The sequence below is a fragment of the Rhinolophus hipposideros genome (genome assembly GCF_964194185.1).
Source record: "Rhinolophus hipposideros genome assembly, chromosome: 22".
In the NCBI taxonomy this organism is placed as follows: domain Eukaryota; kingdom Metazoa; phylum Chordata; class Mammalia; order Chiroptera; family Rhinolophidae; genus Rhinolophus; species Rhinolophus hipposideros.
The window spans coordinates 18,424,101-18,545,996 of NC_138068.1; the positions used below are offsets into that span (position 1 = coordinate 18,424,101).

The following is a 121,896-nucleotide window of genomic DNA, read 5'->3' on the forward strand; positions in this document are numbered from 1 at the left end:
GAACAAAGGGACAGAGGTAGAATAAGGGATCGAGGGACACGGGCAGGCACCCAGCACACAGTCCTCCGTCATGAGGGAGGTGGCAGGAGGGAGAAAGGGAAAGGAGGGGAGGGGAGGCGGGGTCGCTTTCAGTCTCTGTCTCTTTCTTTCCTTGGCTCTTTCTTTCTGTTCATTTTCTCTGTCTAGCTTCCTCTTGCTCTCAACACACACACACACACACACACACACACACACACACACACACACACACACACATCTGATAAAGCCCCAGAGAAAAAGAGGGAGGAAGGGAGAGCAGTAAGAGACTGTCAGACGGACAGACCTCCCAGACCAAGACCTTCAGACCACTCGGATGGGGCTGACAAAGACACTCGGGACTGTCTCAAGTGCAGACACCAAATGCTTTTGAAGGAAGGAATATGTGAGGATCGAATGAAATTAAATCTGCAGAGAAAGGCAAGCAGAGAGAAAAGGTTCACGGATACCAGGAAAAGATTTTTAAAAGACCCCCAAAATGTTAACAGCGGCTCCTTTCTCTCTGGGAAGTGGGATTACAGGGGATTTTTATTTTATACTCTTCTGCACATTCTTTCTGGTATTTTCCACCTCCTAGGCAATAAACACATATTACTTCTGAAACCCAAGGAAAACAATGAATGTCATTTCTAAAAGAAAGAAAACGTCCACAGAGAGGGAACAAAGCCTGCCAAAGCTGCAGAGGAGCAGCGAGAGGTGGGGGAGGGGAGTGAGCATATACACACGTACACACACACACACACACACACACACTTGCTTACACACCCCACACCTACACACAAGCTAACACACACATGCTCACACACGCAATCCCAGTCTTTAGGCTCAAAGCATGAGCAGCCAGAGGGAAATTCCAGAAATCTCCAAGGAAAGAGACGGGTGGAGAAGAGAAGAAAGAGGAGGCAGACACACACTCGCACCAACCTAGCACAGCCCCTGACTTGGTGTGGTGCTAACCATGGGCTTCTAACACCCTCCTTATTCTTACGGTGGTGGTGGTTATGACGGTAATGGGTTTTTCTTATTACAAAGGTAAGAATGCAATTTGTGTGCCTGGCAGACAATTTAGAAAATCCGATGTTCTATTTTTTGAATGAACGGAAGAACTTATGAATGGGAGTGACCCATGGAGACAGGGAGTGCCAACGGTGAGGGAACCACAGAGAAGAAGCAAGCGAGGCCACACTCACACACACTCACACACACACACACACACACACACAGAGTGACGGGCAAAGAGCAAGGCAACAATTCAAAACAGCGGCAGAGAGGGAGGTGACAAGCAGACAGACACACAGATAAGTGTCCAGGCAGCCAGACACGTGGACACACACCCTGACATGCACCCCAGGAGCTCACAGAGCGGAGACAAATTCAAGGAGACCTGAGCCACGGGAGTGGGCAGGCCCTCCCACAGACTCACACTCCTGATCCCACGTCTTCAGGACAGGTGCTATGAATGAATGCAAGTGAGTGGGGGTGGGAGCCCCCAGGGTGAGAGCAGAACCCGTGCAGACAGAGATAGGCCCCCAGAGACGGAGGGGCTCAGACACAGACCAGAAATGGTGGAGACTGAGAGGAACAGAGAGTGCGAGACAGAAAAGGAGGGCAGTAGGGAGTTGGCCAGGGACACGCACATGCACACACATGCACATACTTGACAATCCTGCGTGGGGCCCTCTCCCTGGCATGCTGCAATGGCCCCTCCTCTTGGGAAACAGGACCAACAGGGCCATGCCTATTGTTCTGTCCCTGCCTCTCTGTATGTTCTAAATATTCTGTCATGAAGATGGATGCATTGCTTTGGGGATCAGGAAAAAACATGAGCTTTGAAAGCAAGAGAAAAGAACGAAAAATGGTACAGAGAGTGAATGGAGATGAAGTCACAGAGAACAACAAGGGGAGGTGAGCAGACACACTCGCGCGCACACACACATAGGCACACAAGCATGCCATAGACGCTGGGACTGAGGGCAGGGCCTTGGGGAGGTGTGGGGCAGGCAAGTAGGCCAACTGAGTCACAGAGCCCCAGACCTCCAAACACACCCCACTCACACAGGCAGAACAAACTCCTGAAGGAAACTGGGGGTGCTTTTATTGGTCACCTAGTGTGTACAGGCTTCTACCATAGCATTGGGTTGAGGCTCTGGCCTGGTCCCGTCAATCCTACTGTAACCTTGAGTGGTATGTCTGGGCTGCCCCAGAGGCCCGGGCAGAGGTGGGGTCTCCCATGAGAGCACCCCAGAGCCCAAGAGCTCAAAGCAGGGCCCTGGGGAGGAAGAGGAGTTTGCCAAACAGGTGGGAAAAGGGCACGAGGGAAAGAATGGGACTGCTCCCTGAGCAGGAGCAGAGCTCAAGCACAGGACAAAGGCCTGGAGAAGCAGAAGTGTGTGTGCATGTGTGTGTGAGAGAGAGACAGAGAGACAGAGAGAGGAGCAGAGACAGTGAGAGATGCAGAGACAGTGAGAGAAGCAGAGAGAAGCAGGGGATGCTTCAGGGATAGGCAGGGCGGAAGGAGTGTGACAGCCTGGAAAACTCTAGGAGTTGACTTTGTTCTTTGCATACTAGGAAGTCCTCAGGTTGAGGAATGGGATGGCAGTTGATCACTGATGGGAGCAGAAGCAGGGAGAGCACGGAGGAAGCCATGGAGAGTCCTTCCTTTCTTGGGGCTGCGGGGATGCTAATTAGAAGGGAGAGTGGGGTGGGGGATTGAGAGCTGCTTAGGGGTCAGTCCAGGTCCCTTCTTGGTAGTTCAGAATGGTTGGGGGGAGAAGGGCGGGCTGACCTGAGCATCTAGGGGAAAGATGGGGATCCCCAACTCAGGAGCCCTGGGGACCTGGAGGAGAGGGTGAGTTTCGCCTGATGGCATCTGCCAGATACGGCAGGGTGAGGCTCCGTCAGCACAGCGCCCAGAAGGGGGTGAGGCCACAGCTGGAAGTAAGACGTCCAGCAGGTTAGGGGCAGGCAGAGGAAGAGAAAGAGACCCAGATGTGGAGACACACAGACGCACTGGACCTGGAGGAAGCGGGAGAAGACAACCTAAGAGAGGAGGGGGGAGGGAAATACGTGGCATGAAACTCAGACATGGGCACATCTGGAAAAATTGAAGAGGAAGGAGAAGGAGGCCAAGAGAAGGAGAAAGGGGGAGAAAGTGGCAGGAGCAGAGAGATGGAGACAGAGACAGAGATGAGGAGAGAGGGAGAGAGGGATAGTTATTGATGGGAAGAGAGGAGTGGAGACCCAGAGAGTCAGAGACAGAGCTGAGAGTCACACACAGAGAGAATGAGAGGTGAGAAGTCAGACAGAGACCACAAGAAGGAAGGGAAGTGGGGAGCAGCGAGCAAAGGGAGCCACCCCTCTCCACTCCCCTCCCTCTGGGTCTCTCTCAGAGCCAGGACAGATTTCAGTTTCACCTTAGAGACAGAAAGAGAATGAACTAGAGGGAGAGGGAAGAGGAAGAGAGTCACACGCACACAGGCCAGCACAGGAGAGACTCGGGCGCGGATGGAACAGAGGGATGAATGCGGGTGACTCAGAATGAGCACAAAAGTGAGAACCCCGCAGACAATGGGTCAGGCAGAAGGTTCTTGCTTGTCTCTCATGGTGTGTGTGTGTGTGTGTGTGTGTGTGTGTGTGTGTGTGTGACACGCTGGGAAAATGACCACGACCCTGGAGCTAGAGAACAGAGATAGCAAAGAGTACAGTGTGGTGGGGACAGTCAGATGGGCAGACAGACAGACACAGACACACACAGGGCAAAGTGTTTGATGCTCCCCGAGAGCACAAAGCCACTTAATGCTCCAGAAAGAAGGTGTGACAGACACCAGAGGGACAAAAGTCACCGTCACACACAGGGTGAGAGAAAAGCAGGGCCAGAGGATCTCAGAGGAGGAGGAAGAGACCCAGGGGCCAGGCCCCATGGCCCCTCACCCACAAGCCCCTCTCCATACCTGCCTGGAGAGAGGCACCATCCTGGGCACAGGTGATCCCAGACAAACATGCCATCAGCGCACAGCAGGCAGGGGCGATTCTGGAAGCCCCTTCCTTCCAGAAGCCACAGGGGAAGACACTAATTCTGCTTGGGGATGGAAGGGACAGGCAGGGAAAGTCGGAAAAGGTGACTTGGACCCTGGGCACTTCAGGCAGAGCGGTGAGAATGCCAGGGGAGGGGTGTGGGCACTGGCATGGAAGGTGGTGAAGGAGGGGCGAGGTTTGAGAGGCGATGAGGGCTGAGACCTAGACTTGGCATGGGGTGGTCAGGAGCCAAGGGCATGAGTGCAGCAGGTAGGACAGACGTGGTCAGATGCATGTTTGAGAAGGAATGGGTGTCTGGAGAGCGTGATCTGGAGGGAATCAAGGATGGCCCACGGGGCTGTAGGGGGGGGCTGGCAAAGGGGAAAGGGGCGGTGAGACTGAAGAGGTGGCCATGGTGGGCAGCTCAGGAGGGAGGGAGGGAGACACAGGTTTGGGAAACAAGCGCATGAAGCTGGCCCAGAGTGGCCCAGATTGTCCCAGGAACAAGAGGGCCAGACAAAGGTAACTCCAGCCTTCCCAAGACAGGAGAACTTTTGAGACTCAAAATGAGGCATAGTGGACAAAGTCTGGTCTATCCATACAATGGAATATTATTCAGCCATAAAAAGGAATGAGGTCCTGATACGTGTTACAACGTGAATCAACCTCATAAACATTACATTAAATAAAAGAAGCCAGATTCAAAAGATCGCATAGCCTAGGAATACGCAATAATCGGAATAGGTAGGAAATCCACAAAGACAGAAAGCAGATTGGTGGTCACCGCGAACAGGAAGAGGGGAGGGGAAATAGGAAGTAACTGCTTACTGTGCAGTGTTATTTGGGGTGATAAAAAAGATGTGAAGCTAGATAGAAGTTGCATAATATTGTGAATGTACTGAATGACACTAAATTGTTCACTTTAAAATAGTTAAATTTTATGTTATATGAATTTCACCTCAATAAAAAAAATGTTTTTCATTAAAATAGAATAGTTCACCAAGCAGGCACGTGAGGAAATTCCAGGTGGAGGCATTTCCAGGTGGTATAGAGGTTTGAAGGTAGGTGATTGGGGGTGGGGGGGTGGCTGAAGGTGGAGAGACAGATGAGAGGAGACAAAAGAAGAGGAGACAGAGGAAGGTGGGCTTGAAAACGTTTTGGAGGTAGGAGCCTGGGGAGCTATGAGGTGGGAGAGTATATGACCAGCGTTGCTTTGCAGAGCCGTCCCTGGGGCTGTGTGGAGAATGCGTCCATAGGGTAAGACCAGAGACAGGGAGACCAGGAAAAGGCAGGTATCTGAGCCACTCAAGTGGAGTCTGCTGAGATGGAATGGAACCAGTTAGCCAAGGGGGTGGGCAGAGGGGGAAGGGCAGGATGGAACAAGGGGACTGGGTGGGCAAGAAGAGGTGTTTTGCTGTATCCTGGGCAGGCAGGGCTTAGAAATTAGGTGGTTCACTCGTCAGTGAATGTGCAATGGGTGCCTCCTATGTTCCAGGCAGTGTTCTAGAAGGTGGAGACACAGCACTGAACCGACAGACTCTCCCTGCCCTCCTGGGGCCGACAGCACAGTGGCAGAGAAGGCGGTGTGAGAGACTGAAAGTAAACCAATAAATCACTATGTAAGATGACAGCCAGGAGTGACGAGTGCTCTGAAGACGAATGCAGTGTAGGTGTAAGGAGAGTGACAGAGGATGCTATTTTAGATAAAGTGGTCAAGAAGGTCTCTCTGAAGAGGAGACTTCGGAGCAGGGACCTGAAGGGGTTGAGCAAGCACACAAATCTCTGGAAAGAGTACCCCAAGCAGAGGCAGCAAGTGCAAAGGCCCTGAGGTAACAGCAGCGTGTCACATTTAAGGAAAGGCTGATCGCAGTGGCTGGGGCAGAGGGAGTGGCAGGAGGGGGCTGGAGGTGGGGGTGGGGCAGCAGAATCTGAAGCCAGGGGGCCTCCTGAAGAGGTTGTGGTGAATGCTTGTTTGGTTCTCCAGCAATGTGCTCCTGGAGGAAGGTGAACCCTTGTGGGGACAGGGGGACGGAAGAAAAAGAGGAGGCATGTCAGACCCCCAGCACTGCCCTGCCACCCTGCGGGGTTTGTTGATTGAGATCGAGTAAACCCTGAAAGATTCCCCCAACAAACTCACTGAGCAGCAGAAAGGGACAGGAAGGGCAAGAATGAGGAGCTTTGACAGACGCAGGCCTGACGCATGAAGGAAGAAGAAAGCCCGAGAAAGGCTCAGAGGGAGAGAGGGAGGAGGCCTGGGAGAGCGGGAGCAGCGAGGCGAGACCCCCACACCTCCAGATGACGCACACGGGCCCACGCGGGGAGAAGGGTCTCACTCAGGGCTCTGTACAAGGTGTGACGCACGCTGCCTGCTCGCGGGCTTGTGAGGCCACCAGGCACAGCTGGTGACGTGCAGACTGACAAAGCCCCCAGGAAAGGGGATCAGAGATGGAAGAAGAGGGGAGGGAGAGACGTGAGCTGGATAGAAAGGGGACAGACGTACAGGGAGCCTGTCACACCTCCAGAGGCCCCAGAGAGAGAAGGACACACGGACAAAAATCACCCAGACAGACCCCTACACTCAGGGAGACACAGCCAGAGACAATGAGATCCTCACAGCACATGGAGACCCAGCCAGGAGGGCCGCCCCCCACCCAGATGCACAGATATCCCCGCGCACACTCATCCCTGCACACAGACAGACAGCCGGACAGAGAGACAGACAGACGGCTGCCGCACAGCAAGACTCATACAGAGACCAGCCAATGCTCCCATTCACATGAGCAGAAACAGTCAGAACCCCAGGTCAGGACACACAGACCACGAGATACACACATACAGAATGGACGTGCAAACAGACACACGCACACAAATACAGACACTGGCAGCCCGGACAATCAAACACACACACAAACACATCCACAGACACACAGACAGACAGGAAGACCAGAGGCTCACACACGTCGGTGCACAGGGACAGAAAGACGGACCTCAGACGGCCTGACAAGGACAGAGGCCACCGACCCTTCCTCTGAGACAGACCGAAACACACACTGACATGTGGAGACAAATGGGAGGACAGAGAGGGCGGTATGAAGAGGAGGAAGCGCTCATGAGGCCATGGGCCCACACCCCCGCCCACCTGGCTTGGGGTCTCCGCTCCACACCAGGGTGCCAGGCCACAGATATGCTTGTGTCCCTAAGGCCTGCTCTACAGGGGGGCTCCGTCAACTGTTTGTTGACTGAATGCACAACCAAATTTGCCTGATGTGGAGGGTCACTCTGGGAGACCAACTGCCGGCTGGAGTGCTGCAACAGGTGATAAGTGACAGGGAAGACAGTGAGGGGACTGAAGCATGCCCCAGAAAGGAAGACAAGGCCCAAACCAAGGCAAGATGCTGGGATGAACAGGACGTAGGCAAGTAGGGGCAGGAGAGGCTGGGGGTCTGCCCTGGTGCCAAGTGGGCAGCGGCGTCTATGAAATGCCCGGGAGGCGGTGACACAGGGAGATCTGCAGACTGGGGTGGTCTACACAAAGGGAGGGGTGAGGCCCAGGGTGGGCAAGTTCTCCAGGTTTGGTGAGAAGGGAGATGAGAGAAGGGCTAAGAAGGGCCATTGGGAGGGAGAGCAAGATTCAAGTAAAGGGTATCACCGAGGCTTGAGGAATGGACATGTCTACAGAGTCAGACCCCATGTTTGCAGGAAGGTCAAAGGCCGTGGTCAGAGCCGTTTCAGTGGGTCAAGAACAATATATAGCCAAACAGGGAGTAAGAGGGAGGTCCGGATGGGAAGACAGTCCTGGGATGGGGAGGGGAAAGGACAGGTGAGGCCCTGAAGTGGGAGGTGGTTCTGCAGGAGGAGAGATGAACCTTGGTGTGTGGATAGGTCTAGGGTTCAGCTCCAAGATCCCAGCTAGAGACCCCAAGGGCAACGGGATGTCTGCAGAGCAAAGAGAGTTTGAGAAAGGAGATGGGGAGATGCGAGGGCAAGAAGAGAAGGGCAAGGCCAAAGCTGTAGCTGAGGTGGACAGGCCAGCTCCCCCCACACATACACACAATAAGAGCCAGCTCTCACAGCCCCTCAGAGACAGTGGGGAAAGGAAAGAAAGAGGGAGAGCCAGGGAGAGAGAGGAAGAAACAGAGCCAGTCTCACCTGGAAAAATCTAGATGGGGCCCCCAGGAGCGGGATGAATGGGAGAGAGAGGGAAGCAGGAAGCAAGGAGGAGGTGGTGGGCGAGGGACACACACACACAGACACACACACACACACACACACACACACACACATACACACACTTCTGTCTGTCTGTCTGTCTCTCTCTCTCTCTCCAGCAGTGATTCACAGAATAGAGGCAGCATTCAATAATGACTTGGAGACCATGCAGGGGGAGCGGGAGAGAAGTGGCCTGGGGAGGGAGAGAGAGAGGAACAGAGAGGGTTAGACACACATCCAGCCCATCCTAGGAGGTATTCAACAATTGTTGATTGAATGAAGGCACAAAGATGAGAAACTCCCGGAAGGGAAAAAAATGAGAAAGTTTCAAGACAGACAGACAGACAGTCACATGTATACACAGTGAGTAAAAAAAAAAAAAAAAAAAGACCCTGTTGAGTTTTGGATTTAAAACAATGAGAGGAAATAGTAATGGAGTCAGATCAGCAGTGGGGGGTGGGGGTGGTCATGAGCAAGAAGGAGGGTGTGTGGGGGGTGGAGGGGTGGGGCTAGGATGGTCTGTTTCTTACTCCGGGAGGTGGAGCCAAACGTGTAAACACATGTAAAATTCATCGAGATTTTTCTCTTAAGATTTGTGCATTCTGTGGTATGTAAGTTATACCTCAATTTTTTAAAGGAGAGAAAGAGGATAAGAAAAAGATGTATGTGTCAGATGGACATAGGAAGGTACACACACACACACACACACTCATGGGAGGTGTTCAACGTGTGCTGACCAAAAGGAAATTGCTCCCAGAATGGGAGCAGAGCATTAGGTAAAATGGCAGAAATGACACACTGACAGCTTGCCACACACTGATTCACACACATACACACCACCTCTCTCTGGGAACACCACAGAGCCAGGGCAGGTTTCAGAACTGCCTTAGAGACAGGCCAGCAACAGGCAGGAAGAAGGGAGAGGCAGTCACACACACACACACACACACACACACACACACACACACACACACCCTCACACCCCAGCACACAGGAGAGACTTGGGGTGTTGATTGAGCGGAGGGACAAAAGCAAGTGACTCACAGAATGAATACAAAAGCAGAGAATCCTGCAGAGAGGGGGGCTGGGCAGGGGACTACTCTATCCCTTTCTGTCTCTCTGTGTCACACATACACACACACACACACACACACACACACACTCCACAGACGGCAGGAACAGCTGCTCCTTCATGAGTATTCTAGGAAGAGTCCAGGGAGTGAAAGGAAACAAACATCCCCCCCACCCCGCCCATAGCAGTGAGCCCCAGAGTGGAGCAAGGGGGAGGCAGCTGCCCACTGGAAATCCAACAAGCCAGCAGACTGGGAGGGTCAAGGCTCAGGGGAGCCACACCCCCCACTCGGCCACACACATGCACATGCCTGACAGGCCCTGTACAAGTGTTGGGGGGGTGTGAGTAAACAAATTGGGACATGCTGTGGGACAGAGATACGCATGCATACACACTCACACACACACAGGCTCACATAAGACACATCCTAATGGAAAACCACTAATGAATGCGGGTAACACACAGAGTTAAGCTAAAAGTGAGAGGCAGAGACAGAGAGACAAAGAAAGTACGACACAAAAAGAGAAAGACAAACACAGAAACAGAGACAAAGAAAGACAGGAGAACAAAGAGAGAGAAAAGGAGAAAGACAATGAGGTGGGGAGGTGGAGGGCTGACAGACAGACAGAAATCCAAGAGACGTCTAAGCAGCAAGCTTGCGAGAGGGGTTTGGAAGGAGAAAACCGAGATGGAGACTGAATGAAGGAGGAGGAGAAAGACAGGTTCCCCATGCCACCCGGGGCTGCCTCTGAAGAATGGCTCAATCAGGGTTTTCATACAGAACAAGCAAAAGAAAGAAAGATGCCTGAATGGAGGGAGGGGCCCTCAGCACAGCTCATGCTTGATTCAGAAAGAGAGTCAGCAAGGGACACATGCCACACACGTACGACACACACACACACACACACACACACACACCACCAAACCACTCCACATGTACCACAAACCATACACACACCACACACACCACACACATACACACACCACACACACACACGCCATACCACAGCACATAGACCACATACAACACACACTATATACCACGCACCACACGCATGCCGCACACACCATACACATACCACACACACACATGCACACACACACACACATGCCAGAAGCTTAGAGAAAGACAAGATTTAGATCAGCCCCAGAGAGAAGAGGGGAGGCGAGAGATGGGAGGGAAACACAGGAAAGGCAGACTTCTGTGAGCCTCTCTCGCCCTCTCTCGGTGTCTGTCTGTATGTCTGTCTGTCTCCCTCCTGTCGCTCTCTTACACAATCACACCCCCCAGAAAAGGGGAGGCAGAGAAAGAGAGGATGTGATGACTCGGTGGGAATCCCACCCTGGCTCTGCCCAGTTCCCAGCTCCTGGCCTGTGCACAGCTGTTCTTCTGCCTGGGGTGCCGCCACTTCCTCCCGCTTGTTCACCCGTTACTTCTCCTCACCCTCAGTTCTCCCTCAGCTCCACCTTCTTAGGGGAGCTTGGGACCCCGTGTCCACGCCCCTGGGACCACAGGTTCTCTGCATCTGTTCTGCTCGTCTGTCCTTCTAGACAGTAAGTGCCTTGTCCAGGATGGCTCCCCAGCAGGTTTTCCTCACCCCGGAACCCCGAGCCCCCAACCAGGGTCAGGCATACAGTAGGTGCTCAATGGGAACCTGTTAAAGGAACGAATGAATGAATCCGTGAGTGGATGAATCCTGACACACTGAGTGAAAGCAAAGTTGGGGAGCATCAAGGATAAACATGGAATGAAAAAGGAGAGGATACAAGATGAGGGTGCAGGAAGGAAGAGCGAGCCCTGAAGGGGGACAGGAAGACACCGGAGCCGGCACATCTGGAATCATCAAGATGGAAGCCCAGGGCGGGGGTGGGGCGGGGGAGAGTACTGGGAGCCGGCTGGGCAGTGCGTGACTGACGAGTGAAGCACTTGGCGCGCACACACACGCGCGCGCACACACACACACACACACACACACACACACACACACGGCAAGAACAGCTGCACCATGATGAGTATTTTATGAAGAGCCTGAAGAGTTGAGAAACTGAAAGGAAAAACCCATCCGCCAGCCCGTGGCAAGGGGAGGGGGCTACAGACAGCACAGTCCACACTGGAAATTCAACAAGCCTGAGGACTTGGGAGCATGGAAGTCGTAGGAGACCGTGGGAAGCCAGACCCCTGCTCCCTGGCAGACACCCAGACACCAGGGCTACACGTGTTTGTGGGGGGAATGAATGAATGAACCGGGAACCCAGAAAAAGACACAAACTTGATAGGGTGAAAGAGGTGGACAGAGAGAGACAGAGATGGTGGGGAAATGGGTGGCACACATATTTTCTGGCTTTAATGCACTCACACAGAAGTCAAGGGCAAACCACAGAGGGCAGAATGGAGGAGAAGAAAGATACAGAGAGGATAGCGGCATCTAGGACACCGCCTGCCAGGAACAGCATTTGCCACCCTGGCACATAGGAGGCGCTCAGCAAATCTAGAGCCCACATTACTTTTAGGGGCCCACGAAAATGTTTTAATTTCTTTCCAAATCAGAAAAAAAATAAACTTTTAGCTCAAAACAAATGCTTTCATATATATTAAAATATTCGACTTTATGCCAATATTGTCATAAAATCTTAATTTTAATACTGTTTATGGAGAAAGGGGTGCTTGAAGGCAAAGTTAAGTAGGGCCCACAAAAGTTATAACTGGGCCCTGGCTGGGTGCCCAGCTTGGGACTGGGACTGGGACTGGGACTGGGAAACTCAAGGCCAGCTTGGGACTGGGAAACTCAAGGCCAGCTTGGGACTGGGAAACTCAAGGCCAAGTTCCCTAATACAGGAAGTGCCAGAGCCAAGGGAACCCAGGGAAGGGGCAATCAGGAAGCCTTCCCAGAGGAGGTGGATTTCCAGGTTGAAGGAAAGACTCGTCAGGTGGAAGGAGCAGTGTGGGCAAGGCTTGCAGTCGGAGTGCTATGGGCAGCTGGAGCCAGCCTAGAAAGGTCTGGAATGGCAGGTAAGAGTGATGAGACTTCCTCTACCAGAGACAAAAGATTGTGAGCAGGGCCAGAGGTGGAAAGAGGAAATAAAAGGCCATGGCAGAGTGTGGGTGAGTGATGGCTGTGCCTCCCATGGCGTGTGGCCCAGTGCTGGCCACTGAATGGTGAGCGGGAAGGACAGGAGCTGAGTTGAGTTTTAGGGGACTGAGGGTGAGGTGTCCAGGGGACAGTCCCCAGGAAAGCCATCCAGGAGGGAGGCCCGGAGGCTGAGGCTGGAGAAAACATAGGAACCAGGATGGGTACTGAGCAGAAAAGCATCCCAGGGATCAAGTTCCAGGAGCCCTGGAGAAGGGGAAAGGGGATGCGCGAGAGTTTCACGTGCAGACACACACGTCCACAGACGCACAGACATCCAGAGGGCGGTAGGAAAAGGAAGAAGGGAAAGAAGAAGGATATTTAATAAAGCTGCAGGGAGGTGGACGTGTGAGGTAGAGAAAGACAGACCCACGGGCACTGACATCCAGCCACAGACACAGACACATGGACCCACACACATTCCACCCTGGGGATGGGCAAAGCAAAAGATGGACATTTAATGAGATCACAGCAAGGGGAAGGGGGGGGGGGCGGGCAGAGGCAGACAGACAGACGGATGCAGAGGCAGAGCTCAGAGGGGGACACAGGCCTGAGGTCCCCTGGGTCACCCTCTGATGAAAGGGGCACAGGTCTGGGCAGTGGGTGGGAAGACCCCAGGGAGAGGAGGCTGGGGAGAGAAAGAGTGGGGCAGCCGACAGATAGATGCGCTGAGCTCCATGCCCAGGTCCCTTCCCCACCCTGTGCCAACCCCCATCTGTGCCCCTTTCCCTGGTTGTTCCATCTCTGTCTGGGTTTCTGTCTCTGCTTTTCTCTCTGCAGACCACGGCTCTTTGGAGGCCCCAATAGACAAATGGGAAAAGAAGACAGAGATGAAAGAAAATGCAGACCACAGACCATGTGTGAGACGTGTGTGTCTGTGTGTGTCTGGGGCAGAATTTTATGAGGGGGAGAGGAAAGGGATGAAAGGAGCAGACGATGAAGGAAGAGACGGACGGCAGCAGGGGCTGCAACCTGGAAGGTGGGGAGAGCAGGGACGTACACATGCCGCATACGGGGCACATGGCACACCACACACAGCACACTATACACAACACACGACACACTGCACACAACACACAGCACACTGCATACCAAGCACATTGCACACGATACACACACCCAGCACACTGCACACACCCACACTGCTCACACACTTACATACAACACATACTGCATGCACCGTACACATTGGAAGTCCAATGGTAGAAGGGAGCTCAATGAAATTGTGGAGAAAAGGAGGCCGGGAGGGGGCTGAGAAATACAGACAGACCGGGGCGAGAGGGCTTGACACAGATACACAGGCAAGCATGTGTGCTCACACATCCACGCAGGCCTACGGCGGGACTGGGCCCAGGGGAAATCTTCAATACGAGTTTTACATATGAATGATGGAAAGAATGAATAGGCCAGCGGCCCAGAGTGAGAGCCAGTAAGTGGGGGCCAGAGGATGGAGCAACAGGGACAAGGGGACACAGAGACTGAGGGCCAGAGAGCAGGTGACAAGCCCAGATTCACACCCCCCCAGAAACATGCCACATCCTCTCCAGGTGGGAGGGATGGGGTAGGGGGCAGAAATTATGGTCTTTTCTGTATCTTTCCTACTCTGCTATAAGGAATATATATATACACCTTGTACCTTATAGCAGAGTAGGAAAGATATATAAATATATACATACCGGGGGTGCTAAAAAAAATGTATACACGTGACTTGTTGTATTCATCTTTTGTTATCGGTGCATGTTATTACAATTTTAATACAGTTTTTTCCTTTCTTAAAATGTGTATACAGTTTTTAACACCCTGTGTGTGTGTATGTGTGTGTGCGTGTGTGTGTGTGTGTAATTTTTTTCGTGTGTATAATTTTTTTCGTGTATTTTTCTCAACAAGAAAAAAATGCATGCGGAGTAAGAAAAAAAACACTGAAACCAGGAAGAGCAGGAGAAGGGGGACGCAGGATTCCTAGGGTCTCCAATACCCTGAAGTGGGCTGGAAACTGGACAGGACTGCAGGAGGAAGAGCGGGCAGAGGGGTCAGGAGACGGTGGTCCCTGCAGAGTGGATGTCTCTCGCCCCTCCACTCTCATGAAGAATTGAGCAAAAGCAAACTGAACAGAGGACCAGAGTGAGAGAGTCAAAACCAGAGAAAGAAGGGGAGACAAGAGGTAGGCTTTCCACATGCCTTGCCTGACCACACATCCCCCATGTGGCCAGATCTGGGTGCATCAGAGAGAATTTCCCCAATCCCTCAAGCTCTTGTTCTAGAGGGTGAACTGCATGAACTGCCACAACAACCCTGCACGTTCCAGGAGGTCAGAGAAAGTTCCCAGAGGCAGTCTGTGGCCTCTGAGATGTGTTTTGAAGGATGAATAGGAGTTTGTCAGGTTGCGGAGAGGAAAGAAAGGGCATTCCCAGTAGTGGAAACAGCTGGGGCAAAGGCATGGAGGTGTGAGAGGGCCTGGGGAAGAGCCAGAGGAATGGGGAGATTGATAAGGAAGAAACTCTGAGAGAGAGAGAGAGAGAGAGAGAGAGAGAGAGAGAGAGAGAGAGAGAGAGAGAGAGAGAGAAAATAGAAATAGAGGCAGCAGCGAGACACAGAGAAAAAGAAACTAATTGTGAGAAACAGAGACACATATAGAAACAGAGACAGAAAAGCAGAAGCACACAGAGACAGAGAAAGACCAAGAAGTGTGGGGAAGGGTTAGGGCAGGGAACAGAAAGAAACTCAAAAAAAATTGTCAAGGCAGAGAGCCAGAGCAAGACAGACAGAGAAGATGGTAGAAAGCTGGATAGGCACAGAGAGAAAGACACAATGACTGGAGAGGGGCATACAGAGACACACAGAGAAAGACACCCCGAGATAGAGGAGAAAAAAGGGGGGCGGGGCCTCTCCCGGGAGCCCGCGGGACTGCAGGGACCTGCAGGCCATCTAGCGCTTTGTTCCCAGCTCCCCGCCCCCTTCCCCCCCCCCGTCCCCCCCCCTCTGGGGTGCATGCACGGTGGGTGGGCTTGGACGGCTTGCTCCTGCCCCTGAGCCCCAGGAGCTGTGTGCAGTCTGAGCCTGGAGCCGCTGGTGCTGTGTGTGTGCTCCGAACCCACAATGATGCGGACGGACACACGCTGCCCACATCAGAACCCACATCGGTGCCCACGGCCCACAAGCCCACAGGTTCAGGCTCCAACGACCAGGATTTGTGTCCATGTAATAGATACAAATCCACGCACAAACAGTTAAAGACCCACTCACTTCATACCCCATTAATACCCAGGTCCACACACAACGCAGGGCCCTGCAGGCTAGCACACTACCTGGACACGTGTGTATACAGACACCCAGAGCCATGGGCAAACAGGCCCACATACACCCACATGAACACAAAGGCACACACAGTCTAGGCACATAAGAGCAAACAGAAGACCATGCCACCAACTTACACTCATGCTCCTTGGGAGCTCCTATTCATGCTCCCAAGACATCCACACACCCCTGGGTCTCACACTTGTGAAAACAATACTGAACAGCGTAACATACCAATCTGGAAGTTTGTTTTTAATTAAAGTATTATGGCCAGAGGTGAGTCACGGATCGGTGTGTGATCTGATGTAAAATAAATTTCTTTGTATGTATAGGCTGTTGCAAATGAACTAACTTTTCCCAGGTTGCGTCCGTTGGTTGGTGGTCAGGGAAAAAGGAGGAGGAGAGGAAGGGTCTGGGATTTTTCTCCAGAGTACCCAGGACTTGTCTTGATCCAGCCCCACCTCCCGCCCAGCACAGCACTCCTAGGAAACACACAGATTTCATACCCGCAGCCACATTACCCCGTGAGCTCATCCACAACTCCACACAGCGCCACTCAGCACCCAGAGTGTCAACCGCCACCATCCACCCAGGGCATCGGAGCCCTGAACTGCTCACATATTGGGAGTCCTGGGCTTTACCTGGCGCATCTCAAACACAGGCAAAGCTTCTGCCAGACGTGCTCACTCCCTAAATGTAAGCGCAAAGGTGCACACACAGTCACATTTTGAAGGGGTCGTCTCCACTCTGATCACGCCACGCCCTGGCCTGAAGCCCTCCAGCCTCCAGTGATGGCTGCACAAAGGCTCCTCTGATCAGTCTGTGCTCACCTCTGCCCCCACCCCCTCACTCTCGGACACACAGTAGATGCTCAATAAACCACTGGCCGAACTCTGAGGTCTGTTTGTGTTTAATCAGACAATATGCAAAGTATGTACAACCAATTCTGGATACCCCCACCCCGCCAAGCCTGGGCCGTGAATGCAGAACCCCAGGCCCGGCCCAGAGCCAGGCATCCTCTAGGCCTCTGCATAGTCATCTGAAATCTACAAAACACAGGTTTTTTTAAAAAATGACAGTATTAGGGCACCTTATACAAAGGGCCTTGGGCAGTGGGAAGGGGATTGGAGAGCACGCTGTGGTGAGCAAGCCCAGATTTGACGGGGATGGACAGGAGAAGACTTGGGTAATAAACATGTATGAAAACAAAAGTTGAAATTTCATAGGCAGGCACCGCTTGGCCTCCTTCCCCGCTGGCAGGGCCTGGCTGGCTCGAGAATCCCTGGCAGCAGGAATGTTATTGCTATGATGGGGGCTGGGGGTGAAATGTACAATGTATCTAGGGGACAGAGCAAAGGGCATTTTTACATGTTAAATATGGACACACATGGAGAAATATACACGTGCACACATACACATACACACACAGGGCCCTTGGCAAGACACCCCAAACTGTCAGCCACCCCTTTGAAGAGGGGTACCCTGAGGCCCAGGAAGAAGCCACCACATACCCTAAGGCTGAACAGCAGAGCTGGGGCCAACACAGTCCCCTGATGCCCTGGGCTGGGCTGCCTGTGTAATGCCAGGCCACAGGGTCTGGACAGGAGTGGAGTAAGTACAGAGGCCTGGCCATATATGGAGGCAGACACTGCATCCCAGACAGGAAGCAAGGGCCACCGCAGGTCACAGAGCCCGTCCCGGTGTGTGGCACTGGACTCCCTCATCTCCTCCCACCGCAGCCTAGGCGCTCCTTTCCCTACTCGTGAGTTAAGGGGTGCCACATGGAGAGGAGAGCAGGGGACAGGCATTGAAATGACACAGGACAAACTGGGCAAAGGAGGACCTAGGGTTCCCTCCCGAGGCCAGGACCAGAGCCTCCCAACCACTTGGATCTTCTAGTTCTGCTTGATTACCTCCAGAACTTGGGAGCTCACTCCCTTTCACGGTTGGCTAGCCCTGAAAGTCAAAACCCACCCACATTCTGATTGAAATCTGCGTCTCTGTATCTGCCCCTTCACCCCTCATTCCTAGCTCATCCCCACATCCACCTCCACTCTCTCCCCCCACAACAGTCCCACTAAGAGGAAAACAGCAGCAGGACTCTCTGCTACCTCTAACCCATCCTCAGGCCCCGTGTCCCCTGGGCTGCCAGTCTGTCCACCATGCCTCTGAGGACAAACTTGTTGGTTCCTGAGGAAAACAGAGGGAGCACCGAGTTCTGATCCCACCTCAACCCTGCACTACTCTGGGGCCTTGGGCAAGTCACAACACCTCTCCAGACTCAGTTTCCCCATGGGTAATATGGGGACAAAAAAATTGATGATCTCTAAGGGTCCCTCAGGTCTAAGAAGGGCAAGATTTGAGGGGGGTGCCCACCCCACCCACCATGATCAAGTCAGTCTAGGCCTCAGACTGCAAAGCCTGGGAGCCATGGCAGAGGGGTCTGGACCTAATGGCCTCCACCAACAGGTGATTCAGAAATGGATGGCAAGGGGCAGGGTGGCCGGCAGGCCGCCGGCCAAGGGCCCATCACTCCTCTTTGGAAAGGCTCTTTGGCCAGCTCTGGAGACAGACCTGGGCGGCGCAGAAGTGGGAAGGGGCCAATGTGTGGAGTAGGTTGAGGCCGGGAAAAGGGAGCCCTTAGCCCCAGTCCTTCTTCCCAGTTCCTCCTGTCAAGTCACGCGGAGTACAGGAGGAGTACAGAGAGGAGGCATGTGGCTGGATTGGGAGCCAGGACGCAGTCACTCTGTCAGCCTTGGACCCCGCCCTCAGGGCCGCCCTAGGGCCCACGCCCATCCGTGCCACTAAAGAGGGAGGGGCCTCGTCACTGGCAATTCAGCCCCACAGAGAAGATCACCGTTGGGCCGGCAGAGGCGGGCAGGACCCCACATCAGGAGCCACCTCGCCCCAGAGCCAAGCCGAGAAGCCAGTCTGGCCCTGTAGCCTGCTCCCTATAGATTCTCTCCAGGCTGGTATTGGGGCTCGGTGGATGTGAAATAGTCCTCCAGGAAGGCCTGTAGGTACTCAAAGGTAGGCCGTTCCTCTGGCTCCTTGCGCCAGCACTGGCACATGAGGTCATGCAGGGACTCGGGACACTCGGGAGGGCAGGGCATCCGGTAACCCCGCTCCACCTGATCCAGCACCTCTCGGTTTACCATCCCTGTGGGCAGAGGCAGGAGTGAGGCGGGTTCTGGGAAGGAAAGCGGGGCTGGGGGGAAGTCAATGGGGACAGGGCAGGCGTGACCCAGGCTAAGCCCCTCCCCAAGGCTGGAAGCCCTGCCCAGAGAGAGGGAGCCTAAGATCAGATGGTCAACCTCTTTTCTATACAGATGGGGAAACTGAGGCCTGGGAGGGGGTGTGGCTTGTCGAAGGTCACCAGGGCAGAGTGATTCAGAAACCAAAGACGGGCCATGGGGTGCCCGCTTACCAGGGTAGGGCACCCGTCCCTTTGTCGTGAGCTCTGTCAGCAGGATCCCAAAGGACCACACATCCGACTTGATGGTGAACCGGCCATAGAGGGCGGCTTCTGGAGCCGTCCACTTGATGGGAAATTTGGCACCTGCAGAAGCAAGAAAAGTCAGGGGACGCTCAGCAGAATGTCATGACCGCTCTGCCAGATAGGCACCCTTCGCATGCCCACTTGACAGATGAGGAAACTGAGGCTCAGACAAGGCGCATGACTTTCCAAGGTCATACGGCACCTGCCTGGACCCTGCCCACCTTGCCGGGCTGTGTACTCGTTGTCTTCAATGAGTCGAGCCAGCCCGAAGTCAGCCACTTTGCACACGAGGTTCTCTCCTACCAGGATGTTGGCAGCACGGAGGTCCCGGTGGACATAGTTCATCCGCTCCACGTATGCCATGCCTGAGGCGATCTGCAGACAAAACCCACAAGCGTGGCTCAGGGGCCACCTCATGTCCTTCCCACGTCATAGGGCACATGCCCAAGGGTGAGGTGATCCCAGGATGGAGAGCCAACCAAACACCCTGCCCTTCCCAGTTCTTCAAGCAAGTGAAGTCAGTTTACAATAACTATTGGCACAAAAAGTAGGACCAGCACTCGGTAGGAAGGAACACAGCACAAAGAACAAATGGCAAAGGGGAAGCACAAGACAATCAGGGAAGTGGGATGACCATAAAAAAGAGGCCCAGTTGCCCGAGAGAAATGGTGCCAGGTCCTGCCAGCTGTCCTAAGTCCCCTTTCTGAGGCTCAGTTTTCTCATCCATCAAATAGAATAACAGCCATCCTACCTCCCCAGATTGTTATAGGGACCAAGTGAAAAAATGGTTGTTGAGTACCGTCTACAGCAAGCAAGTACTAATATATGTCTGTAGAGTGACTGAATGACCTTCACAGAGAAGAAAACTGAGGCCTGAGGTCCCACAGCAAGTCAGTGACTCCTGATGCCCAGGTAAGGGTTCTTTCCTCTGCCCAGAACCACCACTCACAGCACCTATAAGTGGTCCCAGTAATACATGTGGCGAGACCAGTTAAGTGTGGGGGCAGCCAAAGCAAGCTTCCTAGAGGGGGCACTCAAGAGGCCAGAGCTGGCTGAGCCAGGTGGGTCTGAGTGATCCAAGCCAAAGTGTAGGAGGGGCTGACTCACCTGAGCAGCCATGTCCACCAGCTGAGGCAGCCGCAGGTACTTGCCTGTCTCCCCCTTGAGAAAGTCCAGCAAACTCCCTGGGCAGAGAGAAAGCAGCTCTAGTCCCCTCTGTCCTCCCTGAGCCAGGAAGCAGTGATTCCCAGATCCTGTCCGCTTGGGTCGGCTCACCTCACTTTAACCACTGAAGATTTTATGTAAACCCATGTCTGAACAAAGTCACACTCAGCATTTGTCACTCAAAAAAGAGGGATGGGAGATAACAGAATATCCACCCCTGGATGAATAGAAACTGTGGTCCATCCATACAATGGTATACTACCCAGCAAAAAAAAAGGAACAAACTACTGATACACACAACAGGAAGAACTTCGGATGTAAATGAAGTTCTAGAATAAACAAATCTAGGATAACAGAAAGTACCTCGGTGGATGCCTGGGTTTGGGACTGGGGACAAGGCAGCTTTCTGGGGTGACGAAGATCTTCTATGCCTTGATTGGTAAGAGATCCACAGAGTATCTATTCTTTAAAACTCATGGAACTGGATACTTAAAATGGGTGGATTTTATCATATATAAATTACGCCCCCAAAGAGCAGAATTTTGAAAAATAATTGATTTTGAAAGTAAGTAAAGGTCAAGCCAGGGACTGAGGTTGCTGTAGGGTTGGGGGAGTTCTCTTTTGGCCCCAAAATGATAAACGGCTTTAGAAAACCAGCAAACTGGGGGAGACACGATGCATGGTGGGAAATTGTTAAAACAAAATAAAACAAGAAAGGCAACCTTTGGTTTAACTTGCCATTGATATGAGAAGTTTGCTCTATTCTGTTCCACCTTTAAAGAGATATATTCTGCTTTGTGAGGGGTGTAAATGTCTAACTATTATATTGCTTTGTACACCAGAAACTAATTTAAAAAAAAAAAAAAAAGAGGCGTATTCTAGATTGGGGCGGGGTGGGGGGGGTGGTGAAGCACGTCCCTATCTGCCCTGTGGTGAACACCCTGGTTCAGAGGTGGCCCAGCAAGGGCCGTGCATCTTGGTGCTGGCCACCAGGCCTCACCCTTGCTCATGTACTCTGTGACGATGTAGATGGGCTCCTCAGACACCACGGCGTACAGCTGCACCAGCTTCTCGTGCCTCAGTTTCTTCATGACCTGGGCCTCCTGCAGGAAAGCCTCTGGAGACATCGTGCCTGGCTTCAGAGTTTTGATGGCTACCCTGGTGGTGCCGTTCCAGGTCCCTGGATAGGGAAGATGCAGGCTGCCTCAGTCGAGGCTCCCCATTCCCATCCCACAGGGACCCAGAATCTTTCTGGGTACCAATTTCAGCCCTGGCCTCTCTGTCCATGTGATAAGCCCAGCCAAGGCCCAGGCCCTTTCTAAGCCTCAGATCTCCCATCTGTAAAATGGACACAATGACATGACACTCTTTACGGGGCTGTTACAAGACTGAGTCTCTGATACATGCTCAAGAAATAGTAGTTGTTATTAGGACTCATTATAGGGAATGTCCCAAAAAGCAGGACATTTGCCTGGGGTGGGATACAATGATTCCAGCTCAACTGCTCTCTCCTAGGTGACCATGTTCCTTCTGGGAAGCAAAATGCAGGTACCTTAGGCACTAGCAAATGAACAGGGCTGTGGGTGGGGTGGAGCTGGTCTCAGAACTAGGCCACCTACACAAGAGCCGCACTCCCCAAAAAGTAAGGCATTACACTAAGTACAAGGGCTTGGAGGTTAGACGGGCCAGAGTTTGACCCCCACCTCTGCCGCCTGCTGGCAGTACTCTGTAGATGGGTCACTTCCCCTCTCTGAACCTCAGTCTTCTCATCTGGAAAATGGCACTGCTATAGTGTCTCCCTGTGGGGCTGTCTGAGGATTAAATGAGATTTTAGGTCCTCGGCCAGGCCCATTGTGAGAGCTCAATAAGAGCTGTAGCTGTCATTTTATTATTATGGGTTTTTTTGTGGAGTCTTGGGGGAAGCTGTGTTCTAGACCAGTGTGTTTAATCCAAGTTCTTTCCCTACTGGGCTGAGGCTTTTCTGACGTGTGGCCTGGGGCCCATTCCTCCGAGTCTCAGGGTCTCCATCTAAGTGTTGGGGGTCAGGCCTGTCTCTGTGGCCCTCCTGGCATAGCCCATCTGGGGATCTGTACCTGGCACTTCACGAGTCTATCCAGAGCATCAGGGAAGAAGTGAGAACACCCCCCCGCCCACACTGACATTATCGCACACCCAAGCCAGGGGTGAGTCTTGCAGCCATCAGAACGGCTGAGGCTGTGGACCTACCCAGGTTTTGCTCACAGCCTCATTTAGCGCCTGGGAACCGGCTTCTCATCCCTCTCCCCTCTCTGCAGCTCAAAGCCAACACGTCCCCTTTCCTGACTTGACCTGACCTCACCTCCAGGCCTTTATCCCTGCAGTGCCTTCCACCCACCAACCCTCTCTGAGCTCCTCCACCATCTCTTCCTCTGAAAGGAGGAAAGTGCAGACAGCAATGCCAAGTGCATGTTGTGGCTCCTGAGGAAACCTGAGGACAGCACAACCGTGACCCTTCTGCTGAAGCCACAGGCTTCCAACTGTCATGCCTCTCTCACCCCAACCTCCTTCATTGCTGTGGCAGCAGAAATCAGTCAGTGGAGGCATGGCTTTTGTCAGGGCTTTATGGTGTTTGTTTTCAAGGACGATTTTGCCATTTCTCCAGGGTCAGACAGGAAGTGGTTAATAGGCCCAGACCAGGCCAGACCTACACGTCCCAGAGCTCCTTCCATGAGCTGGGCCTTCTTTCCCAGGGCTAAGAGCTCGGATGTGCATGCGTGCTGGGCCAGCATTCTCACAACCCCACAAGGGGCCTCGTATCACCAGCCCCATTTTACAGTAGGGAGGATTGAGGCTCAGAGTGAAGCCTCCGGACCCAGACCACCCGGCAGGTTGCTGGGGAGTTGCAATGCCCAGCCCTGAGCAGCTCTTAGCAAACAGGTGCCATGGTCTGAGAGGCGTAGGGGGGGCCACACCCCATCTTGGTGCCAGCTACCAATGGGTAAGTATCTATTTAAAATAGAGCTCACTGTTCAGAAGAGGCAACTGAGACTCAGGGAGGTGGAGGGAAAGGGGAGGAAGGGGTCCTTGAGCCACTAGACGGGATGGACATCTGTCTGGTTCTCTGGTGGGGACATCAAAGTCCCCCCAAGGGGACTGTGGTCTCCTCTGAGGGGGCAGGGGCAAGGCCTTACCCATCCACACCTCTCCAAAGCAGCCCTGGCCCAGCTTGACCTCCAGCCGCAGTGACTCCCGGGGGATCTCCCAGGCGTCCTTGGCCAGGCCCTGAGTCTGTGGCTTGGACGTGGGGCACACAGTGGTGAGGCGGTGGCACAGGCCGTCAGCATGTTCTGAAAATGGAGACAGGGGTAGCCTTCAGGCTGGGCATCCACCCTGGGGCCTCCCTGTCCCATGGTGTGTGTGTACAGACATACATGTTATATGTACACAGACTTCAGGGACACACAGGATACCCTTGAGGCCCGGCGTCCACACTGGTATATACACACCCTCACCCCACACAGGCCCACAGTGCCTCATGCATCTGCTCACTGAGTCATTCATCCATTCATTCATCACACTTTAAGGGGTGCCCAGAGAGGCGGTTGCCAAGGACCCCATAGGGAATGAGTCTAGTGGAACCGTGGCCTCAGGGAGCTCACAGTCCAGGGGGAGCCCAATTTCCCTTGATCAACTCCCCGGACCACGTGTGTGAGGGAGGAGGGCTGTGCATACAGGTAAGCTGGATGGAATCCTAGAAGGCTTCCCAGAGGAAGTGGTAATTGGGCTTGGCTCTGCAGGAGAGTGAGTGGTTAACTAGGGAAAAGCACTCCAGGCAGAGGGCACAGAGCTTCACGCCTGTGCAAAGGCCCTTAGGGTGGAATAGCTGCTGGATTGGAGGAGTTGAAAGGAGGCCGGGGGGCTGCAGAAAAGTGAATGGGGGAAGGATGGCCCCAGGTTTAGACTACCCAAGGAGTGTTTCTACTACCCAAGGCTGGGTTTAGACTATCCAAGGCCTTGGAAACCACAGTGGGGCCTTTATCCTGAGATTCCAAGATAGCCCCTGGAGGGTTTTGATCTGAGGGAAAAGGGTTCAGAAGGAACAGTTGTGGTGGCCAAGGGGACAAAAAGAAGTGGCTGATCCTACAGGAAGTCAGGAGGCCCATCTGACAGAGGAGGAGGAAGGAGGTGTGGGGGGCGAAGTAGCTGGCATTCTCAGAATAGGCCACACCTGCACACAGAGGCCACAGCTACACACCACAGCTGCACAGGTATCCAGAGACCCGCCCACATGGGTTCACACAGGCCCATGACATTCCAGCCCACCTGGGCAGCCCCGGACATCCAGGTGGAACAGCCACACTATTGCACACACGGCCTGCACATATAAGCACCAGGAGCCCGCGCTCCCTCTGCCTGCCTGCCATGGCTCGCTCTCTCTCCCTCTGCTCTCTCTCCCTCTTCGCAGAAATCGATCTGGCCACCCCCTCCTCCTCTCCCAGTAACCAGTTCAGACCGGTCCTAGGGCTGCAGAGACAAATGATACCAGCCTATGCCCCCTCCCTTCCCTCCTCACTCCTCCAGGCAGCCCCCTCCCCACCAGCCAACTGCAGAGGAGGAGAAAGAGGAGGGAGGGGCAGTGGGGGAGAGGAATGAAGGGAAACAGGGAAGAGAGAGCACAGGGAGGAAGGAATAGGGAAAATATGGGGAGGGAGGAGGAGAGAGGGGGGAAGGAGAAAGAGGAAGAAGGGGCAGGGGGAAAGCAGGGGGGAGAGCAGGAGCCCAAATCCTCAGGATAAGAGAAGCCCCAGCCCTGTTGGCCCCAAAGCCCCCTACTCAGGGACTGCAGCGGAAGCTGACACCGCACCCTCCCCCGCCGCCCACCACATGCCCTCAGAGGGCCTAACCCCAGGCCCAGGCTACCTGCTCTGCCCGGGCCCCAGCCGCCCACCCCCTGGAGGCCTGCCCCCAGGTAGAGGGGGTCACTCACTGGAGTAGTAGGCTACGAGCTGCTGCAGACTGTTGAACTGGGTGCGAGAGGTGATGTAGAAACCGCCGCTGTCCAGCTTGCGGATTTTGTAGTGCTTCACGTTGAGGCCCTTGGCATTGTCGAAGTCGGACACTGAGAGGCAGTAGGCACCTGCAGAGCAGGGCCAGAGAGGAGCTGTGACCACCAGGCCTGTCGCCCCCACAGGCCATGGCACTAAGTACAACTCTGTGCCTATCCAACACGAGAGGGGACAGGCAGGCCAAGTTGGCGGCCTGTGGCCCAGGGTAAAGCAAGGTCTGGTCCAACCTGTCCTTGAGCACCCAGCTCTGGGGCGGCCACCGAGACAAGTCAGTAAAGGGGCATCTGACCAGAAAGCCTTGCCATGCACCCTTGGCCCCGGCAAGACCTCTGAAGACTGAGTGTGCGTCCCAACTGTGTGACCTGGACAAACTGCTTGCCTTCTCTGGGCCTCAGTTTCCTCCTCTGCACAATGGGGCCACTCCTAGGGATGCTGGGAAGATCCAATGAGACCACATATAAGAGGGCCTGGCACACAGTAGATGCTTAATAAATGCTTGCTGAGAATGTAGGAATGGCCCAAGTGGCTGTGTGTCCCCAGACTAACTGCTTCCCTTCTCTGGGTCTGCCCGCTGGAGCACTGTCCATGCTCCACCACTTCCTAAAGACTCCAGGCTCAGGCAGGAGCTGGTGGTTGGCTAAGACTGAGGCAATCATGGGCAGGTGACCACGTGCGGGACGTGGCCTGAAGGCTGCCAAGGCTCAGCTGGGCCAGCCATAAGCCCCCCTCGCTGCTTTCCTTGAGCCTGGAAAAGCTTTGGGCTGAAAAAGCTTGCCCCTGCCCAGAAGGCCTGGCTAAGAGCCTCTGCTAACCTGAGCCCAAGAGACGCCTGGGGTGGTATCAGGGAACAAGGCCGAGCCCCAGAGGCAGGGGCAGCAGGAGCAGAGGCTCCAGTGGCTAGAGATAGCCCTTCTTGGGAGGTAGCATACAGACATCGTGCTAGAAGCCCATGGGCTCTCTAGACAGTCCTTAGGTGGGGCTTAAAACCTTGTGTACAGAAGGAAAAATGAAACCCAGAAAGGGAAAGCAGTTAGCCTCAGGTCATCCAGCAAGTCAGGCACAGAGCTGGGACTTGAACGGGTACCTGGGTCTCTAAAGCTGCGTGGGGCAACCATGACTTCCTGCAGATGGCCCAGGCCTTGTGCACGTGGAAGCCACAGGCCTGAGCCTGAAGCCCGCCCCTGACCACATGTGCACTTACGCAGGCACACCTGTGCCCAGTGGCCACATGCTCACACAGGTACACAATCCCAGTCCCCCAGGCACAAAGACAAACCCACAACAATTCACTCCCACGCTGTAACACACAGACAATTCCACTTCCACATGCATACACATGCCTGGACCCACATATGGCGTGCACGGCCACACGACTGCTCATAAATACACATGTGTGACATAGACGATCTGCTTTCCCATTTCCCGCTGAGGCCCACAAGAAGTAGCCCAGCTTTGTTGCCATGGTGATGAGGTGCCTGCAACCCACTTGCAGAGGGGCTGGCGAGACAGTGGGTGATGTGGGTTCTCTGGCTAGGGGAAGGTACAGGAGAAGAACTGGGGCCAGGACTATTGGGGGGAAGAGAAAAGCCATGTCCCAGCACCTAGTCGGGCCCAGAGACCCCTGAAGAAGGGGAAATCAGGGGACATTGTATCAGCACCCACCCTGAGAACAAGTCTTTTGCTGTGCGATCCTCAGTCCTCTTGACAACCTGTGTCCATTCCTCACCTGAGGAAACTGAGGCTAGAAAGGCTAAATGTCATCTTTTGCTATACCTCTGGCCGCCCCAGATAACCCAACCTTCCCCAGATAACCCAACCTTCCCCAGACGTAGCTCCCTGCCTTTGATGCCGTCATTTTCTCCACCTCGAGGGCTCTTACCTCCTCCTGCCATATACTGAAGTCCTATTCATTCTGCAACACCCAGCTCAAACAACCCACAAGAAGACTAAGTTCCCACTGGCCAGCATGCGTGCTCGTACCTTTCGTGGTCTCGCTTTCTCGTACTAGGAAGGTCCCTCTCGGGTTCTCCACATTGAGCAATAACCGCTCTGATTCCCGTCTGGTGATCTTGCCAAAGTACCACCTGGGGGAGGAAGGAGGAAGATGGCGGTGGTGGTCCAGGCTTCTGCCAACCCACAGTGCCTCTCCCTGGAATGTGGCGGGGGCCTTGGGCAGCCAGACCAACCCGTCCGACCCAGAGAGAAGCTCTGAACCAGCAGCGATGGAGAGCAAGCAGGAAGCCAGAGTCGATACTCACTCCTCGGCCTGGATGGAGTCAGAGGGCGCCACGTAGTTGCTGGGAATGTAGCCTGTCTGTCCGGTGCTGAGTGAGTGGGCCAGCCACCAGTCTCCCTCTCTGAGCAGGGGGAGAGGGAGGGAGCAAAGGAAAAGGGAGCCATCAGCAGTGGGCCCCAGTGCCTGCCATATTCAGGGGTACGGTGCTGGGTGCCCTTGAGGCCAAGAGGAGCACAGGGAGTAGTAGACCAGGCCACTCACAGCCTGCCAGGCCAAGCCGGCCTGGAACTCTTCCTCTCCCTGGCCCACATGCCTCTTGGCCAGAGCTGACTCAGACAGGCTTTCTTCAGGACTGTGACAGGACTGACATCGGTCAGCCTGAGGCCCGAATTCACAGGGCCAGAGTTCTGGAATGGGAAGTAATCCGCTTCCCTTCAGACAGTAGACTAAGCCATCTCAAGATGCCAAGAGCTGCCTTGGGCAGGAGGTAGGGAGCTCCTTGTCTCTGGGGAGCAAGCAAGTTACAACAGGAGAGAAGATTCCTGCCCAAGATGGATGTCAAATCAGACCTTCAAAGCCTCCCCAAGCCCTGAGATTTGGAAGGCCAATCCTGGGAGCTGGTGAGATCTGGGTGAAGGCAGGGGATGGCCCTTTTGGGGCTTGGTGACAATCCAGGTGCCAACTCTGCAATCTAGAGCAATGCTTGCCTTTGTCACAAATCACAGGTCACACCTAAAGAGCTCCTCGGCTGAAAATTACAGGCCTCCTCTTGTAGCCTGCCCATCTACAGGGGAAACTGAGGCCAGAGGGGGCTGGGGCTTGCCCAAAATCACACAGCAAGTCATGTCAGAGGGGACTGAGGTGGCAGAGCCCCAGTGCCCAGGGGCACTTCTACACTAATTGCCCCACAAGGAGGAGGAAGAAGAGGAGGGAATGGGAACCGGGGAGCTCCCTGCACGGTCGGGTCCCCTGGACCTGGGTGGGAGTGGGGAGGGGGCGAAGTACCTGTGCAGCCATCTGAATGTGAACCAGGTGTGGCTGGAGCGGGGGTCCAGAGACACAGAGGAGAGAGGAGAAAGCGAGAGCCCAACAGGAAAGAAGAGGCAGAGATGGGGGTGGTGAGAGAGAGAGGCAGAAAGAGCGAGGAAGACAGCGGGACAGCCAGGCGGTGCTGGGGACAGGGGACAAGGTGGGGCAGCCACAGAGGCCTCACATCCAAAGCAACCAACAGGGACAGGGAGAGGGTCCATGGGGAGTGGAGGGAAGGGGACAACGGGAAGGGCTGCTTGGGAAATAGGGTCCAGCCCCCTCCCATTCCTACTGTGTAGGTGGGAAGACTGAGGCCAGAGAAGCAAAGGCCTCTGCTCAAGGTCACACAGCCAGGCCGAGGCTCCTGACTGCCAGATAAGAAGAAATCCTTCCCTACAGGAGGTGGTGGGGCTTGATAGATTGCTGAGCTTCTCCATCCAAGGCTGCCTTTGGACCTCACCACGACCCTGAGAAGGTACACAGCAAGCAGGAGGTGCTCCCCTCCCCATCGCAGAGGCCCAGAAAGAGAAAGGCCCTTGCCCAGTCACACAGTCTGGACTTGAATCTGAATCCCTAGCTCCTGGTTCTTCTGAGTTTCCCCTGACCCACATTCTTCAGCCCATTTTGAAGATGGAGAAGTTGAGGCCAGGAGTGAGCAGGGCTTGGGGAGCTCTCCAAGGACCTGCAAGAATATACCCAGACGCAGGGCTCAGCGAGGGGTACCGAGGCTGAGCCAGAGCAGGTGGGGTCCCTTCTGGATGGACTGAGGGGAGGGCAGCACAATGCGGGCTGCAGGGTAACTCGATTGTATCATCATTGAAGCACACCCAGGTAGGGACACAAGCTCATGTGGGCGTCTCTGCAGGAGAGGGAGGGCCCCAGAGTAAGGGGGCAAGGCCCATCTCAAGGAAAGAAGCCCTCAGATGTCCAGGACCTCCATCCACTTCCTCTTATGCACCCAGCTGGGGTGTCCACACTTGTCTGTTCCATTTGACCCTCAAGGCCACCCTGTGAGGAAGGAAGGCAGGTCTCAGCCCCAGATTAAGAAACCATGGCTCAGAGATGTTGAGGGACCAGCCCAAGGACACACAGCACCCAGGCTGGAGTAACCCAGCACTTTCTTTGCAGAATTAGGGAAACCGAGGCAGAGAGGGGCAGAGACTTGTCCAAAGCTACAAAGCAAGGACTCAAGTCACAGGGAATAGCTGATACCTTCCAGTCCAAAGCCTTCATTTCACCAATGGGGAAAATAAGACACAGAGAGGGGCAGTGATTTGCTCAGAGCCATACAGCAAATCAATGGCAGAGCAAGAGTGAGGACCAGGGTCCTTGAGTGCCCGCAGCCAGACACAGCAGCTCTCCAGGACCCCTGCAGGCTCCTCAGGCCTTCAGAGGCTCAGAGGCCCTCGGGGAAGCCAGGGGAAGATGGAGAAGGAGGCAGCAGGGCTGGGGGCAGGGGACTGGTCCAAGGTGGAGGTCAGAGGCTACAAATCCAGGCAGACTGACAAAGTCAGAGTGCAAGCTGACGAGCCTCTGGGAAGCCCCAGCCTCCAGCTCAGAGCGGAAGGCCACGGGAGATATCCCCAGACGCCAGCCAAGCAGGGCCCCAGAAGAAGGGGCATTCAACTCTGCTGACATTGCCCAGGCTTCCGCCAGCAGAGCCTTTAGCTCCCTGACATCAGCCTATAAGTGAGTTTGGGCTCCCAGGCCGGTCTGACGGTTTTCGTTCACAATGGCAGGGATGGGAGTGAACTGCAATCTCACTAAGGTATCCCAAGGTCCAACTATGGCCTGGCCCAGCTTGAGAGGTATCTGAGAAGTTGAGCGCCAGAGTCAGCCATCCCGGGCACCATCCCAACTCACCACTTGGAGACTGTGTGACCTTGGCTCTGCCTCAGTTTCCTCATCTGTAGGATGGAGATACTCATGCCTCCCTCTAAGGACGTACAATACTAGCACAGAGTCTGGCCCATGGTAGGTGGTCAACATGCATGAACTGTTAGTATCTTGATTTGGTTAAAAAAAAACAAAAAACAGTTGAATCTGTATCTCAGTGGTGCCCCTTCCAAATCTCCAAAACATTTTTTAAAAACCAAAGCAGCTCAGTGCCAGTGTCTAATAAGAATTTGCTGTGTGACCTTATGCAAGTATCCTACCCTCTCTTAGTTTCCTCCTCTATAAAAAGGAGGTACTATTCACAGAATCTCCTCGTAAGCAAAGTGGGTAAATCAGTCAACATCAAGCTCACTTTGGGTGAGATAATTACTGTGATTATCATCTGAGCCTCAATTTGCCCACCTGTGAAATGGAGCTATCAAGCGCCATCTTCCTAAGTCTGTGGTCTGGGAGGTTCGAACCTGCCGCAGGTGGCTGCCAAGGACCTGGGGCTCCTCCTACAGGAGGCGCCTCTCAGCTTCCCAAACCACGCCAGGCCCACAAGGACACCAACCCAAGCCCAGACTCAGAAGTGACAGTGGCGTTTTAATCTATCAGGTTGAGCAGATTTACTGCATCTGACACCTTCCCTGGGACCTCATCCTTATCAGACGGGCAGGAAAAATGGGAGGCAGGAAGGGAATCACGCATTCCCTGGTTGACCCTTCACCTTCCCATCAGTGGCCGGAGGAGAAAGCATTGGATCTGGAGCCCCTGAGCTAGCTGTTCACTAGCTGTGTGATCTCAGGCTACTGACCGCACCTCTCTGAGCCTGAGGATCTTCTTTTTGCACCAGCCAGGCTGGTATGTGGATCAGGGATGTGGCAGCTTTGGAACCTGGGATGTTATGCCAGTTTGGGCACTTATATTTAACGCACATGGGGTGTTAGGAATGGTTAGAGAAGCCTTTGGGGGCTGCAGGCAATCCAGCGCATGGCCCAGGCAGGCAAGTCACAAGCCCTGAGGCCTGGGCACAGGGTCAGTGGGGAGAGGGCAGGGTGAGGCCAGGGCAGGTCACAGTGTCCTGAGTAAGGAGGGCAGGACGGTGTCCCTTGCCCCATGGTAGGGAGTGGAAATGGAGTCCCCAGGACAAGGTAGGAGAGGTCAGTGCCTGCTAGAGGGCTCCTCCAAAAAGGCTGCTGGAATCGGGTTGGGAGGACAGGGCAGTTCAAGGAGCAACCCAGAGTCACCCCCAGAGGAGTCCCACCACCTGGGGAGTAAGACACCAGTCTGGCTTCAGGCTACCTGGCTTCAGACCCCAGTGGGCTTCCTCGGACCCAGGTCCACAAAGCACCCAGGATTCTAGGATTCAGGGACATATGGTGTGAAGATCCGGGGAGCAGGCCTGCTACTATGAAGACCCCAACCCAGGCAGCCCTGGCCAAAGCCCAGTGACAGAGGCTCATCCTTAAGCTCTCCACCTCCCCGACACCCAGGCTAGCCACAGGGTAGACTCAGCAAGTCCCACTCGTAAGGGGTGGGGGTCGGAGATTGGGGCAGCACACTAGAGGATTAAACAACAATGGACCCTAAGCAATAGTGGTGGAAGGACATGCAGCGTGGTCCGTGCGTAAGGTATGAGACCTGAACCCCTCAAATTTGGGTGGCCCATCTTCCACTAAGCCCCTCCCATCCCTTTATCCCTCCTCTTCCTCTAATGCCAGCCCCCAACTCTACCACGGCCAGACTTCTCTGGCAAAGGAGGGATTAACCGTTGTGAAGCGAGGAAGGGCTCCCAATTCACCCCCACCTTCCAATCAGGTACCTCATCACTGCACTGAGGACTTCCGAGGGACTCCATCACTGCCAGCACTCCTGGAAGCCCCAGTCCTGGCCAAACAACCCCCAGCCCCTCCTAAAAGGCCGGAAGAAGGAAGGGAAGGGGCTGGACAAAGGAAGGAGTGAGGGCTGCCTGCAACCTCTGGATGAAAGAGGTAGAAATCAAAAGTTCCCAGAGACTTTCCCCCCCACACACCTTTGCTCAAGCTGTGATCCCAGCCCGAGGTGGCCTCCCCACTGTTGCTGGTTGAGATTCCCCAGGACTTCAAAACCTCCAGCCTGATGCGTCCTCCCCTGAACAGCCTTTCCCTCCTCCTGGCTCCTTGGCACGTCCCCTGAGTCTTCTATAAGAGCCATGGGCATGCCTACCCTTCCCAGCTCTGCCACCACTAGCTGTGTGACCTCAAGCAAGTCATTTCACCTCTCTGGGCCTCAGTTTCCTCATCTATAAAATGGAGCAAACATGCATTTCTACCTGGCTCACACACAAAGCCATTTACTCACACAGTAAATGGTGCTATTTCATTACTATTCACACACCTTGTTCACCAGCACCAGTGTACTGAGCAACAGGTGATAGGGGGACCCAGAAATGTGGCAGACTCGAGAGCAGCTCTCAAGGAGCTCCCGGTTTGGGGGAGGCAGAAGCAAATAGCTGGAACCATAGAGAACTGGAGCGACATGCAAAGGGGTGGGCAGTTGGGAAAACCCCCTCCCCCAGGGAGAGCAGCTCGAAGAGGGGAGAGAGCCGCTGCCCAAGTTCCAATCCTGGCTTTGCTATTTGGTAGCTGTGTGACCTTGGGCAAGGGGCTTCATGTCTCTGAGCCTCAGTTTCCTCATTTGCAAAATGGAGTCAGCCCTTCCCCCATCACTACAACCCTGGCGGGATTGCAGCAAAGTAAATGGAAAGACACAGATAAAAATGCCTGGCACAGCACTTGGCACCTCTTTTCCCTTTTGCCCCACAGAGAAGACGAGAAGACAGTCCTGAGCTGGGTCTTGAGGGATGAATAGGAGTTTGCCAGGCAGAGATGGGACAAAGGGTATTTCAGGCAGAGGGAACAGCATGCACAAGGGCAGGGAGGCATGGACAAGCAAGACACGCTCAGAGATGGTGGAGACGTCCAACCTCAGTAGCCAGCCTTCAAGGTTGCTCAGGGATCAATTCTACTCTATCCTCTAGCACCTGAAGGCATTCAGCCCCCTCCAGCACTGCATCCTCCCACAAGCTGTCCCTCTGCGAGAAATTGCCTTCTACCACCTCTACCTGCTACACGACTTCACTGTTCTTCCTTCAAGGACCTGTCTGAACCTCCCAGCGTCTGTGGTCACCACCCGAGGAGGACACACAGCAGAGGCCCAAACGCCTGGGCAGACCCTGGCCCTGCCTTCTGCCTGCCATTGGCCTGGGCTTGGGCTGGCTCCTGGCCACACTCTAGCTCTGGGAAGACATGGACAAGACCTTCTCCACCATGGCCCCAGTGGGCCCAGCCCTGGACCCTGCATGCAGCTGGCACTCAATGTGGGCTAATGAGTGGAAATGGGTAGGTGGTGAGTTAGGAAGGTGGGTAGGGAGGAGGGGTGGTGAGGAGTGACGGGGTGATGGGAAGACCCTCCCCATTCTCAGCCTGGGGTTAAAGTCGGGACATGGTCAAACTGGTTGGGGGTGGGGACATAAGCTGGGGAAGGAGAGGGGCAGCCAGGGGAGCCAGAGACCACAGGCAGGGACACGGCCACATGCAGACAGCAATCCCACCCCCACCAGCAAAGCGCCCCCACCAGCCCACCCACGAAGTATGTACACACCTGACATCCACCTTCCTCCTAATGGCCAGCGAGAGAGAAGCAGAAAGAGGGAGAAGCTGAGAGAGGGCTGGAGGGAGCAAGCACGGGCCAGGAATGCAGGGTCCCGAGGCTGCGGGCCAGGTTGGGGGGACAGCAAATGCTGCCAAGGGCAACAATGCAGCAAGTGTAGAGCTCTGCCCTGCCCTCTGTCGGCAGCTCCTGCAGGAGCGAACTCCACCCTGCCCCACCACGAAGCACCCCACTGACCCCAACCCTGGGCATCTGGCCCAAAGCCTGCACCGGAAGCCCCATCACAGGCGTTGCACCCCACCCTCACTGCACTGTAGGCAAGGAAAGAAGAGGAGGGGAGAGAAGGGAAAGGACCCCCAACCCATAGCTAGAGTCCTATCCACCCCTCACTGGTTCATTCCTCCCTGCTCCCCTGTCCACAGGGAACCCAGAGCCTGACAGGGGAACCCCATCTCCACTATAGGCCAGCTTGACTCTAGGATGCCCGACCCCAAAGCTGGAGTCCCTAGAGGTGAACTAGATTCCCATGAGGGAGTTCTGCCCTCCATACCCTAACCCACTACTTCATCCCTATGTCTAAACCTGACCCTCTCACAATAGGTGCCCAATATGGGTCCCCTAACCCTCCCAACATGGGCTCCTCCCCCTACAGCTGGAGACTCTAGCTTGACCAGCTGCCTCAGGCCCTCTAGCCCCAGGTCACTAACGAGGGCATCTCTGTGGGCATAGCTTTTGACTATAGGCCCTGCTTTGTGCAGTCCTGGGTCCTGGGCCCAGTTTTGCCTGCCCACTGCCCCTCTTCAGGGTCTGGGATCTGAGGCACCGTGCTCTGTGGACCAGTTACTGAACCCAGACCCCTGCCCCAGGGGCCCTCCTGGAGCCACGACCACCTCCTCCTGCCTACCATCACTCCCATAGGCCCCAGGACACTTCTCGGGCCCTCAGCGGCCTTGATGCTCAGCTCTGCCTCCTGCCTATCATGCTGCCCAACTCTGGGAAACTCACAAGTGGCTCTGGCCCAAGACCAGGTCTAGGGGACAGGGTCCCATGGGATGATGGGGGGAGGGCACTCACGTGTTATTGACAATCTGGAGCCGCTCCCCTTTCTTGAAGGACAGGTCAGTCTCTGTCCGCGACTCATAGTCATAGAGGGCCACAAAGGTGGTCACTCCACCTGCAGAGAAGGATGATGCATGTCAGAATGGCCAGGGCCATGGCTGGGGGGGGATGGGAGGGCCCCATTCCCTGGGGGGAGTGGGAGTTGGTCTCTCAAACGCCATCAGAGCCCAGCGCAGAGGCATGGTCATAATCAGAGGGGGTGGGCACCCATGAGGGCCTGTAGGAGGCATGTGCTCTCTTCACATCTGAGTGTCCCACTGGCTTTAGGTGATGCTGGGTGTCGGCTTATCCTTTTGGTGTCTGTCTTCCCCATAGAACCAGAAGCCTCCACTAACCGCCATCTTTGTTTTGTTCCCAGAGCCTAGCACATAGTAGGGGCTCAAGAAACACCTGTCAGATGCAATGAACCAGGAAATGAAGGAAAGTGCACCAGGATAGGTGGCCATGTTTCTCTCTCTCTGGGGACTTCTCTGTGTCTAGGGAGACCTTGGTGGCAGGTAATGGTCCCCTCAGAGAGGCCCTCTCTGTTCCCCATTTTAATTATAACCTCCACTCCCCACTCTTTCTGTTCCTTCTCACCAATTACCACTCTCTAACACCCTACATAGTTTACACACCTTGCTTTGTTTCTCTTCCCCACAGTGGGTTTGTCTGTTTTACACACTGCTGTGTCCCCGGCACCAAAAGAATCCCGGCACACAGTAGGGATGCCACAAATATTTCTTAAACAAATGAATGAGTGTGTTTGCTAACTGTGCGTGTGTAACCGTGACTGTGTGGTTTCGTGGGAGTGTGTCGGGTGAGAGAACACGTGTTTGTGTGTCTTATGTCTGCATTTCTAAGCAGCTCTTATCTGGGTGTGCAATACCTCAAACAGCCAGCAGAGGGCGTAGGGGCGCATCTCAGCGTCTGGAGGGTCTCTGAGGACCAGCTCTGGTTCTTCCTCCTAACCTGCCCAGCTCCCTCTGCCACACACCAGCCGCCGGTGCTGACCCATCTCTGTACTAACCAGAGCAAAGAGCAAAGCCTTGGGCCTGGTCCGGTGCTGCTCATAACCAGCCCCCTTGCTCTCGTGGTTCCAGTTTCCCCCTACAGTCCTATATTTCTAGGCCCCTTTATACTCTGCGTCTGATGGAGTGTATATAAAGCCCTTCCCCAACCACAGCTTCCAGGAAACTCCCAACAGTCCCCAAGGCCATGTAACCAACCCATACACTCCCCCTTAGTGAGCAAAAGAAACAGCAGCCCAGAGGGGGATGTCACTGCCTCAGGGCACACCGCCCTCCTGGCACAGCAGCTTGGGCCTAGCCAAGACGGGCAAGGCACCCAAACTTCCAGGTCCACTGACCAGCCAGCGGCCCTGCCCTCTGTGGGGAGGTGACTGTGTCCGAGGAGTTGAAGCCTCCAAACAGCTTGGGCTCGGTGGACGCAGGGGTGAAGGCCATGTTGGGGCCACGGTGGCCATCAGCGGAGGCGGGCTTGCTGGGGGTCTGTGAGGCGGGGAAGGCACCCCCACCAGCATTGTGGGCATTCTCGGCAGGCTCCAGGCTGCGGCGCCGCTGGCTGGCATCCTTGGGCTTGCTTTTGTTGCTGCCCATGGTCCTGGCTGGAGATGAGAGAGAATCCAGGGATGAAGGAGGTGCTCTGGGTTCACACAGGGCTGCCTGAGCCCCGTAGGTAGCCTGCACCCCCACTCATTCTACAGATGGGGAAACTGAGACCCAAAGAGGCATACAAGCCTCTTTGGGTAAGTTAGCCTTTCAGAGCCTCAGTTTCTTCATCTGTAAAATGGGAATGATGATGGCACCCGTAAAGGGCTTCACAGAGCCAAGCACAAAAGAAACACCGTATAATCAGAAGCCCTAACCTTCCCCACTCCCCCTGAAACATTGTTTCTGTCCCTCATGGGCAGGGATAGTATCTGAGTCATGTCTATATCCCAGGCACTTCGCATAGAAAAGAGCTTACTGAGGGTTTGTTGAGTGAATATATGACTGACTTAAATGGTCTAACACCAGAGGAAAGGTGCTCAAAGTTGTAAGCAAGGCAGGGATACAGCAGGAGGCTGGAAGAAGGAGAGATGGCTGGGAGCTCACCACGGCCACAGGGCCTTTGCACATGCTATTCCCTCTGCCTAAATGCTCTGCCCTGACCACTTCACCAGGAGGACTCATGCCTCCTTCAGGTCTCAGCTTAAAAGTCACTCCTTGGGAAGTGTTCCCCAAATCCTTTCACTGGTTTAACTACCCCTGACGTTTGTGCCGCTCCTTGATAACATATGGCCCAGTTTTTATTTTTATTTTGTGTAATTACATGATTATTGCCATGGGCTTTTGTCTGGCTGTGCTCCCAGTACCTAGAACATGGTGTGGCAAACAGTAGGTACTCAATAAACAGCTGAATGAATGAGTGACCACTCAAGGGTTAAGAGATTTCTGAGCCAGACATCTGGGAGGTCTAAAGAAAGGGAAACACAGGGAAAACCAAGTTGAAAACTCCCCGGTGAGGCCCATGGTGCTGCCACGCCCTTTTGCCTCCCACTTCCCCATCCTCAGGTCCCCTGAGCCTGGCCAAGGTCTCCCCCGCACCCATCATGGCTGCCTCTCCCAGCTCCCTCATCTTGGCAGCCCTGATGTGTCATCACATTACCTATGGAAGGCAGGGGCTGTCCCAGAGGACCTGGGAAGCAGCCTGGGGTCCCAGCACGCACACCAGGGGTAGAGTCAGGGGTCGTGGACTAGAGGACCTGCTCCACCTCTTCCCACTGTGTGACCCTAGGCAAGTCACTTCCCCTCTCTGGGCCTCAGCATCCTCATCTGCAAAACAGAGATAAAGCAGACTTCTCAAGGCTGTTGTGAGGATATGATTAGAAAGAAAAATCATGGCTCTGACTCTTAGGTCACCATTTATCAGGCTCTGACTCCAGCAGGCCCGATGCTCAGAACTTCCCAGACCTTCACCCCTCCCAAAGCATTTTGAGTGAGAGCAAGGACAGGTGGGGCATGGCAGTTAAGGGTGGGTTCTGAAACCAGGCTCCCCAGCTCAAATCCAAGCTCTGCCCCTAAGCAGCTGTGTGACTTCAGGCAAGAGACTTAACCTCTCTGTGCCACATTTCTTCATCTGGGAATGATGGGGTCACTGTGATAACTGAACGAGGTAAGGACGAATGCCGGGAACACAGCAGGTCACCCTGCCACATCAGCTATCACTGATCTTGTGTGCCTCTGGACACACCGGGCAGGGTGGGCTCCACTTGTTCTCCAGGGGATGCTGTAAGCCCTGGAATCAGTCCAGAATTTCCTCTGTGAACCCGTGAATGGGGAAGAGTCTCCTTGACTGGTTGGGGCCTGAGGCAAGACTGTTAGCCCTGAGCTCAGAGCCCAGCTCTGTGACCCCGCTCCAACGTGAACCTCAGCCAGTCCCCTGCACCCTGTGGGCCTCAGGCAGCTCGGCTACACAATGGGGGCGTGACGCACATGCTCCCTGGGGACCATCCAGCTCAGAGAATGTGGGGCTGGGGAGGCCCTGGGGAGACCTGCTCAATAGCCCAAAGCATTACTAGGGCCTCCTGAGGGACAGGCGAATGGGCCTGAGGATAGGGAAGGCCAATTTCTATGGCAACCCAGTCCACTGAGGTCACAGTTCCCACGAGCACTCATACACTTGGTGTCCCATCGGACCTAGTGACCTGGTTACCCACAGCCCCAGGCTTGATGGAGGCTGAGCCCCAACCACCATACCCCCTACCCACTTGTTCCTGGTACAGCATTCATAGCAGCAAGCCCTCTGCTAGTCACCACAAGGGGACACAGAGATGAATTGGCCAGGTCCTGCCTCAGAAGGAGCATGCTTTAACAGGGGACTTGTTTGTAGGACTTCAAGAGGAAATAAAAATTATAAAATTTTTAAAAATATTTTTAACGTTTTTAAACAAAGAACTTTCTAAGAGCCTGAACTTTCTTTACAATGACCTAAATGATGAAGAGGGAGCTCCCTGTCACAGGAGGAGAACCAAAGTAGCTCGGCTGGGAGAGCGCTAAACCAACAGACCCCAAAAATCCCTGGCCCTACCCCGGGTCCCGGTAGAAGAGCACAATACCCCAGACAAGGATAAAAAATGTGGAACCTACCCACCACAATCAGGAAAACATTCACTGAAACAAAATAAAGGAGCAATGTTAAATTTTTAAAAAGTGAGCTCTCTGTCACTGGAGGTAACCAAGGACAAGAGAGAGGGTACATAGCTGGTGTGCCATGGAGTGAGAGGGAGAGCCAGAGCTGAACCTTGAAGGCCTTCCCAGCACCAAGAGGAGGCATGTGTCCTCTTGGGAAGGGGAAAGGAAAAAATAGACAGCTCTTGAGCCCTAAGCTTTTACACTAACCAAGAAGACCACTTCCCACTCAGAAAAAGCATAAGAGGGCCTTCAAGACCAGGCAAAGGTGGCCCAGGGCCGCTGATTGCAATGTCTGCTGGTTTGTAGAGTTTGGGGGTGTTTTTTTGGTCCTTGTGGTTGATTCTAATTATACAAGTAATACGTGTTTGTGGTGAGGCAGGCAGGGCGAGGTTAAGAGACAGAGTCCTGGAGCAGGCTACCTGTGCTTGAATCCCAGCCCTACCACCCTGGTGTGGGACTTTGTGCCTCAGTTTCCTCCTCTGTCAATTGGAGATAAGCACAATACCACGTCACAGGGTTGCTGGGAGAATCAGTGAGGAAAGTGCGTGGAACACACTTAGGACAATGAGGTACATTGTCAATCCTGCCTCTAGAAGACAAGCACCAGGTCCCAGTGGTGCGTTTCCTTCCGGCATCACAGGAATGTAGGAATAACCTTGGATCCATCTAGTGCCCTGGACTGTAAGCTCCCTGAGGGCAGGACAGGCTCAGATCCATCTCCATATCCCAGTGACCAGGTCAGGCCGGGCACCTACAGGGTGCTCTGGAAATATTTACAGAATAGACAAAAGACTAAATGAGCATAGACATTTGATTTGCACCCTGCTTTGTTCCTACCACGTCGTGTTGTAGAGACCAAGTGTCGTTCTGTAATATCAAACACTCCCACAGCCCAGACTCTGTACTGTGCCCTGCTTTATTTACTGACTCATCGAATCGCCATGATAATCTAGGAGGTAGATACTAATAGTGTCTCTATTTTATTGATGGGGAAACTGAGGCACAGAGAGCTTGAGGAATGTGCCTGAGGTCACACAACAAGGGTGAGAATGAAAAGAAGTGGGGACAAGGAACCACATCGGGCAGGCAGGAATTAGGGGCTGCTCATGGGGCCCAGGGGAGGAACTCATGGGCCCACCTCCTGCCCTTGGAGCGTCTCTCTCAGGGAACAGCCAGATGCCCTTTGTGGATGGGGCCTGAGAAGATGAGGCCACCCAGCCACATTCCTAGAGAAAGCCTGAAGTTTCAGGCTTCAACAAAGAGTACATTTAGGGTAGGGTCTAGTCCCTGCAGGGCTGCCACCAGGCTGTGACGCTGGGACAAACTGCCCTCCCAGGCCTCCGTCTCCTTCCTCGAGGCAGGACCCTGTCTTGGCCCACACGCCAAGTCACCATGAGTTGCCCATTTGACAATGGCCAACCTGCCACATCTCTTCCGCCACTTACACACTCCGAGGCAGAGATAGATCCTGGGGGTCTCTGGGGAAGTGGTGGGGGCTCCATACTGGGGGTGCCTGAGGTTCCCAGAGGAAGGTGGCGAGGCAAGTGAGAGGCCTCACTTCCTCTGAGGAGCCGCTCCTGACCACAGGCTCCAGACAGAGGGCCTTCACTATTGCTACGCGTGAGAGGTGCCAGGATGCGGCCTGACGGCACTTCCCCCACAGTGGTCCCCCTCAGTGCCCCCAGCGCTTCATGCTCAGTGGGTCCCAACCTGCCCTGGCACCTCCTCCTAAGACTGTCCGCCACCCCATGTCACAGTCTCAGGGTTGGTTCTCCCATCCTCCCCGCTCCCCAGTCTTCTCCCAATGCATGCTCCCCTCACCCTATCTCCATTCCCTCAGGCCAGGCCCCTGTCATCCTGGCCTGGGCGCAGCAGGGGTGGCCCCTCCAGTGTACCCTCCTCCCAGCAGAGGTATCTCTGTAAACCACACAGACAACGGGGGATTCCTCTGCTCAACACTTTCCAAGGAAAACCGGAAATGAACGAAGTGTTCATCACAGGGGGACGGGACAAACAAATGATGGTCCACTCATCAAGTGGACAGCTGTACAGCTAATCAAACAGAACAAGAGCTCCATGTGGCCTGAGAAGATGCTCATGACACACTGATAAGTGAAAAGAGGAAGATGGCAGCATAGAATGTCCTCTAGGCTTCTCGAGACCTCGGTTTCCTCATCTGCAAAATGGGGGCAATAATGTTGCCTACCAAAGGGTCAGTGGGAGGATTAAATGAAACAATGCAAGCAATGGAATTAGTATGGTTCCTGGCACATCGTACATATGAACTACAATTATTTCTGTAAAGAAAATTCACATGTATATGTGTATGTGCGCCAGTGTACACACATGTGCTATACAGGTTGAGAGAAAGTTCTGGAAGGATTCCAAATTCCTCCTCACAATGTTTCACCCAAAAAGTGTGGAATAGGGAGAGAAAAATCCCTTTTTTAATTTACATGCTGCATCTCTTGACATTTAGAAGTTATTTTGTCATGATGTTTTTTAATGAAACTTTAAAAAAAACATTTAAGAGCTTCCCATGATTTCCTTCTGAATGAGGCCTAAGCCCCTCATCTGGGTCCACTCAGCCCTGCAGAATTGGTGTTGATGCTCTGTCCCATGGCTTCCCTACAGAGGGCACCACACTCACTATCACCTCCTGGCCTTTACGTAGGCCGTGCCCCTCCTCCAGGTACACAGATGTTTACAACATGCAGAAGAGTCCCGAAAAGACTGTTACTCGGTCATGACATATCCACTCTTTCCTTCCCAACTCTGAAGAACGTCACCTCCACCTCTTCTTAGGGTAGAGGGGAGGCCAGGAGCTTAGGAGTCGAGAGTGAGGACTCCAGACATCCTGGTTCAAATCCCGGCTCTACTACTCACTAGCTAAATCTTCTTGGGGAAATCTCTTCACCTCTCAGTTAAGTTATCTTTAAAATGGGGATAATAATAAACCTAACATATGAGAATTAAGTGAGAGAGTCACGTGCCAGGCACAGAATAAGTACTCAATAAACAGCACACAATATTATTTGCTGTTGTTATATTATCATCACAGGCAATAAGAGGAGCAACGCAAGAAAAGCAATAGTTACATGGCAGGGCCTTGAATGCCAAGCACAGGGCTGAGAACTTTACACGCAGTTGATATTCAATTGCCCTCACAGCACAACGAAATAGGGACTATAACTGTACCCACTTTATAAATGGGACTAAGGTTCAGAGAAGTCAGAGCTTTGCCTGAGGCCACACAGCAAGTGAGTACAGCAGCCTGGGATGCTTGAGGTTCAGGAGAGTGGCATCAGGACACACCTCTGGTGACCTACCCATTGTGCTGACAGCTCCTACTGCCCCAGGCACCTCCACCACTCCACTAACCTCTGACACCACAATCTGTATCTCTGGACTCTCCAGGGAAGAAGAGGCATCATGGAGGAGTCAAAAATACAGGCCTGGAGCCAGAATGCCAGGTTCAAATGCCAGCTTGCCACTTCCTAGCCATGTAGCCTCAGGGGACCTCAGTTTACCCCTCATCAAAAAATGGGAATCAGTATAATTGTTCCTAGGAAATTGCCCATGTTATAGGGAAAACATGAGATAATACTTATAAAGTGCCTGGTACATAGGAAGTACTCAATAAATATTAGCTATTATTTTCATTACTGTGGATGGCTTTTTTCAGACCCTTGCTCTCTTTTCTAATAACTCTTACAATTAGATGAAGGCTTTCAAAATTCATGCTAGGTGCCAAGTCCTGTGCACAGCCTTGGAGGGATTGTCTGGTGGATTTGATCAGGACCCCAGGCGTACGAAGGCCACTTCACAGGGAAAGAGTCAGAAGAGAGAAGCATGTCCACAAGCTAACCTTGCTCTAAGACACTTGCCAATGCAATGAGCTAAGAAAAAGAAATGGAAGGAATAAAATGGAATTAGAAAAGAAAAGACGAGTATCCTTGTCTACAGATGTTATCAATGTAGATCTGGGAAATCCAAGAGAATCTGCTACAAAATTATTGAACAAAAATAAATTAAGTAAAATGGAAGGAAATTAAAAGGTAATATCCAAAAATCAACAATGTATCTATATACCAACAACAATCAGAAAATAAAATTAAAGAAATCCTACTATTATAAAAATATCAATTCTTCCTAAATAATTCTAAAAATTGAAAGTGATCCCAATAAAAACCCCAATAGGATTTTGTTTTTAAACTAAGCAAGTCGATTTTAAAATTTATAAGTAAATGTATATAAGTAGTCAGGAAAATCCTAAAAGGAAGAGTAATGAAAGGGAAATAGTCCAACCAGATAGTAAAAATTACTGTAAAATCACAGTAGTTAAAACTGTGTGATTTCGGCACAATAACAGACAAATCAATGGAACAAAACAGAGGGTCCAAAAATTATCTCCAAACATACAGGAATTTAACATATAATGAAAGTGGCATTTCATACCACTGAGAAAAAAGATAGAGTACTTTTAAGATAAGAGTTGGGACCAATGATCTGCCATCAGGAAACAAAGTTGGATCTCGATCTCAATCCATATGCCTATAAATTCCAGATCAATCAGATTTAAATCACACAAAAATAAAACTATAAAGTTCGGAAAACGGAAGGGGAGAATAAATTTTCTAATCTCAGAATGGGAAAAGCATTTCTAAACATGGCACATAACCTAAGAATCATTCTTAAAATGATAAATCAATGCACATAAAAATCTAAAATGTCTGCATAGCTCAATAAACATCATAATCAAATTCAAAAGACAAACAACAAACTAAGAAAAATATCTGTAACTCATATGATAAACAAAAGTTTTTTTCCTTTAATAGAATGAGCTCCCACAAAATAAGAAAAATAACCAGTTTACAGCAAAACAAATAGTTCTTAAACACAGGACAAGATGCTCAACCACACTTATAAGATTAATGCACATTGAAACTACACAAACTACCCAACTACAGCAGGCTACACGCTCTTCTCAAGTGCACATGGAACTTTCTCCAAGATAGACCATGCTAACCCACAAACAAGCATCAATAAATTTAAAAGGAGTGAAATCAAAATATGTTTCAGACCACAGTGGCATGAATTAAGAAATCAATAACAGAAAGAAATTTGGGAAATTACAAATATGTGAAAATTAATATACTCCTCAAAAACCAATGAGTCAAAGAAGAAATCACCAAAAAGAATAGAAAATACTTTGAGATGAATGAAAATGAAGACACAACATATCAAAATGTATGGGATGCAGTAAAGGAGAACTTAAAGGGAAATTTATAGCTGTAAATGCCTATACTAAAAAAGAAGAAAGACCTCAAATCAATAACCTAGCCTTCTATCTTAAGATATTGGCAAAAGAAGAGTAAACTAACCCTAAAGCAAGAAAAGGGAAGGAAATAAAGATTAAAGCACAAATCAATGAAACAGAAAATACAAAACAATAAAATCAACAAAACCAAAAGTTAGTTCTTTGAAAAGATCAACAAAACTGACAAAGAGAAAAGATTTGAAAAGATCAGCAAGACTGACCAAGAGAAAAAGAGAGAAGATTCAAACAACTAAAATCAGAAATGAAAGACAGGATAATACTACCAACCTTACAGAAATAAAGACAATAAGAGAATGCTATGAACAATGCTATGCCAGCATATTAGATAACCTGGATGAAATAAATAAATTCCTAGAAAAACACAAACTACCGAAACTAAGAAATAGAAAATCTGAATAAAGTTAAACAAGAGATTGAATTAGTAATTTTAAAAGTTCTCACAAAGAAAAATACAGGCCCGATGCCTTCACTGGAGAGTACTACTAAACATTTAAAGAAGAATTAACACCAATTCGTGATTAGGAAACACTTTCCAACTCGTTCCATAAAGCTAATATTACCCTAATAACCAAACCAGACAAAGACATCATAAGAAAACTATAGACAGCTATCTCTTCGGAATATATGATGTAAAAATCTCCAGTGAAATACTAGCCAACTGGATCCAGCAACATATAAAAAGAACTATACATCATGACCAAGCGAGATTGGCCCCAAGAAAACAAGATTGGTTTAACTTTTGAAAATTAATTAATGTAATGTATCATGCCAATAGAATAAAGGCCAAAAAACACATAATAATCTCAATAGTTGCAAAAAAAAAAAAAAAAAAGCATGTGACAGCTACTGCCCAACTACAGCAGTAAAATGGAAGGAAGGAAACACCCTTTCATAACAAAAACACTCAACAAACTAGAAATGATGGGAATTTCTTCAACCTGATAACAGGCATCTTATCTAACATCATACTCAATGATGAAAGACTGAATACTTTCCCTGAAGATCTGGAACAAGACAAGGATGTCCACTCTCATTTTTATCTGACACTATACTGGAGATTCCAGCCAGGACAATAAAGGAAGATGAAATAAAAGGCACCTAGAATGGAAAGAAAAAAGTAACACCATCTCTACTTGCAGATGATATGATCTTGTATATAGAAATTCGTAGAGATTCCACTAAAAAAATTATTAGAACTAATAAACAAGTTCAGCAAGGTTGCAAGTTACAAGATCAATATATAAAAATAAATTGTACTTCTATATAGTAGCAACGAACAATCCAAAAATAAAATTAAGAAAACAATTTACAACATCAAAGTAATACTTGAGAATAAGGTTAACAAAAAAGTGCAAACCTTAAACTCTGAAAATGACAAAAATTGTTGAAAGAAATTAATCTAAACAAATGGAAAGACATCCCATGTTCATGGATTGGAAGACTAAGCATTGTTAAGATGGCAACACTCCCCAAATTAACCTACAGATTCAACACGATCCCTATCAAAATCCCAGCTAGATTCTTTGCAAAAATTGACAAACTGATCCTAAAATTTATATGGAATGTCAAGGGACTCAGAACAATCTTGAACAAGAAAAACAAAGTTTGAGGGCTCACACGTTTCAATTTCAAATCTTGCTACAAAGCTCTAGTAATCAAGACTGTGTGATTCTGGTACGAGGAGAGACATATAAATCAAAGGGACAGAACTGAGAGTCCAGAAATAAACCCTTACATTTATAGTCAGTTTATTTTCAACAAGGGTGCCAAGACCATTCAATACAGAAAGAAAAGTCTTTTCAACAAATGGTACAGGAACAACTGGATACACACAAGCAAAACAGGGAAGCTGGACATCTTTCTCACATCCTACACAAAAATTAACTCAAAATGGATCACAAACAAGGTAAAATTTTAAAAATTCTTGGGTGGCTCAGCTGGTTAGAGCATGAGCTCTGAACAACAGGGTTGCCAGTTCGATTCCCACATGGGCTGGTGAGCTGCGCCCTCCACAACTAGATTGAAGGACAACGACTTGGAGCTGATGGGCCCTGGAGAAACACACTGTCCCCTAATATTCCCCAATAAAATTTAAAAAAAAATTCTTATAAGAACATCTAAGCATAAATTTCATGACCTTGGATCACAATGGTTTAGGTATGACACCTAGAACACAAGCAAGGAAAGAAAAAATAAAGTGGACTTCATCAATATTTAAAACTTCTGTGTTCCAAAGGACATCATCAAGAGTAAAAAGAATCCAGAGAATGGGAGAAAATATTTGACAAATGGCTTGTATCCAGTTATATCGCATACATCGACAAATGGCTTGTATCCAGAGTATATAAGGAATTCTTACAACTCAACAACAAAAAGACAAACGACCTAATTTAAAAATGGGCAAAGGATCTGAATAGACATTTCTCCAGAGAAGATATACCAATGGCCAATAACTGCATTAGTCATTAGGGGAATGCCAATCAAAACCACAAGGAGATTCACACCCACCAAGATGAGTACAATTAAGACGGATAACAACAAGTTGTTGGCAAGGATGTAGAAAAACTGAAAACTCCATACATGGCTGGTAGGAATGTAAAATGGTGTAGCTGTTTTGGAAAACAGTTTGGCATTTCCTTAAAAATTGAAACACAGAGTTACCATATGTCCAGAAGTTCCACTCCTAGGTATATACCCAAGAGAAAAGAAAACATATATCCACATAAAAACTTCTACATGAACGTTCATAGCAACATTATTCAAACTAGCCAAAAAGTGGAAACAACGATATGTCCATCAATTGATGAATGGGTAAATAAAATGTGATATATCCATATAACAGAATACTATTTAGCAAGAAACAGGGATGATGAACCTGGAAAACATTATGCTAAATGAAAGAAGCCAGGAACAAGACCATATATTGTATGATTCCATCAGTATGAAATGTCCAGAATAGGCAAATCTATAGAAACAAAAAGTAAATTAGTTGTTGCCTGGGACTGGGGAAAGAAGGTTTGAGGGGAAGTAGAGAGTGACTAATGCGTACAGTTTTGTTTTGTTGTTTTTTTGCAGGGGGGATGGTAATAAATGTTCTAAAATTGATTGTGGTGATGATTTGCAAAACTCAATATACTAAAAAGTGTTCAACTGTACACTTTAAATGGGTGACTTGTATGATATATACGAAGTATGATCAAAAGATAAATGTTTAAATTTTAAAAATCTATTACAGTAAAAGACACATTGCCATTAATCCCCCTCAGTATACTCCCCCTTGCTTCAAACACATTTATCTCATCGTTCTTGCCACTTTCTGAAGCAGTTCTGGAAGTCCTCTTTCCTGAGTGTCTTTCGTTGTGCTGTCCTGGCTGCCTCGATGTCCTGAATTGATTCAAAATCTTTACCTTTCACGGTCATTTTGACTTTGGGAAAGAGCCAGAAGTCACACAGTGCCAGATTCAGTGAATAAGGTGAATGAGGACACACCGGATGTTTTTATTTGACAGAAATTGCCGTACCAGAAGTGATGTGTGACACGGAGCGTTGTCATGATGGAGGATGAAGTAAAGGCATTCACGAAGGAGGACTCCCAGAACTGCTTCAGAAAGTAGCAAGAATGATGGGGAAAGTGTGTTCAAAGCGAGGGGGAGTATTTTGAGGGGGATTAATGGCAATGTGTCTTTTACTGTAATACATTTTTTTATTTAAACATTCACCATATCGTTGATCACACCTTGTTTGTTATATCTCAATAAAGCTGTGCTATTAAAAAAAAAACAAACGATACCAAAGGCCACTATTCATCTATTAGATTGGCAAAGATCCCAAAATTCTATTATTACCTGCGTTGGAGAGAGTGAGGAGGAGAAGCAGAGGGTGTGGTGTGAGGGTACATCAGCGCAACCCGCCCTGAAGGACAATCTGGCAATATCTATCACAATTAGAACAGCACACACTCTACGACCCTGCAATTGGGATTAATTCTACAAGTATCCTCACACATGAACACTGCGCATAGGATTAAGTATACACCGTGGAATTGTCTGTGGTAAGCAAAGACACTGGTCACAGGCAGAGTATTCTTCACTGATTAAATATAAATAAAGCATGGTCTCCATCCACACAGTGAATACTATGCAACCCAGAAGAAAGAAAGAAGCAGCACAAAATGATCTCCAAGGTACTTCGTCAAGGGAAAACAGTCAGGTGGAGAACAGGGTATACCATGTGCTACCATTTTATTTTTTAATTTTTCGGACACACATGCTTATATATACCTGGATCTCCCTAGAAGGACACACCAGAAACACCTCCCAGGGATTGCCTCTGGCAAGGAGACCTGGGTGCAAGAGAGACTTCTATTTCCCTGCTTTCTTTTATACTGTTCGAATAATTTTTTACCATGTGTATGTTAATGCTTTCTCTTTCCTTTTAAAGAAAAAACACAGGCTTACCTGGTTTCAAATCCTGGCTTGCTCTCTCATAGCTGGGAAAGCCACTTCACTTCTCTGAGTCTGAGTTCTGTAAAGAGAGGGATAATAATAATATCTACCTTGTAAGGTTGTTGTGGAGGATCAAATAAGACAATGCATGTGCAGGACTCCCCACCATGCCTGACTCCTAATAAGTGCATGGTCCTCGTTGGGTATTAATATATTACTATGCACACCAAGGTAGACTGTAACAGGGGCCACCCGAGGGCCTCGGACCAAGTGTTCAGAGCACCAGCAATCCCCTCCAACCGGGGGAAACTGAGAAAGGCTTCCTGGGAGAGGCAGCATGTGAAAAGGGCTTCAACAAGGAGTTCCACAAGGAGAGAAGGCCAGGAAGTAGGAATGCCCTGGGGATTCACTCAATCACCGTGCATTGTTTAACTCTACAACAAAGCTTAGCTGAGCACCTACTAGGTGCCAGGCACTGCAATGGGAAAGCCAGACAAAAGCCAAAGTGGCTGGACCAGCCAAGGGAGAAATTACAAGCAGTGCAGTGATGGGGACCCTGAGGGGCTGAGCCTCACCCAGTCCGAGTGCCCACAGAGCAGACCAGGGAAAGGAAGCTCAGAGAGGAAGAGAAGCTGCCCAAGGTCACACAACAGGTTCTCAACATCTGCAAACAGCTTCTCTCAGCTCTGCTCTCTCCTCGTCACACAGGCCTGGAGAAGAGAAAGCCCACAGCGGCCCTCCTGATTGGCACTCATCAGAAGGTGGACACAGAAGCTACCTAAACTGGGGACCCCACAAAGAGGATGGACAATTGATTCTCAGATGATAACCACGAGTTGATGGGTATAGAATCCTGTGTGCCAGACACCACACTAAAAAGTGCACTACGTGCATGAGCCCACTGCAATCCTATATGGTCTACCCCATTTTGCAGATGAGGAATCGGAAGCACAGAGAAGTCAAGTTGCCTGCCTAAGGTCACACAGCTCATAAGAGACAGCATCCGCACGTAGACTCAGATTGTCTGGGTTCCTCAGCCTTGTACCCCAGGGCCCATCCCCCAAGAGAGCCACCGGCAGGGCCTATATCAGCAATCACACCCCCTCTCTTCGAAGGGCCCAAGGTGGAAGCTGTTCTCAGCCAGTCCAGGAATGTCTCCTGATAACAGTAGCCCAACTGGGAAGAGTGGGTGGTAGAGATTGTGGCAGGAATGTGTGGGGATGAAGAAGGGAGGAGGAGGTAGGGAGGGCACGGCCCACTGGCAGCCATCCATCCTGTCTCTGAAGAGGGGAGCAGAAAGTCCCCACCAGGCACCTGCCCAAACCAAGTGGGATATGGCATTGTGTTTAGGGGGGACCCTGCTGCGGCCCATGGAAGACTCTGGACAAGTCGACCAAAGCCTCCTTCAGTACCATGGAGACACCCATAGTTATCCTTAGGCAGTTGAAAAAGCCAATGAGCTAATCCATGCCAAGCCCTGGGCACACAGGCCATGCTTGATAAAGGGGCCCTTACTATTGCTGCTAATATTATTATTTCCCTGTTCGCACGAGGACCCTGCTACATGGGGACGATCAGCCCCATCTTTCAAAGGAGGGGACAGAGAGAGGCTCAGAGAAACCAAGTTAGGTGCCCAGGCCAAAATCCAAGACAGCAGAGGGCCAACTGGGGATCTTAGCTCTCCTAGCCCCAAGGCCACTATCAGGTCCTCTCCCCAAGGCCACTGGTCCCAGCGGGGCTCTTGCTGGGAGTCCTTATACCAGGAACTATGCAGGGTCCCTTGGCCAGTCTGTTTTCTAGAAGGAGAAGAAATGGAGACCAGGACAGGGAGAGAGGCTGGCCCAAGGCCACACAGCCCAAGAAGGACCACTCATGAAGTGACCACATAAATCCTCTGCATCTCCAAGGCTGGGTACCCCACTTCCCTCCTCACCACAGCCCTGTGGGGCAGGTACCATAAGCCTGGCCCTGTCCACAGAGGAGGAAGCTGGGGTTGGAGCAGCACGGGAGACGGCACTGGCCCAACACCCGTTTCACAGATGGGGGCTCTGTCCCTTTGCTGCTTCCCCTGTGGCCTCCCACACTGGAATGGAAGCTCCCCAAAGGCAGGGACCTTCACCTGATTCCTTCAGGTGATTCCTTCACCTTTTTCCTTCAGACTCTCAAAAGAATTGCCTGTTCAACGGTGGTGTTTTTCTACAGGTGATTTTTGAATATAGAAAGGACTCTTGCCTCAGAGTGGAAGAATATGAGTAATGACAGTAGTAATAGCTAATTATTTAGCGCCTACTGTGTGCCATTCCTATTATCCCATTTTACAGATGGGGAAACTGAGGCACAGACCGGTTAAATGATGTGATTAAAATCCCACCTCTTTGCAGCTGAGTGACAAGTCCCTCCCACTCTGAACTTCTCCTTAAAGGGGGGGCTGCCACCCAGGGCCATTGAGAAGGGCCCAAGGAAGAAGCCTTCAGTGGGGCTCTTCTTGATAGGGTCCAAGGCCAACTCAGTCCCCTCCCTAGAACTCAGCATCGTCAGCTGCTCCAGTGCAGGCTGCTGGGTGGACTGGAACATGCTGATGAGGGTATGGAAACCTACACTTTTCCCCCTCACATCCTCCCACCTGGGGTTCATGCCACCTCTTCAATGCTCCCCACATCCCTGGAGCAAGCTGTAGCCAACTCATTTTACACATGAAGACATGGGAGTTCCAGAAAGCTGCCCCAGCCCAGAAGTGGAGACCAGGACGCCAACCCAGATTTCAGTGATACCAAAGCCCATCCCCTCTGCACTGCACCTGCAAGAAGATACAGGAAGGGCAGCCCGGGAGGTGGGCACAGCACATGCAAAGGCCCCGAGGAGGGAAGGTCAGATGTGCAGGAATTTCTCAAGTGAGAAGTCTAGACTGAGCGGGTCCCAGCCTAACTGGGTCACTACTCATCTTTGGCACAGGTGTGAGAAGGTCTGAGAGGGGTGCCCAGCTGCAGGTCACACAGCAAGGCGGAGGCCAACCCTCGAATAAGGGTGTGGGCACTGGGACTAAAGATAAGAATCTTGAAGCACCAGTCCCAAGAGTGCCGGGCTGAGATGGAGCTGGAAGAGGAGATTCTGGCCCTAAATGACCCCCAGACCAGGCAGGTCTCAGGGACCTGGGCAGGTACAACCTGGCCTAGCCTGAGGAAGGCTGGCCACCACATGGCTGAGTGGAAGGCCTCCGTCAGAATCACGTGTGACCTTAGCTAAATCATGCCTCCTCTCGGGCCTCAGCGGCTATACCCAGACAGAGGTCCTGGCCTGCCAAGGACTCCTTAGCAGACCCCCAGCATCAGGGGATGACCACGGGAACACTGAGGTAACAAGTTTTGCTCTCTCCCAGCCTTTCCAAGAGCATCTCTCCCAGGGCCCCATGGCTGCCCCACCTCCACTGGCTGATGGCTGATGGGCCTTGCGGGGATAGTCACCAGCCGGCCCCTGCCCACGGTGCCCACTATTTCCTGCCAGCAGTTCTGGCTGCTTCTCTGCTCTGAGAACACACAGTGCCCCCTCCTCCCCACCTACGTGCACACAGTACAACTCCCTTTGGGGACACTGGTGGGCAGGAGCACCTGGTGACCAGGCCTCTCCACAGTCAGCCTCAGCTCAACCCCTTCCCCCCCACACTCAGCTCACAGGTGGCCTACCCTGGATGTGCGACCTTGGGAAGGTCCAGCCCATCCATGTGATGGGGCCTCCGACAGATCCGTGAGGGAGAGGGCATCTTATCCTGAGACTGGGGACAGTGATCAACAAGCCAGCCAAAACCCTGAAAGCTCCCTCCTGCTGCTCAGAGAATCAAGGCCAAGGGTGGAGGGGGACCTGCTGCATGCTCCCTCCTACCTACCCCTCCATCTTCCCTGAGCCTCCAGACCTTTGCACATGCTGTTCTCTCCCCTGAAGCTTCACCACCAGCCTCCCCTACCCCTGCACCCCACCCCACAAACTCCAGTGCACCCTTTGAGCCTGACCACAAGCAATACAGGATCTTACCTGTCCCCCTGCTGAGACATACCCCTCTTTGTGTGAGCTCATATAGCCTCCCACACATGGGGATTAAGAGATGGACTGCCTGGGTTTAAAACCCAGCTCTGACTTTTCCTAGCTGTGTGACCTTGGGAAAGTTACTCTACCTCTCTGTTTCCATTTCCTCACCTATAAAATAGGGATAAAAATAATAACCTACCTCCAATGATTGTTGTGAGAATTAAATGAGTTCATGTTTGTGAAATGCTGAGAACTGAGCCCAGACCCTAGCAAATGTGCCACTACGTGTTTGTCATCAATCCATAATAGTAGCAGCTGTTATTTGTTGAGCACCTAGTATGTGCCAGGCCCTGTGCTCAGCACCTTATCTGGATTCTCTCACAACAGCCTGGGAGGAGGGGTTGTTATGACCCTCGCTTTATGGCAATGAAGGAGGCCCAGAGGCATCAGCTTCACCTCACAATATGTCTGGAGAAGGAGGGGATTTTTATTGACGTTAAGGAATTATTGCTCATTTCTTTTAGATGGGTTATGGTTTTGTGGCTCCTTTCTTACCATGAGTCCTTATCTTTTAGAGATTCATACTGAAGATTCATATATGAAGTATGACATGCGGGATTGGGGGATGGGATGGAACAAGTGTGGAGGGGGCAGGACAGGGCTCAGTGCTTGGGGCTCAGTGATGGATTCGTGGGGGTTCATTATACTAATATGCCTCCATAATAGAGTATTAAAAGGAAGATTAAATGATATAATGCAAAGGTTTGGCCCCCTCCCCCTCCCACCAACTGCCCCAGCCTGGGCAAACCATTATCGCCCCCTCCCCTCACTAGATGAATGCGGTAAACCACCTGCCTCCACGCTCACCCCCACAATCTGCTTGCACAGCAGCCAGTGCACTCAGAATCCTCCCGTGGCCCCCATCTCACTCAGAGTTAAAAGCCAACATTAGAATGGTCTAGAGGCCCTCCCTGGTTGGCCCCTCAATCTTTCTGCCCTTTCCTCTCTCCATTCTCCCCATCACTCATTCTGTTCCCCTAGCCTCCTTGCTGTTCCTCCTACACTCCAGCACCCCCTACCTTAAGCTTTTAGCACTGGCTGTTCCCTCTACCTGCATTCCCTTCCTGCAGGGAGTCACAAGACTCTTCCCTCCCCTCCTCGGATGTGAGCTACTGAGAAATGAGTTTCTTCCCCAGGCACCCTATCTAATTACAATCCATTCCCCATGCAAGCCAGCATTTCAACCCCTTCTCTACTTTACATGCGATCCACAGCAGTTGTCTCCCTCTTACAGATCATGTGCATATTTTCCTTATTTGTTATGTTTTTGTCTCCCCCACCCTCCCCCAGAATAGCAGTTCTGTGAGAGCAAGGATTTTGGTCTGGTTGGTTCTTTGCTGTACCTTCAGCCTCTAGAACACTGTCTGGCACACAGTAGTCCTCAATAAATACTGGTGGAAAGGAGGGAACAAGAGATGGAGGGATGGAGGGAGGGAGGAAAGGATGAAAGGATGGAGGAATGGAGGACTGGGTCCTACCCAGGGCCGCAGAAGATGAACGAGTACAGGCCTCGGCCTGGGTCTGTCCAGCTCCGCAGCCTATCCCCTGACCACTGCGTTCTGCCACTGCCTGGCACGCAGCGGTGGTAGAGCCTCAGCACCCTGACATGCACAGGGCAGTGGGCAAGTCTGAGACAACTCCAAGCCCCACCCAGAAGGGGCTTAGACATGGACCAGCTAGCAGGGATGTTTGCTGAGTGAGCAAGGAAGGAGTGACGAGTGAGCCAGGGGCCCTTCTGTGGGCCAGGGCAGCCAGACGTGTCTGGTCCCATGCTCATGCCGCAAACACGCTATGGGCTGTCAGTCCTCAAACCGGCTCTACTAGTGCTGCTGGCGTGGGGCGGGGCACTGCAGGCTCGGGCTGGCACCCGCAGAGGGATGGAGGGGTGCAGCCGGGGACAGGACCCGCAGCCCGGGGAGGGCAAAGGCTAAGCAAGTGGACTGTGGAGCTGCTGCCAACCCGGACCCTGCAGAAACGGGACTGTTCCAGCCCCTGCGGCTCCTGGGTTTCTTCCTGGGCAGGAAGAGGACCCCTTTCCAGCCCTCAAGCTCTGACTTGCATTGTAGAGGGCAGGGTCCTTTCCCGCCAGGACCTGGCCACAGCCTGGAAGCCCTGGAGGGAAGGGCAAGGCCCGGAAGTGGGTGGTACTAGAGCAGGACAAGGCAACAGGAGACCTGGTATAAAAGCTTTTGCCGCATAGCCTTGAGGCAATTCTATGCCCTTTTGGACTCAGTGCCCCCATGTGGAAAGTGGTGTTGGGCATAGGTTCTAGGGACCTTCAACCCCAAGGCGCTGAGTTATCTAGAAAAGGCCACTTGGCCACTTGGCCAGCCCTACTGCTTAGCTCTGGGAATGGACAGCAAGGCCAGATTCAGACTTGCACACATCTCACTCCCCATGGAAAAAACAATAATAAAAATACCTGCTGATTACTGAATGCTCACTGTATTCCTGGCATGAGACTCGGTGCTTTACATGCACTGTTTCATCTGGTCCTCCCAACGGCGCTGTGAGTTGGGGACCGTTACTGTGCCCATTTCCCAGCAGAGGAAACTGAAGCCCAGGTCCCATGGCCAATTAGAGTCCAGGCGCCCAAGCCCACCCCTGAGGTCACATTGGATAGACTCCATCTCTCCAAGACAGTTCAAGGCAGGAAAGAAATCTCAGATACACCCTGAAACATCAGCTAGAATTGCGGGGGGGGGGGCAGAGTCCATGTTTCCCAAATCCATAGACCCCCCCCCCAAGTCCGGAGAGGCAAAGCCCCAACGCTTCCCCACTGTGTACCATTGGGTTTACCACTTCAGCCTCAGTTTTCTCATCTGTGAAATGGGAAAGATCCTGCCAGTTCTGCCTAAGGTATACCATTGTTTGAAGCCACAGGGACTGGAGGACTCAGTCCAGCCCTCAGGACAAGGTGGAGAAGCTACGTGCCTCCAGATGGATTGGGGGGATGGGCGAGCATGGACCGGAAGCCCACAAAAGTCTGTGGTAAGGCCTTAGCCCCTCATCACCAGCAGCGCAAAAGAGGAAGGATAATTCCTCCTGTCTCTCATGTAACCCAGGTCCAAGCCCCATCAGTCCCACTTCCAAACACATCCTGAATCTACTTCCTTCACTCCCACCTTAGCCAGGACCAGCCTCTTCCTCCAGGCTGGTCAACTAGGGGCAGAAAGCCTTTCTGAAATGTCAGTCTGAATCTGTCACCCCTGCTTAACACCCTCATGGCCCCTGTACTCCAAGACTAAGGACAAAGTTCTCACAGGGGCCTACAAGGCCCTAATGTGGCTCTCCAAGCCCCACCCTTTCCATGTGTTCTGCTTCCACACTCGCCACTTCCACTTTCTCTGAGAACCCAGTACGCCCTGCCTCAGGACCTTTACACGTGCTGTTCCCACCACCCAGAGCATACTTCCCCTAGACATCTATATGCCTTACTCCTTCACTTCCTTCAGGGCTTTACAGAAATGATGCTTGCTCAGAAAGGCCTTTCCTGACCCCTTGTTTAATGGCAACACACCTAGCCAAGTCTGCTCTCTCTTTGAGTCTCATTTCAAAAGCTACCTCCTCACCCAAGGTCTCTCTGATGTCCCCCAGCCCAAGTGAGGACCTTCAACTTCTCCTTCCTCCGATGGCATAATTCACTGTATGAGTCCATGTCTGAGGAGAACAGGGGCCACTTCTGTCTCACTCACAGCTGAATGCTCGGCAGTGGGTACAATATTCAAAAGAGTTAACAGCTAGGATGTTTGGGTACCATGCAGTCAGAATGGACACTGGCCAAGAGACAGGGCTACCACGGAGTGGGTGCTTGGTAATTAATAAATGAATGAACGAATGGACGGACGGATGCATGGATGGATGGACAGATGGTCGGTCAGACGGATAAATGAACAGGGCACACAAAGTAGGCTTGAGACTTGCCAGCGATACCTGGGGCCCTAAGAAGGTGACCCAGAGAAGGGAACGGCCTTCTAAGTTCACCAGCCAGGCTCTGGCCCAAGCAGCTGCAGCCAGCCTGGGTACTCCTCCTGCACAACCCGACTTTCATTTCCCATCCTCTCAGTCTGAGGAAGCTCCTTCCCCTGGGGGAACTGGGTGAGGAGGAGGGGCAGGCAGCCCTCTGGTCCCCAAAGAGGGGGGGCTCCCAGGCTCCATCTGTCCCCCCACAAAGGGGCTTTGTCCTCAGTACTGAGAGTGTGGGGCAGACCGGAAGCCGCCCTCAGCCACCCAGCAGGTCCCAGCACCCCCGGTCAGCTGGGCCAACTGCTCCAGGGCCAGACCCCAGAGGCTGGCACAGTGCTGGGCACAGGCCGTTAAAATCTCCCTCATCCTTCCTAGGAGCCCTAGGAGGGAGGCTCTGGGGTGACCCCCGTTTCTGCAGATGGGAACACTAAGGCACAGAAGGGCAAAGTTACTCGGCCAAGATTTCCCATCTAGCAAAGAACAAAGCTGGGATTCAAATCCAGGCCCATCCAGCACCAGAGTTTTCAGCTACAGCTCTCAACTTACCCTGTCTGGAATATGGACAACTCTGGGTTCAAGGGGGTGAAGGGGCCTTTCTGGAGGCATGAGCGGGTCTGGCCCTTCACCCGGACAGGGGGAACCTTTGTTACCCAACGAGGGAGGGTATATCCCAGCCCAGGTCCCAGGCACCCTCAGAATCTGTCTGCCAGGCCCCAACAAAGCCCCATCACTTCCTGCCAGGCGGGCATCTACAGGGAAAGGATGTATGGGCAGGCAGACCAAGGGGAAGAGGCCCCTCCCCCACACATATCCCTTTCAATCTCAGACCTGCCATATGACTGGCCAGCACCCACCTTTCCAGGCCCACCTGCTCTCAGTACGACCAGCATGGCTACCTCACCAAAGCCACACTGCCAATGGGGCACCTATCTGAGCCAGGCATTACACACGGTGCCAGATAAAATCACGGTGCCTGGCAGTCTCTCCTCACTCATGAAGACAGCATGTAGCCTCCCTGAGCAGGCACCTGAGGCCCTCCACTGCGTAGCACCAGCCACCTCTCAGGTCAAAAGTCTGCTGTTCCTCTAAGCTCCAACAAGAGCAGCTGCTCAGGCCGCACCTCCAGGCCCTTGCTCAAGGTCCACTTCCCCCCCCCCCAGAGAACCACCCCATCCTTCTGGGTATGTCCCACGTACCACCTCCTCCAGGAAGTCTTCCCTGACCCATTCCCGCCAAAGCTCCAGACCAGCCCCTACCTTCTGCCCTAAGAGGTGGTTCTTGATCCCTGTATGGAAGCCCAGCCTCTGTGGGTTGCCTACACTTGGCAATAATAATTGAGCACCTAAGCCCTCTGATCCTTCTCTTTGTCCTCCCTTCACACCTTCAGCAGGAGGCCTGGCCTGCTCCCAGCAGCCCCAGGCCAAAGGCTAAGTGCCCTGGCAAGGGCTTGAGGCCTGATCAACCTCATCACCTTCTAACTACCAACTACCTACCTTGTATATGACCTGCTGCTCCCCAGCTCCCCAGGCTATGCCTGCACACACCAGACCATTTCCTACCTCCAGATCTTTGCCTATGGTCTCCCCTCTCCCTGGCAAGACCTTACCTTTCATTTATCCTCCTGAGCTCTTGCTCGCCCTTTAAGCCTCAGGCCAGATTTCACCTCCTCTGGGCAGCCTTTCTGGCATTGTAATGAGCTGCCACAGTTCATGTGGCATTTGCCCCATGGCAGAGCAATGATCAGAGTCTGTGTCTGGCTTCCCCAGGGTGCAGGCTGCTCCCAGGGTGCGTCTTTGGGGTCCCCAGCATCCAGCACAAGGCCCAAATACTACCATTAGGTAATCGAGAGTCCAGCTGCCAACTCTTTGCCCAGAGAATCCAGGGGCAGAAGCCAGGAGCAACGGACCACGGCAGCACTGAGTCCTGTTTTGCCCATGCTGCCCATAGACCTAAGGGATGGGCGGAGTTGGGGGGCATTTCTGCAAATGGCCAGCTGGTAACTAAACCCACGTCGTTTCTAAAACTAGGGCACAGCAGAGAAACGGGAACAGCAGAATTGTCCCCAAATAGAACTGTGGCTCATCTGGTTCCAGGGCCTTCGGGAACACCTGGAAGGGGTGGGGGTGGGGTGGGCAGGTGGCCGCTTCCAAGAATGGAAAAGCAATCTAAAGCTTGCAGGGTGGGCAGAGAAGTCAACATCATGGCAATCGGTGCTGATGCCCAGCCGAATTCCCTCCTGGAAGGTAGAAGGTCCTCTCCCACTTACCCCCACCTGGCTACAGGGTGCTCCTTACACTGTCCCACCTCTGAGCCTTTGCTCACGTGGGTCCTCTGTCTGGAATGCTGTTCCCCTTCTGACAGCCAAATTCCTACCATCCTTATACCCTTAACCACTGACTGGCACATTCCATAAGCCTGGCCTGGGCGGACATTTGGGCAGAACGAGTTTCTCAAGTCTTCCCAACAGGCCTATGAGAAAAAGACTCCTGCCCCATCTCATAGACAAGGAAACTGAGGCTCAAAAAGAGAAACCATTTGCCCAGAACACACAACAGAGGTGGCAGGTGGACCCGGTAATGTGGTGAGTCCTGGGTCCCAGAAGCCAGAAAGCACCAAAAGGCCTGGTGGGGCCTGGTTCAGCCTCCTAATCAGGCCCAGCCTTGGGGATTTAGCATAACTCAGGGACAAAGTACACAGGGTACGGTCCCACAGGCAGAACAGGAACTCCCACCTCTCCCCCGATCCCCACCCTAGAGTGGCTGCTGACTGAGGAGTCAGCCACACTGGTACAATGTGATGGAACCGTCTCCTCACAATATGCATGGACCCACTACACAGACGAGAAAACTGAGTCCTGGAAGGGAACAGTTTCTCCATCTGGAAAGTAGCACATGCCCCAGGAAACTCTGGCTGTGATATCCTACTGTGGCTTTGCAGGCACTATTTCCTTTCTCTGAGTCTCAGTTTTCCTATATGGAGAATGGGTTGTCATTCCTTTCCTCTTCAGAGTGATACAAATTATAATAAAATAACAGCTAACATATACCGAGCTCTTACTACATGCTGGCATTGCTGAGAGTATCATGCATAATACCTCACTTGGTCCTCAGAAACAAGACCATGATGTGGATATTGCCATTGGGCCCATTTTTCAGATGGGGAAACTGAAGCACAGCTGGTGAACTGACTCACCTTTCTATCACACAGCTAGTGGGAGACAGCAGTTGGAGGTAAAGGAGAAGCCCCTGGGGTTGGGAGCCAGGGTAGTTTCCCAGGGGAGTCTCCTGGCCTTCACGCTGCCCTGAAAGGAAAGCTGGAAGGGGCTGGAGAAGCAGTCAGGGGTCAGGAGGGAGGCAGAGAAGGGTTCAGTCTGGATGAGGTGGGGCAGGAATGCAGCATACAGGTGGCCCTGGGTCCAAATCCAAGCACTGGGTGACCTTGAACAAGCTCCTTTGCTCCTCTGAGCCTCACTTTCCTCTTTGGTAAAATGTATCCAGAAGTGTGAGGATGGGGATGGTGGGGGCGGGTGACAGTCCACCTGGCACTGAGCAAGGGCTCAGTATGCTCCCAAGGAATGAATGACTGTTAAAGGAATCCAGGGCTGGTCCATAAGGCTCACTATTCCTTCAGGATTGTGATTGTATCTTATTCTGCACTCAGAAGGCGTGGGAAGGTGGACATAACCTGCTTCTTCTCTAATTCCTTACAAGGAACCTTCCCAGCTCTGTCAGACTTCCAGGCTGTGTAACCTTAGACAAATCACTTTACCTCTCTGAACCTACAAAGCCTCCTTTTAACAATAAGTCAAGGATTTCATGGGACTCAGAGAGATGTTCCTGCCTGGGGAGACTTGGGGTTCAAGGGGGGTGGAGGAAAGGTTCAGTGCCGTCTGCCCAATCACATAGAGCACCCGGCATGATCTGACTTGAGGCCTCAGTTTCCACGTCTGCCAAATGAAGATTATCGTGACCGTTCTCTTTCCCTCCCAGCCCTGCTTGGGGATGCTCAGAGGTGACTATGGAAAGTGCTTTGTAAACTGTAAAGTGCAGTGCTCTTCATATTGACGATTTTTATAACACTCCCACAAGAAGCAAAAAGAATCCTATGACTTGCCATCCAAGGCAGAGCATGTCAGAACCATGAAGGAGGGCAGAGAAGGAGCAGGGTGCAGAAGAGGGACGTATGGACTCAGGCTGGGGAAGAGACGGTGGTCAATAAAAGCTTTCTGGAGGCAGAGGCCACCTAGCCACTAGAAGGGTATTGAGAGGGAAAGCATGCAAGCCATGGGACCCCCAGAGGCAAAGGCATGGAGGGCAAGCAGGAAGACAGTCCGTGGTTCAGAAAGGCTAAAGGGTCATCTGAGTGAAAGGGAAATGTGCAGATGATAGGGGGAAGGCCTAGGGCAGAGCTCTGGCCCAAACCAACAGCACCTCAGGAGCCCTTGCTGTGGAGCCTGGGCCCATTGGCCTCTCTCTGAGCCTCCGCTACCTCTCAGGCCAAGCAGGCAAAGATATAAAGTAGCCAATGCTCAATCAGTGGCCACCTTCAGAGAGAAGGATGCATTCAGTGAGGAGGCTTTGAGTGCCAGGGATGAGGGCATGGGGAGGCTTTGACAAGTCACAGGTAGACAAGGGCTGAGGCGAGAGCTGGGCTCTGGGAGGCTGGACAGAGCTGGCAGCCTCCAATCAATCCAGCGACTGAACTTGTCCGTCTCTAGTTAACCTTCCCCCACCCTGCCCCATAGGACAAGCCCATCATGGACACAGATGTCCTGGATCAATTGACCTGCAGAGGCCCAGCATTCCCACTTCATCAGGGAATCACCTTCATAATCACAGGCATTCAAAAGCATTAAGCACACGGACCGGCCCGGTGGCTCAGGCGGTTGGAGCTCTGTGCTCCTAACTCCAAAGGCAGCCGGTTCGATTCCCACATGGGCCAGTGGGCTCTCAACCACAAGGTTGCCGGTTCAACATCTTGAGAACCACAAGGGATGGTGGGGTCCGCCCCCTGCAACTAAGATTGAATACGGCACCTTGAGCTGAGCTGCCTCCCGGATGGCTCGATTGGAGCGCGTCTTCTCAACCACAAGGTTGCCGGTTCGACTCCCGCAAGGGATGGTGGGCTGTGCCCCCTGCAACTAGCAACGGCAACTGGACCTGGAGCTGAGCTGCGCCCTCCACAACTAAGACTGAAAGGACAACAACTTGACTTGGAAAAAAGTCCTGGAAGTACACATTGTACCCCACTAAAGTCTTGTTCCCCTTCCCCAATAAAAAATCTTTTTAAAAAAAACTAAAAAAACATTAAGCACTTAACTATGCACAGGCCCTCCACCAGAGCAGGCACACATCAAAGCTCGTACTGGCACTGTCTCCTCATTTCATAAACAGGGAAACTAAGGTTCAGAGCAATCATTTTCCCACAATCATACACAGCAAACAAGTGGCAGGGCCAGGATTCAAACCGAGATCCATCTGGCTCCAAAAGCCTTGCTATTTCCACTCCCTTTAAGCCATGACCATCCACTGAGCACCCTGATATGCCAATCCTGGAAGCTGAGGGTTCCCTGCAAGACCACAGTGGAGCTCCATCACCCATATCTGGAAGTCCAGAGAGTCAGGATACCTGCTCCCCTCACCTACCCTCACCCAGACGAAGATTTCAGCCAAGGTGGTGCCCACTCAGTGGGAATTGGATGCCACAATTCAATGTTCGGTGACCATGGCCTAAGCCCTTGGCATCTCTAAGACTCAGTTTCCTCTTCCATGTAATAGGAACAAAAGTTCTGCCCACCCCACGATGAAGCAAGAGATGGAATGGGTCACCTTGCTAGAGCCTGGCTGGAGAATGCCCCATGTGAAGACATTGACATCAAACAGAGTAAAAGTCAAGTCCGCAAATTTGGACAAAGTAGCCCAAGAGAAGATAATCAGCCCTTGACAGGGGAGGCCGAGCTTCCTGACACCACCCCAATCCCAACTTTCAACTCCCAGTACTTGGAGCTTCATGGTTCAAAGGAATCATTCCTACCGTTTCTCAACAGCTCCAGGGCCCTTTCAGACATCCCCAAGTACACACGGGCATCAAAGAAGAGGACACTGCCGGGCCTGCCCCTGGAGAACTCCCCAGCTAGGACCCCCATCACAGAGCCTCAGTGAGGGAGGAACTCTCAGTGTACAGATGAGGAAACAGGGCCAGAACAGGAAGGGACATGGCCAAGATTATCTGGTTCTCCTCCCTTCGGCCTTCTCATTTTATTCTGGAACTTCAGGGAAGTCACTTGCTCCCCACAGCCAGGAGTAGGGAAATGGGGATTCTGGCTTCTAGCTTTAGGATCCACCCCAATCACTGACTCCTTGACTCAGCCCCACCCAGGCTGTACTGTGGGAAGGGGCAGTCTGGCTGAGCGGGGAGAGCCCTTGGATCAAAGACAAGAGGTGTGCATTTTTCTCCCAGCTTGGATAATGGTAGATCCTGGGTCTCTCTGGCCTCATTTTCCCCATCTGTGAAGAGAGTGTCAGAATAAATCAGGAATAACAAATTCATGGCACATATAATGCTCTCTAATCCTCTGCCCATGGCAGACATTATTAATCTATCACAGCACTCTTTCCCACAAAGCCAAGACTGGGCCTCAGAATGCTTCTCAACATAGCAATCCAGGCCTGGGGAATTCGAGCCCTGGGCCATCCCAAGACCAGATAATATCTCAGCCCTCATGAGGGAGGGGAAGAGAGAAGAAAAACATAACATTTATTGAGCATCCAGTAGAATCAAGCCACTGGGAGATGTTAGCTGATTTAATCTTCACAAGGGAGGGGTGCAGAGGCTGAAGTTCAGAGAGGCTAAGTGATCTGCCTTTGGATATGCAGCTAGGAACCGAGGCTTGAACACAGGGGAGGTATCTACTGGGCCACCATCGCCCCAACAGTGGTGCAGAGCCAGCCACCAGCCACCAGGTAAGCCACTAGAGTACAGCCTAATCCCATCCTTCCCTGGGCCCTACTAGGTGCACGTCCCATGCCCATTTTATAGGTTCAGAAACTGAATCACAGGAAGCGGCCCTCCGCTGGCACAGAGGATGAAGGACTTGAGTCCGTGTCCGGTTCTTCCCCACCCCTATTTATAGAGTTAATGTGCGCTAAATGTTTTATTTCAGTCCTCTTGGGACATCCTGGGAGCCATGACTCATATTATCCCACTTTAGAGATGAGGAAACTGAGGCACCCCAGAGGAACTGCCTCCCCCAGGATCTCAAGTGGAAACCAGAACAGTTTACCACTAACGGGGTGGGGGTAGTGGAAGGGAAGTATAGGGCTATGGGAACCTACAGGGAGATAGAAGTGGGGTGGGGATTGCACACCACAGAGGCAGGAAATGAGGCTCTAGTCAAAAGGCCCAGAGCAGGGGGGTGGAGGGCCTTTGAAGTGGGGCTAAGGCCTGCAGGGACATGGGAAGCTCCTGGAGGAACCCAGCACTGGACAAAGAGTCCAGAGGCCCCAGCTGAGGTATGGCCCTGTCACTTGACCACTGGGAGACACTAGTCAAGTGGCTTCTTCTCGCTGGATCTTAGTATTAGGTTGGTACAAAAGTAATTGTGGTTTAAAAGGTTAAATAATAATAATTGCAAACACCGCAATTACTCTTGCACCAAACTAATATTTACATCTGGAACATGGACCGACCTCACCTAAGGGAGGATTTCAAGAAGCTGAGATGAGCTCCACCCATCTCCCAGTTCAGCCTCCTCACACAGCAAGGGCAGGGAAGGACTCAAGTCACCCAGCACATGGGTGGCCTTGGCTGCCAACATCCTTTCCTAGGCCAGTCCTACCCAGAGCAGTACCTTCAGACTCAGTGAGATCAGCCACTCAAAGCCTTCACCACAAAGCTGGTGAGGCCACAGCCAGTGGGCCAACCAACCTGCCCAATGTAACGCCATACAAGGCAGGTCCCATTTCCTAAGTGCCTACTGGTGCCAGGTACTAGGCACATAGCCCTCCTTTCGCCCTCACCTGATAGGGAGGTATTTACTGTCCCCATTTTCAAGGAAACTACCGTGTTTCCCCGAAAATGAGACCAGGTCTTATATTAAATTTTGCTCCAAGAGACGCATAAGGGCTTCTGTTCAGGGGATGTCTTATTAAAAATCATGCTAGGGCTTATTTTCTGGTGAGGTCTTATTTTCAGGGAAACACGGTTAAGTCTTAGGCAGATCCAGTGAATGGAGATAGTCGGGAGCTAAACCCAGACCTGTCTGCCTCCTGAGCCTTTGCCAGACCTCTGGTCTCCAGCTGACGCCTCCTTGCTCCCAACCTTACTCCCAGGCTCCCTGCATTGCACTTCCCCAACCCCTAGACCTCACCCTCTCCTACCTTTCTGCTAGTGAACTCCTACTCCACTTTCAAAGCCCAGTCTCAAATGCCTCCTCCTCTTGACCCCTGATCGAGGCCCCCATGGAATACTTGGAGTCCAGCCCATAGATATAGTTCTACCAGCTGCCTTAGCCAGCTCATGGCCTCCAGCATGGGGCTGCTCACACAGGGGACACCGATCACCCCTCCCACACCCCCACTGTGTGAAGATGAAGACCAAACTCCTCCCCAAAGCCCACATGGTCAAGCCCTACTGCTAGTACCCCTCGTTTCACCTTTCACCCAATCCTCCTAATTCTCTGTGCTCCAGACTCACAGGCTTTCCCCTTGTTTCTCCACAAAAGCATACACTCCCCCACCTCAGGACCTTTGCACATACAGCTCCCTCTGCCTGGCAAGCCCCTCCCCTAGCTCCATGCCTGGCCATCTCCTACTCGCTTCCTTTAAGATTCCTCTGTATCCCACACCTTTCTTTGAGCCCTTATCACATCTATGATGACATATTCATTTATTTGGCAATTTGTTTGCTATTTGGCTCACCCTCTAGACTCAAATTTCTGGGAGGCCAGGGACCTGTTCACAATTCCCCAGCAAGGGCCTACTCAGGCTGACCACTCCCCACAACCCCAGGGACCCTGGGAAGTGTCTGAGCAGAAGAGAAGAAAGAACACCCTCTCCCCTTCTTTGTTAAGTGAACTGCTGCTGCCCTCGGCACCACCTCCTGAAAGCCTCCCAATGCCTCCCTCCAACTGCTAACCCCATCACCACACTGCTCAGCCTGAATCCAAAGTTCCCAGCACATACATAGTAGGTGCCCAATACGGGGTCATGAATGCTTTATTGAGGCGGGTTTGGGAAAACGGGGTCAAGTGAGGACCACGGGGCGGAGTCTGTCGGCAGGCCTCTGAGCCATCTCCTCCCTGGCTCCTGGGGTTTGGGAAAGCCAGACAACCACCCCCCAACCCCACCCCAGGTCACAATCAGGGAAGAAGCAAAAGCAGGAACTGATTGTGAACTAGGGATAATTCATGCTTCAAGAACAGAGTAGGGGAGAGGAGAGAGCTGGGGGGCCTTCCTGAGAGAGGTGGGCCTTAAGCTAAGCCTTCAAGGACAAGAGCAGATAAGCAGCTTCTAGAGGAAACAGCACTCTGGGCAGGGAAACCTTCAGGAGCAAAGACCCAGGGACCACGCAGGAGGGCCTGGGCAGGCGGTCAGCTGAGAGAGGTGACACACTATAAATTATTGCCCTGGGTGGAAAAATCACATCACTAAGGAACACCACATCACCAAAAAGGCCTCGTGGCTTCCACACATTCACTCATCAGTGTAGTCTTTTCCGATGCTGCTATATGCCTGGACCCATTCTGGGAAACCCCTGCCTCCACAACACTGGAGGGCTGCAAGGGCAACCGGCGTGGAGTCTCTGAGGTCTAGGTGGTTTTCATTCCAGTTTCCAATTCTGTGGGCTTGGTCAAGTCACTTTCCCTCGCTACACCTGTTTCTCCATCAACCAAATAAGGATAAGCCAGAGTCCCTACCTCACAGGAGATGCTCCGTAGACCTTAGCAGCTATCATTCTCGTTGGCCCATTTTATACTTAAAACTGAGGCCAGAACGAGCAGGGAGTTGCCTAAGGTCACACAGCTGCCGGGTGGCAGGATTGCGCTGGAGCTGTTTCTTTCTCAAGGGGTTATGAGGCAGCTTTTCTGACACCAATCCATCCTCTTCTGGGGAGATAAGCCCCACTGGGGCCAGCAACCTCACCTCCCACCCACTTTAGACAATTTATCCAGTGAAGTACTCACTTATTAAGCACCTACAACAGGCCAAGCCCCTACATGCAGAAACACATAGATTCTTCCCCTGAGGATTCTCATTCCACATATGGGGACTCAGAGGGTAGTCCCTTGGCCCAGGTCACCCAGTGAGATGAGAAGCCTATGTGTCTTGTCTCTCCAGTCAGGAGGCTAAGAAGAGGGTAAGCCACAGGACCAGCCTGGCCCATTCTTAAAACCAAGTCTAATCTCAGCTCACAGTGGCTGAGCCTGGACTCACCCCAGGTCACTCAGGGACGACTGCTCCAATTGTACAGAGTCCCTGAAGCTCAGAAAGCCTCACCCAGGCACACACACGCTCTGTCACGCTCAAGTTGGCCTGAAGGCCCCAGACACTGAACTGAGGCTCACTCCTTTTGTTCACCCCCATCCTTCCACCAGCCCAGCAATTCCAGCTAGGCCCACCTGGCCACTGATAAAGACCCCCAGCTCAGAGAGGGCAGGCAGTTGTCTAAGGACACACAGCAGGGCAAGTGGTAGCCCTGTTGAGACTCAAACCCACCTCAACACCAGCCCAGGCAGGCAGACGGACCAAGCCTGGTGACAAAAACCCAAAACTTTTGCCAACTTCTGAGCAGGCAGGCTTCTGGGCCTGACCAGGGGGGATCCTGGGGGCTGTGGGCAGGAGGAAGCAAGCATAGTCTGGCCCAGTCCGTTCTAGCCCGGTGGCACCAGGCCCTACCCAAAGCCACAGGAGGACAGATAAGTCCTGGGGCCAGGCTGGGTGTTCTGGGCCCGGTGCTCCCAGGCCCACCCTGTCCGACCCCTTTCCACCTCCCCTCCCAGGCCGGGGGCTCCAGGCCCAGCTGCCTCGGGTAGAGGTGGCGCCGACTGGCTCAGATTTCAGATTTGGCCTAGACCCGGCCTGGGGGCTCCGGCCCGGCTCAGTGATCTCAGGGGGCTCGTAGGAGGAGGATGAGCCGGAGGAGGTCCCCGCGAGGACAGGACCCCGCGTCCCCCACCCCGCCCAGCCCCCTCCCCCCTCAGCATCACAACAAAAGGCCGCGCTGGGCAAATCCCCGTGCGCCCGCCCACCGCTCCGGGATCGGGGCTCCGCCGGGGGGTGTGGGGGTTGGAGGGGTGGACTGGAGTCCCTGTGGCCAGGCGATCCGACGCCAGGGTGGTCCCCGGGCGGGGGATCCCCCACACCGGCCGGGACGTGGGGCCCGCGGAGGGGCGTTGGGGGCGGGGGAGCTCACCTGGGCCGGCGGGCAGGCGGGCGCACCGGCAGACGGACGCACCGGAGGGCAGACCGCAGGACGGCCAGGGGGTCGGGCAGACGGCTGCCAGGCCGCTCCGGCTCCCAGGCCGGAATGGATTCCGGGCCGGGAGAGACAGATCGAGAGAGAAAGGGAGGAGGAGGAGGAGGCGGCGACCAGGGGAGGGGAAGAGGAGGGAGGGAGCGCGCGAGCAGGGAGGAGGGGCCGGCAAGCCGCCGGGAGGAGGAGGAAGGAGGAAGCGCGCGGGGACAGATTCCCCGCCGGTGACTCTGGAGATACCCATGCGCGACCCCCACGGGCCCAGAGGAGGCAGAGGGTTGGGGAGTGGAGGCACCGGGCACAGGAGCCCCGCCCCCACCCCGCCCCGTGAGGACGCCCCACCCTGGGAGACCCCATCCACCCTCATGCCAAAATGCCCTTCCTAACTACCCGCAACCTACCCACCCTATCTACCCTAAATCCACCTCTCCTACAAGCATGAGCTATAATAATAATAATAATAATAATAATAATCATAGTAATAATAATATCAGCACTAATGGAGAGCTCACTCCTTGCAAGGCGCCATGCTAAGTGGAGACTTTAGGCTCTATTCCTAGCAACCAGCCAGGCTGGGGGATGATTATTTCCATTTTACAGATGAGGAAACTGAGACACAGAGAAGGGGGTCACCTACAAGAACCTTAGCCTCGGACTCTGGTCCTGACCTGTTTCCCAAAGTGGGGCCTGGGGCCTGAGGGACAGTGTGGGGAGGAGAAACACTTATTTTAATAGATACGTGTTCATTTCAATGCGCTTTTTAAAAAGTAACTAAGGCAGCCCATCCAGTTCTGGATATTCTTACTGAGTAGGGAGCTAAAGCGGGTATTTACCGACAATTGCCCTTTTAAGTAAATAAAGAGGCAAAGTACATCCGGATGCTGGGGACAGGGAATATAGCAGAGAAAGTAGACATTGAGAAAATACTGGTTTAGCCACAGAGCCTGCCCCCACCACTATCTGACCCCACCTTACTTCCACCACCTCCTGGCCGAGGCTCCAGAGCTGCCCTATTGGAGCACTCCAAACCTTGGCTCTTCACCTGTCTTCCTGGAATCATGGCCCCGGGGAAGATGGGCCCGAAGCCAGCCTTAAATACTACCACCTGCCTCCACTTACCTTCTCTGAAAGTTATCCCATTTCACCCCTGGGCCAGCCAGGTTAAATGGCACCAGGTCTAGACTTCTCCTGAGAGGAGCTGCATGGGGAAGCCCAGAATATGGGAGGCAAAGTTCTCAGAGTACAAAATAGCATCCAAGAGACCAGCAAGGCCTTGAGCCAGACTGATCTGGGTTCAAATTTAGGCTAGTTGCCCACCTATTACACCTTGTACAAGTCATAGGAATGCACATGGTCACAGAGGACTCCTAGGGAGGTTAAAACTGACAAGTGTGAGGATTGGCTAAGGTTGTGCCCACCAAATGGCAGTGTGGTAAAACCAAGACTTGAGGAGATGGGGCTGCAAGTCAGCAGTAGAGCCGGCCCCAGAAACCATCCCGGGCTGGTAAAACGGCTGCACAGGTTTGCAAGGCTGGCTTACAGATTAACCACAGCTTTCCCAGGATTCTGTTCGGGCTCCTGGCTGGAGGAGCAGGTTTCTCAGCCCTCATTCACTCCTTAGACATGTCTGAAGGTCTTTACTGGCCACACTGGGCTAGGAGTGGGATATTCAACCAGTCGTGTGATGGAGCTGGCTCTTGCCATTTGCAAGAGCAAATTGTGTTCACGTCTTTTCAACTCCAAGATCAATGACGTCACTTTGGTAAGTTGATATCAGTCACCGTGGAAGCATGTACATCTTGGAAATCAGCAAACACTGCAGATCAAGGCTTTTTTTTCCCTTCCAGAGAGCTGGTTGTTAAATATTTACCAGCACATCACTAGATTCATCTCCAGGAGTTCAACTGAAAGTCTTGGGTTCCTATAGCAGGGATGACAAAGGGCTTAAAAGCACACTTTGGACCTACAGATCTGGGTTTAAATCCCAACTCTGCCACTTCTTGGATATGTGACCTTAAGCATGCCATTTCTCTAAGCCTCAGTATGCCAGCCCACAAAATGGGCTACAGAGAGTACTTCTCTCAGAAGACTCATGTGAGGATGAAATGAGGTGCTGTAAGCTCGGTATGTGTGAGCCCATGTTATCATTCACTCCCCTCTATGCTCTCTTAGAGCAGCGGGGGCCATTTGCACAAGTCTTGGTTCTATAAGCACAGAGGCAGGCTTCCACCTGGAGCCACCACTGGCTCCAAGGGCTTGGCTCAGTGGCTGAGATTCTCAGGAGACACTTCAGGAGGATGTGGCCAACACAATGGTTTTATTATTGAGCCTTGGAAATATTCATTATTTTCAATCCTCCCTCTGGGCCTTTGCTCAGGCTGTAATCCTTGCCAGGAATGCTCGCCCCATATCTCTAGCTTCTCAACATCAAGTTCCTGAGTAAATATCACCTCCTTCAGGACATGCTTGTCGACAAACCCCATCAATTTGGGGTGTGTCTGCCCCCACCCTAAGGGCAGAGACTACGGCCTGGCCTGTGCCCAGCATAGAGCAGACACTGCCCAGTTGGCTGGGGAGAACATATTGACTAGGGAGTCACATATAAGAGTTCAAGTTCCAACTCTTTCATTCATTGACTGTGTGACCCTTCCTTCTGAGCCTCAGTTTACTCAATCAGTGAAATGGGACAATGACCCTACCAATTCCCAGGATCATGCAAATGCAAGAGTTGCTGGCCTGGCCTAGTGGATAAGTGACTCTTTGTGCATTATTTTGCTTAAAACCTTGTTAGTGAAACAGCAACTCATTGCTTAATACCTACAAATCATTCATCATCATTAATGGACAGCAAATATTTATTGACTACAATGGTATACACAGCCCTGGGCCAAGCCTGGAACACCAAAAAAGGCAATTTCCCAAACCAAAGCACCTGTTGAACACTGTCATCAGTCTCTAGAAACCTCTTCCCTCCTTCCCACCATCTGGGTCAAAACAGGATGGAAAGTGTGGAGTGAGGTCTGGGTTCACACAAGTGGCAGCAGACCCTTCAGCAAGAGCTTTCCCATGACATGGATCAGGGGCGCTGCCTGCATCTCACGCAAGGCCCTAGTGGCTCTGGCTCGATGGGGGCCTATTTGCCTCACCCACCCAAAGCCCAGCTCACCCTCAGAGCAGTGACCAGGAAGCTGGACCCAACACTGGCACTCAGCAGGAAATTCCAGACCAGCCTTGTCATTCCCCAAATGGTTTGCTATGAGTTCTCTATTCAAAGCCACCAGGCTCAGGCCTAAAGGATGGGGTGAAAGAATGTGCAGGCTCTAGCTTGAGGAGTGAGCTTGCCACCTCCCATAGCACTGCACTTTACAGTTTATACAGAGATGTCCAGTTTATCAAGTGCACCAGCCGATCTGGCCCTTGACAGCCAATTAGGCCTCCCTTGCAGGCCCTGGTCCCCTTCCCTCCTCTATCAAGCCTGCCACCCTGCTTTCACTCCATCACAGCAGCTCATTATGCCCTGAGGCCTCTGTACTTGCTGGTCCCTCTGCCTGGAATTCTCCCCACCCTCTAGCCTCTGACTAAGGCTTACACTTCCTTCCTCTGGTCAGTCAATATTTACTGAGTATCTACTGTGTGCTAGCGTCTGTGCTAGGTGCTAGGGCTACAGCAGTGAACAAGCCAGGTCTGGTCTCTGCCTGGCCTTGCTCACAGCCTAGAGGAGCAGGGGCATAACCAGTGCGCTAGGCACAGTGGTGGGGCAAGCATGGGGGGTTGAGGGGCCCAGACAACGGCCCCCTAACTCAGCTTGTGTGTTGGAGTGCAGGGCTGGTGAAGAAAGGAGGCTGTCTGTGGAGAGGGTAGAAGCCTGAAGACATGGCTTCCGGCGACAATGGGACAAAGAAGGTGTTCCAGGCAGAGGGAACGGTGTGAGCAAAGTACGGTGGGAAGGGTGGCAGGGGTGTGCCCTGAAGATCCTTAAATGCTGGAGGCAGTGGGGAGCCATGGAGGGTTATGAGCAGAGAAGGGCCTGGAGAGATGTGCTGTCACTGAGTTTTAGGAAGGGGATACAGGAGGAGGGAGGTGCAGTCTGGACGCCTCTACACTGATGGCAGCCACAGCCGAGGACCATATGTTGGATGTGTATGTGGGCACATACCTGGGTTCCAGGGAATGAGGCCAAACTGGCCCAAAGGCCTATATGCAAGACAGTAGAGAAGTGGCCTTCGTCCCATGAGAGTCAGAAGGAGCCCAGGGCAGGTAAACATGTTCTCCCTCAGAAATCAGCCACCAGAGGGGTGGCCAGCCACTAGCAGGTTCCTCCAGTGTCCACCCACCCTCCAGGGAAGGGATGGAGATAGTGGGCACCTGCGCAGGTGGAGCCTAAGTGATAACATACAGGTGACAGCATTAACGACTGAGTGCAGCTGCGTGCCATCAAAACCCTCAGAGCCTCCCCTTCTGGGGCTGTGGGACCAATTCACAGACGGGAAGCCTGAGGCTCAAACACTTCTCTACCCACCCAGATTCTGGAGACGAAACAGAGATGTCACAGGCAGAAAAGACCTGTCCATGTGAAAACAGGGGAGACCCCTGGCCTCACCAGGCTTGTGTGAAGGCCGAGTACAGGGAAACTCAGCCATTTGTCACATCACTTCCCTCAGGCCACAGTAGAGACCCAGAGCAGGACACTCCCCCGCCCCAACCCGGGGCCTCCTTCCGCCATGTCTCAGAATGTCTGTGAGAAAAGATAAAAGGAGCCAGGGCCCTTGATCTGCCTGGCCTGGCAGGAGGGCAGAGGGCAGGGCGGAAATCTGCAGCCAGAGCTATGACCCCACAGATCAGAGGGGGTTAGGAACCTGCTGAGCAGAGAGGAGACAGCCTGCAACAGGAGGGCTTCAAAGAACAATTATAAAAATAACCATCACAGCAACAGATCACAGGCACTGTGTGCAGAGTTTGATGGGCAATGCCCTGTTCTGGGGGCTCTGTGTGTAGCATCTCGTTTGTTCTTCACAGCACGACAAGGTCAGAGCTATTATTATCCCCATTGTACAGATGAGGAAACCGAGGTGAGACAAGGTGACATGCCACGGTGACAGAGGGTGGGACCTCAGATTCAAACGCAAGCAGAATTCCAGCCCGCCTGAATCTGAAACTCAAGCTCTGTGGTTCTGTCCTGCCCAGAGCTTCCATGAGCCTTGGCCCTCACTTATTTCATATCCAAGAGGGAGAGGTGGGACCCACAGAACCCCACCCAATCACCGACCCCCAACCCCCACCTCGAACTTTGGCTTCTACCTCATGGAATGTCTCCATCTCCCAGGCCCATTGGGAAGATGCAATGTAGCAGTGTTTTGTGGGAGTACTTTGAAAAGTAGATACTAATGAAGAGAAAATGCTACCGCTCTGCCCTCAGGAGGGGGGCTTACCACCGCACTAGTCAGGTGTGGACTACTCATAGTGACTTCCTTCCTTCAAACAAGGACCTTACAAAGTGGAGAAACCTGACCAACACTGCCTCAGCCAGGTGATCAAGGTCAACAGCAATAGGGATAAGACACGATGATAATATGTCCCCTTGGTATGGTGTGATGAGAATCTTCACCTCTGTGGTCTTTCTCCCCGGAACCCATTCTCCCAGTGTAATCATGAGAAAACCCAACAAATTGCAATAGAGAGACAGTCTACAAATAGCTGACCTATTCTCAAAATGGTCAAGGCAAGTCGGAGAAATTGTTACAGCCAAGGGGAGCCTAAGGAAACATGATCATTAAATGTAATATGGCGTCTTGGATGGGATCCTGGAACAGGGAAAGGACATTAGGGGAAAACTAAGGAACTTTGACTAAAGAAAGGATTTCAGTAAATAATACTATCTCAATATTGGTTCATTAGCTATAACATACATACCATATTCATGTAAGATGATAATAAGGGAAAGTGGTTCTGGAGTATATTCTATGTTATGTTCTAGAACAAAAGACAGAATTTGGGGACAAGCAGGAAGCCAAGCAAGCTGTCTCTGAACATTTCCTTCTCAAGCTGGGGAAATGGAGGGAGGGAGAATGGAAGTGACTTGCCCAAGGTCACACTGCAAGTTTGTGACAACCTGGACTAGGATCAAGGTTCCTCGATGTCACAAGAACTTATTAAATGCCACCTGTATACAAGTCACCAGTCTGGGTCCTCATCATGCTGAAGGTAGATGGAGAGACTCCAAGATTTGTCGATGGGTCAGCACCGCCTCTGGGCCAGGGTCCAGGGACACAGACCCTGCCCAATGGGGGCTCGAAAGCCAGAAGGGGAAACAGATGCTGAAACGCCCTAAACAGGAGGGACAGAGGGCCAGAAGCTTCTCTGTCCAGGAGACACAGCCCCACCATCTGCCACCCGTGAGATTGTGCTCAGGTTTACTACGCTGGGTGACGTGGAGCTGGTGACGGTACCGCCGCTCAGAGGTGCTGAGAGGATCCAGTTGTGGGGCATCTAGCACAGAGCCTGGCGCACTGTAACCGCTCAATAAACGGCGATTCTTTTTATTTATTTGTAAGCGCAGTCTGAGTGCTGGAGGAGCTCAGAGAGGGACCCATGTGTTAGTTTGCCCTGGTAGGGGTTTCTTGGGGCGCTTCCCAGAGCAGGGACATTTAGGTTGGGTCTTGAAAGCTGAGAAGGAGTTTGCCAGGCAGGGAGGATGTGGAAACTGCAGCCCCAGCCTCCAGACTTCAGATCTGGTCTGGCAGGAGAGGAGGAGACACTCTCCCTGGGCTTTCCCATGCAGTGGGACTTGCCCATTCCTGGCCTTCATGCCTCCTTCCTGGTCACCCTGGGCTCTGGAGTTCACCCCATCCTGAGGTCAAGACAGCAGGGGATGGGCAAGGGTGGGGGCAGGCAGCAGAGCTGAACAACTCCAGGACTCATCTGGAAACGAAAGAACCCAAGCCCTGCCACCTACTCACCGGCTGAATGTCCCTTAGACAACTTCCTCCTTCTGTTCCTGTTCAGGAATGACCCAGGAAGAGCTCTGTGGTGGCTGGGGTACTGCCCCAAAGGCTGGACCTAGAGCCTCCATGGGTCTACTGTGGCCACTCCCAGACTCCCAGATGCCTTGTCTGGTCAGTTTCCTCATGGTCCTGTTGCCACTCTCCGACACACCCTTCCCCCTTCCTGCCTCCACACATCTGCCTGTGCGGTATTACCCACCGTCTCCTTTCTCTTCTTGTCTAAGCCCACTTGCCCTTCTTGGCCCATCCCAGCGCTCTCTTAGGAGCCTTCCACAGACTCTCCTCCCTCTCCTGGCTTCTTTCTTCCCTTTATCCGTTCACCCTACTGCATGGCAGGCCCTGTGCTGGTTGGGGACACATGCAGCAGTGACCAACACTGGCACGGCCCTGTCCTGTGGAGCTTGGGCCTCTAACCCCTATGTCCTGTGCGTCCTGCATGCTTTGTCCATGGCCTGGGTGGAGAATTGGAAGCCAGGACCCCTCCAGTGCAGCCTCTGTGCTGTGTGGCCTTGGGCAAGTCCGTTGCCTTCTCTGGCCAGAGTTTTTTCCCTAGCTGCTAAGGGAAGAGGTTCAACATGTCCAGGGAATGGGCAGATGGAAGGTAAGGATTGTCCCCCAGCCCACCCTGCCGACCCCAGTAGAAAGCTTCCCTCCAAGTGGAAAATGTATCCACAGGGCTCCAGAATTTCTGGGTGGAAACAAATACGGGGGCCTAAGAAGGGGAGCAGGTGGCCCAACATCATGGGTAAGAGCAGCTATGAGACCTGGCTTTGAATCCTGCCAGGTCTCAAGGGAGAGAAGCCCTGGGGCCTTGGTCAAGTCATTTGACCCCTCTCACCCTCACTTCTCTCTCTGTAAACTAGGCGTGGCTGTACAGATCTCACACGGCTGTTTAGTGATTAGCATGACACACAGGCCAGATGTTCCATCAATGGACATTACTGCTGTTATTATTATTGTTTCTGGTGCAGCCGACCTAAGATTTCATCAATAAAGTGGACAACTACGGCAGCCTTAACATGAACAATGTAGATCTCTACATTTTGCCGTGGAAAGAGTTCATGTTGTATTAATTAAAGTGTTATAGTATTCACGATATTATCCCATTTCTGTTTTTTTAAAAAGAAAGTGGGCACAGGAAAAAGAAAAGGGATAAACACTTACCATGTTTCTAGCAGTTGTCCTGGTGGGGGGGGGAGGGGACATCACAAATGAGCTAATTCTTTTTCTTTTGTGCTTGTCTTTCATTTTTAAGTTTTCTGCAGTGAGCTTATGTTCCTGGGGCAATAGAAAGTAATATAGGTTATTTGTGACTCTGATTACAGCGGATCTTTGTTTCCCAGCTGCTTTGGATGCCCAGTACAAGGCCTGGTCACAGAGTCCCACAGCTCAGGGCTCGTAAGGGCCAAAGTCCTCAGGGATGAGCTGGTCATGTACTTGACCCCTCCCACACCCGCTCTGGGTTGGCCGTCCAGGTGCACCTGAGATCCTATTGCTCATTTTGCCTCTGGCTCCACCTGATAAGAAAGAAACACTAGGGGAAGTACCCAGCTCTCTCCTGTGACATTCTGGGACCCTGCTCTTCCCTTCCCCTTGACCTTGGCTCACCCTGTTTACATCCACAAACCCTCTCAAGGTAGGCAGAGTCAGGGAATGAGAAGGGGGAGCTCCTCCACCCTGGGCTGGGGTTTGGGGCCCCGAGGACACAGCCAGTGTTCGGGCAGGAGGAGCCCAGAGTCTCATGACTTCGATTAGACTTTTCTAAGTGGGGTTCTCCTGAAGCAAAGCCCAAGACAAGGGCTCATTTGGGAAGTGACCCCAGACCTCAGCGAGGGCACAGGAAGGGCCAGGGGAGGAGAGAAGCCTGTGGAAGCAATGTCACTGCTCTAGGAGCCAGCAGGACCTCCATTCCTCTGAGACTTCAAACAAGGCTCAGCTCCCAGAAAGGTCCAGCTGGAGCCTGTGTCCCCCTCCCATCCTCCTTGGGCTTCAGAATGCCCCCAGCACCATTAAGTGAGGACCCTTCCTCACCAAGCCCACCCCCTGACTCCAGAGACCCAGAGGGAGACGACCTGAGCAGGGACCCCCCGACCCCCCAGCTTCTCCACCCCCTCCCAGCCCTAGGCTCTCTCCAGAGCTGGACTTATCTGTCCTTAATCCTCCAGGCCTTTCCCTAGTCTCCAAAACACCACCCTGCTCCCTAGAATATTCCATTTATCCTAAGTGGAACATATACTCTGTTCCCTGAAACGAGCCTCCTCCCTGGCTCCCTAGTTTAGAAATATCTGCTCCATCTTCTCAGGCACTTCGGCCAAACACCCAGCAACCCCCGCTTCCCCCCACCACGCTCACACCCAAGACCTACTGCCTCTCCCAGCCCAACCACCCTTCCTGTTGTCCCCTCGCCCACACTCAGGTGAGGCCTGGCTCGTCCAGACACCTCCTGGTCTCCTCATCATCTCCTGGCCTCTGGTTTTCCGTCCCTGATTCATCCTATAACAGCCCTCGTGTTCCTCTTTCCAAAACACGTCTCAGGTCCTTCAGTGGTTCCCCTGTGGTCTCAGGCCAAAGCCCATACTTAGGAGCCACAGGGCCCTGCCAATCCCGTCTGCATCTTCCCCAGGCCTGAACTGCTGCTCACTCCCCACCCACCTGAGCCACTGTCACCTCCAGGCCTTTGCTCCTGCTTCCCCTCCACTTGGGATGGCCTTCTCCCTGCCTCTCATCCCTGGTTGATCCTGTTCATTCTTTAGCTCCTCCCTTGAACCCCCAGCCTGGATCAAAGCTTCAAGGACGCCATCTGCGCTTCTCAGAAGGAATGCTCATTGTGACCATGCCATTCCCGCCACAAGCTAAGAGCTCCAGCAGATGGAGTTTGGGCCTGGGCCATCCTTGTGCCCTGGCACTGCCCAGACCAGGGCCTGACACTAAATAGGCCCTCATGCTTGTTACGACAGGAATCTCAGTCCTGGATTCCCCAGGTCCCCAGGAGCAGTGCCAGCCCTGTCCCAGCCTCTGCCTGAGGTGAGCACATGAGCTCAGGCTTCCAGACCAAGAACTGAGCCAGCCACCCTGCCTGAGGTCACACCCTGGCCTCGCCTTCTCTGCATACTCCTGCCGTGCTCAGGGAAGGGCTCAAGGGGGCATAGGGATCCCACGAGGAGCAAGGAAGGAGCCCAGGGCCCCTGGGGCCACAGTCCCTAGCTGAGACCTTTCCCATCCAGATAGTTGGATCTGGGAGAGGCCCAGAGTTGGCAGGGAGGCTTCTCCCTACAACCCGAATTTGAACCAGGCCTCTTGCCACTTGCGATCTGTGCTCAACTTCCCACCACAGCCACCTCCCAATAATTAAACATATTTAATCATCCAATCATTAAATTTGCTCCCTGAGCCTTGAGCTGGCTCCCCTGCAGTCTTCTCATTCCTGGAGGTTCTGGCATCTGTGTTTCCAGGACCTTGGGGCAGGGCTATTTGACTCCACTCAACTCCGCAAACACTTGCAGAGCACTCTCTGTGTCAGTAAGAGGAAACTTGCCAGGGGAGTATACAGCAGGGGTAGGGCCAGTCTGGGCAGCCTCCCTTCCCTGGCACGTTGGGCTGGGGCAAGGAAGAGGAATCCATCACCAGCCAGATCCCTCTACCTGCCAGACACTAGAAACTCAAGGCCCAGAGAGAGTGAGAACCTTCCTGAAGGTCACAGAGCCCAGATCTGGAGATCCTGGTTGAGGCCTTGGGAGTTGAAACATTTACTGTCTGGTGGGTGCACACTGGTTGATAAAATACACACCACGTCTGCCTTGGAGAAGTTCACAGGTTGGTGTGAGAGGTGGTCGATAAGCCAGAGAACAAAGATAGTGCTGCAGAACGACAGATTGTGCTACGTGCTAGGCTAGGAGCAAGTGGGGGACAGGATGGGCAGAAGCAGGCAGCACTGACAACAGAAGGTCAGGAAGTGCTTCTCAGAGAAGATGGATTTTAGTGGAAACTTGAAGGATGAAAGAGTGGCCACAGGAGGATTTGGGGGGAAGAGCGCTCAGGAAAGGCCCTGCGGTGAGAACTGGCTTGCATTGGTCTGGGTGGAGCACTAGGTTGGAGGAGAGCAGGGAGAGAAGCTGGAGCCCATAGCCGAGCCTGGAGCCTCCTGGGCAGCGACGTGGGGCGTGAGCTTTACTGAAACGCTCTGGGAGGCCTCAGAGGATGTTAAGCAAGGAGGGCTGACACGATCCAATGTGTGGTTTTGAAAGACCCAATGGCAGATGCATGGAGAAGGAGTAAAGGGGGCAGGTGGAGGCAGGGAGGCCAGCAAGGAGGCTGGGAAATCCTCCCAGGAAAGTGGCCCGGCCCAGGCAGGGAGGTGGTGAGAAGTGCATGAGTCAAGTGCATTAGAAGGAAGCAGCCACAGTGCTCGCTTGGATCAGGAGTGTGGGCGTGCAGAGAGGGGAATCAAGATTGATTCCGAGGCTTTGGGTTTGGGTGGATGCAGTTGTCGTTTACTGAGATGGGGAAGCCTGGGTAAGAGCCCACTGAGGGGAAAAAGTCAAGAGTTCAGTTTTGGCCAACTTATGTTGGAGAAACCTATTACGTATCCATGGAGATGTTAAAAAAAAACCTAATAATAGCCAACAATGATTGAACACTCTGCATCAGGCACTATGAGCCTGATGTGTGTTAACTCATTTAATCCCTTCAACAACCCCTTGGCTTAATAAACAACCTTTGTATTATTATGCCCATTTCACTGATGAGAAACTGAGGCTCAGAGTGGGACATTGTGTATAGGATGAGAAGGAAGCCATGCAGAGCCCCAAGGAGCCCTCACATCTAAGACTACAGGAAGAGGTCTCCAAGGGGGTCCTGGAAGGGGTTCTCCTGAGTCAGCCTGATGTTGCCAGGAGGCCACATAAGAGAAGACAGGGGTAACAAAGTGTCCATGGGGTTGAGCCATAGAGCAGCGACAACTACCCCCAGGCAGTGTGGTTGCCGGGGAGTAAAGGGCAGCAGCTGGATCCCAGGAGGCCGAACGGCAGGAGAGGAGGTGGAGAGAGCAGGAGGTCTCACACTTTCCAGGAGCTAAGCCTGGCTGCTAAGGGCAGAGACAGGCAGGGGCAGCCAACAGGAACTCAGGATCCCGGACAGGTCCTGTCCTCCTGGGGTTAGGGATTCCAGCAATTTGCTGGGGCGCAATGGACACTTCAGAATAATTGCCTTTTTGATGTCATCCAGCTGGCAGTGTGCTTGAGTCCTTCGTTAACACTGAGATCTCTCTCTCTCTCTCTCTCTCTCTCTCTCTCTCTCTCTCTCTCTCTCTCTCTCTCTCTCTCTCGCCTCCAGAGATTCTCCAGCTGACAGGGCACAGGGTCAGGGGAGGGAAAGGTGACTCACTCTCACCTCTGTATCGGGGTGTTCCCCCAGGAACCGAGACCTGGGCAGAGACGAGAGAGCTGTGGAGGCCCGGAGGCTCCCCGAGGACTGTGGGCCTGTCGGCTGAGAAGGGCCGAGGTCTCAGATGTCAGAACAAGGAGTCTTTCCTGGCCACTGGGCCGGCAGCCTCTGAGCTCAAACACTTACATCAACACTTTTCCTACCTCTGAGGTCCAGAGTGGGGACACCAGAGCCATCATGAATCGGCCATCACCCACCAGTGTATTCTAGGCCCAGAAGAGGAAAAGGAGTTGCCCAAGGTTACATTCCACTGAGCCACCCCCTCCTGTGATCCACAGGATGCCAAGCCTCTGGCACTGTCACTGCCCCCAGGAAGCCTTCCCTGACTCTTCAGGCTGGGTTAGGGTCCTCCCTGCATTCCCAAAGCCTCTCAGGCATAGTATCACCAGGCTTGTCACAGTCTCTCGTAACTGTGTCCACCTGGCCCCACAGATTGAAGGAAGGGGCCACGTCTGACCCACCTTGCTGTCCGCAGTACCCAGCTCGGGGTCTGGACAGAGCAGGGACTCAGATGTGTTCGCTGAACCAACCTCAACTGGAAACCGCTGGGTGCCTTGTAAAGGGCCACAGGCCTTGATCTTGCCCTGGCTTGGGAGGCAGAGAGCCTCATTCCAGATTCAGCATTTCTACCAGGTCACCATATAGATGCATGGAGCCCCTAAATGTTTGCAAAGCAACAGGAACCTCAGGCTTCCCACCCTTTTTCCTAAGGAGGAAGCTGACGCTCAGAGCCATGAAGGCACAATCCACGGCCCGATCAGTGGGGATGAATCACACTCACATGGCCTTGACCCTGCCCCACGGCTCCCCTTCCTTAAATGCTGAAGCCTGGGTTTCCTCATCTGCAAAACCGGGTTGAACCCAGCAGTCTCAGAAAGCTCAGCCACAGTCCAATTCTATGAACTCACAGGCCCCCAGGCCGCGCTAGTGGGAGGAGAGATCACTCAAGAGGCTGTTTATCATCTTGTTGTACCCCCCTTGGGCTCTTGGAGCAAAACATTCCCAGAAGCAGGGTGATTCATTCACAGCACCGATTGCCAGTTCCAGAGAAAAGGCAGATCATGAAATACATTCTGTGACTTTTAAAGAGGAGACAGATTTCAAGACGAAGTTTCCCTTTAGTGGACGGAGGCCGAGGGAGCTGGGACAGAGCCAGTACATACCGTGTTTCCCCAAAAATGAGACCAGGTCTATAATATAATAAATATGATACCAGGTCTTATATAAGATCGGGTCTTATATTAATTTTTGCTCCAAAAGATGCATTAGAGCTGATGGTCCGGCTAGGTCTTATTTTGGGGGAAACATGGTATTTTTCCTACCAGAGAGCCAAGCTTTTTAGGTTCAATGTGCCCTGCATCAGGCATTAAGCAAACAATCATGGTTTGAGTCAAATTCTCCCAGAACATAAGAAGGTTCCAGGAACACAACAGACAGCATTGCTTTTTAAACAACTTGATGGGCTGAACCTGACAACCACCACTCAGGCGGATTGGATGGGAGTTAAAGGCAAATTAGATTGGCTGTTTTTGTCGTTTTTGCTGCTGATCCGTATCAGCACTCCCGACTGTCAGGGAGAGGATGTGAAACTCATGCTTGTGCCTCTTAAATTAAGCAAAGGAAGCTTTCGACATCTTGCAATCCAAGAAGGCATGGAGAGTGGTAACAGGTGAGTCTGGTGGGGTCATGCAGGTAGCATGGTTTTAATTACAGGGAGAGTGAATGGTAAGCTTCCATGATTCACAGAAAACCAACCTGGAACGATGCTAACTAGCTGTGCGAAGACAGATGGAATGCTCAGTCTCTCATTTTGAAGTCACAGGATATCTATGCCCCAAGTTTGGGTCTCCTAGAACATGAATGTTATACTCAACTCTTTAAAAACTGTACCTGTGGCTCCCCATCCCCAGCTGGTCAGAAGTAGGAGGGAGCTTGACCTCTTTGCCCAAGCAAGGATGTGTGATATAATAAGAAAGCTCCAGAGAGCTTTAGTTCAATTCTGATTCCAAAGAGCTAAGTGATGTTGAACATGTCTCCAGCCCTCTCCAGGACTCAGTTTTCCCATCTTTAAAATCTTAAGAGACGAGAATGGGTTGAGGAAGAGGGACCCTTGAGGTATGCCTGGCCTTTGGAGTCATACGCCTGGGTTCTAATCTCATTTTTCTAGCTGTATGTCCTGAGGCAAATTGCTTAACCTTTCTGAGTTTTCTCATCTGTAAAGCAGAGACCATAATACCTACCTCAAGGGATCTGCTGACAAGTTAAATGACCTAATGTGTACAAAACACACAGCTTAGTGCCTGGACCATAGGAATTTTTTTTGTTAAGGTGTAATTTACACACAAAATGCTCCGATGTTAAACATTCAATTTTGATGACTGCATATCAAGATACACAACATTTCAATTAGCTCAGAAAGTTTTCTCATGCCCCTTCCTAGTCAATCCTCCCAGGCACAAGCCCTGATCTGATTTCTATCACCCCAGGTTAGTTTTGTCTATTTTAGAATCCCATATGAATAGAACCAGACAGCATTCATTGCATTTGGTGTGTTTATGGGTATGTTTGGCTTTTTCCCCTCAATATAATAGTCTTGAGAGTCATTCAAATTATTGGGTGTATGAGTACATCATTGCTTTATAGTTGTGTAGTATTTTATTGTATAAATACACTACAGTTTATCCATTCTGTTGATCAGCATCTGAGCTATTTTCAGTTTTTGCCTATTATGATGAAAGCTGCTATGAACATTTTAGCTAGAATTTAGTACAAGACTTTCACGGAGAAATACTTTCATTTCTCTTGGGTAAATACCTAGGAGTAGAATGGTGGGTCATAGGGTAGATATATGCTGAACTTAGTCAAGAAACTCCCAAATGGTCTTGTAAAGTGGTTGCACCATAATACACTTCCACCAGCAATCTCTGAGTTTCAGTCATTCCACACACTCCCCAACGTATGCTGTGGTCAGTCTTTTTGATTTTTGTCATTCTGGTTTCACAGTGTGGTTTTAATTTGCATATCCCTGATGACTAGTGAACTCCTTCGTGAGCTTATTTAGAATTTTTTAAAAGACAGTTCCTCTCCCTTTTGCTGCCATGTAGCTTTCAACCTCCATGATTTAAAGGACTGTTGAATAAAATGAGGAAGGGAAAAACTGATGGCAAAATCTACTAGAAATCTAAAGAGCTCTGCAAATACAAAAGCAGGCATGAGCTCAGCCTTGGAACCCTTCCCTTAACTTTGGTTTCCCAGGACTGGGGGCTGAGGATACGTGTGTCTTCCAAGGAAGCCAAGATCATGGCTGACTTGGTCCGAATGTTTTAATGATAAATCTGCCCTAGACTGAATAACCCTTTTCACTGCTACCATTTATAAACTACCTACTATGCTCCAGGTACCTTCCATACACCAGTATGTCTGATTTTTATAACAGTCCTGCAAGATTGTTGTATTATTGCCATTTGGTGGCCTCTGAAAAGCAGAGATACGAACTCCTTCGCCTAACCCCACAGCTATATCTCCAGGGGATCCAGATTCGAAATGCGACTGGCTCCAAAATCTTATTCACCGAGTTTCCTTCAAACACACACACACACACACAGCTATAAAAAGGAATGAAGGACTGATGAGATACATGCTACCACACGGATGGACCTCAGAAACATCATGCTAAGTGAAGAAGCCAGTTATAAAAGGTCACTATCATGCAGGGTGGCGTACAAGGTCTCAGGTCCCGCTCCCCACATAAGAACGCAGGACATGGTGAGGCCAAAAAGGAACACCCACGGAGCCATGGATAGGGGAGTCATATCACTATATTCTCGCTGGCGGCTGGGGTGGAGACACAGGAAGCAGGAGCTGCACTATCCGCAATCCGCCGTCCGCTTCTCTGCCAACCAACCTCACTTGCTAACTGCAATCCGCCTCTCTGCAATCCGCAATCCACACTCCGCCCTTGCTAGCCCCCACTTGCTGCTAGCGTAGCCACGGCAGTTATATTAGTGGCCAAGGGCTCACTGGTTACAGCTGACGGCCAACTAGCCACAGCTGATGGCCACCCAATCACAGGTGATGGCCATTTACTACCTGAGTAAGCACCTTTCCACGTGAGGGCGAGAGCCTGGAAACTGCACTTTGGCTCTTTCCCCACAGTCACATTCTATTTATACAAAATATCCAGAATAGATAAATCTATACCTACAGACAGCATACCACGGGCTGGGGGAAAAAGGGAATAGGGAAAAACTGCTTAATGGGTACAGGGTTTTCTTTTGGGATGACAAAAATGATTTGGAACTAGATGGGGGGGGGGGGTTACCTAACATTGTGAATGTATTAAATGCCACTGTACACTTTAAAAGAGTTAATTTTGTTATGTGAATTTCATCTCAGTAAGATTAAAAAAACCCGAAACTCCACCCTACCGTCTCTTTCTCATTGATGAGCATAATTTTACCATTAGTGATTTAGTCCTTTGGGTAGGGAAGCCTACAGCACCTGGGCCCAATCTTTATACCCCAGAGAACCCCGCCCCCAGCCCTGCCCTTGAGAATTCCAGGGCAGAAAGGAAACAGCAGCATGACTCAGAGTGGGTACTGGAGACAGGCTGCCTGAGTTCAATCCCAGGTACCTCCATGTCCTCATCTATAAAATGGGAATGATAATGTCACCAACCTCATAGGGTTGCTGTGAGGACAGAATGGACTCATGCATGTAGTGTCTCAGCACGTGTAATGTTTACGCACTAAGTTGTATTGTTACGGCAAGCCACCGTCTCCTAACATCACCTATGTCACAAATATTATTGAGCATCTACTATATGCCAGGCACTCTTCTAGGGCCTTGGGGATTTATCTATAAGCAAGAACAATAAAATTCCTTTCTTCTTGGAGCTCACATTGCAACTGAGGTATGACAACAAAGTAAGGAAAATATATAGTATGTTAGATGGTGGTATATGCACAGGAGAAGAAAACAAGAGATGAGAGATAGGACATTTTGGGGAAAGGTTACAATTTTAAATTGGGTTTGAGAAGGCTTCCCTGAGTAATGATCTTAGGGAAGGGAGGTGTATTCATTTCCTACTGTTGCTGTAACAAGTTACCACAAACTTAGTGGCTTAAAACAACACAAATGTAAAACAACACTAGTTCTTGAAGTCAGGACTCCAAACTGGATCTCACTGGGCTAAAATCAAGATACTTGGCACAGCTGTTCCTTCGGGAGGCTCTGAGGAGACACCATCCCCTTGCCTTTTCCAGACTCGAGAGGCTGCCCACGTTCCTTGGCTCATAGACCCACATCACTCCAACTTCTGCTCCCATCATCACATCTCCTTCTCTTTGACTTTCCTGCCTCCCTCTTTTCCTTAAAAGGACCCTTCTGATTACACTGGGCCCATCTGAATAATCTCCCCCTCTCAAGATCCTTAATTTCATCATACCTGCAAAATCCTTTTTGCTATGCAAGGTGACAGAGACACAGGTCCTGGGGGTTAGGACAAGAACACTTTTGAGGCCATTATTCTGTCTACCACTTGAAATGGGAACAAGTGCAAAGCCCTGAGGCAGGGGTTGCCTGGAATGTTTGAGGAAGACAAGGCCCAAGGCCCGAGAGGATGCAGCAGAGTGGGTAAAGGGGGAGTGAGCTCTCACAAGGTCAGAGAGGTGATGGAGGCAGAGTGGCTCTTGCAAGCCCTGAAGGGTCCCTGGGAGGACTTTGGCCTTTACCTGAGTAAGATGGGAGCAGGTAAGGGACGTGATCTTACGGGTTTTAACAGGATCCCTCTGGCTGCTACGTAGAGAACAGACTATGAGGAGGGGGCTGCAGTATCTGGGTGAGATGGTGGTGGCTGGATCACAGTAGTAGAGGGAAGTGGTGAGATGGGTCTCATTCTGGATTTGGAAGGTCAAGCCGTAAGGAACCACTTAAGAAATGAAGTGTCACAGAAAGAGGGGTGTCAAGGGTTCTGACTCCAAGGCTTCTGGCCCAAGCAATTCAAAGAATTAAGATGCTCTTTAAGATGGGAAAGACCACAGAAGGATCAGACTTGGGACTGCTGGTGAGAGATCAGGGATTTGCTTAGAGATGTATGTTGAGCATCCAAATGGAGATACCGAGTAGGAAGTCAGATATGAGAGGGGTCTGGAAGGATTTGGGGGTGGGGGGGTCTGCATATAGGTGGTATCTAAAACCATGAGCCTGGATGAGATCTCCAAGGCTCCAAGGCAGAGATAAGAGGACCAAGGAACAAAACCTGGGACCCTCTAAAGAGAAGGAACTAGGGGTGTTAGAGAAAAACCAGGGGAGGTGGGGTCCTGGAAGTCGAGAGAGCCAACTGCTACAAACTGTCCATAATAAGTATGGAATGAGGAGGGGTGGGTGGAGCGGAGGATGACCACCCTTGCTTTCCTAGGCCTGTTCTCTGGCAAACAGCCTCCATGGGAGACAAGTGAAGGCAGTCGGACCCACTGAGATCTTGCCAGGCCCCCAGCAGCAGGTCTGGGACCCTCACAGCACCAAGCCTGGTAACACGCACTGAATATTTGTTAAACACCAAGGAAAGGGCCGTGGACTTGGGTCCAAGTCCAAGTTCTGGCACTACTCTGCAGCAGTTGGGACTTCAGTTTCCCCTAAGACGGAGATGATTACACGCTCATCCCTTAAGTTCCTCCTCATCAGTCATGACATCTGGGAGAGTGTAAACAAGCTGGGCAAATAAGAGTTACCACAGGTCAAGACTTTTCCTTGGCAACTGACTCCGGGCATGTGGCTGGACCTGTGTGACCCACCCCATGCCAGGGGAGGCCTTTGACTTGGTTCTTCTCAAACCAAGTCTGAGGACAAGCAGCGTCTTACTCAGGTGACAGGAACTGAGGGATGAGTGGGGCCTGGTCCCAGTGGAAACTCTCACACACGCATGGACATTCACAAGTGTTTCCAGTGACTAAGGGCTACATGAAGCAGCTGGCTGGGCCCTTTCTGACAACTTGTCCCAGAATGGCTGCACAGCTGCTCTGACCAGAGCCGCCCCCCACTGCTGGTCATCCTGGGCCACAATGTCCCACTTCTGTGGGGTGAGCCCTTCCTTCACCCCCAGGGTAGCGACCAGGCTCCCCCTTTTCCTCAGCAGCAGGCAACACACAGGAGGTTCAGCAAGCAGGGCAGTTTATTGACACTTACTTGCCATAACAACTTTACCTCATTGGTCAAGAGATGAAAGAATGGTGGGGGGAGGATAAGGGATGTGGGAGATTGCAGAGGTGGAAGCCAAAAGGCTCATCTTGAATGTGCTATGTTGGGTTGAAAAGAGGTTGGTCTGAGAGTGACAAGACCCCCATTTCAGAGGCTCAGAAAGTTCAGTCTAAGAAACATGCACTCATTCAACCAAATCCCTTCCACCTAGGGTTTCCAGGCGGGAATTCCCGCCCGTTCTCAGGAATTTTTCGCTTTCCCGTTCCCAAATCCCGAGATATAAACTGTTTTCCGTTCTCCACAATGAATCGTTTCCACAAAGTGACGGCTGATAATACCAACCACCCTGGTTCAATGAGCCAATTTTCCCGATTTCCCGACCAACTTTTCTCGGGATTCGGGAATGGGAAAGTGAAATTCCTGAGAACAGGCGGGAATTCCTGCCTGGAAACCCTACTTCCATGTGCTGGAGGAGAACCAGACATTACCCCGGCCCAGGTCTTCCCTGGCTCTCACACAAGGCACCTTTCAGACCTGGCTGCTGCACTTGTGGGACCATGAACGTCACAGTGGCCATGTGTCCCGAGCCAAACAAACAGGTGAGGCGTAGCCTGGCTTCATCGGCACGAGCAGAGGTAAGGGGACTGACTAGCAGGAAATCTATGGTGCACGAATCGTGGGAGAGGGTGGCGCCTGTCAGCGTTAGATCATGATCCTAAACTGTAGTGTGAACCCATGGCGGGACTAAAGGCTGGACTCCATGATTTAGTAAAACGTAACTCTGAGCTAACCTGACGTCTGAACAAACAGACCTCTAAGACGGTCTCCGCTCACAGGCTGTTTCCATCCCCTGGGCCCTAAACCAGCACGGAAGCAGAAGAGGAAGTGGTGGTCTGCCCAGCTGGGCTGTCTCTGTGGTCAGAGGGTGTCCCAGAGCCTCAGAGCGAGCCGGGGACGGAGCGAGAGGACAGGACGCTGAGGCCCAGGAGGGCGCCTCGACGGCCCGTGCCCCTCCCGCCCGCTCGCCAGGCCTGTCTTCTAGCGCTTCTTCTTGGCCTCCTTCTTGGGCCTCTTGTTTGTGGAAGGAGCAGCAGCCTTGGGTTTCCTTGTCACCTCCCCACTTCTGGGCTCAGATGGTTCTGCCTCCTGCGTGGTGATAAACAAACAAAGAGTTCTGCTTAGAGGAATCAAGCCTGACACCAGTAAAAATGAGATCATGTCTGAAGGAACTGTGCAAACTAAAGCAAGCCACAGAAAGCAAGGGATCGAAACCTTCATGCTGGGACCCAGGATGGCCTTGTCTGCGGGATGGCCCCCAGGAGCAGGGCAGTTCTCAGGGCAGAATAAGGGCGCCCTCACGGGCAGGAGGCAGCCTTTGGGGTCTCACAGGCCTGGGTGGAACCTAGGCTCCTCCACATTCTAGCTACGTGACCTTTCTGCGCCTTGGTTTACCCCACCGTAAAATGGAAATAGCAATGCACACCCTGGAGGGCTGATGTGAGGAGACAAAAACACACAGAGCACCAGCGAGTGTGGTTGGACCCAGTGGCTAACTGGTCACCCTGGCCAGGGTCTGGTCAGAATTGGGTGAGGAGTCCACCGTAGGGCAGCCCCACTGTGGTTTACTCTCCTTCTGGCCCTGCTGTTGTCCTCCCATTCGACCCACTGAATGCCAGGGCCAGGAGGAGTGGAGAGCGCCAGCCAGCAGGTGGGCAGTCGCTGCACTGTTCTGTGGGGCCTGGCAGAGGTGCTTCACGGGGAGGGCAGCCAGGGCAGAACTCAGACTCTCCCTGGGACTGGAGGAGTTCTGGTTTTTGTGTCACGTATGTCGTGATTTCTTCCCTGTGAGGTTTGGTTTAAACAAAGGTTCTGCTGCTTCAAAAAGGTTCAAAACGGCAGATCCAGCCCTGGGCTGCGTTGTGCTGATAAAGTGGGCTCTGGGGAAGGGCCTTGGCCCGCACTAGCCACTCAGGCTCATGTTGGAAGACTCTGGAGGGCTCGGTCCTGCTGAGTAGTCCCTCCTCCCCTGGGGGATGAATCACAGTGTGCCACAGCCAGGCGACACACGAGCGAGGGCCATCTCGCTGAGAACAGTAACCACGGCTCCTGGGCCCGTCCGGCCCACAGGCAGGCTTCACTTGGCCTGCAGTTCATTTTTAAGAATTTGAGCCAGCTGGGAGAGTTCCCATTCAAATCTGGATTCTTAGCTTTCTTGAAAACTTTAAACAGCCTGTGACACTCGCCCCGAAGAAACGGGGTGAGTAGTAGCTACCCCCTTTATATAAGTGTCCACGCCCCCACCCCAAGGCCCTGGTGCCCCCGACACTATGGTAAGAAAACATTGCTCAGAACCTGTGTTCTTTATTAAAAATGGGACAACAAAAAGCAGATAAGAACATTAGGAGGGAACACACGTTTTCTGGAAGAGAAAAATATTTCTCCCTGTTTAACTGGCCAACGCCTAGCTTCCAACTTGCTTTAGGCTCTGTCCTTCCCAGCTCATCCATCAGCCTCTACCCTACAGAAGAGGCAGGACCTTGGCTGGGGAGGGGCCCATCCTACTCAAAGGCCTCGTCCAGGGGTCTGTCAGCTCCCTCTCAGGGGCCAGCATTGTCTCCTCTCCACCCTGCCAGCGCAGACACCACAAGTAAAGGCCCAGTCCAGGCCCACCAGGCACCCATGGGTGATCTTCCCAAGATAATGAGGGGGCCAAGCCTCCCCCGGGGCCAGGTCACTGACTGCAGCTCTGGACTCCCCCAGCCTGTCCCTCTGTGCTGACTATCTATGGAACTTGGCGAAAAATAAAGAAAAAAGCCCATTAGAAAAACAAACGAACAAAACAAAACAGAACCTCAGAGGAGCCAGTGTCGAGTGCAGGGGCTGCAGAGCTCTGTGGGAAGGCTACTGTGTAAGGCAAACGCCACAGGGCCCCACATCAGGAGACCTGGGGAACTGGAAACCATCCCCAGTGCAGTACCCGTCAGTCCCTGAAAACCAGTGGGACCCTAGCAGCCTGGGCAAACAGGCCCGGATTAGGTGAACGGTTTATACACGGGAACTTGCCAAGGCCGGCAGGACCTCCAGGGACAGAGCCCACTCTGACCTTAGAGCTGGGCGCTTCCTCAGGTTTCAGTGGGGCTGGTTCAGAAGCCCTAGAGGGTGACACCCAGCTGCCACCCCTTTGCTTCCCTCACTCCACAGACCCTCTCTCAGGTGCCTCATCTTTTCTGGCACCTTCCAGACCTCTCCCCTGACTCAGCCGTCTGTCAGATGACTGAGCCTGGAGTCTGCCAGGCACCTCCAGCTCAGCTGGCCCAGACCAAGCACGGCCCCTTCTCCAGCAGGCCGGGTCCTCCTTCCCACCTGTGGGCAGGACCACCAGAGGCCCAGTGACCAAACCTCTCCCTCCTCCCCGCCAGCCAATCGGTCACCAAGTTCTGATCTGACCTCTTCTACCTCTCCACTCAGCCTCTCTCTTTAGCATCACAATCCCTACCTCAGTTCCCCCACCGCTAACCCATCGTCTTGCTTTCTCTACGCCATTCCTTGTGCATCTGCCAAAGGAACATTTCTAAAGTACAGACCCCCTACCTGAAGCATTCCAGTGGCTTTCCGTCACCAGCAGCCTCATGTCCCACACCTGGGACAGCGTCTAAAGAGGCCACCTCTCCAGCCTGTCTGTGATCCTTCCCACCCCACTGGGTCCGGCCCCAGGGCTTCCACGGGACTCCCCTAATGAGAGGAGCACCCTTCTTTCCTCGGCCTTCCAGGAAACTCCCTCCCGCCCCCCACGGTTTGGCCACAGTTTGGCCACAGTTTGGCCACGGCCAGGAACACACTCTCCTCACTATCTAGCCTTCCCTCTCTGTTCCTCTACCTCCAGCAGGGTATGTCCCTCCTCCACCTCTCCCCCGCTCCCCAGGAACCTTACAACGCCATGATTAATTTTCCACAGTTACGTGTTCTCATGTTGGTCTCCCCTATTAGCCTGTGAACTCCTTGGGACAGCTTTCATCATTGCTGAATGAATAAATCAATGAAAGGATGAATGAATGAAATGAAAGAACAGGCAAGAGCTCCCATAATCCTGGGAACTTCACTCTTGTTTATCTCCATGGAAACACAACTGAAGACGAGGCCTCACTTCCTCCATGGCCGCAGAGGACACAGCAGGTTTTAAACCCAGTATACATACCCTAATTATGGCTAGACATCACAACCAATAATACTAACAGGAACAACAACAGCCACAGCAGCTGCTAATATTATTTACAATATGCCAGGCCCTGTGTTATGTGGTCTGGACATATCTTATCTTAGCCTCACAACGTACCCTAATGAGCCCCCATTTTATAGATGAAAGAAGAGACACTCAGACGGAGAATCTGAGTTAACTGTGCAATCGACTTTCTCTCTGTGGAGCAGCCCTTGGTACCACAGGTGACCATGGAAGGAAAAGAACAGCTTGTTTTCTAGATTCTATCTGTCGATAGGTAATCGGAAGCCCCTAGTTTGTGACTCAGGTTCCCACAGGAGTCAGGAAAGTGGGTTAGTGCTCCTCGAGTCATGCTTTGTTTTTTTACAGTTGAAATCAGCTCTCTGTGGGTGTGTGTACATATTCCAGTCATTGAGTCATCTGAATGGATTATGTCTCCTCCTCACCCAGACCTCCTCCTCTCTTCCCCAGCTCAGCTTCTGGCCTTGTCACCCACCTGTCACTCAAGCTAGAAAGCTCCGGTCACTTCTGAGTTCTCGCCATTCCCTCGTGCCCCACATCCAATCTGCCACGTCCACTCTACTTTCCCGCAGGCTCTTGGCCCGGCCTCGTCCCCTCCGGGCACACACTCCTGTGCCGGGTCAGAGCCCACGGTCTCCTGCCGGCCTCTGTCTCTGCATCAGCCTCCCGCAGCTTTCCCTCACCACCCGCCACACTGCTTTCAGAGTCTGTTCTCCTAAGACAACAGCTTTAGGAGACCATGTCTGTCAAAGTGTTGCTGGTTCCCTCTTCATATCAGACAAGTTTCAAGAGCCTCCGAGTAGCCGCCAGGGCCACTCTGCTCCAGCCTTGACCCGTCTCTCTGCACACCCCCTCATGCAGCCCACTGTCTGTCACTCAGGGCTACTGCTCAAGCCAGCATCTCCCAGGTGCTCTGTTCCCGTTCATGCTCTGCATAGGTGCTCAGCATTCATCACCTACCTATTGAGTCCAGTGTCTGAGGGACTGCATCGGGCGCCACGGGGTAATGACAAAGAGAATGCACTTAGTGATGTACACGGAGTAGGTGCTTTACAAACACCAGCTCACTGAGCCTCCCATCACCCTGGCATGCCAGCCACTGTGAGCCCATTTTACAGGCGAGGAGACTGAGGCCCACTGAGACTCAGTGACTGGCCCAATGGAGCATGGTTGTCTTCCCCCAACCTGCAGGGAAGCAAAGGCAACTGTCAGACACGGCCCAGATGCTGGAGTCCTAGTCATACAGAACTGGAGCTCCAAATGCTTGGCTGGCGGGAATGACTGAACGAATGGCTGGCTTCTAATTTCTCTTCAAATGCACACTGCTGGTACAAGCCAGGTGGACGGCAGGCTCCCAGCGCTCCAACCCCACCTTTAAATCTGGAAACACCGTGCCTCCTCTGCAGGAAGTTTCAAATTTCCTCGGCAATCACACTGTCGGGGGTAGAAGAAAACCTGGCTGGCCAGGAGGTGCCCGAGTCTGCAGAGAGGCCCTCTGTGGGCACAGGCCTCAAGAAGGAAGCAGCTCCACAACCGCTTACGAGGCCAGAAAATTGCTGCTATTCATCAGATTCAAATAATCGAATCTGTGCCACAAGGCATCGAATCGCTCCAACACGGACAACACAGAATTTTACGATTTCCACTAGACAGTTCAGTGTGGAGTTAGTCCTATAAATCAGGACAGAATGTCACTCTCCAACAGACTGAAACTATTCTTTCCTCTCAAATGGTCCAGGGAAAGAAAAGCACTGCACTCGGCTCAGGTAGCCCCACGCACCCAATCACACTGGATCCTTAAGAACTCGGTGGGTCGGGCAGGAATGCCCTCCTGCAGGGGGGCCAGCACCCAGACCAGGTGTGCCGAGGGCTAAAGCTCCTGCTGTCCTGCTCTGCACTCCTGCTCGAGGCCTGGAGCAGGTGGGGGCTAAGATGGAACTAGTAGCACTGGCCTTGGCAGGAGGATAGGACTAGCTGAAACAGGGGGCGGGGGAGACCGTCCATGTGGGCTCCACAAGGCGAACAGAGACACAGAGTCCAGGACGCACTTGGCAGGCGAGGAGAACTGTGATTAGAGAGAACAGCCTTGGGAGCTCATTCCAGACACGATTCAGCATGACGCAGGCCCTTCCCACTGGCTGGTCTGTGGCTCCTGTGTATCCAGCTGGCTCCCCACGAGCCGGTTCACATCTCGAGACCATGTTTATACCTTCACCTTACCCACCGCATAGCAATATCTCAGAGACAGCTCGTTAAGTAAAACACACCCTGCCACCCAATTCAACTGCAAACTCCTCCCAAGCTTAAAAAAAAATACAGGGCAGAATTGCAAAGTTGGTTCTGTTGGCCTGTCTCCTGAGGTGTTGAGAATGGGTAGACACTTGCCCAAGTTAATTATCCCCTAGGGCAGGCTTCACTGGCAAGCAGGGGCCTAGTTTAAAATCCAGACCCTTGTGCAGAATTTTCCAGCGGGGTCTGAACTTCTAGGCCACTACCCCTCCGCTCCCAGGAAGGCTCCATCCTCGTCAGGGCTCCAAACACTGCAGGGCTTTCTCGCTGCCAGTGAAGTCTTTGTGGGCATTGCACTGAAAACCATCACTTGCCGTCAATTCTGGTGCATTCTCCCCTGGATCACCATGGTGGGCATCATTTGTCTTTGTCTGGCCAGCACCCCCTTTCCATGGGGACCCTGCCCTTTCCCTAGGAGGGGCCAGTTAAACGAGGCCTGGCAGAAATGGTGCCCATTACCCCTTCCCACTTATGGGGCAAGGTTTGAACATGTGGCCAAGCAGAGGCCTTCCATGAGTCTGCAAAGTGGGCACAGGTAGAGAAATGGCTTCTCTTGCTTGTAAATCACGAGCAATAAGGATGCAGACTGCGGCTGCGGCAGCCATCGTCTTGACACGTGGCAAGAGCCTCAGAATGAAGTCAACCCTCGCAGGAAAATCTCCAGGATATGGAGAGACAAACAGAATCCTGAAGACCGTTTGAGCCTCTGAACCCACCTGTGCCTTGAAATTCCAAGTTCTAAGAGCAATACAGTTTCTTTCTGGGGAAACTGAAGCTGGAACTGAGGTTCTGAACTTTCAACAGAAAGGGTCCTCATTAATACCAGAGGAGACTGTGGCAATCCACAAAGCAGCAGAGCGGAAGTGAAGGTACCTGCCTGGGGGCTGGCAGCTGGCCGGGGAGATGTGACCTAAACATAAGAAGAGGTTAGAACAGGCGGCATTTAAACTACTAGGAGAGTTTGTGATTAATTGCCAGATGAACTATTAGTATCTGCTGCACGAGTTGCTGAACTAAGTAAAAGTCAACGCCCACTCGCTTAGTGTTGAGCGGACCAACATTCTGTGCAGAAACTGGTCCAACAGAGGCTTGGGAGTCGTTCAGGCAGGCTGTCGGTAAGGCAGGGGAGACGGGCTCCCTACCTTTACTGCCTTATTACCCACTCCTGAAAGTCCCAGGACTGGGCGCTCACCTCACTAACCTACTGCACTCCACCTTCCAGGACGTGCCTGAAATGAAAACATCACATTTTTGTAAACGATTTCAGGGAGCTTATAGACTTCTGAAGCCCATGTAGGGACCCCCAAGGGACTCAGAACTCCCTGTTAAGAACTCTATTCTACTGAAACCAAACTCTGAAAGGCAGCAGCGTGAACATGGAATCGTCGTCATGTTGGGCAGCTTTTCCTCAATCACTTGATTGTTCTCACTGCCTCGTCTCTGTGGGGACTGGGTTTTCCATACGCTCTTCTTGAACCACTTGGTGGTTTTCAGGGAGACCGCAGTCCCCTGGGCCTCTGCCCCCTGCTCTGCTCCGTATCCTGAGAGAGTGAGAGAAATAGAGACTCCGGCTTTGTCTGCACAGCACTGCTGTCCCTTTGGGAATGACCTTCCCCTCTGCCCCTAGAGGTCACTCCATAGGACCCTTGCCTCCCCCCACACTGGCCTAGCTGTCCCAAGCTGGGTCAGCTACAGTTCCTTCCCTGGGGACTTTGGAACTTGGGCCAAGCAGGAAGGCAGCCTCCAGATGCAGCTGAAAGACATCAACTTGGGGAGCTGTTCGTGGTCATGGTTCATCTTACCGCAGGGACAGCAAACAGAGGAAGCAGGGCTCCGGTAGGAGAGGTGAAAAGACAGGAGACACACAGGGAGCAGAGGAAGAGGGGATGCAGATGGGGAGTGATGGGGTCCTTAGTTACAGCCCCCTCGAGATCCAGCTGCATCCCCGCTCTGGACGACACCCCCCTCTTTTCAGTGGATCTGCACTGCACAGAAGCTACTTCAAGTGGTCCGAGCAATGGCTCTCCTGAATTTCAATTTCCCTTGAAAAGCTCAGTAACTCATTCTCAGGATTTCAAGAAAAAATGCTGTTGATAAAATAATTCCCAGGTCTCTACTCCCAACTTCTCATTGGCTCTCCCTTTGGATGTCTTGCTATTGTTTCACACTTAACACATGTAGAACTGAACACCTCCCGTCCTCCCAAAATTGTTCTGCGCTTCAGGGAAATGGTCTAAGGATTAGACTATTGGCTGCAGAACGGAATCACCTGGGCACTTTAAGACACTACTAACCCAAGACTTCAGAGAATAACTGACTCACAATCTCTACAAGTGCAGCCAGGCCTTTGAAAATTGCCCAGGTGGGTGCAAACGGATGGAGAATCATGGACCAGCCCAAGGATGAGCAATTCAAACAACCAAAGCCCCAGCCCCTTGCTCATGGCAGACATCACTGATTGATTTCATTAGTCTGGAGCCTACAAGCAGCCCCAGAATCCTTTTCACCACGGCCACCATATAATCACTGACATGAAAGATGAAATGTATCTGCATCCTGGATTAGACAGAAACAGTATAAGAATCTACCCTCTTATAGTTTACAATCCAGCCTACAAAAAAATGCTTGGATTAAGTACAGCCCAGGCTTCAATCGGGCTCAAACAAATGTTTACTTTCTGGGGTCTTAGTTTAATGAGGTGTCAATGAGAAAATATTCTCATTTGGCTTAGGTTCTAGGGACTTTAGTTTTGATTTTACCAATTGGTTCTTACTTCTACTATAAAAAGAAAGGGGGTAGGGTGGGAAGCATTTGTATGTGTTCCTTTTTCCTTCCCTGATTACCCCCAAAAGAGCTTTCAAATAATCTTCTAAGTGTTGAAGTACTGAAGTCATAAACTAGTTGCAAAAATCGGCTTACTGGAACAACAGGAAAGACATTCTTTTGCTTTTCAAAGGCTTTCCCATCATCTGGAGCCAAAAATATTATCTTCTGACCCAAAAAGCCACTAATAAACCTTGTTTCTATAGGCCAAGCAAGAGGGATGATTTTGCCCTCAGCAACACCGCAAAGAGAGCAAGATTGTTCTCTGGGTCCTGCCACCCCCACTTTTGCCCTCTCCCACCTCCTGCCACCCCCACTTCCACCCTCTCCCCCCTCCTGCCACCCCCACTTCCAGGTACCTCCCTCCTGCCCTAGGGCTGCCTGGAGTCCCACAAGCTGTCCCCATTCCCACAGGCTCCCTTTTTCCTAAGAGGTCCTTACCCCAAGTTAAAACCCCCTTCTTTTCCCCTGCAATCCAGCTTCCAAACCCCAGCTAGCTGCTAGGCATGGCCTCTATGTACAGTTTAGCATTTGCCCTCTCTGTAAGATTGTTTTTGCACAGAATACAGTGTTTCCTCTCCATTTCTTGAGGAGTGCAGGGAGTGAGCAAAGGCTGCCTTATGGGGACATACAGGAAATCTGGCGCTAGCATCTCTGTATAATTGGCGGTCATCTGCTGGTTTGATGCACTTGTAAAAAATTAAATTAATGCTACTGTATTTTTTGCTACTACTGATCCACTGAAAAATTAGAAAAAAAGAAACCCACCTAAAACAGTAAGCTTCAGTTATGAAGACAATTCACTTGTATAAGCCTTATTCCCCTAAACTACAAGATAAATTATGAGAACCTATATACTGTATTTACATTTTAAAAGATGAGGGTTTTGTCACAAATTAACCTCTACATGGCCGAGTAGGTGAAGGGAGGAGGAATGGAGGCGTACTGGGGCCCCTCTGTCAATTCCCTGCCTCAAAAGACCTCAACCCACTGCACCACCGAAAACCTCAGCGATCAGTAAAGGGCACCCCTTTTTCTCCAAGTTGCTAGACTGGCCCAGGCCTCTGCGGCCAGCCTCGAAGGGTTAAGAACACAACAGGAGGTGAGTGGTGGCCCTCCAAAAGGCCTGACACACCTGACTCCACATCTCTGCCTATAAAACAAGAATGCTCATCACCTCCCTCCCTCAGGACTCTTAGCAGGCTTCATCAGCGGCCAACGACAATAAAAATATTTGTCATTTATAATATCTAATAGCATGTCAGTGTCTGTGAGGACAGAGCCCCAGAGCGCAGGGATTTCATTTTCAGAGTGTGATACAACTGTGGGGGTAGAAACTCCAATCACGACCTGCTTCTCAAGCTACCAGAATAAGAACTGGAGATGGACAGAAAAGCCCCGAGGCCACGAACCTGTCTATGCTCACCCAGGTTTCCCCGCCCTCTGTGGCTGCCCCTCCTCAAGGCTCAGACCTAGGCCCTCTTCTCATCTCGGGCCGCATTCCTTAGGAAACCTCATCCTCTCCCACAGAAGGCTTCAATTACATCAACCCTCACATGCTGCCCAACACTCAGCCCAGACCCTTCTCCTAATATAGACCTGTAGACCCAGCAGCTGACGTGACACAACCCCTACACCCCTTCAGGACACTTAAAGTGGAAGCCGGCGTGCTCCTTCCCCATTCCCACCCCCGCCTGCTCCTTCCGGAGGCCCCCACTGCATCGGGAAATCTCCATCATCCTCCCGACACCAGCAGGATCTCTGCGCCCAGTCATCTCCAAGAGAAATGGATCTCCAGAATACGCTATATATTGTTAAGTGGAAAAAGAGAGATGTGCAACTGGATTTAACAGTATGCTATCTTTTGTGTACCAAAGGGAAACAATAAATAAATAAACAAACAAATAAATAAATAAGTGTATATATCTCACATGTGCATTTGCGTATGTTTTCAAAAAGAAACAAGGAAGGGTAAATCAAAACCATAAAAATGGTTACCTACATGGAGGGAAGAAGGGAAAAGGGTGAACAATACTGAGAATAAAGGAAATTTCTGTGATTGCATCTTGTTACATAGTTTTGACTTAGGGAAATGTTATTGTATTTAAATATTTTATATAATGGTTTAGTTAAGTCAAAAAGAAAATAATCCCTAAACATCAAAAGCCAATGAACCTAACAGTATGTCACCGTGGGAAGACACCCATATGAAGAAAATAATTTCTAAACACAGTAAGTCTGACCAGACATCCTTACTGGGACCTATCTGTGGGCCAGAAAAGAACCACAAAGAAATCTTAAATTCATTCTGAGTCTTGGTAGTGAAAAACAATACAGCTATTTTAGAATTACTTGAAAGTGATATAATAAGTACATTATAGGTGTGCAGAATAGAGTTAACATTAAAAAAAACAACAACTGCTGTCCTTAGAAAAGTCAGCTTGCAATGCTGGCCCTTGGCTGGCATCTGGGAAACTGGATTCTGGGTGTTCTCACCATTCCCAGAACTGATAAGTACTTCAACAGTCTGTGCAAACAATAAATAAGGTTTACGCTGAATACCTGCTTTCCTTCTGGAAGTCTGAAATTTTAGTCTGTGCTAGGCAGAGGGTGCTTATGTGAGCTGTATCCAGCAAAAACCCTAGGCAATGAATGAGTCCCTAAATGGGCTTGCCTGGTAGGCAATATTTCATATAACTTGATGAAGATCCCACAGAAACCATTTAAGCGTAAAAAAACTAAAATTAACTAAGACATAGCAAATATACAAAAACACACGTTCAAAATGATATGAAAATCAAAGCTTCATTGGTTAAGTTTACAGGCAGCTAGAGCCCAAACTCACTACTCTGAAAATTAATAAATAAAGGGAAAGAACCAAGCATTTATCCTGCCTTTTAGTGTGAACAGCATTTCAGAGGAACCATACAGGTAGGTGATAAGGAAAAGGTCTTCTTTATTAAAGAATTCCAGCTAATAAATGCAGAAGGAAATAATGGACCTAAACAATGATCATCGGTGGATGTTAAAATCATTTAGGTCAAAAAGACTGATGGGGATTTCACAACTGCGGGATCAGGTAACACCACCTAAACCCACGGATCAATCCTAACATCTTTAAATGTGTGACAACCAGACACCACGTGCCTGTTGACGACAGACAACAGGAAATGCACAGCACCAAATCACCTGATCGGAGCTGAATCGAGCCTCTAGATCGGATTTCCTGTTGATGGGAACTATGGGGAACAGAGAAACATGGTAACCGACACTACAGAGAAGCAATCAGCCAAATCCTGGATGTGGCTGTCGTGGATGACAATGCCCTGCTTTCTACAACAAATCAACGTCATCAGAAAACGGGGGGTGGTGATGGCGGGAGAAGGGTGCGTAGCTACAGAATAAGAGTCAAAACAACAAAAAAGCCCCCTGATCACGTCACTCTCCTACTTAAAACCCCCTGGGCCCCGCCCACTCCTCTGGCTGCCCCTCTCATCACGTCCCCTCGTGCTCTGGCCACAGTCACCTTCTTTCAGTTCCTTGAACTAGCCCCCTCCTTTATTCCTCAGGTCCTTGCAGCCGGTTCCTCTCCCTGGGCGAGGGGTAATAGCCAGGCCCCTGCCCCAGGGTAAGGTCAGGTCCTCCCCCTGTCATACACCCTCACAGTACCCGGTACTTCTCAGGAAGCCTGTGTGACAATCTGATTTGTCTCTGTCCTTCCCCCAAGGACTAGAAGCTCCTGGAGGGCACATAGCACATCTTTTAGCAGGGTCTGACATGTAGAAGGCACCTAGTAAAAACCTGCTTAATGCATGTGAGAACAAACAGAGTATTAACAGCCCCAGGTGGGAATCTGGGGACATACTACATCAGTAAAGCCCAGCAGGCCCTGATCTCCATTTCTGTGGTCCATTTCTGGTACCCAGCACCCAGCTTGAGGAGCTGAGGCTTACAGGGAAGGACTCACCGCCTCGTGGGACTTGGGAATGGGCACGATGATGGCTAGCACACAGATGAGCTGGAAGATGGCCCCCAGGAAGAGTCCGTACCGTAGCAGGTTCTCCAGGAAGGTGGGCTCGGGCACCTCGGGAGGTGAGAAGTCCAGGTCGGAAGCCATGGCCTCAGCTGCGTGCTGTCTGAGGTGTCCTCTGACTCACCACTCTCCAGAGTCAACTTCTAAATGCAAAGGGTAAGTGTCATGTTTCTACACTGACTTTTAAATGGTCACACACACACACACACACACACACACACGAATACATAAGGCGATTGTGGTGAAATGTTAGCAATTCCTGAACCTAAGGGGAGGATATACTCATATGGATAGTCATAGACGATTCTTTTCAACTTTTTTGTATGTTTGAAGTTTTTCCAAATATAAAGTTAGGGAAAATAAATATGTAAATGCAAATACTTCAACAAAAACCTCAAATCAACATACATTTACTGAAGGTTTGCTATTTCAGGTTTTGCTTATTCGTTTATTTATTCAGCCAGCCATTCATTCAAATACTTATTGAACACCAAGCAATGAAGAGAGAGCAAAATAGACATATCCCTGTTCTCTTGCGGCCTATATCTCAGGGCAGAGGCAAAGAACACGTCCAGATATGATATGCCAACTAATTACAACTGTTTTGAAAACAAACTTATGGAGGGCATCATTTTATTTTGTATAGGGTGACAGGAAGTGCTCTCTGAAGAAGAAACAGGCATCGAGTGGCAGAGATATGAAGTGTGAGAGTGAGCCATTGAACGCTTCAGCGAAGCATATTCCAGGCAGAGAAAAAAGCAAGTATAGAGGCTCTGGGGTAGGGATATGAGTCCAAAATAGCCAGAGAGGGGAGCTCAGGAGGGAAAGTGGAAGGAGGTAAGATCAGAGAGGAGTGGGGACTGCCCTTGTTAGGATGCTGACACTTCCAATTTAGCTGAGTAAAATGTAAAGCCACAGAAGGGTTCTGAGAAGGGAAGTGACATGATCTGACTTACATTAAATTAGAGGAGGTGGGGTGCAGGGTGGACACAGGGAGATGGGTGAGGAGGCTACTGCCAGCACCTGAAATAAGAGATGCTGGGGGCATGGACGACAAGGGCAGTGGTGGCCAGCGGTGGAAGGTCCAGCCCACCTCTGCAGCCTCTGCTTTCCGCAGGGTCCCCCATTCCTAATACCCTAGTTGAGCTGAAAGAACTGCCTGTAATTCTCCAAGAGCACTGGGCTCTTTCACAATCCTGGCCTCTACCCAAGCTGTACGCTCTGCCAAGGATGCCCCTTCCGATGTGGACTGCTCGGCGAAGCCCCCACTCTATTCCAAGGCTGCTCGTGTCGCCTCCCCACTGTGCCTTTCTTATTGCTTCCTCTTACCCTGGGATGACTGAACTGCTCCCCCTTTATTTACCACAGCCCCCACAAGTGGCCTTCTTCTGTCCACCTCAGCAACAAAGGGGCAGACTTACTGTGGAACCAGGCCCCCCTGATTCCAAAGACCTTTGTGCTTTCAGAGATCCGTGCCGCAGGGCAATTTTCTGCTAAATCTGAGCTGTCCAATATGGTGGCCATGAGCCCCAGGTGGCTACTGACAGTTGAAACACAGCTAGCCAAGTTAAATACACAATCCAGAAGATAGTATGAACATAAGAATGTAAAATATCTCATTAATAATGTTTTATATTGATCACATGTTGAAATAATGTATTGGGTTAAATAAATCACATTATTAATTTCACCTGATCTTTGAAAAGAAAAAGAACAAAGCCGGAGCATTCGCTTTCTGATGTTAAAAGTTAACTACAAAGCTACAATAATCAAAACAGTGTGACACTGGCATAGGATCTAGGCCAAGGGAACAGAATAGAGAGCCCAGAAATAAATCCTCATATATATAGTCAATTGATTTCCAAAAAAGAGTTACAAGACCATTTAATGGGGAAGGACAGTTTTTTCAACAAATAGTGCTGGGAAAACTGGATATCCACATACAAGAGAATGAAACTGGATCCTTTCCTTACACCATATACAAACTTTAACTCAAGATGGATCAAAGATCAAAACTTAAGAGCTAAAATTATAAAACTTATAGAACTTAGGAGAAACTCTTCATGACATTAGACTTTACCATGGTTTCTTGGATGTGACACCAAAAGTACAGGTAACTAAAGAAAAAATAAAATGAACTTAAGAAGAAATAAAACTTTTGTGCTTTGAAGGACACTATCAAGAATGAAAAGACGAACTGGAAAAGTGTGGCGGTGTCACAAAAAGCTAAACACAGAATTACCATATGATCCAGCAATTGCACTCCTCTATACCCCAAAGAATAGAAAGCAGGGACTCAAACAGATACTTGTACACCCAGGGTCACAGCTGCATTATTCACAATATCCAAAAGATGGAAACAACCCATAGTCTACGAACATACGAATGGATAAACAAAACGGGGTCTATACATACAAAGGAATAGTATTCAGCTATTAAAAGGAATGAAATTCTGACACATGCTACAACATGGATGAACCTTGAAAACATGTTACATGCAGTAAGCCAGTCACAAAAGGACAAATATTATCTGATTCCCTTTATATGAGATACACAGAACAGTCAAATTCAGAGACAGAAACTAGAATATAGCCTTCCAGGGGCCTGGAGGAGGGAGGAATCAGGAGTTATTGTTAGAAGGGTAGGTACAGTTTCAGTTTAGCATGATGAAAAAGTTCTGGAAATAGATGATGGTGATGGTTATATATCAGGGTGGTGCCAAAGTAACTGCGGTTTCAAAGGTTAAAAATAATCTGGAAAAAACCGCAATTACTTTTGCACCAACCTAATAACATTGTGAATGCCACTGAACTACACACTTAAAAATGGTTAAAATGGTAAATTTTATGTTATGTATATTTTACCACAATAAAACATTTTACCTGCTTGTTACTTTTTAAATGTGGCTACTAGAAAATTTAAAATTATACCTGTGTATTGTAACAGCTATATATATCAGAGGGGTAGCAGACTTGGGGGGTTACACTTTGTGAGGGGTGTAAATGTCTCATCACTGCTGTCTTTTATACTTGAAACTAATATAATTAAATTATATTAAATTTTTTTAAAAAAAGAAAATTACACCTGTGGCCTGCGACGTATTCCTATAATGGCATAGCCCTGGGCTAACGAGACTGTCCTAAGACCTTCCTCAACTTTGGTTCTGCCGTTTCACTGCTTAGCAGCATTTCCCCAACACGAAGGAGGAGTGATTCAAGGATAAGAAAGATGACCTTCTAGGTCAGGGGTGTCCAAACTGTGGCCCGCGGGCCAACTGTGGCCCACAATCCATTGTTAATTGGCCCGCAGCAAATTCCAAAAATATATTTAGTTTACTTAAATAAACCAGGAGAGGCAATACGTACTTCACCTCGAGTGAGTGGCCTGTTTGTGTATTTTACCGCATACGGCCCTTGGTAAAAAACCTTGGAAAAAGTTTGGACACCCCTGCTCTAGGTAAGTAGACCGGGATTTACGCCAATGTGTATTGTCTCTCTTTCAATCTGGTCACTTAGGTAGGTCACGTGCCTGTGCCAACAAGCTGGCCACGTTTTGCACCATCTCTGTCTTCTTTGGGAACGGCCTTCAAAGCTGCAGGCCCATGTTTTCCCCCAAATCCTCGGAGCTGGCAGAGCTTCATCCTCCCAGGAAAGATTTAACTTCTGGAAAGCACCCACCATCATCTGGTTCCAAGTGTGGTGAATCAGGTGGGACTGCAAGTTCAGGAATGCCATTTTTGGTCAAATACAAGGTATGCCGCTCAGACACCACGCAGATTTGTTTGGGGTAGCTCAGAAACTGGCTCTGAAGTGAATGCCAAGGCGGCTGTGAGAACAGCTTCACTGGAGAACAGCCACGACAGGGCTCTATATCCTATGACATGTGAATACCAAGGTGCGAGAAAGCTCTCATTTCTTCAGTTGCCCCTCACAAATACACACTTAAAAAAATGCCTTTGGCCCCAAGTTGTATGCTTAAGGCTGTAACAAGCCTACTGGTCTTATCAATACTTGGATTTACTAGCGTTACAAATAGCAACACTGTTACGAATATTTGTAGTAAGATAAAAACATGGGGCTAGGAGTCAGGAATCAGGAATCATGCAATTCGCTACACTTTGGGCCAATCTCTTGACCTCCCGGAGACTGGATGTTCTTATGAGCCAAACAACAATAATACCTATTCAAAGCTATAACGTATTTAGGCTTTTTTTTAATGGCAATTAAGCAATATATAATAAAAGCCACAAAAGTGATTATATCCTTTGACTGAATAACTAACTTCCTAGAATTTATAGTGAGGAAACAATTCAAAAGACAAAAAAGGCTTCAGGTATAAAAAAGTTCATGGCAGTGCTACTCATATGAAAAACAGGAAGCAACTAAAGTGACCAATAACAAAGAAGCAGTTAACCCAATTACCGTACATCATGGCATATTCCCTTCACTAAAATGGCAAATATAAATGTTGTATATCAGGTCAGCTAGGAAAGCTTTGTAAGACACTAACAGAAAAACAGAAAACAATTACATAATCACTATGATTGCAACCATGTATAAAATTGCTTTCATTGGCTAAAGATCAAAAGAAGCCATAGGAAAACGTTAAAATAGTTGCTATTCGAATGAAGGGGTCATCAGTTTTAAAACTTTGGAATAGTATTGAAACAATGAATACAATTTAAAAGAAAAACCCATGCTCTATCTACTTCCTTCACAAGACTTTTATAGGGTTTGATGAAGCGATGCCCAATAGAACTTCCTGCAATGATGTTCTGTATTTGTGCGCTCCAATATGGTAACCATCAGCAACACGTGGCTTTTGAGCACTTAAATTTGGCTACTGAGGAACTGAATTTTAACTTTAATTTAAATATCGTCACATGTGGCTAGAGGATGCCCTTATTGGCCAGCGCAGGTATAATAGGAGGGTGGTTGTAAAAAGTTCTGGAAAACATAAAATGCTCCACACACACTGTGTATACTTTACAACTCCTAATTTTCTGTGCACCTTTGTGCTTTACTTCCCAGCCGGCCTGCTGAAGTCACAACTTCAGCTCTCAACTAACTAGTGTGCTTACCCCTCGGGCGTCCTGCGAAGGCTTTGTCTCCCCACTACCCTTCTCTCCCCTCCCCACCCCGCCATTGTCCCAGTAGAAGCAGTGAACAAATCATTTGCCAGATGTGCACACACTTTATTGTCAGCATCTCATTCACTTCACAACCACCCTGGGAGGCAGGTATTACTCATGAGGATGAAGAATCCCAGGCTTGGAGATGGCTCACCCAGGGGTTACTTGGCTAAGAAGTGGCAAAGTCAAGATTCCTCCAGAGCCAGGACTCTCTACCTACTTGGGCAATGGTTTTCAATAGCAAGCTATGGCCCATTAGTGAGCCATGGAAACCGTTTCTGAGGCTTTAACCAGCTCTTGTTCTTTTTATTAGCCAGCACTTTAATTACATAAATGACAACAGAAGACATCACATTAGCAAGGCTGAGTATTGTATCCTGAAGCTTTATTTCACTAATATTCATCTACATCCAAATACGGATGTTCTGGGTCAAAATTCAAAATGTATTCCTTATTGTTTGAGAAATACTACACTCAGTCTGTTTTTCACTTGTTTCACAATAAGCTCCTGGATAATAGGGACTCTGGATCCATCTTGCGTTTGTTCCAGGGCCTGACAAATATTTGGTAAATGATGGAGCCCACTCCTGTTTCCCACCTTTAAAGCAAGAGCAGATGCCTCGACCAACTGCCTCATTTAACAAGGAGGAGTAGCTGAGAGGGATGGGGCTTGCTTAGGCTCTCAGGGCAGAGCTGAATATCCTGCAATGTCTCTAGCCCAGACATGCTTAAAAGCAAAGGTTTTTATACATTGGGGAAATCTCATATCCCTACCAGAATTTAATAAAAAGTATACACCCGTTTATTACCAAACATGGCAAATAATTTCATAAGGTTACCAGACCCCTTGAGAATCATCCTTGAACGGCAGACAACAGTGGTCAGAGATATTCATTCATTTGACACATATTTATTTTGTACCTACTATGTGCTGGGCATTATTCTAGTTCCTACCATAGAGTTTTCATTCAATTAGTGGCTCCCAAACATACATACACACATATAATACAATGTCAGGGGTATTATGAGAAAATATAAAGAGGAAGGAAAGGGGTGCTATTATACGTACATGGGGCGGTCAGGAAAGGGACTCTCTGAGAAGGTGACACCACTTCAGCAGAGGCAAGAAGAAAGTGAAGGAACACGTCATTAAAATATGTTATAGTACCCCAGGATGAAGGAACAGCAAGGGATAAGGTCCTGAGGCAGGAATGAACTTTATGATCAAGAATAGAGTGAGCAAACTGTGTAGGGCCAACAGGCCATTATAAGGACTTTGGCTTTTCTTCTGAATGAAAGGAGAGCCACTGGACGGTTCTTAGGAAAAAAAAAAAAAAAGACATGGTGTGACTCATTTTAAAATGGTCACTCTGGATGTTGTGTTGAGAACAGGAGGCTGTAAGGGCATAGGGGACAGGGAGACCAGTTAGGAGGCTACTTTAATAGTCCAAAAGTCGCGGTAGCAGCGGAGGTGGTAAATTCTCAGGTTGTGAATATACAGTGGGTGCCAAAAAAATGTATACACATTTTAAGAAAGGAAAAAACTGTATTAAAATTGTATTACTCAATATACACCAATAACAAAAGATGAATACAAATCATGTGTATACATTTTTTTGGGCATCCCTGGTATTTTGAAGAGAGAGTCAATAAGATTGCTGAGGTGAAATCTGAAAGACAGAAGTTAAAAATAATCCTTGAAGGTGAAACTATTCTGTGTGACACTGTAATGGTGAATACAAGACATTAAGCATTTGTCAAAGCCCAGAACTTTATAGCACAAAGGGTAAACTTTAACATATGCAAATGTCCTTTAAAAATCATTTAGGAGGTCAGGGTATCCCGGATGGTATGCAGAATGTGACACGGGGAGAATCAGGTGCAGACCTCAGTAACTTGGAAAATAAGTAGAGTCTGTAAGATTAAAGGCAAAGGAACTATGTGTGTGCACTGTAATCTAGGTGATAAAGTTATTCCCCCAGAGGATATAGGTTAATAATTCTGAAACCACTATATATGTATACTGGAAGTGAATTCAGTAAATGAATGGACAATGGTGGGAGCTACATCTGTCACAGTTGGAGTGGGAGGTTACAGATAAGCCAGAAAGAAAAGGAGGCTAGAATAATCCACGTGAAATGGATGAGAGTTGCAGACATCAGTCTGAGTTCATATTTAGCTTAATATAGATACAGGTTGCTACATATAAAAACGTTAGGCAAGTGTATATATACAGGTTAGTAGACACACACATCTCTTGCTCTCTCCAATAAAAAGAACCAGGACTCTTCTGAGAAATAGTAAATTCTAGGACCGAGGCAGGAAATATACAAGATGAGCCTGGAGCAGAAAGAAAGTTATTTACAAAAACAAAAACAAAAATACATTCACTGTGTTGGTGATACAGGAGCAAACTGAAAGGGAGTAACTAACTTGACAGTGGAAAAACCTGACTACGTCAAACTAGTAATCCAGATTAACATCAACGATAACTTATATTGGTAGTATGTGCCCTCGATGGGATATGATGAGAATGGTGCTTTTCCTCTGTGGTCTTCCTCCGCAGATTAGATTGTAACTGCAATCTAATCACGAAAAAATAACTGGACAAATCCTAATTGGGGGTCCTTTTACAAAACATCTAACCAGTAACACTCAAAACTGTCAAGTTTATCTAAAACAAAGAAAGTCTGGGAAACTATTAGTTAAGCATAATCTAAGGAGACATTTCTACTAAACGTAATGTGGTATCCTGGATGGGGTCCTGCAACAGAAAAAAGACATTAGGAGAAAACTGAGCAAACCTTAATAAAGCACAGACTTTCGTTAGTAATAACTTAACAATATTGGTTCATCAATTGTGACAAATGTACTATATTAAGACGTTAATAGCGGAAATTGGGGGTGAGGCGTATAGGAATTCACTGCAGTATCTTGGCAATAATTCTGTAAATCTAAAATCGTTCTAAAATTAAAGTGCTATTGATTAAAAAGTCAACATTTCGAAATAAATTAATAACCCGTGAGACACGTAGGGTTAGCTCTCCAGACTTAGCAAACAGAAACAAAATCTTCTCTAAGACCAAAAAAAAAACCTCAGATCCCAAGTATGTTGGTGGAGGATTCTTGGTTTCCAATGAAGCGATTTTAAAATACTGTCGAGAATTCAACTGAAACAGGTTAGGGGATCGAAAATCAGTGTTAGGCGTTTCTCGCTGTCTAATAGGAAAAAGGGCTGTGTTTGCCCAAACCCGTCCCATTGCAACACATTCCCAACCACCGCTCAAAACCGGGTGAAAACCGTGTGCCACGCACGCTCAGCCAGGTCCCCGCGCCGAGTCACAACCGGCAGCCGGCGGGCTGAAACGGGTGCGCGCCCGCCCGGCCGCACCTGACCATCAAATCCGAATTCGGGGCCCCGGCTTAGAGAGCGGGAGGTCTCCCCTAGTCACGCCCCACTTCTCTCGAAAAGAGTTTCATGTGCCCACGACACAGGCACCTCGCACCCCAGTGCGCTGCGTGCACCATCTCAGGTCAAGCCGAGGCGCTCATTCCCCAGGAGGAGAGCGAGAACCAGGGGCGGCCGGCGCCGAGCCGCGGGGCGTCCCACCCCGGCCGCACGGGCTGCGGGGCTCCGACTCCTCCTCCAGCTCCACCTGCTGGAGTCAAGGCTCCGACTCGGCCGTGCGGAGCGCTGGGTTCTGGCCGGGTCTCGGCCCCAAAGCGCCGGGAAGACGCCGGGCAGGACGCGGCCCTCCGGCGCCCGGGGACTCAAACGCCCCTCTTTAAGTAACTTCCAAACGAGCCGCTGGGAAGTTATTCCGGCCGCGCGCGGAGAGAGACGGGGTCAGCGGAACAACGCCGCCGGGGACAGGCGGGCCGCGGCGTCCGAGCGCAACCCCCTCTCCGCCCCCGCCGCCCCTGCGGCCCCGCCCCGCCTGGGAACCCGGGCCGGGCCGCCCCGGCCGCCGCACTCACCTCCCGCACCGCCGCGCGCCGCTGCCCCGGAAGTGGTTCTCCGTGAACCCGGATCCCGGAAGTGACGTGCCTGAGCAACCAGCGGGCTCCGCTCCGCCTGCGTTGCTAGGGTTGGGGGTTTCTTCGACTTTTGTCCCTGCTTGGTGGGTTTGAGCTTGAGGGAGAGGCCTGGGGAAGCGACATCCTGACCCCCTCGCTAGTCCGAGTCTAGCACTCAGCCCCTTTCAGCAAACGTGTATAGACGTTCAGAGAAGAAGCCTTAATGCGATGCCAGGCCCTGAGCGAGGAACCTGCAAAGCAGAAGGGAGATAAGCACGTTCTTACAATTCAGACAAAGGCCAATTACTAGAATTCATTAAAAGTCGTTCACCGAGCACCGACTTGATGCCTTGTGTTGGTTACTGGGACGACAGGGCTGAACCAGACGGAGGCAGTCTCTGCCCTCATGGAGCTGACAGTCTGATGGAGGCAGACAGACTAAAACAATTAAGTGAACATGTAAACATATAATGTGATAAGTATTCGGAAGGCAAAGAACAGGGTCTTTGCCTGTTCTTTTCTGACTGCGTATGGGCGGGTAAGTAGAGGGAAAGGAAATCTACTTTAGAAGGAGTGTGGTAACCACCTTCCACCATCGACTGGGATGATTCTTGGCTCAGAGGTGGAAAAGCGAGTCTCGATCCTCTGCTTTACTTTTCCCATATCCAAATCTAACCCGTCACCTGGGACTCACAATGAGCCGCTGCCCTCATGAAGCCTTCCTAGATTACTTCAGTCCTTGCTGATCTCCCCTCTTACTGGAGAGCGCGCCTACCTGGGATGCTTATCTGGCTAGCACAGGTTGGCTGGGCAGGCAGTGGTTACCATGCAGGCTTTGGGAGGCCGTGGGGAAGTTGCTTAACTTTTCCAGCCCTAGGTTTCTTCACCTGTAGGTGGGAGTAATACCTACCATATAGGATGGCTGGGGAGAGACTCCTGACATGTAAAGTGCTTGGTGCCCAGTGAATATTCAATAAATGGCAGCGATCATTAGCAATTACAAATCAGTTCACCCTGTCATATGTTAATCTAGTTTAGAATTATTTTTTTTCCAGAGCAGAGACTATGCCTTTTCAACTTTTTCTCTATCATAGGGCAAGCAGTGTGCCTTACATAGATATGATGGATGGCAACAAGCAGGCCACGGAGCTCTCCACCGTGCGGCGGTGCTAATGGAGCCATGCGGGGCACAGAGATGAGCAAGACTCAGCGGGTGCCCGTCAGAAGCTTCCAGAGAATGAGAAAGTAGTTGTGCCTGCAGCAGCCACACTGAGGATCTTTAACGTTTGGATACAGAGTAACAGATTTCAAAGCACATCTGTATTAGTTTGCTAGGGCTGCGGTAACAAAGTATCACAAACTAGGTGGCTTACACAACAGATGTTTCTTTTCCCACAGTTGTGGAAGCTAGGGAGTCTGCAATCAGGGTGTGTGTCAGCACCTTCTGAGGCTGTGAGGAAGAATCTGTTCCAGGGTTCTCCCCGAGCGTCTGGCAGCTCACTGGCAATCTTTGGTGTCCCTTGGTTTGTAAGACTCGCTTTTCCATCTCTGAGCCTTTTCCTTCATTTGTTTCTTTGCCTGGAATGCTCTTCTCTCCTGGATCTTCACAAGCCAGGCTCGTCCTCACCCCTCAGGACTCAGCCCAGATACTACCTCTTCAGAAAGGGTTTCCCTGATCACCGTGTCTAGCTGATTATTTTTCCTAAAGATGGCCCCATGCCTGCTTTGACCAATAGCATACTGTGGAAGAGACACTGTCACCTTCAGGCATGGCACTTAACTGGCCTAGAAGCCAGCCACCACGTGAGAAGTGCGACTAGCCTGGGACCACAATGCTGGGAGAAGCCCAAGTCATGTGGGAGGAAGAGAATTGAAGAAGCATTAGACACCATAACCAGGAGTGAAAAGCCACCTTGGAGAGGTAGAGAGGTGCACAGATATGTGATACGCCAAGATGGTAGAATGTTAAGTGTAGAATCTAGGCGGCAGGTTTAGTGTTTGCTGTACAAGTCTATCTACTTTTTTTTTTTTGTATATTTGAAATTTTTCCCTATAAAACTTTGGGCAAAAAGAAACCATCTTGAAAGTGGAGTCTCCAGCCCCAGACATCTCAGCTGACACCGCATGGAGCAGCTCAGCCCAGCCTTTCCCAAATCCTCGACCCACAAAATCGTGAGCTCAATAAATGAGTATTGTAAGCCACTATGTTTTAGATACAGAAACTCTCTAAGTAGACCTCCTTTCCTTTCTATCGCAACTCCCTGCCCATTTCTTTTACAGCATTTCCATATTCGTAATTACCTTGTTTGCTTACTTAGTAGCAGTCTCTTCCCCACTAGAACATAATCTCCATTTACTTTGTTCACGAGTGTCTCCCAGCACCTAGCCCACTGCCTGGTACATGTCGGTACAAGTGACTGATTGTTGAAAGACTGACTGGGACCAGGAGATGGTGCCCTTCTGAAGAGTAAAGGAAGAGAATATGGAGTTCATAGAGCGGGGGGAAAGCTGGTTTTTTGTCACTTGGGCTGCCCAACATCTAAGCCCCCATTCGTGGGATTCCTAAGGAGAAGGAAGAAGCGCCCCCCTCTCCCACTATGGCAGATGGATGGGGTGGACACACCCTCCCCTCAATCCCTGCTACAGCGTGGATGCTGAGCCTAACTATGAGGTACATGAGGAGAAGGGGCCTTGTTCAGAGCAGGTGGTTCTTGGGACAGGATCTTGGCCACACCTGGCCTTGGGAGGTTCCTGCCTGATCCCAGTTCTGCAGTGTTCCATCACCTCCTTCTCTGCCTTGGGTTCAGCTGCAGTGTGAAACCAAGAATGCTGGCTGTGGCATATCCTGATGAATCCGGGATACAGGACGGAAGTAAGGGGCTGTTTTCCTCCAGGCAATAGGGACATCTTCTATGTGCCAGAAAGGCTAGGGACATCTTTCTCCTGGAGGCAGCAGGGCTCAAACAGCACTGAGCACCATCATATTCTGGACTCTTTGGGCCTCCAGGGGCCTCATAGCAAATAACCAACTTTGTTCAAGGCCTGTTCTTCTCTTGCTTTCTACACGATGTGGACTCGGGGCTGGATTCCATGCTCAGCTGTTTATAAACACACGGTGCCCATGTCTATTCCTTTGCTCCAGGATTGATCTTTCAGGAACAGGTCTGCTACGAAGGGGGAGAGGTTCACATTTCAACGCTGGACTCATTAAAGATGTCATCAAACAGAATTTCCATCAGAAAATAGGGCGGCCAGATTGCTCAGTTGGTTAGAGTGCGAGCTCTGAACAACAAGGTTGCCGGTTTGATTTCCACATGGGCCAGTGAGCTGTGCCCTCCACAACTAGATTGAAGGACAATGACTTGGAGCTGATGGGCCCTGTTCCCCAATATTCCCCAATAAAATTTAAAAAAAAAGAAAGATTACATGTCAACACCACAGAAAGTCAGAAGGTCTGCCCTTCCCAGGAGAATTCAAATATCTTAATAACTTGTTCTTGAGACCCAAGATTTCCCACAGTTCTGAAACCTGAAAAGCTTTTATTCAGCAGACGTTCACTGAGCATCAACTGTATGTCATGTAAACACTGGGAACCAGAGCTTGGCCTCTGGTGGGAGAGAGACACATAAAAACAAACTAAAATAACAGGATATTTTTAGTTCTACTGAAGAAATGTGTGCAGAACGACATAAGAACCCAGGAGAAGCGTCAGACTCTGCCTTTGACAATCATGGAAGGCTTCCCCGAGTAGGTGACATTGAACTTTCAGGAAGAAATTACAGCAGAAGCAAAGGCCCAGGCCCAGGGCTCGCACTTCCAGTTCCTTCTGAGGAGAGAGTCCAGAACATCACATCTCTGAAATGCCTCAGTCATGGAAGCAACACAAACTTTACACACATCTAGCATCTGGATGGTGTTAATTAACTCCAGTTTTATTAAGTGCCCCATTAAACTTGACACTAAGCGACAGCACAGTTGGCTCCCTGGGTTAAATCCACACTAAATATTCAATTACACACAGTAATCATATTTGGCATGGATTAGTTCACCTGTCCTGGGAAGGCACTTTTCCAGCTGATAATAATGGTGTATTTTAATCGTGTAGTATCTTCCTGTTGAGGGACTTTCAGTTAGACCATCTCCCCAGAGGGAGACAGAAACTGGGTGTCATCATCTCCATTTTGTAGTTGGATGAACTCAGTAAAGAAATGTGGCTCTAACCACATAAACCAGAATTTTACTCCTGCTTCAGGGCCCAGATCAAATTACCTCCTCTTTGAAGATTTTTCAGTTTCCTCATCAGAATTTCCTGGCACTACAGGACAATGAAAGAAGCTCAGAGACGTGACTGAGCCCTCACTACGCACAGGGCCCTGTGATGGATACTTGACCTGCAATCACTCGCTTCATCCTCCCAGCAACCTCGAGGGAGTGTTTCCATTTCACAGCTGAGGATGGGGGTGGCCAGTTAGCTCACTTGGTTGGAGTGTGTGCTGGTAGCACCAAGGTTGCCAGTTCGATCCCCGCATGGGCCACCGTAAGCTGTGTCCTCCTTAGAAAAATAAAAAAATAAAAGAATAAAACCATTTCACAGCTGAGGAAACTGAGGCATAGAGAAGTTGAATGATGGGTCTTACATTACACAACTAATAAGTATTAGAGTCCAGGCCTCCAAGCCCGTTGCCTTAACCACACACAATCCTGGCTCCTTCATTCAACAAGTATTTATTGAGCACCTACTGTATATCCAGTACTTGCTAGAAGTATAATATTAGCTAGGGATGAAAACGTGACCCTTGACCTAACAAAGGTTATCATCTAGCAAGCAAGACAGATTTAAAATACTTTCCACAAACAATTATTTAATTACATTATCAGGCACCAGGCATGTTAGCAGGTTTTAACCGAACTACATAAGACACTAGTAGGGCAAGAAATGAAATGAGGTCTCCAGTTGGCCCTTTCTTTTCTGTAATTTAGGGGCCAGTCAACTCTTCCTTTTTTCTTAGATTCTGTAGCTAAGCAATGCCAATAGATGCCAACATTGCTTTAGGAATTCCTACACATCATTTTCCTTTCTCAATCATAGTTTTTTGGTTTGTTTATTTTTTTAAAGTGCTCTTTATTTTTTAACTTTTTATTTATTTTAAGTGTGTTTTTCCACAACCCATCAGCTCCAAGTCAAAAACTCATCTCAATGTAGTTGTGTAGGGCGCAGCTCACAGTGGCCCCTGTGGGGATCGAACCAGCAACCTTGTTGTTAAGAGCACTGTGCTCTAACAAACTGAGCTAACTGGCGGACCCTCAATCATAGTTTTTCCAGCTGTGAAATGGAAATGAAAACAGCAAAAGACTGGAAGCAACCCAAATATCCATCAACAGGGAACAGCTTAAATAAATAATGGCACATCAACACCACGAAATATGCAGCTATGAAAAAACATTAGGCAACTTTAAATGCTGCAGAAGAGTTGCTAAGACATATTGAGTGAAAGAACAAGGTATAGAGCGGTAGGTGTGGAATGCTACCAACTGTGTAAATAAAATAGCAGAAAGCAGATAAAGGGAATGTGCTTATATATGCATGGGCTGTCTCAGCAAAGATGCACAAGAAACAGGTAATGAGACCCCCCACCCCAGGGAGGAGGCCTGAACACCAAGGGTCATAGGGAGACTTACACTTAATGTGGGCCATTTTTTACCTTTTGAATTTTGTACTCTGTGCATGTACCTTCTTGACAGATAAAGTAATCAATTCAAGAAAATTTTTATACGACATTTTGATGGGGATAAAAATGGAGTCAAATAACCCTGCTCACATCCTCTCACCTTGTGGTGTTATTGTTAGTTTCAAAGGAGAGGTCAGATTTGGCAGCCCTTGGAAAATCTAAAACAATTAGAAGACGCATTGCTCCTAATGAGACGAGGGAGGAATAACGGACAAACAGAGAAGAAAAGAGGAGAAAGGAGGAGAAAAGAGGAGAGAAACAAAGAGGCTGTGCATAAATAGAACGATCGGCAGAAAGAAAATCCAGTTACTTTAGTGCCTCTGAGACCCCAAGGCAGTTGTGCTACCTGCTTCTTTCTAGCCAGCTGCCAGGTTGCCATGGTAATGAAATTGTCCGTGATAAGCTTATTTATGATCCTGAAAACATTAATAAAAAATAAATTTAAAAAACCAAGCTGCTGATAGGCAGCGACGAGCAGAGGAGGTGCTGGTGTGAGAGCAGGCAGCAGGGTGAACTTCTCGGGGCTTGAGGTGCCCCCTTGAAAACGGGTGGGATCAGCCTAGAGCAGAGGGTCAAAAACCCAAGCATGTATCTGAATCACCTAGTTAAAACATAGGTGACTGTGCCCATCCCCAGAGGTGCTGATTCAGTAGGTCTGGGGTGGGGCATTTCCTAGCAGTTCCCAGGATGTGCGGATACTGTGGCTTGGGGACTGTGTTGGGAAACCATCGTCATAAATGATTTCTAAAGGCCTCTCCAAGTCTGGATTCTGTGAGCTGTGGGCTCCAGTTCCGACTTGCCCTGAGCACATCCATCCCCTCCATCAACCCCTCTGTTAACTGAGCAGCTACAGTGTCCTGACAGAAGGCCCACCACAAGTAGCCCAATGCACCTGGTGGGCCAAGAGCTTAGAGGGCAGTTTCCAGGGCAAATACCAGAGCCTCATAAAAGCAATTGCATGGGAAGATTCCAGCATTCCAGCTGTATTTGCCAGAACTCTCTCATGGGGCCGACTAACTGGGTGTGATGGCCAACAGGTGCCACTGGGCCAGAGGAAAGGCAGCTGCCAATCAAAACTGGCAGAGCTGGCTAAAGAGGACTTGAGAATAACAGAAGCCAAACCTTCGGGTGCTATGATTTCCTGCAATGGGATCCTGATTCCCCACTGAAATGGAAACAGGCAGGCACATCCGAACACCGAACCCCAGGCAACACACACTGCAGGCTGAGTGAGAAAGCTCATAGCTGGGGTAGAAGGCAACATTAGTGATAAGTCCCTCTGAATTCAGGATTTCGTGTACATTCAACAAATATTATAGAGACCCTAAGATGTGCCAGACACTATACTAGGTGATGCCCACATGGGTGGTGAACAAGAGTGGCCCCTGCCTGACCTCATGAAGCCTGTGTTTAAGTAAAAGGAGACAGAGGTTACTCAAAGCATCATACAATTGAATTGTGCTGCAGTTATATAAGTTAATGATGCTGTTCTTAGGAAATAATGCTTAAGTATTTAGGGGTGAAAGGGCAAGATGTCTGCAACTTATTTTCAAGTAGTTAAAAAAATAATCATATGTATTACCTATACATGTAGGATTATATGTAACCTTATTATATATACACATATATAGAAAGAGAATGTGACAACATGTTAACAACTGTTGAATCTGGGCAAAGAGTATATGGGAGTTCTTTATATTATTCTTGCAATTTTTCTGAAAGCTTAAAAGTTATTTCAAAATTACAAATTAGAAAAGAATCACATAAATACATTAAAAATTATAACAGTGAGGGTTGCTATTTCAAAAATATATATGAGGTCTGACAATTAAGTTCTTGAATTTGTTGCAACAATGTTGCTAAACTTTTTTGATATCAGAGGGATTATTCATTATGAATTTGTACCAACTTGACAAACAGATAACCACGTTTACTATTTGGAAGTGCTGAAAAGGCTGCATAAAAAAGTTAGACGACCTGAACTTTTCACCAACAATTCATGGCTCTTGCATCACGACAATGCACCAGCTCACACGACACTGTCTGGGAAGGAGTTTTTAGCCAGTAAACAAATAACTGTACTGGAACACCCTCCCTACTCATCTGATCTGGCCCCCAATGACTTCTTTCTTTGCCTGAAGAGAAAGGAAATATTGAAAGGAAGACATTTTGATGACATTCAGGCCATCAAGGGTAATACGATGACAGCTCTGATGGCCGTTCCAAAAAAAGAGTTCCAAAATTGCTTTGAAGGGTGAACTAGGTGCTGGCATCGGTGCATAGCTTCCCAAGGGGAGGACTTCAAAGGTGACCATAGTGATATTTAGCAATGAGGTATGCAGCACTTTCTCTAGGATGAGTTCCCAAACTTAATTGTCAGACCTCATGTAATGACCTAAAAATGGAGTGGTTTGTCTTAGAGAGGGAGGCCAAAGAGGTCTTCTAGATGTAGCAAGTATGAGCTAAGGACTGAGCAGCAGTTGACCAGAAGAAGAAAAGGACAAAGCTCCAGCAAAAGCTGTTGTGGGGAAGAGTAGATCACATTGGAGAAACCAAAAAAAAGAGATCAGGGCAGCTAGAGCTGAGAGCCACCATATCCTTTCCTTCCAGGCATGACAATGAGGATCTGGGTCAGGGGACAGGGTTTCTGGGAAGGGCTGCTCTTCTGGCCCAGGCTGGGGTCTGTTTTGTTTCTCCCTTGCTCTTCCTGGTTCATGTTCTTGTATGTCTTCCTTTGGCTCCCCTTCAACCTCCATTCTTAAGACTCTACTCAAATGCAGCTCCCCAGGCCAAGGCCCAGAATCCCAGCAACAGAAGGCAATGTGATCCAACAGCTTTTCACAGCCCCCTTCCCTTTAGCTCCATTTCAGCCCCAAAGCCTTGGTTGTCATCCATCAACCCCTTTACCTGCCATTAAAAAAAAAAAAAAGAAAAGAAAGAAAGAAAGGGCCAGCCCGGTGGCTCAGGCAGTTGTAGCTCCGTGCTCCTAACTCTGAAAGCTGCCAGTTCGATTCCCACATAGGCCAGTGGGCTCTCAACCACAAGGTTGACAATTCAACTCCTCGAGTCCCGCAAGGGATGGTGGGCTCTGCCCCCTGCAACTAAGATTGAACACAGCCGCTGAGCTCCCGGATGGCTCAGTTGGTTGGAGCGTGTCCTCTCAACCACAAGGTTGCTGGTTGGACTCCCGCAAGGGATGGTGGGCTGTGCCCCCTGCAACTAGCAACGGCAACTGGACCTGGAGCTGAGCTGCACCCTCCACAACTAAGATTGAAAGGACAACAACTTGACTTGGAAAAAAGTCCTGGAAGTACACACTGTTCCCCAGTAAAGTCCTGTTCCCCTTCCCCAATAAAATCTTTTTTTTAAAAGGGAGGGCTGTCATTTAAACTTATTTCTACAATTTGCTTCCTGGGCCTCGGGCAACCGGCTCCGTCTGTGGATGGTTCTGTGCATGGTTCTGTGCAGTTTCCATCTGCTCTCCATTCAACACTGATTTCCCATGAGCTCACATGAAGCTGCCTGTGGATTTCCTCCTGGGGTTCAACCAAGGGCAACCTCGGGTGATTTAGAAGCACGAACCTGCATAACAGACTTGTGGCTTCTCCATGACACCCTTCATCTGTGTTGTCCAAGCACTGTATAGATACAGCGTAACATCGAGCCAAATCCTGGTAACACTTTCAAAATCCCAGAGGGTGAGTACCATTTCTTTAGGTGTTCATTGAATCAGAGAATTCAGAACTTAAAGGGAACTTTGAGATCTTGCGATCTAATATCCTCACCTGGCAGATTAGCTCAGTGTGGGGAAGTAACTTGTCCAAGGTCACAGAATAAGTGCATAGAGGAACCGAACCTAGGAACCAGGTTTCCTGATGCCCAGAGGAAGGGCAGAGTGCAGTTAATACCATGTTTCCCTGAAAATGAGACCTAGCCGGACCATCAGCTCTAATGCATCTTTTAGAGCAAAAATTAATATAAGACCCAGTCTTATTTTACTATAATATAAGACCCGGTCATATATAATATAATATAATATAATATAATATAATATAATATAATATAATATAATACCGGGTCTTATGTTAATTTTTGCTCCAAAAGACACATTAGAGCTGATGGTTCGGCTAGGTCTTATTTTTTGGGAAACACGGTACACAATATGCAGGACCCCCCCCGGAAACTAATATTCTGAACAGCAGCAGCTTACCAGTCCTTATCTGTGAAGCAAGCTCTCTAGAGAGCCTTGGTGGGAGACCAGTCCCGTGAGTCTGTCTTGTCGCATTTAGCAACTACTCATTGTGTTATTTTTATACCTTTAGTTTCTCTTTAGACCTGGTTCCTATTTCACATTTATGACTAAAGGCCCTTGGGTGAGGAAAAGGGAAGTCGGGAAGATTCTTTTCTTTTGTACTCTGCAAACCTTTCCAGAATTTTTTTTTCTTCATAACATTTCCTTTCCAGGGCCCCTGACAAGTTTCTCAAATCTCCTGCATTTTCAATCCCCTGTTCACCTTCACTGTAATTATCTTGGGGAAATTTAAATTCCTTATCATGGCCTTGTGACAATACCAGCTCAAGATAAGGAAGCCAGCCTTCCATTCTGAGGTCTTGTCAAATTGCCCTCAATAGGTTGACTCAATAGGAATGATTGTTGGACTTTTTTTTAAAGTGTTATAATGGTATTGTGACTATGTTAAAGAGTCCTTATCTTTTTGAGATACAAACTGAAATATTTGTGGATGAAATGATATGAGTCTGGGATTTGCTTCAAAATATTCCACTGGGGAGAGGTAAAGAAAATGTGCTCCCTTAACACACGTTCTCTGCTGCCTACCCCCTCCCCCCCACACCCCCCACACCCCCCCACAAGTTATTTTTGCTGCATCCTCCCCAGCCCCACCCTCCCACCTCCAATCTAGGAATCGGGGATTTGCCTCCTGAGGTCTCCGCAGAAATGACAGCATGGGTCCTAGAGCCAAAGGGGTTTAGGTTCAAAATTCCAGTTCCACCCTGATGAGCACAGTGACCCAGGACAAGCCATTTACGTGGCTTAGCCCTAGTTTTCCCATCTGCAAAGTAGAAATCACAAACGGACCACAGTAACTTGCATTCCTAATTTGTTCTTCTTGCCTACTTTTTTC

The 121,896-nt window shown here is 50.6% G+C and overlaps 2 protein-coding genes across 8 annotated transcripts; both read right to left on the bottom strand.

The window, feature by feature from the left end:
- Window positions 1–16,645: 16,645 nt before the first annotated feature.
- Window positions 16,646–69,029, bottom strand: SRC (SRC proto-oncogene, non-receptor tyrosine kinase). 4 transcript variants are annotated; one of them, XM_081033446.1, is made up of 16 exons: window positions 68,794–69,029; window positions 49,348–49,414; window positions 38,024–38,190; window positions 36,723–36,980; window positions 35,330–35,429; window positions 34,247–34,264; window positions 28,703–28,735; window positions 27,720–27,818; window positions 27,442–27,545; window positions 25,383–25,532; window positions 23,587–23,742; window positions 21,417–21,596; window positions 20,360–20,436; window positions 19,474–19,627; window positions 19,181–19,312; window positions 16,646–18,913 (listed from the first exon to the last, which is right to left on the bottom strand). In XM_081033446.1, the coding sequence occupies exons 4-16, from the start codon at window positions 36,970–36,972 to the stop codon at window positions 18,705–18,707; spliced, it is 1,662 nt and encodes a 553-aa protein (XP_080889572.1). In that variant the 5' UTR covers window positions 36,973–36,980; window positions 38,024–38,190; window positions 49,348–49,414; window positions 68,794–69,029; the 3' UTR covers window positions 16,646–18,704. The 4 variants fall into 4 exon arrangements, with proteins under 4 accessions (XP_080889572.1, XP_080889573.1, XP_080889574.1 ...); XM_081033447.1 differs by lacking the exon at window positions 68,794–69,029 and adding an exon at window positions 58,988–59,122; XM_081033448.1 differs by lacking the exon at window positions 28,703–28,735 and having other exon boundaries at window positions 68,794–69,026.
- A 19,127-nt stretch (window positions 69,030–88,156) lies between these two features.
- MANBAL (mannosidase beta like) lies at window positions 88,157–111,023 on the bottom strand. Of its 4 annotated transcripts, none has more exons than XM_081033450.1 (3): window positions 110,985–111,023; window positions 101,810–102,018; window positions 88,157–89,639 (listed from the first exon to the last, which is right to left on the bottom strand). In XM_081033450.1, exons 2-3 carry the CDS (start codon window positions 101,957–101,959, stop codon window positions 89,532–89,534), a joined length of 258 nt encoding a protein of 85 aa, XP_080889576.1. In that variant the 5' UTR covers window positions 101,960–102,018; window positions 110,985–111,023; the 3' UTR covers window positions 88,157–89,531. The 4 variants fall into 4 exon arrangements, with proteins under 4 accessions (XP_080889576.1, XP_080889577.1, XP_080889579.1 ...); XM_081033451.1 differs by lacking the exon at window positions 110,985–111,023 and adding an exon at window positions 110,322–110,954; XM_081033453.1 differs by lacking the exon at window positions 110,985–111,023 and adding an exon at window positions 110,322–110,858 and having other exon boundaries at window positions 101,810–102,015.
- Window positions 111,024–121,896: the final 10,873 nt, after the last annotated feature.

Excerpts from the sequence above, each read along its gene's own strand:
- SRC (XM_081033446.1), bottom strand. The coding sequence starts at position 36,972 with ATGGGCAGCAACAAAAGCAAGCCCAAGGATGCCAGCCAGCGGCGCCGC. Across the intron at positions 25,533-27,441 it reads AGAAAGCGAGACCACGAAAG|GTGCCTACTGCCTCTCAGTG; the intron begins GTACGAGCACGC and ends CCTGCTCTGCAG. Across the intron at positions 19,628-20,359 it reads TGGTGGACATGGCTGCTCAG|ATCGCCTCAGGCATGGCATA; the intron begins GTGAGTCAGCCC and ends TTTTGTCTGCAG.
- MANBAL (XM_081033450.1), bottom strand. The coding sequence starts at position 101,959 with ATGGCTTCCGACCTGGACTTCTCACCTCCCGAGGTGCCCGAGCCCACC. Across the intron at positions 89,640-101,809 it reads TTCCCAAGTCCCACGAGGCG|GAGGCAGAACCATCTGAGCC; the intron begins GTGAGTCCTTCC and ends ATCACCACGCAG.